Genomic DNA, 144,179 nt, shown 5'->3' with positions numbered 1-144,179 from the left:
CCCCCCCCCCCCCCCCGTCTTCTCTCAAGGACTTACACCGTGCTCTCCCCTGGCAGCCGTTTACCTTCCTCTTCATTGCGCAGACAGCACTCCTTCCACGCTTCGGTCGATCCAGCTCGAGGCTTTCCAGGCGAGTGATCAAAACCTCCGGCGACCTCAAGGAAACCTTGGGTCACGGGCAAGGTCACCAGATGTTTCTGTTCAGGTTTCCTAAGTGGGACTTTGTGGTAAATGTCTAAAGGTTCCAAAGCTTCCTGTAACAGAGAGTTCTAAAGATTCCCAACCTTCCTCCTTTTAGCTTTAAAGAGACAATCCCATCTGCTTAACCCGAGTTCTATATACTCTGCCAGGGGTAAAATGCTCACAGTGGTTTCGGCCCGAAACATTGCCTATTTCCTTCGCTCCATAGATGCTGCTGCACCCGCTGAGTTTCTCCAACGTTTTTGTTTACCTTGCTCACAGCAACTGCCTGATCAAGTGTTCTGCTGACAATTGTATCTTGAAGTTTAGAAATAGAAGAAAAGGGTTGAAAATAAAGTGGTAACGACAAATATATGCAATAGTCTTATGTCAGGGTGTTGGCTGTATTCAATGATTCAATGATACATTATTGTCACATGGTCCTACATACAGTGAAATACATACAACCTGATCAAATCATACAGCAGACCTCACCCACCCACCCACCCACAGTCGCTACATTTCTGGGGCGGACAAAGTTGCAACGATTTCATCTAACAGTGTTATCTTATGCTTGCAGTTGTGAACTGGGCCTCAAGTGCCCACAGGCGGCCCCCCCGCCGGGTCTCTGCATCAGTCGCCAGATCTCCCATTGCCCCGGAATGGATAAGGTTTTTTTTTGAATTTTTGGAGCAAAATTGTACAATAAATCGAAACAAACAAAATGTATAGAACCATGGGAAAAGAATGAGGGATTGCAATTACTTTTGGTTTTAGAGTAAGGAGCTGTCATTTAAACGGAGGGCTGTTAAATTCGACTCTTTAAATCCAGCAGAACCAGGAGGCTTGTATTAAGTATAAGAAATACATCAATAATCCTTTGGATCAATAAATTATTTGGATACATCACACCAGCTGCTGCTTGTTAGTTATTAAGATTCGAGATTACTCACTAAATGTAAAAGCAATCATCATAATTAAATATGTTTACCAAAACGTTTCAATAGAATTTTATCTCTAAATGCGAGTGATTTAATCTAATTGCAGCAATTTATACAATTAGGCTGTCCACTGATCTGACATTTCTCTTAACTGATATTATGCACCTATCTTCTTAAAGCACTCTAAATATAACAGTGCATTGGACATTTTGCTATAAACCAATATTTCCGAACACTTACAACTTCTTGCTCGTACACCTGGGATCCAGGGAATGTGCATCCTTGAATCGGTTTAGTTTAGTTTAGGGTACAGGGGTACAGTGCAAAGTTTTTGTTGTATGCTAGTTAGTCAGCGGAAAGATAATACATGAATACAATCACATCATCCATAGAGAGATCCACAATAAAGGAAATAGTGTGAATAATGTTGAGTGCAAGATAAAGTCCTGAAAAGTCTGATCAAAGATAGTCCGAGGGGAGCATATTCATGCAGTAAAATCCTACAGTATTAAATTTCAGTCAATCCCCACACTCCAAATTAGCATCTCTGGTGCAGTAATTGTTGTTACATGGGCAAATGGCCTTCAGTCACATGTTCAGCTATAAATGCTGATTAGAGGAAAATACTCACTGCAATAAACTGGAGTGATGACTGAGTATGTAACAAAGGAAACAAGTTGCCATGAAAACATAGTTGCTTCTTAATGGCTTCTACTTATTGCTCCAAAATAGAGTGTTCATTAAATAGAATGTGCTCTTGCTAACATACGCTCGGAAATGATTAGTTACTTGCAATGACAGGGTTATTACAGAATTCAGCCCTACAGCTGGAAATACATACTTAAATAAATCAGCAACTATCTACTCCAGCCATGACTCCTCCAGAGCACTGACACCTCACACTATGTTATGAACCAATTCTGATCGAGCTAAATTAATATTATTTTTTCATGAAGCTCCATGGGTCAACTATATTACACCTGTAAAATACTTATGAAACTTTAGAAGAACCACCATTTCTCAGGTCAGAAACTAACATACTGATCATCTATTTAAGACTTGGTCTTGATATTGCACTATATCTATCTTAATACATCAATACAATATTAATACGTTTGAATTTTGTTTGGATTGCTGTTTTTGACAAGCTTGCAACAACAGTTCACGAAATAGAAAGAACATATCATAAGAATATGTGAACATCCTGAGAAACAAACTTGCACTTACATAATACCTTTGAAATGTATCCTCTGTTAGTAGTACTAAAGACATCAATGAGTCACGGGAAGACTTTCTGTGCTGCATCTGAACTTTATGCCAATGGGTAAAATGAAAGAATTTTTGAAGTTAGATTTTAATGCATTGGTTCTCCCTTCCCCCACCCTTTTTAACATTATCAATCAAGGATGAATTCTAACCAATAGTCACTTTTTCCAAAGGGTGTCACAATCTTTGAAATGATTTCAAACACAGTAAAGATCATGATATAATGTTGCAAATTACAGTCTTTTTCGGTGTTAGTTGAGGGAGAAATGTTTCCAAGGATCAAAGGTTTAAGGATGGTGGATAAATAGAACAAGCTGTCGGAGGAGTTAGTTGAGATTGGGACGATCCCAACGTTTAAGGAACTGTTAACCAGGTAAATGGATAGGATAGGTTTGGAGGGAGGCAGATGGGACTAGTGTAGCTAGGACATGTTGGCCGGAGTGGGCAAGTTGGGCCGAAGGGTCTGTACGCACACTGTATCACTCTACGACTCTATGATGCTCTCAGTATTCTTTGCACCATGGAATTAAAGAACAAATAGACAGATCCATGTTGCTGATATAAAAATTCCAAGTCTTGAGTTGAATTGTTCAAAGCAACATGTTGGAAAGTAGGGCTATTCTGAAGTCAAAAATTGAACTAAGTAATCGGATTCTTTCACAAAATGAAATGCATTCAGGCAAAAGAATAGAATAATGCTTCTAATTATAATTGATGGCACTAATTGAAGCAATTTTTCCTTTGATTTCAAAGACATGGTAACAGATACCATGCAGAGTAGACTAATGTATATTATTATGTTATTTGGGTATTTAGATATTTGACATTTCTCAAGGTTACTTGTAAGCCCAATTGCTCACAAAGTGGTTCATGTCAGAGCGCTATATATATGTAAAAAGTTTCAATAGAATTAGACTTTTATCTCATCAGGGAAACCAAATTAATAGTCTCCTTGCCTTTTGTCTTTCTCAAAACAGGTTTTATCACTAATGTTTCTCGGTCTTGAGATGAAATGCATTCATACAGGACCCTTCCTTGTAAATGCCTGATATTGTGTGAGGGAATGGGACCACGATGGGCAAAGCCTACTACAAATCTGAGCAGATTCCTATCTTCCTCGAGCTGAATTAAGGAATAATTATTTCTTAAACATTGCTTCAAATGATAACAAAACTATTTTACTTGTATTCAAATTTGGAGTGGTAATAAAGCTGTTGGATGTCAAAGCAATAGTAATGTTGTTCAAAAACCCAAGGAATAGGTCCCTGTTTTCTACTAGCATTGCTCTATGTGTGTGGGCTGTTTTACTCTGGTTATAATTGTGTCAGTTTCATTGATGACCTGATTGGGATTAGAAATGCAGCTCATAGTTCACTCATCACATCACAGGGCTGTGTGCTAAGCCCCCTCCTATACTGTCTCTACACCTACGACTGTAGTCCGGCCCACAACAACAACCGCATCGTCAAATTTGCTGACGACACAACTGTAGTCAGACTTATTTCAAAGGGAGACGGGGCAGCCTACAGAGAGGAAGTCCTGAAGTTGGCAACCTGGTGCTCAGAAAACAATCTGACTCTGAACACCAGGAAAACAAAAGAGGTCATTGTCGACTTCAGGAGGCACAGCACCGACTTAGTCCCCCTACACATCAATGGCGAGTGTGTGGAGAGGGTCAACACCTTCCGGTTTCTCGGCGTCCTTATCTCTGCTGATATCTCCTGGACAGACAACATGACAGCGGTCATCAAGAAGGCTCAGCAGCGGCTGCACTTCCTGAGGGTTCTCAGGAAGCACAACCTGGACTCTAACCTGCTGCTGACCTTCTACCGCTCGTCCATTGAGAGCCTGCTGACATACTGCATTACAGCATGGTACGGCAGCTGCACCATGGCAGACAGGGAGAGGTTTCAGAGGGTAACTAGGACAGCACAGAAGATCATTGGTTGCCCTCTCCCCTTCCTGATGGATATTTACACCTCCCGCTGCCTTAGCAGGGCAAAGAATATCATCAAGGACAGCTCCCATCCTGCGTTTGGACTGTTCGACCTGCTGCCCTCTGGAAGGCGCTACACGTGCATCAAATCTAGGACAAATTATTTTTTTTCCGAAAGTCATAATTAAAAAAAAAGCCCAACACCCGGACTATCTATTCTATCCACGTACTTTTGGAAACTGTAATGTGTATTGTAATTGTATTTTTTAACTTTTTTTAAAAAAAACATTTTAATTATTTAATTTATTTTTAAAACACCCCCTTCCCCTTTTTGCCTTTTTAGATATGTATATAGCGCCGCAGAATTGTGCATCTATCCCCCCCTCTCCCTTTTGTTTTTGTTTTCTGTTTCTTATTTTTTGTACTAAATTATATGTATGCACTGAGTACGAGCTGCTTTTAATCTCATTGTACATGTATAGTGACAATAAATGGCATATCTATCTATATCTATAACCAGAAACTGAACTTTGTTTTTCCTTTCCTTTCTATGCAAATAGCAGTAGAGCTATATTTTAAATGATGTTTTCATAAATAGCCTCTTCTAGTTGTTATAACTTCAGAGCTGGCAGGTGATTACATTCATGCGGTCTACCATTATCCTGGGGAATGCAATGGGTGACATTTGTAAACTGGGTGATATAAGCACACATTCATCATGATGACATGAAAACATTCTAAGTTACAGACTGAGCCCGACAAACATAATTTCACAAACCATCCACCTCAGATTCTTTGTTCATTTTCATCCCCATGCAATTGTTATCTTAATCCAAGAAATGTGTTGAAATAAAGTTTACCTATTCTGAATCATAGAAAAAGACACAACATTCCAAGCAATTGGACAACAAAGTTTACGCTCGCAATCAAAAGGACACTTACATTTAGACACAAAATGCTGGAGTAAGTCAGTGGGGGGTGGGTGGGGGGGGGGGGGGGGGGGGGGGGGGGGGGGGGGGGGGGGGGGGGGGGGGGGGGGGGGACCCTGGTAACCCTGGTTACACATGTGTCATATTTTCATTGCTGATCTGATTGGGATTAGAAATGCAGCTCCAAATCCACTAATCCGGGAAGAATGTTCATTGCGTTAAGAATGCTTAATACTTTCCCACGCCATTGACAATTTTCAAACACACAATATTCAATCTTTCATATTATTTATTCTAATTTCAAGTTCAACTCCACCGCAGTTCTCTTTACATGAGAATAAAATGCGATTTTTACGCACATTTTAGATGGTTTGGGATGAAGGATATTGATAGGCGGATTGTTGCTTACATAAGATAGATACAAAGTGCTGGAGTAACCCAGAGGGTCAGGCAGCATCTCTGGAGGAAAAGGTATGGGTGGCGTTTCGGCTTGTTCCCTTCTCATGACTGTAAAGGCTTCCACTTATTGCTGAAGGAATTGTTTATAAAAATTAAGTTTAATTTTTAAGAATGCTTAGAGAATGTTTTCATAAAGAAGAAATCAGAGGTAATTTTCCAGGTACATTTATTATGTTACTGCTGCTAAATCGCCAGAGAGCATCGGCTCGAACCATAGAAATAATTGTGGAAAAGGAGGAGTGTGACAGGAAGCAACACTGGAGATTAAAGCTCCCAGCAGAGATATAATGCTCCAAGGCAATTGAAGATGGAGATCTAGATTTAATCTATGGCTCTCATTTTCTGACTTACATTCTTACGAGCACACACTGCCACTGGGAATGCTAGATTGTTGAATTTACAGTTAAATATGTATGAATTAGAAATATTAATGCAATCAACATATTCATGCTCTGAGCCCAGGAGATGGTTATATGTATTCATGCTCACCACTTTATAACTTTCATATAATATACTATGCTTTCAAACAATGAATTCTGAGATTGGATAATTTAGGCATCTTTCTTTGATTTGGAAATGTTTATTTGAGCTTGAGTCCACCTCACTCCTACAGTTATAGATTCAGTCGTAGAATCATACAGCATAGAAATCGACCCCTTGAGCTCAACTTGCCCACGCCGACCAAAATGTCCCATCTACACTAATCCCAGCTGCCTGCATTTGGCCCATATCCCTTCTAAACCTATTCGATGCATATACCTGTCCTAATGTTTTTAAACATTGTGATAGTATTTGCTTCAACTACCTCCTCTGGCAGCTTATCCATATACCTATCACTCTTTATGTAAAAGAATTGCCCCCAATGATTCAGATTAAATCTTACACAACTCACCTTAAACCTATCTCCTCTGGTTCTTGATCTCCTTTCTATGGGTAAAAGATTCTGTGCATTTACCCTATCTATTCATCTCATGATCTTACACACCTCTATATGATCACCCCTCTTCCTCCTGCGCTCCAAGGAATAAAGTCGTAACCTGCTCAACCAATCCTTATAACTCAGGCCCTTGAGCCCTGGCATCATCCTCAAAAATCTTCTTTGCACCCTTTCCTGCTTAACAACAGCACTCCTATGACAGGGAGACAAAAACTGAACAAATTACTACAAATGTGGCCTCACCAATGTCTTGTACCTGTGTTTGAGGTTATGCTTGATTCTTGTTACCAGTTTTAGGATGAAAATCCAAGGATGCATGACACTACAATCCAGGACAAAGAATGACAAGGTTATTTTCATCTGTACATTACAAAAGAGTTCACTGGTTGAAGAAGGATGATAGGCGATAGTCAATAGGTGCAGGAGTAGGCCATTTGGCCCTTCGAGCCAGCACCGCCATTCAATATGATCATGGCTGATCATCCCCAATCAGTACCCCATTCCTGCCTTCTGCCCCTATCCCATGATTCCGCTATCTTTAAGAGCTCCATCTACATTTCTCTTGAAAGCATCCAGAGAATTGCCCTCCACCGCCATTTGAAGCAAAAAATTCCACAGATTCACAACTGGTGAAAAAGTGTTTCCTCATCTCCGTTCTAAATGGCCTACCCCTTTTGCTTAAACTGTGGTCCCTGGTACTGGACTCCCCGAACATTGGGAACATGGAAAGATGATGGAAAGGATGAACAGGGTTCAAATCCAAGGAGACTAGGAAATATGTAAAATTAAACAATTTGTTGTCATGAGGTTTTACCAGTACCAAGAACAGTACAGGTGCACAACCTTTTATCCGAAAGCCTTGGGACCAGACACTTGTCGGATTTCGGACATTTTCGGATTTCAGAATGGAAGATTTTTAGCGTAGATTAGGTAGGTAGCGCGGGCGGCTTGAAAAGTCTGGAGCTGCTGCCTCCTCCCGGGTGACCGGGAGACTCATTGCATAAATGTTAGTCAGTTAGTTTGGAGGGATTTTATGTGGTGGTGGTGGAGTCGGGGTGAAGGGGGAAACTTTAATTCTTAGTCCCCTACCTGGTCGGCGACTCCCAACCTCACGGAGCTGGGGGCTCCGTCCGGCCGCGGGCGGCGCCGGTTGGAGCTCCGACCCCGGCAACTCTACCCCTGGCTGCGTGGCTCCAAATCCAGCGACGCTCCGCGATGTTGTGTGTCGGCGGCCACAGCGCTCTGGAGCTTGCCGCACGGCGACCCGGTAAGGCATTGCCCGCTCCCCACTGGTTTCCCAGCGCTGCGACGCTGCCGACTCCCGACATTTGCGGAGCTGGGGCATCCGGCCGCGGGCCGCGCTGGATTTGGAGCGCCTCGCAGCCAGGGGTAGAGTTGCCGGGGTCGGAGCTACAACTGGCGCCGCCCGCAGCCCCAACGGCCACAGCGCTGCGGAGCTTACTGCATGGCGACCCGGTAAGGCATTGACCGCTCCCCGCCTCTCCGACCAGGTAGGGGACTAAGAATTAAAGTTTACCCCTTCACCCCCCTTCACATAAAAGCCCTCCAAACTAACTGACTAACATTTAAGCAATGATTTACAGATGTTTAAGCGTCTCCCGGTCTCCAGGGAGGAGGCAGCCGCTACAGTAGTACAGACCTGGGTTGACCGTGGGTCGTCTTGGGTCAAGTTTGGCGCCAAACGCGAGCTTTGGTGCGCAGACGACATCTGGAAAAAATGGCCGGTTTTCGGAGCTTTTCGGTTTCTGGAACACCGGATAAAAGGTTGTGCACCTGTACCAAGAACAGACGATGACTCGGTGTACAAGTTGCAAAAAGCCAACCATAAAATCAAACTCCTGGAGGAACTCAATGGATTAGCTTACATCTGTAGAAGGGTCTCGACCTGAAACGTTGTCTGTCCATTTCCTTCCACTCATTCTCCCTAACTTCCTGACTTCCTCCAGAGGTTTGTGCTTTGTTTAAGATTCCAACATAGAGCAGTTTCCTAACAGAAACCCACAATGGAGACAGTCATTGCAAAGGGTAAGCAAAACTTGCAGACCTGTTGCCATGCCTCCTAAACTGACAAAATGTGGGAAGAAATGTCACCCCTCCAGTAACCAGCAAGTCGTGTAAAAACATTCTTAATGGAGGGCATGAAGAGTAAGGTAGAGTTTTTTTTTAATTGCTTTGAGAGTTCAAGCAGTGTGCATCACAAGTTCCCTGAAGGTAAATGGATATCTTGCTCATTTCACAGGCCTTTGAAATTCAACCACATAGCCAAATTGATATACCAGGCCAAAATGAAGGACATTAATAAACCAGATGAGTTTCTAAGGCACTTTAATAGTTGAATTGTACTAATTTTTCATTCCGGATTTATCTATTTAATTGATTTTGTATTCCTCGGCTGCCATAGTGGGATTTGAACTCGTGTCTCTGGATCAATAGGATCACCTGGCCCATTTCATGAAGCAGTTTTGTATCCTTTGGATGCTGTTCTAGTAATTTAACCACTAATCTTCCAGAGCCATACATTGTTCCATTGGTTACAGGAGCCAAGAAATGCTTCTGTGTATGTAGCAAGAATAAACTTAGCAATACTGTTGAAAATATGATTAACTAGGAGGGAAGTAACATTGCATTAATTTCTGGGCGTTAGTAAGTAGTAATTCCCTGATTATTCGGCCAAATGTTTGTTGATCTACATCTTGATTTTTTTCCAAGCGTATAACTCTCTGAAATGTGCTACAAGATAGTTTAATGATTTTAATCTAGCCAGATTGAAAAATGGTTATGTTTTCACAAAAGATGGACAATGACCTTCGATTTAAAAAAAGAATTAATTGGGGCAATCGTTCAAAACATAGTTTATATTCACTTAGAAGAAATATTTCCCTGAAGTTAAGCTACTTAAAGAGCAAAGGTCAAACTGCAACCTGCAACCTCAACCTTGTCTAGTTTGTCCGTGGAGGTCAAGGTCAGGATCACTCTCAGCTTCCTACCCCCAGAAACATTCCAGGAGGCTGTTGTTGATCTTTGTCAGTTTTCTCTGTTTGTTGCCCATTTCCCAGTTTAAGAATAAGGCCATTTAGGACTGAGATGAGGAAAATCTTTCTCACCCAGACAGTTGTGAATCTGTGGAATGATCTTGCACAGAAGGCATAGGAGGTCTTCACTGGATGTTTTCAAGAGAGAGTTGGATATCGCTGATGGGCTAACGGAATCAAGAGATATGGGGAGAAAGCAGGAACGGAGTTCTTGTTTTTTATGATCAGCCATGCTCAAAGGGCCAAATGGCTGACTGCTCAACCTGTTCTATGCTTCCATGTTTCTATGTTTCCTCCATTAGGAAGGTCACTTAAGCTCTGTACTCCAGGAAAGAAAGCTTCACCTTTGTTCTCTCCAGCCCTGAGAAGCCAAGGGATTTTCCTGTGTAGCAGACTTGTCCAAAGTGTTTTCACTTATCAACTGTACTTAGCCTTCTGTCAGGGGTGATGGCTCTAACCCAAGAGGGTTTCTGTGGTCTTCATGCATGAAACACATGTTTCCAGCAGACACTTTAACTTAGTTATTTATTAGTCTGTCCAGGTAACACGGACTATCTCTTCCACCTCATTCCCAACAATGTAACTGCCATTCATTCAGCAGCAACCCTCTCCAGAAGCCAGAGGAGTATTACATGCATCAAAGTATCAAAGGTATCAAAGGTATTTTATTGGTCACATTCACATACACCGAGGTGTAATGAAGTGAAATGCTTTTTGCCATTTTGCAGCACACAAAAAAAGAATACAGACATAACACCAATGAGAGTCTTAAACACAAAGAACATTTCCATTGTGAGCATATTCTTTCCATACTTCTATGTGGCATAGCAGGTCTCCACTACAAGTCTATATTGCCTCACAGAACAACCATATACCTACCCCTTTTCTTTGTAACCTTTATACCATATTCTCATCAATTCCATCTTCCGCTCCTCCCAGATGCCTCAACTCACGAGGGGCAAGTTATTTTTAATTTCTTCATTTTTGTGTTGGTGCTCACCAAGATGGCAATAATGTTTGCAGACAAATGAAGTTCATGCATGTGTGATTGGCAGATTGTGGTTTAATTGTTCCTCAAAGTAGCTACATAAAGATCATATTTTCTTTAGACTCTAAAGATACAGCGAGAACACAGACCCTTCAGCCCACTGAGTCCACTCCGACCAGCCCATACACTAGCACCAGGGATAATTTACAATTTTACCAAAGCCAATTAACCTACAAACCTGTACTTCTTTGGAGTGTGGGACGGAACTGGCGATCCCTGAGAAAACCCAGTCTGTCACAGGGGGAGCGTACAAACTCCATACAGGCAGCACCCGTAGTCAGGATTGAACATGGGTCTCCGGCGCTGTAAGGTGGCAACTCAATTCTCCCAACCAGGTTGCCCATTCTGCCCGACCACTAAACAAAGTATTTTTACTCTCTGGGTTTTTGAGGTAGTGTGCTTCTCCACAATTAATTCTGTAGAAGAAAGCTGAATGCAAGCTCCAAAAACAAAAGTGTCATTATTAAAGTAATTGCATCGTCGACTCTATAGCAGGAAAGGAACAAGTGCAGCATTTTCCCTGGACACTCTGCTGTGCTTCTCTGTTAGCTTAGAATGCTGATGCAAGAACATTTTTCATTTCTCACCTTAAAACTGAACACAAAAAAAGGAATGACACCAGTAATGGGCAGTAGGCCAAGAATTATGTAGTCATAAAGCTGGTTGTTTCTTGAAATAAAAGCAAGTGGCCTTGGGAAAAACATGATAGACAGTGTTTAATATTGATTATTTTTTTAACAATGGTCATGAAAGCCGATAATGCATGCTATGTGTTATAGCAAATCTGCAACATCTTGTCAATCCCAAGAGCAATAGAAAAACATTTTGTCTTTTAGAATTATTTAAAAATGTACAGAATTGAATCTAAATAATGCATCTGTGATTTAGGAAGCTAAAAACATCAAATGTAAAATTATCTTTTCTCGTCGATTTTGCTTGCTGAGATGCTATTACACAGTAGTGGGGTCCTCTGGTATCTGGTTTGATTGGTGATTAGACACAACGTGCTGGAGTAGTTTAGTTTAGTTTAGTTTATTATGATTTGCACGTGTACCGAGGTAAAACTAAAAGCTTTAGTTGCGTGCTACCCAGTCAGCAGAAAGTACATGATTACAATCGAGCATTTACAATGTACAATGTACATGATAAGAGAATAATGTTTAGTGCAAGTTAAAGCCACCAAAGTCCACAAATCAAGAATAGTCTGAGGGTCACCAAAGAGGTAGATAGTAGTTCAGCACTGCTCTCTGGTTGTGGTGGGATGATTCAGTTGCCTGATAACAGCTCAGTAACTCAGTGGGACAGTCAGCATCTCTGGAGAGAAGGAATGGGTGACGTTGCGGGCCAAGACCCAATTATTTAGTTTGACCTTGGCACTGTTTGTCAATAGTATCCCTGACCATTGTAACAGCTGGGATAAATACTAGGAAGACTGCGACTGATTACGCTTGACCTAACATGTGCACCTATGGCAGTTCCTCCGTTACATAGGTTAGTGAGCAGATAATAGACTAAAGGGCCTGTCCCACATGGTGATTTTTTTTTTCGGCGACTGCCGGTATCATTGATTGACGTATCAGGACACTAAAAACGTCTCAGCGAGCTGCGGCGTGACGCCCCATAACGCGGTGTGATGACGTTTGACGAGTGGTGTTTTTTCCAGCGTCGCAACATTTTTTTTGTCGCCGCTGGATTTTGAAATGTTTAAAATCTTTTGGCGACACTGATATGAAGCCGAAAAAATCGCCAAGTGGGACAGGCCCTTAAGACTCGCACATGGCATATTCCGGACTTACTTGGCTGCATCATTTCACTGAACCACCAGGGCAAAATTGTTGATAGTGCAGAACTAATTATCTCATCAGCAGCCTCCTGACTTGGAAACATGAAGTTCTGATCTTCATGCTTTAACTTACCTTTAACATTTAATGGTACATAACAAATACCAATGAGCATAAAAAAGATGCTTGAGTATTATAACTATATTTTGTCTCTATTTCTCTGCTGAGTTTACACGGGACATTGGTTTTCATCAGTTAGGGCACCGAGTATAGAAGCTAGGATGTTACATTGCAGGAGTACAAGACGTTGGTGAGGCTGCATTTGGAGCACAGTGTTCAGATTTGATCATCCTGCCATAGGAAGGATGTCATTAAGCCTGAAAGATTGCAGAAAAGATTAATGAGGATGTTGCCAGGTCTCAAGGGCCTGAGTTATAAGGAAAGGTTGGGCAGGCTGGGACTATATTCTTTGAAGCACAGGAGGCTGACGGGGGATCTTAATGAGGTTTATAAAATCATGAAGAGCATAGATAAGGCAAATAACCTGACACTTTTACCTAGGGTAGGGTAAACAAGAACCAGAGGACATAGGTTTAAGGTAAGAGGGGCAAAATTGAGTGCCAACTTTTTCACTCAGAGGGTTGCGGGTAAATGAATGAGCTGCCACAAGAGGTTGGATTATCATTTGAAAGACATTTGGCAGGTGCATGGATTGGTGATATTTAGAGGGAAATGCTCCAAACATGGGCAAATGGGACTAGCTTAGATGGGGCATCTTGGTTGGCTGGGCCCAGTTTTTATGACTCGATTAATATGATTCTATTTAGCCATAGAAAATCCCCAAGTGCTAATCCCCAAGTGCTAAAGGCCATTTATGTTAGTGATCATGCCCTCACCCAAAATCATTTGCAGTCACAAGGAGACCCTGAGAATGAAAAATAGTCATATGGTGCCACAGTGTGGAAACAGGCCCTTCGGCCCAACTTGCCCACTCCAGTCACAATGTCCCAGCTATACTAGTCCCACCTGCCAATGTTTGGTCTTTATCCCTCCAAACCTGTACTATCCATGTACCTGTCTAACTGTTTCTTAAATGTTGGGATAGTCGCAGCCTCAACTACCTCCTTTGGCAGCTTGTTCCATACACACACGCCACCCTCTGTGTGAAAAAGTTACCCCTCAGATTCCTATTATACTCAATGGCAGATGAGTATACAAAGGAGGGGAAAGGAGCAGGGTGAGAGATGATAGGAGAAATGTGTGTATACTAGGTGGAGGTCAGGGGTAATTGAGGGGGGTATTATTTGAAATTGGATAATTCAATGTACATACCGTTGGGTGGTAAGTTACTCAAGCAGAACATGAATTGCTGTTCCTCCATTTTGTGAATGGCCTCACTCTGGCAGTGGGAGGATTCCAAGGTCAGAAAGGTCGGTATGGGAGTGGGAAGGGGGGCTGAAACCATTAGCAACCAGGAGCTCCAGCTGGATTTGGTGGACTGAGCATTCATGTTCGGCAAAATGGTGGGCTAGTCATCGCTTAGTCTTGCCGGTGTAAAGAGGTCACATTGGGCGCACCAAAAGCAGTAAACGAGTTTGGGAGAGTTGTGTTGAAATACTTACCTCACTGTAAAGGTTTTGTGGCAGAATTTACCTTTTAACAATAAGCTTCCATGCTTTATTCAAGAAGACTAGCAGCACGGTGGAGTTGCATGCCTTACAGCGCCGAGTTTAACCCTGACTACGGGTGCTGGTCTGTACAGAGTTTGTACATTCTCCCCGTGACCTGTGTGGGTTTTCTCCTGGATCTCCAGTTTCCTCCCACACTTCAAAGATGTATAGGTTTATAGGTTAATTGGTTTGGTATAATTGTAAATTGATGGTGTAAGTGTGCGGGGATCGCTGGTCGGCGCAGACTCGGTGGGCCGAAGGGCAAGTTTCTGTGATGTATTTTTAAACCAAACTAAACTAAACTAAAGACTGTCCAATGTTTACAACCTGATAATTTATCAAATTAGGAATGTACCTCTCCCACTACACCCAACTATGACTACGTAGGGCGATAGCTGAAGTCTTACCAATTAGTCTAACACAACAATATACACCATTTTTCAAAGGACTGACCTACATTAGTACATTTGGAGGTCAAATTTTAATCTATGTCTGCTACACCATTCAAGAAATACATGACTACTTTGAATTAGGTTCATAATAGCTTCTATTTTCTTCTGATAATTGCCTTTTTCACCTATGTGTAAGGAAAAAGTAAATCTGAACCATTAGATTGTTTTACACCACTATATTAATGACAGTGTGTCATTTTGTATTTTCAGTTTCTTCAATGAGAGGTTCTCAATTGCCTAAAGCAATTTTTTACATCATAAATCTGAATAAGCCATTACATTATGCAGCAGCTCCCATATGTATTGCCATAGAATATAATAACTTGTTCAGCAGTAACAGCGTACTAGCCTAATGCTCTCTTTCAGTTGGAAGAGGGAAAGATTGGCTCAGCAATTTATTTACAGCATTGTTTTCTATTTATTTACATGTGTTTCTCTCAAAACGATTATAAAAGCTTCCCCAACTTGCATCGACCATCAAGGTCAATGGCAACGGGTGCACAGGGGCTCCACCGCCTAGAGATTCCCTATAATTTTGTACATCACTCCGGCATGGAAATCTATCGTTGTTGCTTCATTGTTTCTTGCTAATATCCTGGAACTCTCCCACCAACGCCACTGCAGGTGGACCTTCAATAGATTAAGAAGATCCTTCCAAGGGGTTTAGATTGAGTGATGAATTGTGAGTAGTACTGAGTATCATAGTGATTGAGTAGTAGACATGAATTACTATCTAGCTCATTGGTGACCCTCGGACTATCATTGATCGGTCTTTACTGGCTCAATCTTGGACTAAACGCTATTCCGTTATCGTGTGTCTGTATGCGGTGAATGGCTCGATTGTAATCACGTATTGTCTTTCCGCTGACTAGTTAGCACGCAACAAAAGCTTTTCACCGTACCTCGGTACACATGACAAAAGACTAAATAAACTAAACCGAATCTTGGCTTTTCAGTGATACACACATGCTAAAAAATGAATAAATCACGAAAGGAGAAATAGGAAGCCCACCATCGACTTTTTGTTGATGTTTTTATCTACCGTCAATATAATAGGCCTTCAGTCAACATGGACAGTAAAGGACATCAGTGGCAGCTGGATCTAACATCTATTTGCCTCGTTGATTTATGAGATCATATTTAGGGATGCAAAAAGCATGCAGTAACCCCAGTAAAATATCATCCAGGAATCAACTACCATGCTAGATCTGTCCTGACATAATCTGAACATGTTTGGATTCACTACATGGCCTGTGTATAGAAAAAAAAGACACTCTGAGTTGTGTAAGGAAGATGCAATCCCTCAAGAAAAGGAAGATTAAAATTGTCATTTCCAGCCTGCCAAACATGCCCCACAAATGATTCATTACCAGTTGGAAAGCAAAATGAAAACGTGTTCATTTTTTTTTCACCCGTTATTTTTATTTTGTATTTTGACCCGCTTTTACCTGGCACGTGTTATTTCTGTACAGGACGACACACAGATGGCTTTTGTTCAAAGTCTTGAATAACAATATAATTTAGCTGGTTGCTGAAGGCTATGCAAATGGGATAACAGAAGAACTTGCAGTCCAATGTTTCTATCTTTTAAGACACAAGCCTTTACTTGGCTTGGTTTAAATAACAGGAATTTATCCTGCAAAACAAATGTGGTGTCAAGTATGTTAATTCTTACTTCATATGCATTGTATCATCGGTTATTCTCAAAGCTTCTTCCAAAATGGGTGCTCAATTGTCACATATATATCGACGGTGTTTTTTTAAAGGCTGTAACCTCTTATGGTCATCTTTATTCCTAGCTTTGAATGTGAAGAGGTGCAATTTTGCACCTCAGTCTCTCATTTGAGAATCAGAAACATATTTAATGAAAAAGAAAAAGAAAAGCCAGATTCGGAGAATTTAAACATCACAATGAGCAGCTTGTCCTGGTGAGGTTCAAGGGGGACATACTATTTCAAAGATCCAATCTGTTGTCAAGTTATGTTTTCTCCTTTCAGTCTATTGAACCCAAGTTGCCACCTGTCTCTTGCCATCTGGCTTCCTCCTTTGTTCAGAGTTAGTCAGGAAGCTTGCACTGATTTTGTTCCCATGCAAAGGAATTTTCACTCAACAATAAAAAATAAAAGCTTTGGCGATGTGCATCTGCTTTTCCAGATGCACAGTCAGACAGAAGCCATTTTCCTCTTGACAACTGGGCAAATTACTTTTTTTTTTTTTAAAAAGAATCTTATTCTCACTTCACCGGTTGAAATGATAGCTTCCCATCTCAACTACTTTAATGAAAAAATTTCGAAAGCATAATCACAGAACTCTTTTACTGAAGCTTCCACACTTGGTCACTTTGGTTATAAGAATCTTTACAAAAAGCAAAACAATACACCCGATTTGAAGTTAAATGTGTTAAAAATGTGGTGGAAGTCACCGAAAAAGCGAAATCCAAATTATTTATCAAGAGTGCCAAAAATCTTTACACTTAAATGTTGAAGAGGTCAAGAAATAAAGACCTTCACAAGAAGCAATTCACAAAAGAACAATGTTATTGGATATATTGATATTGTTTATTTGGGATGTATCGAGAGCTTAGTAAATATGGCAGTGGGAAAGATTGAACTGCTGAACTTTTATATTGTCCAAAGGAAAATATATTAAATGGAATATTAAAGTAACAAAAGCTGCATTTAAGATACAGCATTTGCCCAGAAAGTTTCTTTAAAAAAATGATGTTTGCAGTCAGATTTAAAGAGAGTAGTAAAGACCATGATCTATTTTGACTAGCAAAATATTTTTTATCAGATGCATCTACTTACTCATATGCAAAGCTCCATTGATTTTGAACCATCAAATCCCACTGAAACACTTCAAGGGTGTGAAGCGCAGAATTGCCTGAAAAGCTGAGTAACAGAAAGACATATTTCAGTTCTCTCAGAGCTGATTGGATCAGTACACACTTGACACTGCTGTTGAACTCTCCAGCTGTTAAAATGCTATAAGGAGTAACCAATTTAATGGCAGAGATCTTTTTTTTTGTTTAAAATGGGATTGTTTAAATTCTTCCACAGCAAATTCCAAACCCTTCATCAGGCTCACTGAAAAACAAGGGCAGTTTGATCAGGAGAACGTGACCACAGACAACAAGCTCTCCTCAGTGTAGACACCATCTTGACATGCACACAATTGACTGTGTATAAAACCATGAGGGAATTGATAAGGTGAATACACAGAGTCTTTTAACCAGTGTGGGTGAATCAAAAACTCGGGGACATAGGATTAAGGTGAGAGGGGGAATATTTAAAACAAACCTGAGGGGTAACCTTTTCACTCAGAGGCTGGTGTGTGAATGGAATGAGCTCCTCCAGGACCTTTCTGTCCTGGGCCTCCTCCATTTCCCATTGAGGCCACATGCAAATTGGAGGAACAGCACATCATATTCCGTTTGGGTAGAGGTATGAACGTTGAATTCTCTAATTTTAGGTAACATCTATAAACTCACCTCCCTCCTCCCCTCCCTCTTCCACCACTCCCCATCCCACCTCCTCCACTAAAAGTCAGTTAACCAGTTTCACAGTTCGCAATGATGTAGCTCTGTTGGAATCACACTGTCCCTAGCCACCAATCAGCCTTTCAGGGTACCTCCCTACCTGAGGTAATCAGTTGCTGGCCCTGATTTTTTTGTGTTTTTTTCTTGCTTACAGTTCCAGTCCTACCCCCACAATCAGTCTGAAGGAGGGTCCTGACCTGAAATGTCACCTATCTAGTTTCTCCAGAGATGCAGCCTGACCTGGTGAGTTACTCTAGCACTTTGTGTCGATCTTTGGTATAAAAAGCACCACCTACATACAGTTCTTTATTATTACATTACATGAGAAGCTATTCGAGGCAGTTACCATAGCAGCATTTAAAAGACACTTGGACAGGTCCATGAATAGGATGGGAAAGGTTTAGTTTGATATGGGTCAAACACAAGCAAATGGGACTGGCTTAGATGGGGCATCTTGGTAAGGATGGACATGTAGGGCCAAAGTCCATTTTCTGTGCTTAATGCAGGCCTTGCCTCCCATGCCAATACCCATGAAAGAATAAAAGAAAGATTATAACTAGCTTCAGAAATAAACATGTCTCTGTCGTTGTAATGAACATTGTGGATGAAATGAACATGGTCATTCTTTTTATCCCTCAGACACTAGATTGAGTTTCAATATGCACCAACTGGGATGTGCAAATATATAACAAAATATCCAACGGAGGCATAATTGGATGTAAAAGTTTGGGTGCCATATCCAGCAGGTAGGCTGCGAGGCAATGGATGAGGAGCTGAAGGGAACATAATGCTCAAGTACAAAGTGGGAATATTTCAGCATAGTTCTAGCACAATTGAATAGTTGAATCATTGTCAAAGATCAGGTTGGATGCAATATGAAAACAACATGTAGGATTCAGTGAGGAGTCAACCTGGAGATTCTGCAAACCACCATTTAAGCTCAGAAATAGTTCTGGAGAGGAGGTTCATTCGGAACTGATCAACATACAGGAGTTGTAGTGGATGATTTTATGGCGGATACTGCGGAACAACGGAGATGTGAGAGTGAAACCCATCAAGCAAAATCAATGATGATTAGGAGCAGGAGAGGATGAAATCAGCTAAAACCAGAAGTGGGCAGTTGGGGTCCAGCTTGAGAAAGTTTAAATGTTATCATCACCAGGCTCTGATCCTACTGAATTTGGGATGAACACAGTTGGATTATTACTTGGTCATAAACTACTTTAAAAAAAGGACACAAAGTGATGGAGTAACTATTGAGTTTCTCTGGCAGTTTTTGTATTTTGTTTTTGTAAATCAGCATCTGCAGTTCCTTGTTTCTACATAAACTGCTCATTTTGTGCTGTGGCGTAGATTAAAGTTCCTGGATAAGAATAGAAGCTGAGGCTACGAGCTCTGAAATAATCTCACTATATCCTATGTTTCTGCCTTGATGCTTTTAAGCATAAATTTGTGTTTATTTAAATAATTATTTTCACTTTTTACTGAACGAAAGTGGAACTAAGGGGAAGAAAAATCAAATTCAAAGCTAAACTGCTACATCTGCTAAGTAAACTTCTAAGCTGCTACATCAAGGCAACTTTGACTATTTATGCCAGGGCAAAAAGGGGACGTACTGGAGATGAATTAATCACAAAATGTTAGATGGCACTAATTGTACATTTTAATTAAAATATGTTAGAGGAGTATGATCAGGAATAAAGAGACCAGTTAACAGATGCAAGGCGTTTTTGTGTTCTAAGGATACTGCACAGAAGAAGGGATCAAAGGAAACATTGATGGTAGCAGTAAACTGTTCATTGTTTTCAGCACTGACGTACGTACATACATACATACATACATACATACATACATACATACATACATACATACATACATACATACAACACTACATACATACATGCATACAACATGCATACATACATACATACAACACTACATACATGCATACAACACTACATACATACATACATACACTACATACATACATACATACAACACTACATACATACATGCATACAACACTACATACATACATACATACATACATACAACACTACATACATACATACATACATACATACATACATACACACACACAACACTACATACAACACTACATACATGCATACACACTACATACATACACTACATACATGCATAATACACACACACACCCAGACAAAATCTGACTCGGTGATTTCGCCACAAACACACACATACATACACACACACATGATGACTTAACGCACACACACATGAACACACACACACACATGCACACACACACACACATATATACACACACACATCACTATACACACATACATACATACACACACACACACACGCACACACACACACACACACACACACACACACACACACACACACACACACACACACACACACACACACACACACACACACACACACACACACACACACACACACACACACACACACACACAACAAACAATTAATGTCAAATTAACCTTTTTATTCCAGCCTGTTTTGAAGCTTTGTTTGGGGCTGCTTTTGTGTGATTTTCTGGGTATGGAAATACTAAGCCTGTTAAGGTTTCTTATGAATAGCGTTGTTCTCCTTTTGTTATTTATTCACTTGTTGTCATGGTGCAAAATCAAAAAGACCAGACAGCAGAGACACAACAGAACCTCAATCAAGCCCTCACCCTTGCCAGCAACGGGCAATAAAATGTTATTTCACAAAACTGGCAGAAATCCCAGGGCAAAATATAACCTTATTGATTGAACAAGTTGCAGGCATGCAAGCAAAAGGGATTATGATTTCTCAGCATCTTGGTAGGAATGGACGAGTTGAGGCAAAAGGCCTTTTCCCATTCTGTACAACTATGAATCGATTAATCCATGTTAAATAGTATTTTTAAATATTTATAAGGGAAAGTGAGATGGAAGAATATACATGGATTTCAGAACAGTGGAAGAGATCATCACACTCTTATTCCGAGAACTGAACCAGGAACTTTAATTCCCTCTTCAGTACATTCTCCATGTAATAATCAAGCTATGTACATTCAGTTGTGTAATTATTACAGTGTTATTGCTGACTCAGATAGCTTCCTCAGAAGTAAATGGAAATCAGGTTTCTATTGTTCATGTTAACTATGCAGAACGGCCCCATAGCATACTTTGACAGGATGAAAGCTCATTCATTTAGTTAGCAGGGAGATACAAGTGACAGACTTGGCTGAAGAAGAGTCCCGATCTGGAATGTCCTCTGTCCATCTCCTCCACAGAAGCTGCCTGACTTGCTGAGTTCCTCTAGTCTCTTATAGAAACATAGAAAATAGGTGTAGGAGTAGGCCATTCGGCCCTTCGAGCCTGCACCGCCATTGGTTGATCATCCAACTCGGTATCCTGTACCTGCCTTCTCTCCATACCCCCTGATCCCTTTAGCCACAAGGGCCACATCTAACTCCCTCTTAAATATAGCCAATGAACTGGCCTCAACTACATTCTGTGGCACAGATTCACCACTCTGAATTATTAGATCATTCTTTTTTTCTGATGCTGAACTGAATGCTGAAGAGTGGGCAGGGCACCTCTGGAGTGAAGGAATGGGTGACATTTCGGGTCCAGATCCTTCTTCAGACTGTCTGCCCCGCTAAGTTACTCCAGCATTTTGTATCTATCTTTGACATTCCTTATCAGTCTGAAGAATGGTCTCAACCCGAAGGTCGCCTCTTCCTTCTCTCCATAGATGCTGCCTCACCCGCTAAATTTCTCCAACTTATTTGTCTCCCTTCCTTATCAGTTAGTTCAGTTTAGTTTAGTTTAGAGATGCTGGTTTATATCAAATATGTTGGAGTATTTCAGGGGGACAGGCAGCACCTCTGGATAGAAGGAATGAGTAATGTATTGGGTTGAGGCCCTTCTTTCTTGGTTTGTTTTATCTCCCCTAACTTGTATCTAGTTTTTAAGCATTTTGTCAAGAACGGTTACTACATTATTATTAAACAGCGTGGACATAGCCTCTTCACGCACGTGGTCACGGGGAGAACTTACAAACTCTGTACAGTCAGCACTTGCAGTCAGGATCGAACCTGGGTCTCTGGTGCTGTAAGGTAGCAACTCTACCGTTGCACCACTGTGCCACCATAAATGTATTTTTTTTCCTCCCCATCCCTCTCCAAAGAATGCAAAAAAAATCCTTAATGGGTATTTTAGTTTTCAAAATTATTACCATTGCAATTAATAATGTAGCAACTGACAAAATGCTTCATAACTAGATACAAGTTAGGGGAGATAAAACAAACCAAGAAAGAAGGGTCTCAACCCAATACATTACCCATTCCTTCTATCTATAGATGCTACCTGTCCTGCTGAAATACTCCAGCATTATTGATATTAACCAGCATCTGCAGTTCCTTCCTATGCAAGAAATTGAACCATACTTTTTTTTTAAATACAACAGTGCCATTTAAATGTTGTCTTCCAGTCAGCCCAGCATTGACTGTGTTATGCAGTGAACTTAATATATTGCCATTCCTAGAGAGAATCACAAGAACTGACAGCATGTAGCAACACAGGAGATTTTAAAATCAAAGTGAAATTCTTCCCCATTATTTCCCTGTCTGAAGATCCAACCGGAGGTTTTTTGCATCTTGTAGAATGTGTGGAGAAATCAGTCCATGTGATTCATCATTTTCATCCATTTTGGTCTAATTTGAGGAAGGACATTCTTGCTATTGAGGGGGTGCAGGGTAGGTTCACCAGGTTAATTCCTGGGAAGGCGGGACTGACGTATGATGAATGAATGGGTCGACTGGGCTGCTATTCACTGGAATTTAGGGGCTCTTATAGAAACATATAAAATTCTTAAGGGATTGGTCAGGCTAGATGAAGGAAATTTTTTCCCGATGTTGGAGGAACCAAGGGTCACAGTTTAAGAATAAGGGGTAGGCCATTTAGGACTGAGATGAGGAAAAACTTTTTCACCCAGAGATTTGTGAATCTGTGGAATTCTCTACCACAGAAGGCAATCAAGGCCAATTCACTGGATGTTTTCAAGAGAGAGTTACATTTAGCTCTTAGGGCTAACAGAATCAAGGGATGTGGGGAAAAAGCAGGAATGGGGTACTGATTTTGGATGATCAGTCATGATTATACTGACTGATGATGCCGGCTCGAAAGGGCCGATTGGTCTACTCTTGCACCTATTTGATATGTTTCTATGTATCACACACCTACTGACACCATTTGCAAAAATAGTAACATTAATCACCTTTGGCATTGATCACTGCTAAAAGGGGAAGAGAGGTGATTTTACTTCGGAGTCACGTGAGTGACTTACAACGCATGCGTGTCATTACGCTAACGCATTGCAACTCGTCATTGTCGGGAGGAAGGACGTTCCTCCCAAACGGCGGGGTTTTTCGAACCTGCAACAGTAAGGTAAGTGAACATCGTTCTTTACTTACCTTTTTTTCTACAGAAGGCTGTTGGAAGCTGGCGGGGGAGAAGTCTGCAAGCGCCGACAAGGACAGCAGGCAGCCAGCAACGGCCGGTGGCACGACAGTCTCCCTTAGCGGGAGTTCGTGCGACTTCAGCTCCGGGAAGAAAATACCGACAAGGGAGCACTCCGGAGCCGACACAGCCCCAAAGACCGACGCTACATGGGCCTGGGGCTGTGGAACAGGTAAGAAAATTCCTTACCTTTTTCTTCTTGTTTCCAGGAAGGCTGACGAGCTGCCGTTTCTACAGCAGCAGTCAGCCAGCAACGGAAGTCGGCACCACTGTCTCCCATAACGGGAGCGAGTGCCAACTTCACCCCATACGGGGTGGAAGGGAAAAAACAGAGCCAACAACCCACAAAACAGTGGGTTGTATTAGTGCTCTGGCACTTTTTAAAATTAGCGGGTCCCTAGGAACAGAAGGACCAGCCCCGTAAACACCGGGGTCGGTCCGAGCGGCTCGAACCCGACACGGAGGGAACGACGTTCACCAGGGGAAAAAATTAAAAGTCGGGAACAGCAGGTAAGAGACTCTGCGTTTCCTTCCACTTACCCTTTAGGTGCAGACATGGACCGGGTCCATGTAAGCTGCAGAAAGACCGCGGAGTGCAGGCAGCCGGCAGGAGAACAGCAACGGCAGCCGGCAGCGGCAGCGGCAGCCGACAACGGCAGGAGCAGCAAAGGCACTTCGACTCCCGGAGGGGAAAACACCTGTGCCCGACTTCGCTCCCGCAACAGGGGGCAAATTCATTTCTGGGGCAGTATGCCAGTCTCGCTTTGGAAGCGAGTCTGGCTTGAAGCAGCGCTAACGGCCAGCGCCGAGGCCAAGGACATTGCAGTGCAGTTGACTGGCTGCAATCGTCCGTGAGGGACCAGTAATGTGAGTACCGGGGTCGGTCCCAGCGGGTTTTTTAGTTACAGTGATCGCTTCTTGGCCTTTTGGCTAAGATCAACTATAGTAGCTGTTTATTATCAGTTTTAAATCTGATACGTCCCTTATCTAAGGACCATATAAGCAGGAGTCCCCAGAACTGAGGGCATTAGAGTGGGGTTGACCGGCTGAAACGACCGCGAGGGACCAGTACCGTCAGTACGGGGGTCGGTCCCAGCGGTCTGAGATAAACGAGCAGCCAGGAGCGCTGAGAGCGTTGGAGCCGGGTTAAAGAAATGGACTAGGTGGAATCAGCTGTGCCAGATGTCCTCCACACCGGCCATATCCACTCCACGGAAGGAAGGACAGAGCTGGAGAAGGAGGACCGTGGAGCAGCGGGCAGCCAGCAGCAGCCAGCGGCACTTGGATCACCCGTAGTGGGATCAGCTGTGCCCGATGTCGGGCCTGCACCGGCCAGAGCCATGCGGCCGAGCGGTAAGGCTAGACACAAATCAAACAAGGTAGTGGACTCAGAAGGGTCCGACTTTGCATAACCGCCGGCGACCAGCGCCCGAGAGCGCTGGAGGAGGAAGAAGTGGTGTATGGAGCCTTCCTCCAACGTGATAAACCCGCAGCAGTACCTTTTTTGAGGGCTGCACAGTGCTTCTACCCCATCAGAGGGGAGCACTGCGGGTCAGTTCTGGGCTGACCTGCAAGAGGGGTCCGCAGAACAAAAGACAAGTGGGCAGGAGGTAAGCCCCACATGGGTACCCCGTGCGGGACCCTAGAGTTCTCTAACTCTAAAAAAGAGTAGGCAGGACCCTGATGGGCCAGAGCCTGGTAAAACAACGTCCCATGATCCTAACACAGCAGGGACTCTGCTGGACATGGTGGCTGATTACTTTAACCAAGTCAAACATGGGTAGACTTGGATCCAGGATGGCAATAGTATTACTATATGTCTGGCCACAAACGCCAACAAGAAATATTTACAGAGACTGGCCAGACATCTGCCACCTGGCAACGGTGAGGCATTACAGGTGCCCAGTGTAAACCAATGCATTTGGCAGCATATGGGGACGAACATCAGGAACCAGGACCTCAAGATCCAGAGAACCTTAAAGGGATTGACGGAAGGGATCACAGCATACACCCGCACCCTGGACTAAACAGAGGTAACCAAAGACCATCAAGACGCACTAGCTCTGTTTTAGTAATATGCAATATGACCTGAACTACATGTGGAAGGCTGCCATTCAGCCAGCACTGGGACCCCAAAAATGCTACCATTTGCAAACAAAGAACCGTGTGTGGACGAAGCCAAGACACTGGGGCTCATCAAGGCCAGCGCAAGGGCCTATTTTGGAGCACGATACCAGCCACAGGCAAGGCCATAAAAAATGTGGCTCATACCAGTGGCAGTGCCAGAAATCAATATAACCCGCAGGAGCTTTTTTAGGGTATGGCCAGGGCGGCCACCCTGGAAGATGCGGAAGCCTCAACCTCCCACACAACCCCGAACAAGAGATATCAAACCAGAACCTCCTTTTCAAAAAACCAAGGAAATAACACAACCACCGGTAACCATGGAGGTAGGTGGGTGTGGTTTCTTCTGTTAAAAAGGGACCTACGATGGTGGGGGAGGGGAGGTTGCAACACTACAGTTATGTATGGTATATAATCACTACAGATTCATATAATCTCAGCAGTATTCAGGGTTATCTGATAGGATTTACTCATCCCAATAACCCCAGTACAAACATACACCAGAATGGCATTTTGTCCTTACATAAACCAAACAATCTAAAAACCCACATGGTGCTACAAAAATTGTACACAAAAGGTGTGATTGAGCATACTTTTCATGGAACATTAGAATTTGTATCAAACATATTTATTAAAAATAAAATAGAGTGGGGTTGCAGGATTATCATTGATTTTTCAACCCTAAACACATTCGTTCAAGATATTCATTTTAAGATGGATACTCTTATTACTGATAAAGACTTGGTGTCAGCTGGGTTTTTCTATATGGCAGGCATTGACTTAAAAGAGGGGCAAACATCAGCCCCAATATTATTTACTAAAATTCTAAAACCAGCTTGGCATTGTTATGTAAACAAAGCCATAGGGTGATGTATTTCCCCCGTTCTGCCCCATCAATGGGGTTCTAGGGAAAATTCAACTAGACTCGGCATCTGCAATTCTCAGAGTACCCGACTGGCCTACTAAATCATGGTATTCGGTCATACAGGGGATGGTGTTAGAACCATGTTCCCTCATGAACATAGCCAAATTTATTAATTCATCCAGTGACTGGGGCAGTCATCCATGCCATAAGACTATGGATTTATTGATTTGTAGAGTCTAAAAGACCCACTACACGGCATGGGGCTGTCAGACAGGACGATGAATCTCATCTCATCTGCACTAAGACTGTCAACACGGAAGCAGTACCTTGGACACATCAAGAAATGGGACATATACTGCTTGGACAACAACCTCGACCAAAAGGCCAAGAACATTCTGGCCGTATTGGAATTTTAACAAGCCTCCATTATGATAATCGATGGAGCTACAGTGCCATCAATAGTGCCAGAAGTGCACTCTCCAATTACCTATCACAAGGAACGGAGCGGCACACGGTGGGAACGCACCCCCTGGTAAGAAAACCAGGTACTCCGAAATCTGGGAAGTGGGTGTTGTTCTACACATGCTGAGGAGCTGGTAGCCCATAACAGCATTGTCACTTCAGTAACGGACCATGAAGATGGTTATGCTCATGGCGTTAGTTACCGCACAACGAGTCCAGCCATTAAGCAAACTGAGCCTGGACTCCCTGATCATCTCACCCGAGAAACTGGTGTTTGTCATACAGGATTTAATAAAAGAAAACAGACCAGGTTCATCGGGTCAAGTGTTTGAATTTATGGTATACCCATATGACGAACGACTGTGTATAGCAAGACACATCCAACAATACATAGAATATACTAAGAGCATTCGAGGTCAGAGAATGGCGTTGTTTATCTCTTACAAGAAACCGCATGAAAGGGTCACGACCCAAACTATATCAAGGTGGCTCAAATATGTCCTAAAGTTGGCAGGGATAGACACTAATGTTTTTTAACTCTCATTCCACGAGGGCTGCAGCAACATCCGCAGCAAAAATTCTAGAGGTACCCACAGACCAAATCCTCAGAATGGCAGGATGGTCATCCAAAAGGTTTTTCCAAAGGTTTTATAATAAACCAGTTATTTTTCGGAACCATCATTGTATTCAGAAACCATTTTACGTTCAACAATATAATTTGCCCGAAAGGTTACAGGGCTATGATTCTCCATGTAAAAAAATTATATACTTTTTTTCGTTATACCACACAACTTTTTGTATAAGTGTGTTTTAAACTTACTAATGATGCTCTCTCCCAATACCCAAGGCAGTTGTGAAGCATGGACTCGTTCCACGGCATGAGGTCACAGAGCTTTGAAATCTTCACGAAGTCACTCACGTGACTCCGAAGTAAAATAGTAAGATTAAACGAGAACTTACCAGTTTGAAGTTTGATCTGTATTTTATGAGGAGTTACGATGAGGGATTACGTGCCCTCCGCTCCCACCCTCTTATGATCATATCACAAACTGGTATATCTTTGATAATCTTACTATGTTAGATCATTATAGGTTCCTGTGACCTCACATGACGATACTAGGCCTGTACTCGCTGGAGTTTAGAAGAATGAGGGGGGACCTCAATGAAACGTACAGAATAGTGAAAGGCTTGGATAGAGTGGATGTGGAGAGGATGGTTCCACTAGTGGGAGAGTCTAGGCCAAGAGGCCAGAGTTTCAGAATTGAAGGATGTTCCTTTAGGAAGGAGATGAGGAGGAATCTATTTAGTCCAGGTGTGGTGAATATGAGGAAATCTTTGCCACAGAAGGCTGTGGAAGCCGAGTCAATGGATATTATTAAGGCAGAGATAGATAGATTATTGATTAGTGTGGGTGTCAGGGGTTATGGGGAGAAGGCAGGAGAATAGGGTTAGGAGGGAGAGATGGATCAGCCATGATTGAATGGCAGAGTAGACTTGAAGGGCTGAATGGTCTAATACTGCTCCTATCACTTATGACTTTATGACCTTATGAAAGCTTCATGAATGTTTCAACTTCAAAAAAAGCTAAAATGTGCACAATGAAGGAGGGTCCCGATCCAAAATGTCACATATCCTTTTTCGCCAGAGGGGCTGCCTAACCCCATTAGTTACTCCAGCACTTCGTGTCTATCTCAAATATGCATGACGATTTGCTCAGGAGAAATCAAAATGGTTCCTTTTTAAATCTGTCCATTGTCACTGTAATGTGACCTTCAATTATCTTAAACACCGTCACCTTCCTCTCCCCAGCGGCGTCATGCCTCAACAGATCTTAGTTTATTGTTGGCAATCAGTGCCTTGTTTAACTGACATTCAGCTCCAAGGACACCACTCCTTCAAACTCAATTATTCCGTTTCCAAAGGCTATATAAGTCACAATACACATTCAAATTTTTCCGACCAAATGTCCTTGGGACTTGCTCCTCAAGCAGTTTGAATTGGAGTGGGAGGACCTGTGATGCAATTTCAATTATTTTCTTTGAATAAAATTTGATCGAGAGAACAATTGCAGTATGAACAAATAAAATCTAGCATGGAGATGACAGCACTCAATCTGTCATTGGGCCATGGGAATATTAAAGTCAGAGGTGTCGCTATAGTGGAAGGCAATCAAGAGGGACTGTGGTCTGGGACATTAACTTAGTCAGTAATTGTCTCTTCGCATCCCTGATGGCTTTGTGAAGGTTGTACCAAGCCAGGTTGCTTCCAATAGTTTTCTCAATCCTTGTCAGGGCAATCCAGATGCTAACTAATCAACCAATCACTGCCATGCCAGCATTCTATATTGCACACAGTTATTTGTGATACTATTTTTTTTTCACAGTTTCCCCGCTAAACCCAAGCCAAATCAGAATCATCTCCACTGTCAGTGTCAATAGAAAAGACAAGAGGAATTGGTCTCAACATTAAAGCATGTGTTCCCAAGTATGGCTTAGTGTCATGAAATTAAAAAAGATCACTGTGTTACAAGCTATAAAAGGAACTACTTGAAAAAGCCATCAGGTAAAATGCGTTGAGAATCAAAGGCTAAAAACCTGGAGATGGTTTAGGAGATGGGTTGGGGATATTAGTCACTGCAGTCACTTACTTGTTGAATGGGCATCCAAGAAACAAGAACAAATGGCAAGGAGAGATAAAGAACTAGCTCAAAGGTAGACACAAAATGCTGGCGGAACTCAGCGGGACAGGCAGCATCTCTGGAGCAAAGGAATGGGTGATGTTTCGGGTCGAGACCCTTCTTCAGACCAAGTCTCGACCTGAAACGTGACCTGTTTCTTCTCTCCAGAGATGCTGCCTATCCCGCTGAGTTACTCCAGCATTTTGTGTCTACCTTCGATTTAAACCAGCATCTGCAGTTCTTTCCTACACATAAAGTACTAGCTCCCCAGTTCACAGTCCTCTACCATGAAAGGACATCAAACTAACACAAAATCCTAATGTAATAACAAGGAACAGCTGGTTCATACCAACAAAAGCTATAAGATGCTGGAGTAACTCAGCAGGTCAGGAAACATTTCTGGAGAACATGGACAGGTGACGTTTCGTGTCTGGGCACCAATCCTGCTCCCTCTGCAGAGATGACCCTTAATCCACCAAACCCTCAGCGTTACCCACACTTCAAGCGATTCAAGATTCAAGAGAGATTCAAGGGACATTTATTGTCACATGCACCAACTGGTACAGTGAGATTTGGGGTCACCATACCTGCCATACGAATAAAAAAAAGAACAAACACGATAGTATTTTAACATAAACATCCCCTGCCCAGCAGAATCAAAGTTTCCTACTGTGAGGGAAGGCCCAAAGTTCAGTCATCCTCCCCTTTGATGTTCTTTGATGTACACCCGTGGTCGGGGCCTCCGGAGCCCGCAGCCCTCCACAGACGCCGTTACAGGTAGCCCAATGATCAGACCCTCTCGCGGGGATGATGGAACTCCGACGTCGGAACGGGAGAACATCCTCAGCGGCTTGGACATCCGAATCGGCCACTTCCTACCGGAGTCCGCGGCTCCCGAAGTCCACAGGCAGCGCCGAGCGGAGACCCACTCTGGCGGCCCTCGGCAAAGGGCCCCAGGTCACCACGATGTTGAAGTCAGTTCCGCCCGCGCTGGAAGCTCTTCAAACCACAGCCCCGCGATGTTGTTGCAGCAGGTCCAGCACTCCAGAGCTTCAAACGGTGATCCAAGGTGAGGCATCGCCCGCTCCGCGATGTATCCAGCGCTGCGCCGCCGCCGCCGCTGGAGCTCAGCTCAAGTCCCCCGCAGGAAAGGGCCACGCCAGTTGGTAGACCGTGAGGAGGGGGGCGAGAACGCGACTAGGAGAATGGTCGCGTCCTCGCCAGGAAGCGACTGGGAGACGGTTTCCCCCTTACCCTACCCTCCTCCCCCACATAGAAAAGATAAAGAAACCTCCTCAATATACTTTTAAACAAACTAAAAAATGAAAAAATGATGGATAAAACAGACAGACTGTAGGCAGAGGCAGCCTTCATGCAGCGCCCCCAGTTGCCAGGTTTCACCATGATTTTGATTTGCTTGTTTTTCTCTCCTCTATTCCCACTCTGTCTGGACTTCCTTTAGACAGGCAACTGTTATTAACCAACCCCTCTTATTTGTTGCATCTCTGGAGAAAAGGTGTAGGTGACGTTTCGGGTCGAGATCCTTCTTCCGATTGAGAGTCTATAGAAGGTAGATAGAACAAATGAATGAAAGATATGCAAAAGCAATGATGATCAAGAAAGGTGGAGCCCACTATGGTCCATTGTTGGGTGTGTGGTTGGTGATAACGAGTTACAGACAGTGAAACTCGACAGGACGACAGTGAAACTAATACGATGACTAGGGTGTGGGAAATCTGTCATTTATTGTTCCTCTCTCAACCCGATTATGAATGATGGTTGCTCTATCCACATCCCTCCTCCTCCCATAACTTAAAGCATGGCTGTTTTCCAAATTGTCTCAGTTCTGACGTTCATTGGCCCAAACCACTGTACCTCTCACCATAGATGCTGCTGGCCTGCTGAGCATTTCCAACATCTTCTGTTTCGCTTTCTTTCACCTGCTGAATTTCTTGCAGCTATGTTGTTGGTGTGTCTCTGAGGAAAATCCCACTATTGTTGTCAGTAATCTAACTGCTGAATACATCTGAGCAACGTACAGTGCACCCCAGGAGATGTGCAACCCAATGTGCAGGGACATGAGGAAGAAAAGATAATTTATCCCCACTAGCCAGTGTCCCCCAATCCCCAATCATTCCCAACATCAGTTCAATCGCCAGTGGGAAATCTATGGTCTTAACCAAGAGTCTTTGATTATTCATGAAAATTACTTGATCTTCAAGGGCTTTGTCCCTAGCTGCAAGCACACCTAACTTTGCTCCAGTTGGTATGCAATAATCCAGTGATAGAACTGTGAAGGTGCCAAATGGAATTGCGATCGAATGAATCGAATGAATGAGTAATAGCACTCTTGAAAAGTCATTGACTAAGCTAAAGCCACACATGGCTTCCATCCAGCAATTTTTGAGGAATAGGTTTGTAGGTGTCATGATAAACTATATTATTGGACCAATCTTGGAACAGGGGGCATTTTGATTACCACACCATGAAAGAGATATGGAGGAAATGTGGACGGTTAAGAAAAAGGATTTACAAAGGTAATATTACAAATGCACGGTTACATCTTTAAGGCAACGATGAACTGCCAGGGATGTAGAATCTGTAAGGCACCTTCTTAATGAAATAAGTGGCTCTTCCAGGTTTGATTTTATAACATTAACATTGCCTAACCAGGGGGGAAGCTGTATGTGTGTACAAACCACTGTGCGCAAAGTTGTGTTATTGATGACTTTGATCTGAGCTGCAGACAGCAGCATAATGGTGAATGACCGCCTGAAACACACTCTACATCAATTAGCTCCAGATCCATCATATAACCAAAGCTGTAATGTACTGTTAAAGAAAATAGATTAAAAGTATAATTTATATAATCTTTGATCAGTGACATTTCAAGATAGATTTATAAAATTTGAGAATATATAATAGTTTCCTTTTGAAATGTTTTGAATAGCTGTCCAAAGGATGATCACTAAATTCTAGCGCTGAGCATTTATATCCAATTCTTCAAATGGATGCATAGTGGAATATGCATGGGGTAAGTCAGGGAACTTCATCTTCCTCTAATACGACCACACACAACAGAAAATACATGTATTTGATCACGATTTAAATCCTCACACAGCAAGCTTTGCCAAAAGCAGCTACTGACAGGTTTTCGAAAGGTGTTCTTTCTTCAGCTGAACAAGGCACAGCGCACAGCAGTACTAATGCGTTACTTCAGCTAAGTGCAGAGGCAGCTCAAGGTTAGGAACCACATGGAACTGGCAAGCACAAAGAGCATGACTGGCAGACAAATCATCACATTTCTCTTTGCGGCTTTTGTCTTTTATTGAGATTGAAACATCACCATTATAGATCTGTAAGTCTGCATGTGGATTTTCAGAGCAATAAGCATGTATAGTACATGTGTGTGTGAGGTTCCTCCACAAACTGGAGTGCATCATATAGTACAACTACAGGTGGTGCAGTGGCACAGCAGTAGAGTTGCTTCCTTCCAGTGCCAGAGACCTGGGCTCGATCTTGACTACGGGCGCTGTCTGTAAGGAGTTTGTACATTCTCCCCGTGACTTGCTCCATGGGTTTCTGCCACACTCCAAAGACGTACAGGTTTGTAGTTTAATTGGCTTCAGGAAAATAGTAAATTGTCCCTATTGTGTGTGAAGAATAGTGTTCATGTGCGGGGATCGCCGGTCGGCAGGGACTTGATGGGCCGAAGGGCCTGATTCCGCACTGTACCTCTAAGCTAAACTAAACCAACCCCAGTTTGTTTCTGGGTTTCTAGTTCTCCTTTAACGTCCTGAATAACGGATATGTCAATAAAGCCCCATCTCAGTTTAAATGTATCCTCAAGCCTTCAAAGAAACCCACAGCTGACAACATACTGTAAGAGTACTGCTGAGTAGGGACCTACCATGAATGGTCAATGGAATTCTCTGAATCAGTATCAGTTTCAATTTAGTTTATTGTCATGTGTGGCGAGGTACAGTGGACAGTTTTTGTTGCGTGCGAACTAGCCCACGGACAGACAATACATGATTACAATCGAGCCATTCGCAGTGTCAGAATAAGACTGCACGTGAAGAGGAGGGCATGTAAATGGCAGGCTTTGAACATTGGCCTTGGCATTTGTTCTCAAAACATGAATACATATGGCGGTTTCTATGTCTGACCACAGTGATGATGTTACTTGGGCATATGAGTTTGGTAAAATTTCAGGAAAGAATATGGGACAGAGGAAGGTAAGGATGCATGACAAGAGGAAAGCAACATTGCTGCTGGCAATAAGTGATGTTGGTGGGGGTGAATTTCAGCCTTACTCTACTCTGATTGAATGCGAGTTAGTTGGTGGGTATCAACTTCAAGGTCCTTCAGAGATGCTGCCTGACCCATTGAGTTAATCCAGCACTTTGTGTTCAACACTAGATTCCAGCATCTGCAGTTTAGTTTAGTTTAGTTTAGAGATACAGCATGGAAACAGGCCCTTTGGCCCACCGAGTACGGACCGACCGGTGATACCTGCACACCAACACCCTCCTACACACACTAGGGACAATTTACATTTATACCAAGACAATTAAGTTACAAACCTATACGTCTTTGGAGTGTGGGAGGAATCCGAAGATCTCAGAGAAAGCCCACGCATGTCACGGGGAGAACGTACAAACTCTGTACAGACATAGTCAGGATCTAACCCATGTCTCTGGGGTTGTAAGGCATTAGCTCTACTGCTACTTGTGTCAAGAGTCAAGAGTGTTTTATTGTCATATGTCCCAGATAGAACAATGAAATTCTTACTGGCTGCAGCACAACAGAATATGTAAACATAGTACACTGTAAACAATATGATAAACGAGAGAAAAAAAAGTTCAGTGTATATATATATATATATATATATATATATATATATATATATATATATATATATATATATATATATATATATATATATATATATATATGTATGTGTAATGAGATTGAAAGTATTGAGAATATATATCTATGTGTGTATACTTGTGAGTATGTGTATATATATATATATATATGTATATATATATATATATATATATATTTATATATCACATATATATATATACATATAAATATATATATATATATATATATATATATATATATATATATATATATATATATATATATGTGTATATATATATATATATATATATATGTATATATATATATATATATATATATATATATATATATATATACATATATATATATGTATATATATTTATATATATATATATATATAGATATATATATATACACATTCTCAATATAACTATAATCAATAATATCTATACATACACACACATACTCACAAGTATACACACATAGATATATACACACATTCTCAATAACTTTCAATAATTCTCACATACACAATAATTAGTGATAAGTTTCATCTCATCTTGACAGTTTCTTAATCATTTGGCAATTCAGAACACTGACTGTGTCATAAAAAGTTTGATCACATCTAACAGAGATTTATATCACAATTTCAGTTTTATCACATCGAACAGTGACGGTAACTAAAATGTCCATATATGGACAAACAATGTCTGTGGAACATTGAAATCATGTGACATCTAAATTCCCAGCTGATTCTGCTTTCTCAGCAGTTTTGTGGCAGTTTAGTGGCAGCTGACGTTTTGAGATTGCATGATTCTAATTAAAACATCGCTGAACACTGTTAAGGGTCACTTAAAAATAGTCAGTTGATAAACTACAGCTTCAAAACCAGTTCAGTGGCTGATTTAATGAGCAAAATCTGTTCAAAATGTTAATTTCAAAAAATGCTTGGGCAGCTGACAACCCAGTGGTATGAATATTGATTTCTCTAACTTCCAAGTATGCATTGCATCCCATTACTCTCCATCCCTCCCCCACCCTAGTCATCGTACTCGTTTCACTGTCGTCCTGGTGAGTCTCACTGTCTGTATAACTCATTATTACCTATCCCACAGCCAACAATAGACCATTGTTGGTCCACCTTTCCTTGATCATCGTTGCTTTTTGCATATCTTCCATTCATTTGTCTGAAGTACTGCCTATGTCTCGTTCCCCTTTTCCATGACTCTCAGTCTGAAGAAGGGTCTCGACCCGAGACATCACCTATTCCTTTTCTCCAGAGATGCTGCTTGGCTCCAGCATTATTCATTTGATTCGCATGTGTACTTTCCTTACTATGATTGCTATGAAACCAAAGTTAATTGTTAATTCCACTTGGCACTGATGGCAAATGTACCAGAACAAAGTACATCTTTAGTTTAATTTAGTTTAGAGATACAGCGCGGAAACAGGACCTTCTGCCCACCCAGTCTGCGCCGACCAGCGACCCCCACACAATGGCATAATCCTACACACACTAGGAACAATTTACTATTTTACCAAGCCAATTAATCTACAAATCTGTACGTCTTTGGAGTGTGGGAGAAAACCAGAAATCCCAGAGAAAACCCAAGCAGGACGCAGGGAGAACGTACAAACTCCATACATACAGCACCCGTAGTCGGGATCGAACCCTGGTCTCTGGTGCTACAAGACAAGTTTTTCACACAGAAGGTGACACGAATATAGAATGAGCTACCAGAGGAAGAGTTTGAGGCAGATATAATAACTTGCTTTAAAGATCATTTGGGCATGTGCATGGATTGGAAAGGTTTAGAGGGATATGGGTCAAATGTGGACACTTGGGACTAGCTTCGATGGGCACCTGGGGCGGCATGAATGATTTAGTCTGAAGGGCCTGGTTCTGTGATATGTGACTCTTTGACTCAATGCTGCAGATATTTCATTATTTTTCAAGCTACTTCATCAAGCTACTACTGCTGGATGAACATATTCATCTAAGTGAACTGTGAGTTTGCTCCAACTCTGCCGACTAAATGGCTAAGTAAAGCATTAGTAGATTCTTTGCCTAGCATCAGAAGAGGACACAGGGAGAAAGTACAAACTCCTTACAGACAGCACCCGTAGTCAGGATCGAACCCAGGTCTTTGGCCCCGTAAGGCAGCAACTCTACCACTGCGCCACCATGCCAGCCTTCTGTTGAGGAGAACTCAAGCAAAAGCCAGTTGTGTTCTTTCATGATATCCTGAAAGGAAACCAAGTTATTGGGAAAGACGAACATTTGAGTGACTCTGAAATGAGTTCAAATATACCCTTGAAATAGGCAAAGTCCTTGAAGTAAAATCCTGCAATAATTATGTTGCCTAGGTGTTTATTTAAATGGATGAAGGTTGATTGTTGCTGGAAGGTAGGCTTTTGAATTGTCACGTTTGCCCGAATGATATTAATCAGACATGTCATAGATAGATAATGTAGGTGGTGATTTATCTGAATCGAAGATAGATGGTAATTTGTTACTCTTCACCAACATAGAATGCTCCGATTCATACAACAGTGAATACATTGATGTCTCAGTGGAAGTGAGATAAGGAAATAAGGATAAGGAAGTGAGATAAAGACGATAAGGACAATGATATTAAGAAAATAGACGATATCAGTGCATTTCATTGTGATATCAGTGCACCCTACAAATTATATGTAAAGCTCTTTAGGTGATCTCCTAACAATTTGTAGATTGTAGTCTGTGTTCCTGCATTCTGCACCATCTGGCTGAACAAGCAGGTTGCGCGGATTGCACACGGGAAGTGCTAACACACGGTGTTTCCAATCTGCAGGAAGTGCCCACGCATCTTGCAGCTCAGTTTGTTCCCTTATTTCATCCTCGGGACATGGACACGGCTATGAAGCTCAATTGTCTTCACCCATCTCCAGCTGGTGTGAGAATGCAGGTTCTTGGTGGCATGCCGATTAGTACAGCATCATCAACAGCAATTTGCTGAGGGATTGGAGTCAGTTATAAGTTCATAAATACATAAATTATGGAAGCAGAATTAGGCCATTTGGCCCATCAAGTCTATTCCACCATTCAATCATGGCTGATCATCTTTCCCTCTCAATCGCATTCTCCTCCTGCCTCCTCCCCATAACCCCTGACACTCTATTATAACTCAGTGTTCTTCTCCTTATTGCCATCAGTGAAGCTTTGGGTCTTTATTGACATATTTTATGTCAGCAGCATACAAACATAAAAGCCCGTAGTTGGAATTGGGTGGATTATTTATCTAGATCTACAGATTTTCTGTTCAATAATTGACCTTACAATGTCGTTACATTTTGAAACAATGATTGTTTATAAAAGCATAAGAACTTAACAGCTCACTAAACATGGAACAGGCTCAACAGCCACGTTTTACGATAGGTATAACCGGGCCATCAAATGGTAAATGGGAGGGTTGACTAATTATGCAATAATATTTTATTGTACAAGGTTTAAAATAAATGGTTTTCTGGAGATGACCATCAGAGAGAACAGCCATCCTCAACAGCCTTAAGCTCTCAGAATATTATACACAAATGACTCATCATTCAAATCACTTTAAGATTTCCTGGGCAGCAGAACCATAGAAATTGTAGCCATGTGAGTTACCGGTTGAACAAAGTAGCTATAATGTTAGATTTGATATACTGCAGTATTGATAGATCACTTTGGAGAATTAGGGAACAGTTTGAGGGCGGATTATCTTCTTTGCTTACTTATTTCCCTCAGGAGTTTAAATGAGTTGAATATAGTTTCAGAAGAACTTGATCTGCTCCACAGAAGCTAGAATGCTCCATTTTATTCTGTACTTATGGAAAATTTAAATCATAAAACATTAATGAGCTCTTTGTCATACATGAATTGTGGTTTTTGGTGTCTCACTTGATCAGAATGTGCAATGTAACACAAGTCTCAGAAGCCCCATTGCTTTCTTATGTAATTTTAAGTTCTTTATACAGATGGAGCCATAAGAATTTTCATATATTTCTTTCGATCTTGCTTGGAGGGCTTATTAAAATTGCATTGTTCAAAACTGTGCCCAAATTCTGAGTGTCAGTTTTGAATTTTCCAATCAGTTTGCAGTTGAAGTAAAACAAAACTAAGGCAAACAAACAGACATTATTATAATGTAATTTGAGTAGGGGGTAGGGGGCAGACCCCCTGTTCCCCACATCCCACCTGGTGTGCGTCTCCCCACACACGCTTACCTTCTCCTTCTTCATGGCTCGTCCATTCCTGTGAGGCCTGTAGGAATGGCATCGCTCAATGGAAACCTGATAATTAACCTGCCAGGTTCCAGCTGAATGCGAATCGAAGTGTGGCAGGGACTCTTTTAAGATTTACAGTTCGACAGACACAAATGGTCACACGACAGGTAGTAAAGGTGACATCGAACATTGCCATCACAGAATTTAAAAGGAACCCTTTGGGCGGGCAGTTGGATGAATGTTTAACAACAGTAGTAAAATCTCCATCCCTATTCAATAAAAGGTCACGGTTTGTCAGTCCTTTGTGAGTAAAGAAAGCATGGTACCAGCTTTTGTGCAGCCCTGAGTTTACTTCAGAATTGGTTGAATTGCATGATGACTTTTGCTAAGTGGATATAATTCCACTACTTCCAGTGAACTTTGGCAATTAATTTTAGTTTACCAGTGTTCGGTAGTTTGGTGAATTGCCATCATTACCTGCCAATCCATTTTGGATCGTCATGGTCCAAATGTAAGGGGATCAAATCCTTGGCAAAAATATTTAACTTCTTTTCACTTTTCCCAAAATGGCAATTAACTGCAATTAATTCAGCAACATTTATGACTTTTTAATGACATGGCCGTCGGAGTTGAGAGTGGAAAATTGATCAGCCATGATCAAATGGCAGGGCAGACCTGTTGGGCTGAATGGCCTATGTCTTATGGTCTCACGAACATTCTGAAATCGCTCTCAAATGCTTGATTTTTTTTCAGATCATATAATAAAATTAATAAGAAATATTTAAGATGTTGACTGCATCAAAGATTTTGATAGAGTAACCCAAGGTTAGTGAAACTTCTCTGACACTAATCACTGCAGTTAATTGTGTGTGCAGTCAATACAAGCAGTTGCCAATTTAACAAAGCAGTGACGGCCAAACACAACACTTGTCATTATTTAAACCACAATTGTGAACTAATTTAGCTTAGATATTTCATCAAATGCCAAGTTTTCTTTCAAAGTAAATACTGCTGCACAGCTCAAAACTCACCCCACAGGCCAAATAAACCCAGTGTTACAAATGGCAATGTTATAAATTGGTATGGTGAATGAGGAATTGTGTATGAGGTATGGTGTAAGAGAAATGATATGTATAATTGGTTAATTACTTTCAGTGAATAAAATAATCTGGTAGAACTTCAACCTCACAGCACCAGAGTTCGATCCTGACCTTGGATGCTGTCGTGTGATTGGTGTTTGCACATTCTTCCTGAAACCTGCAGGTGCTCTGTTTTATCCCCAAATTCCAAAGATATGTAGGTTTGTTGGTTAATTGTCCTCTGTAAATTGTCCCTAATGTGTCAGGTGTGGATACGAAAGTGAGATAACATAGAACTAATGTAAACTGCCTGTTTCCATGCTGCATCATTCCATAAATTCAATCAATTTTAGGATTATTTTCCAAAGGACCAGCAAAATTTTGATTCAATGCAATGTTCTACCAATATGAAATAATCCCTTCTGCTGAGTTTGAAATGTTACACAGCTACTCACTAATAAATCTATTAAAAGGAGAGGATAAATAATCTAAAAGGAAGTGCTTTAAAAGTGATATTTGAATATGATCGCTTTATCCCACTGCATCAAAACAGCTTTCATAATAGAATACAATATTATATTCAATATTAATCAGATTATAAACGTCACAACCATTAATCTGCTTCAAGAACATGGTTTAAGGAATGATGCTACACAAGGCTCTCTTGCACTGTATCTTAGGAAATGACAAAATGTTAAAACAAAAACAAAATGTATTATCCCCTATCAGTTAGCAAAGAATGTTTAATCTCTGGATTTTACTTTCATCAGCCAATGTGCCTGCTTTTCACTGCCTTCAACAATAAAGGGTATCTATAGAGAGTTCAATGTCCCCATAGAACAAAAGGAGTGATGGCTACCTAGTAATATTGTATTTTTTTTTTTTTTTTTTTTTTTTTTTTTTTTTTTTTTTTTTTTTTTTTTTATTAGAAGTACGGTAAATTACAATTCTACACAACACATATATCTTGATACATTTTTTATACCGCTTCATTTTTTTTTTTTTTTTTAGAGCTTTAAGAAAAAAAGTAGAAGTTAGGAAAGTAAAGAAAGTGCAAGAGAATCGTGCAGTGCGAGAGTGTAAGGAAAAGAAAGCCCCTTAGGAAAGAAGTTAGAGAAGGAAGTAAAGTGAGAAAATAGACCCTAGAAAGAAAAGAAGGAGAAAGTAGAAACAATCGCTCTATTATAACATTAAACTCCGCAGAGAGGGGACTACCAACCAAGTCTGTTTTTGTTATTTTACCTCCCGTTACCAGGTCCTGATTCCGCTTATTTATATATTTGGTTTTTTTTTAGATTACTATTGCACCTCATACTTGTAATAGGTCCAGAAACATAGACCACGTCTTTTGAAATTGGTCTGCTTTACCTGCTAGGAGGAATCTCATCTCTTCCAGGTGTAATGTTTCAAACATATTTGATATCCACATTTTTATTGTTGGTGTCGGCGCATTTTTCCAGAATTTAAGTATAAGCTTTTTTTCCCATTATTAGCCCGTAATTAAATAAATTCTTCTGAAACACGTTTAATTCAGGGTTATCTTCCGATATTCCGAAGATAATCCATTCTGGTTTTGGTACCAGTTTTATTTTGATCAATTTTGAAAAAATATCAAATATTTCATACCAGAATTTTTGGATTTTTGTACAAAAAACAAAAGAGTGCGCTATGGTAGCTTCTTGACATAGGCATTTATCACAGATTGGTGAAACATTAGGGAAGATTTTATTTAATTTAGTTTTTGAATAATATAATCTATGTAATGTTTTAAATTGGATGAGCGTATGCCGTACGTTGATCGAACATTTATGCACCTGTAGTAAATGATTATCCCAGGTCCCTTTTGAGATTTTTATAGCTAATTCTTGTTCCCAATCTTTTCTAATTCCATCTGTTGTGGGTATTTCTATGTTTAAAATGATGTTATATAAGTACGATATTAAATTAGCTGATTCCGCCTTGGTCTTCATTGCTTCATCCAATAAGTCGGAAGCCATATTATGATAGTCTTTTGTGTATTTTTTCAAATAATCACAGATTTGAAGATATTTAAAATATTGGTTATTTTTCAAATTATATTTCAGTTGTAGTTGTTGAAATGACAGTAAATTCCCTAATTCATACAGATCTTCGAGCGTTTTAATTCCCATTCTTTCCCATTGTATAAATGATTTGTCTATGATTGATGGTTTAAACGATGGATTATTGACTATTGGTATTAAAAGAGATAGGTTTCTTAATTTTAGAGTCTGTTTTATTTGTTTCCATGTTCTTATTGTGTTATGTATAATTGGATTTTTATTATAATTTTTATTATTCAAATTTGTTGGTGAGAGGATGATCGCTCCTATATTACTCGGGGAGCAGTCCCCTTTTTCCATTACCATCCAGTCCGCCTGCTGTGCAGAATTGTCCAGCAGGTGAATCATATTTTTAATATTTACTGCCCAGATATAATACATAAAATTAGGGAGCGCTAGACCCCCCAGCTCTTTTCGTTTATTAAGGTGTGCTATTTGTATTCTATGGGATTTATAATCCCATAAAAAATTTGTAATGTCTGAGTCCAATTTTTTGAAAAACTTTTTTGGGAGGTATATAGGTATTGATTGAAATAGGTATAGAATTTGTGGTAAGAAAACCATTTTAATAGCATTTATTCTGCCTATTAAGGACATCGGAAGTGTTTTCCAGAATTTAATCAGATTATTCAATTTCTTGAGTAAAGGATTATAATTGGCTTTAAACATATCCTGGTAATTTCTAGTAATTTCAATTCCCAAATATTTGAATTTTTCTGTGGCTATTTTAAAGGGAAATTTCCGAAGCTGTGTTGAGTCTTTTGGTTTTATCGACATAATTTCACTTTTGTTCCAATTTATTCTATATCCTGAAAAGGATCCAAAGTCCTCTATTAAGTTTAATATGTTTGGTATACTAATTTGTGGTTTTGTGATGTACAGTAGTACATCATCGGCATATAGGGATATTTTATTTTTTGAGTATTTTGTATTATAACCATAAATATCCGGATGAGTTCTTATTTTTTCAGCAAGGGGTTCAATTATCAAAGCAAATAGCAGCGGTGATAATGAGCATCCTTGTCTATTGCCCCTTGATAGTTCAAATTTCGAGGATAAGATATTATTAGTTAATATTCTAGCCGTAGGTTTGTTATATAATAGTTTTATCCATGCGATAAAGTTTTCTCCCAATTGGAATTTTTGCAATACTTTAATCATATAATCCCATTCTACTTGATCAAACGCTTTTTCTGCATCCAGTGAGATAATAGATAACTCTTGGTTATTATAGTAATATTGTAAAAAGCAAATGTTTATTAAATCAAAAATATTAACACATCCATGACAGTTCTGCTGCACCAATCACAATTAACAATATCTCATTTCAAACCATTTCACAGATCTAGTAATTCTTTAACCCTTCTGTAAATACTCTATATGAAAATTGTGCCTTTTAAAATAGTATATTATGGCAATAATGCTGGGGTCCTTAATCAGTGATAAGATGGCTTCCTTTGCTGCTTAATGGACAATACCATTTATCATCTATCCATTGCCTTTTAACTAAGGAAGCAGTTAAAGGTCAACCATGTTTGAGGGACTGGAGTCACATTTTGGCAAAATTGGGCAAGGATGATATTTTTGCTTCTCTGACACATGTGTATGCATTAGTGTACATGAGTTTTTTTAAATCACAATTCTGTAGATACCATTACTGATGCTAGCATTCCAGATTTAAATTGCTCAAATTCAAGTTCTCCAGCTATTGGAAGGAGGCTTTGAACTCGTGCCACATGATCAAATGGCCCAGGCCTCTGGATGCCAGTCAAGTATCCTAACCACGATGCTACTGTACTTTTGTTGAAACAAATGTTTGTAATAAGCCTTAAAGGACAGCACTAAAATATTGCTACAAATTTCATCTCTAAGGCATCATTTATTTGCAGGGAGTGATTCAATGGCTTAGTTGAGCCATCGCTTCATTACTATAGCCCCATCCCAGAGCATGATTTCAAGGAATCCTTTGACTTCCTACCAACTCATCTATTCCAATAATGCTGACAACTGGAATAAAGCCTGGATAGAAAATGAGGAATACATTGAAGACCCAAGAGCAAGCAAAATGTGGGGAGCCTTAAAAGGACAAAGGCAGTTCTGAACAAAACACAGAGAAGGTGAAGGATGTGGCTTTTAAGACAGAACTGAACCTCCTCTGTCCGTGAGTGCCATGACCTGGAGCAAACAAATGGACCACATCATCGGATCATGCTTTTGATACAAATTCAATGGAGATACAGGAAAGATATTATCTCAAAGAAAAGTAGAGTTACACAAACTTTAGACTCAACTTAAGATAAACCTTCTCCAGCCATTTTTAATCCTGGCCAAATTGGAGAGGCTAGGACACTAAAATTGAGTAAAGGCTTCTGGGCTGCTAGGCCATTTGGTCAATTTAAAAGTGCCTTCTGTAGAAATGGGACAAGCTGCTGAATGGTGCCAGTTGGTCTAGAGCCTAGATCAGAGCTGCAGGAAGAGAATGGGAACATCTGCAGACCCTGACAATTAGGTGCAAAATGTGTAGAATGGATTGGATGAATGCAAACCATTGTAAATAATGTTGCAAAGCTTTACTTTGCTGGATGTTGATTGGATTAAGTATTGAGCCTTGTCTGGTTTTCTTGCATATCAGGCACATGTCGCGATGTTTGTTTTCTCCTAGAAACACTGTTTGAATACAATGTATTAGCCACTGTATTATTTGGTTAGGGAAATGCCTGTCATGTACGGAGTTAATTGATATCTGTTATTGGATTGTAAAGAGACCACCCCCATGTGGTTCGACCGCTTGAAGTTTGGGGACCTATAAAAGTCCGCTCCCACGAAGTCCTGTGTCGATCTTCTGGGAGAACATTTGGGACTGCATGACCTCCTGGAGTGTCTCTGTTTGAGCAAGGCCAAGAGGGCTTGATCAGGCAGACATGAGGATCGAACCCACGGTGGTTAGGTACAGTAGTTGGAATTGTAATTGTGTTTTGTCAAAATAAAGTTTAGATGCACAAGTGCTTGACTCAGTGATTTTTGACTGAAACTAGACTGGAGGGAATCTTAGAATGAGCAATTTACACCATTTTCAAGGACCATTACTGGTGATCATTCAACTGCCTCTTAATAAAAAAAAGGGTCATGTGGCAAAATGTCCTTTCTTCTGTATCTTTATCTTATTAATTTGTGGTGAGGGAAGAACCCGTTGATTGCCAATACTGGGAACACTTGTTAATGATAATAAACCTGCAAAACCCTGTTGGGACTGTCAAAAATTCCTGCGCATTTTAAGATTATTGCCGCGGTCAAAATCATAGACATTGCATTCAGTTAGGGCTCAAAAGCTTCCGTTTACATTTCAATTCTGGCAGCAGGAAGGCATGTAGAAGCAAAATGGCCAACTAAATGAAGCCCATAGAAAGGTTTGTTATTTTCTACTAAGAAACATTACTTAATTATCTAAAGGGCTAAAAAGCAGCACCAAAGCATGTTGAGCTCAAGCATTGGTCAACCTCTCAGGTTTCATTCAAGGGGACTTCTATAAATATTCAGAGCTACCTTTTCCCCCCTTTTAATACTCATTTAAGGGGAGATTAAGGATTATTTAACCTTAGTTCCTACCATGAAAAATTATACTTCATCAGTACTGGCCCCAATTCCACAATAACCTTCTTATATGAACTGATTCATTGAAGTTGCCAGGTGTCAGACCCACTTTCAATGATGAGCTTAATTCTTTCTCTGCGATCAAGGGGGAATTAGCGACAGGACCTCAATTTGTCAAATGTCACACTGTGTAGGAAATCTGCAGAGGCAATGGGAACAACCTCAAAGAAGAACACTTTAATCAGAGACTCAAAGCTCTATAAAAATCAAGATCAAAACTGATTTAATGTAGTTTTGTCCTCATTTTACAATCTACTTCTCACAATAAAATTCATTATGTTAAACTATAGATACTAAATGCAGTTAGAGACATTCAGAAAACCCTGGCAGCTAAAAGTCCCTTAGTAAAATCACCTAAATGTACCTTTTTTATGTAGCATTTTTAAAGCACTTTATTCTATTACCGTTTTATTAAATATTAACCACACATTTTTTCTAAGTTGTAAAAGTAATTCACGCAAAAAGGTGGCAAATAAAATTTACAGGTGTTTGGGCTTTCAACTTCAAGAAAAGAGCAAATTATAGTTGATACAACAATACAATTTAGTTAGCTAACAGCATTCAATAGAAGAATGAAGAGGATCTAATTCCATGTGTCAGCTTCAAGATTCTAAAAAAAAACTATAACATGGAAATGCATCAGTAACTGATAATTAAGGTAAACAGCTTTTAGTGAATGAGTGCCCCCTCCAAAGCTTGTCGTTCTTTTAAAAGCATGTACCTGGCCTACCACCAATTTATTTTGGGGGAGTTCTGCAATGGGGAGAGAAAGGAACATTCAAGCACAGTAACTGAGGCATTTAGCAAGATAAATTGAGCTGCCTTCTTTAAAAAAAAAAGTCAAACAAAGGCGATACGCTATACTAAAAGTCTGAAATATCCACCTGTTCTCACAGCTCTGCCACAAGTTAGCAAAGTCAAAATACAAAAAAGGTTCTGAACTTTCACTTTTGCAGATAAAAGCAAAAAAAGTCTTGTGCTCCCTTTAACTAGAAGCAAAAATGTCCTCCCTTTACCACACATAATAGCTTCTCGATGTGTCGACGGGTGTGGGCTTCACGTCAGATGAGCCATCTTTGTCCTTCTCGCTCTCCCCTTCCCATAGATTTATAAGCGGCGGGTAGAGCTCATTCAACGGAATGGAGGAGGTCTTCTGCATGTACTTCTTCAGCGAATGGTGGTAGTTCTTACGCTTGAGGCGCTTGGCGGTGTAAACAGCGATTGAAGCGATGCTAATGATGGCAAACATTGAGCCCATCACGGCGGCGAGGGCAGTGCTTGTTCCTTGGTCAGAAATGTCCAGCGAGAACGCCACCCCTTTTGTGGTGACGTTGACGCACGATTTCTGAGTCTGCTGGTGGATATTGGCCACGGTTAGACAAACCTCATACTCTGTGGATGGCTGGAGATGGGTCAGGTTATATTCGTGGACATCGACTGGAACCCTTGCAGTGTATGTGATGTGGGGGTTGTCGATCTTCATGGTGGCTGACGACCATTTTAAGTTCGAGGTCATGACATTGGAGTTCACTCTCCACGAAACCAAGATGGAATGCGATTCTGCTTGCTTCACGTAGATTTTCAGCACCTGAGTTCCATCCAATAAGGTTCCGTTGACTCGAATGGTTGCAACCCTTGTATCCGCTCCCTCAGAGTTTTGGGCCACGCAAGTGTATCGGCCAGAATCCTCGATGTGAATGTGAGAAACTTCAAGGGTCCCCTCGGTGCTCAGCTTATATTTATCCGAGAGGGTGTCCACAGTGATCTTACTGCCAAGTGGCGTGACCCAATAAATCTCAGGTTCGGGCTCTGCCATGGCGCGGCAATCCAAGGACACGGTCATATCTACGTCCACGTTCAGGTGATTTGGAAAGGTCTCATGTGCAATCATGGGTAGACACTGTTCAGCAGTCTCCTGCTGGAGGACCTCCTTGACTTGTTGCCCTCTGTACTCTGGAGGCATCGCACAAAACATAGACTGAGGCTCCATGAAGCGAATGGTCGTCTTGTTCGAACTCATCCACTGAATAACACAGTCGCACCTGATGGGGTTACTGTGAATGCTGACTTCACGCAGATTTGGAAGGTTGTCCACGGTCTTTTGATAAAGCGCATTCAATGCATTATTATTGAGCATAAGGCTTTCAAGGGAAGGAACTTCCCGAAATGCATAGCGATGAATGTAAGACAGTTTAGGGTTATTTGTGGCTTCCAGTTTTGTAAGTTCAGGGAGATTATCCAAGGCATACCTGTCTATGGAAACCAGCTCAATCATGTTGTTGATACCAAGTTCCTTCAGGCGAAGCATGTTTCTGAAATCGCCTTCTTGAATTTTGTGAACAGGGTTTTTGTTCAAGTCCAGGAATTTCAAAGCGGGCACCTTCTGAAGTGCAAGCTGAGGCACCCGGCCCAGCTTGTTATCATAGAAAGAGAGACTCTCCAGACTGTCCAAGCCCACTAGGGCATTGCCGGGGATTTCCGTCAGCTCCATGCCGGCTAAAACCAAACTCCGCAGATTGCACAGAGGCTTGAAGTTCATATCCAGGATCCCGATGACTGGGTTCTCCCCAATCATGAGGATCTCCAAGTTCGGCGTAAACTCAAACCAACGGCTGTCAATGACACGCAGTTTGTTGGAGTTCAGGTGAAGTCTCAACAAGTTCCTCAGACCAGAGAAGGCTTTGGCCGAGATGCTGCTGATCTGGTTGTGATTGATGTAGAGCTCCTGGAGGCTGGCGAGATCCTGCAAACAATAATCAGGCAGGTCTGCAATCTGGTTCTCTTCCAGGTGGAGAGTGGTGAGCTGAGTCAGGTTGGTCAAGCCCACGTCTTGAATAATGGTAAAGTTATTCTGCGAGAGATCGAGCTCGGTGAGGTTTAACATCTGCTCAAACTCGTTGGTGGTCTTGGCGATGTTGTTGCTCTGTAGCAAGAGCACCTGGGTGTCCGCAGAGAGGTTGCTCGGGATCCTGGTCAGCCGCAGATCATTGCAGTCCACAGTGGCGGCTTCTCTGTACGTTGACTGTGGTGTGAACCATGGGCGGATTTCACAAACACACAGCTGAGGACACTCGCTGCGCTGCTGTGCTGCTTCGGCGAGCCAAAGGGTCATAAAAACCATCGCCACATGACGAAAGGGTGAACAAATCCTCCCTTGTGCCATTTTTATAAAAAACAATGTTTTCTGAGTAAACTTATATATTATCAAGGGACTTCAACTCTTGAGCAACTGAAATCATTAGGCGTCGAAGGTGATGAGCACAACAGAGGTGTGGATTCTGTGGGATTTAGTGCTCGCCGTCAAATGAGCTGGAAATTATCACGATGATCATTAGTTGCACGTGCATGAAAGATTTCACCAATGTAAAGTCTGTCTCGGCATCAGCAGTATCTGCAAGATGACATAAAATGAAAAAATTAAATTAATATGAGGCTTTTTTTAAGCACAGCTTAACTGCAATTGATTTTTTTTCTTAAAATAAATACTCATTCTGGACATATAATTAGCAATGTTCAAATACTTTCACAACATTGTAGAAACGAGCATCAGGAATAATGTGGCTGCAAGCATTTAGCAAGCAGACTGGCATTGATAATTATAAATTTTGATAGCAATGGAATTTCTAATAATACACAGTTACAGTGGGAGAGTCTAGAACTAGAGGTCATAGCTTCAGAATTAAAGGATGTTCTTTTAGGAAGGAGATGAGGAGAATTACTTTAGTCAGAGGATGGTGAATCTGTGGAATTCTTTGCCACAGAAAGCTGTCCCACCCCCCACTTCTGCCAGTTACACCAGGGGGGGGGGGGGGGGGGGGGGGGGGGGGGGGGGGGGGGGGGGGGGGAGGGGGGGGGAGGGGGGGGAGGGGGGCTCTGTGGCTCCCGGGCATGAGAATTCCCGCTTGTTTAAACACCCCTCACTCACAATGCCGCATTTCTTCCATTCCAGCCGTGTTAAACTTTACCCCCACTCGCTTGGTTAGAGTGAACAATTGGCAACAACGGACACCATCCCACCCCCCTCAACCCCATGGTCCGTTATTGCGAGGGTTTAATGGATGTCATTTATAAAAGATGTTGCTCTATATTTATCTACATTGCAGCTGACAATAGTGTCTGCTCTAAATGTTGCTCTCATTCTTTACCGTCTTCATTCTTTTCCCCGACAGTTCACCCCACTTTCATTAAATTTTCAACCTTAAGTGTGAAGACATGACATTTCAGCTTACAATGATTCAACAACTGCAGTTATTTGGAAGTGAACATGGACAGTTCTGGGGAATTAGATAGCCATGAATTTCAATCATTTCAGTTTCCCTTTTGTGTAAACTTGGGCGAGAATGCTTCCACAGAGCAAAAGATTCACAGGGCCCCATCTTATGTTGGAGAATAAAAGGCCAAGTGATCCACTGTCCAAACATTGAGAAATCCCAAAGGTTCACCAGGAGATACGTGCCAACCTACCCAACCTCCTATTACCATAAGAGCACCTCCGCCCTTGAGCTCCCTTCCAACATTCTAGGATCCCAGTTCCCACATTCCCATTAACATTACCAGGTCCAGCGATAAATTTTGTTATAAATCTGTGCAATATTTAAAAATTGAATTAAAGATATTTTGGATATAACACCAATTGTCTAGAAAGTCTACTAATCCAGCACCAAAGTCCCTAACACAACAGATTATTGGAGGTTACCAGTGGAGTTATAGGGTGTCACAGTGGTGCAATGGTAGAGTTCCTGCCTCACAATGCCAGAGTTCCAGGTTCGATCCTGACCACAGGTGCTGTCTGTATGGAGATTGCACATTCTTCCTGTAACCGTGAGGGTTTTGTCCGGGTGCTCCGGTTTCCTCCCACATTCCCAAGATGTTAATTGACGTGCAAAAATGCTCTGTGTAGGATGTGAAACTGGGATAACATACAACTAGTGTACGGTGGCGTGATTCGATGTGTCACAGGGCCTGGTTCCATGTTGTATTTCAAAACTGAACACTGTCCTGACTGAGATTTAAAACCATGGGTCCCAACACCATGCCAGAAAGTCAAACACATTCTACACTAGTCCTTCAGGTAGAACAGAGGAAATACTGTGCAAGGGAATATCCCGTGTAGAAGAAAGACAAGATTTTGTTTCCTTTTAAATGGACATAGCAGAATAATTACAGCACTATTCAAAGGAGACCTTGTCAATATCTAACCCAGATCAAAACCCAAAACAGCTTATTTTAATTTATTACTCAGTGGGAATGCTGATGTAAAATTACTGCTCCACCAAACGCCATTCTCCTCTTCCCCCACCCACCAAAATAGGTAAGTTGTGATGAAATAATAACAGTCTTTGGGTAAGATTAAATTGCCAACTAAAACCTGAATTACACATGATGAAATTAATTGCCTTTGTCAAAATTAAATTACCCTGATAAGAGGGGAACATTAAGTCCATCTTCTCAGTGGCGTTTTTTTTGGTAAAGCTATCGAATTAGTTCCCCTTTCTTACACTTGTAATTCTTTTCCCTTCAAAAGATTTCTCCAGTTTGCTTGAAGGTTGCTGAGAAATCTGCTTTCACCAGTTTTGTCAGGCAATGCAATTTAAATCGTAATGAAATACTGTGCAATTTAAACATTTATTTCCATCACCTCTGCTGCCTTTGCTAATCGTCTTAAACCCATGTCCCCCATTTGCCTTGTTCTGCTTATTTATCCTAATCAAAATCATTCAAGAACATTTATTCATTTCAAGTGCTGATTTTTAAAAAAATCTTTCAATATTAAATTTATTCTCATTCTTTAACCTTGAAATAACAAGAGTGCTTTTTATTAAAATGTTCAGCTTGAATACTGCAGAGAATCTCAATGACCTTACACAATTGCATGACTGGCAATTATATGTCGAGAAACAATATGATGCAGGAAATTCTAACCTTTAAGAACTGAAAAATCATGCCTGGATGCAAAGAGAAAATGTTAGTATTCATTTACACCATAAAATTAGGCAGATTTTATAATCAGCAGCAGCTGAAAATAACACCATCGTCTTGTAGTCTTAGCAAGCTTCTCCACTGAAAATTCTTGTCACCCTAGAATGGATCACCTGGGACTTGTGTCAATTGATACAGCAACTGCAGGTCTCCATATTCAGAATGAAGGATCATCAATGAACAGCAGAGAGCAACTGGAATGTACTGTACAAACTATAAATGTTATGGCAAAGATAGATAGATAGATAGATAGATAGATAGATAGATAGATATATAATTTTTTTTAAAGCACAAATTCAGATTTAATTTACTCCCAGTGACGTTGCTTGATAATAATGACGACATCATACCATCAGTTAGAAAGTTATTCAAATGGGACTAGACTATGAAAAAGGGTCTTGACCGAAAACGTCACTGATCCATGTTCTCCAGGGATGCTGCCTGATCCACTGAGTTATTCCAGCACTTTGAGTCATTTTGTGTATTAACCAGCATCTGCAGTTCTTTGTTTCTACAGACAGTCTTATTTAGGTCACATCCTTGAACCAGGGCAATATCTTTGACCGCCAGTACCGCCCATTACTCTTTCCATGTCCTACAGCGTCACATGTCTACCCGGTGGAAACACATTTTAATTTATACAGGTAGTTCTACTATACATTGTGTTTCCATAACACAAATTTATTATAACACTAGACTAAGTGGGACCCGCTGGGTCCCAGCATCACACGGGAGGGCTGGTCCCCCAACGTAATATTCTACCTCTCCACAATATTGGTGGCCAGTAGGGGGAGATGGCTTTCTGGAGTGCTAGTATGGGTGTTGTGGGCTGAAGGGACTTGTTTCCAGAGGGCTAGTATGGACATTGTGGGCCGAATGGATTCTTGGGCTGGCGGCTCAGTCACTCAAGCCTGTTGTGCTGGCAGCTCACTCACTCACGGCTGGTGGGCTGGCAGTTGACTCACAGCTATTCCTTGAAATTTCATTTCAAGCAGGGTGCAAGGCCACCAAATTCACATACAGTTTCATACGATTTCAAGCAGGGTGCAAGGCCACTAAAGACAGCGAGTCATGACCTCTGCCTCCTCCATCTCGCAGAGACTGAGCCATGCCCACACTTCTGGGTTTTATAGTCCCTCCCCCCTCCCACCAGAAGGGGCGTGGCCTTCATGGCATGATTGACAGGAGAGAGAATCTCAACATTCTTTAAACATTAATAACTCTTTTATTTTTCATCAATGGGAAAAATGCTCGCCACCTGATGAGAGGAGGGGGACTCTAAGGGCCAAAAATCACAGCCGTACATCATAGCATTTTTTCCAAAATCAATCTAAAGCGCAAACAGGAAGTGATCAAGATTAGGCTTTTAATTATATAGAAGCTAAGGCAACTTTAAATTAGGCAAGACAACTTTAATTATAATAATAATAATAATAATCTTATTTATATAGCACATTTTTAGTCAACTTGCATTGACCCCAAAGTGCTTCACATAATTACATTACATTTTACACACAGGCAAAGGTGGGTGAAGTGTCTTGCCCCAAGGACACAACGACAGTATGCACTCCAAGCGGGATTCGAACCGGCTACCTTCCGGTCGCCAGCCGAACACTTAGCCCATTGTGCCATCTGTCGTTAGGCAAGGCAACTTTAATTAGGCAAGGCAACTTTAATTAGGCAACTTTAATTAGGCAAGGCAACTTTAATTAGGCAAGGCAACTTTAATTAGGCAACACAGCTTTAGCATTTCCAAACCAAAGGCAACACAGCTTTAGCATTTCCAAACTATATTTTCAAACCACATTAAGGGCACTGAGAGGTCAGTAAAACCACTCACAGTTTAGTAGGCATGTGTTCAGTGTTATTCACAGCTCTGACTGAGAGACGTGACCCTCTCGCTCCCCCATCTTGCAGAGACTGACTGAGGCACTCAACAACACCGGGTTTTATAGTCCCTCCGGAAGGGGCGTGGCCTTCAGGAGACAGAATCTCAACAATTTTTTTAAAACTAATAACTTTTATTTTTCACCGATGGGAAAAATCCTCTTGTCCTGCGCAGCGGCAGGTCAACTCTGAGTAAGATTGCCAAAAATCTCAGCCATAAGTGGCAGCGTTTTTTTTCTAAAATCAATATACAGAACACCAGAAAGTGGTCAAGGTCAGACTTTTAGTAATATAGATGAGTGATGAATTAGGGAACACCAGTTGTACTGTTGATTCAATGAGTTTTGTTTGGGAACTAGAAAACCACTTAAAATTTACTTTGAAAATTGACACAAAAAAGTTGGCTTGGGGAAAAGCCTCCCTGCCTCCATATAGCCTCCCTGCAGTAATCAGATGTCAATATCTCTTTAGGACACAGCTACTTTTACACTGTCACTGTGGGTGACCATTGACACTGACAGGCAGTCGCAATGATACTCTGTTGAACAATGCACAGCATTGGGCATTTTTAAATTATAAAACTTATAAACGTATTGTTATCAAAAATACCTGTACCTTTATTTTTGAACATCTTGCAGGAAAAATAACTTTATTATTGCAAATGCGAAACTCTGTAGTTCCTAATCTTTTTTTTTCCTCCTACACTGACATTTATAACATTATTTTCTATTGCACAAGTTTTTTTTGGAATGCAACAATAGAATTATCACAAAACGTGGTGCAGCAGTAGAGTTGCTGCCTTACAAGGCCAGACCAGGATTTGATTTTGTCCAGGTGCTCTGGTTTCTTCCCACACTTCAGACGTATAGGTTTGTAGGTTAATTGGCTTCATAAAATTGTCCCTAGTGTGTATGATAATGTTAGTGTACTGTCACTGGTCGGTGTACTGCAGACCTGGTGGACCAAAGGACCTGTTTCCTCGTTGTTTGCTTAATTAAACTAAAGTACCCGGACTGGGATTGCAAATATTTTCCCTGCCAGGCTAGTGTTACTTTTACTGCAAATCCTCACCCAATTCCGTCAAGCACCAAAACAAACTTTCCAGTTACATGCAATACAACAAAAACTATAGTAACTCTTTAAATAATGCACAATGCCACAAGACCAAGAATACATTTAGGCCCACTTAAAATCACCTCCGTGCACAGGAAAATAAAAGCAGAATAAAATATACCATTCCAGTTAGTGATCAGCTACTTGCATATTCAGCATAATTTTATCTCCCCCTTGTCAGCAGTCGCAGCAGTATATTGCACACTTCCTGACTAAACAATAAACCCGACTGCAAACTGATTTCACTTCAATAGCATGTCAGCCAACAGTTTCCAATGATGACTATTACTTCATTGCCTTCTGGATGTGTTTTTTCCTCTCCAATTTAGAGCTAATTTTCCTTTTTAAATGATATTCTTTTATAGATGGTTCAGCATTATTGCCTGTTTTAGTGCAGCCTTGGGGCATTTCAAACTGAGCTGCCTGCATAACTGCGCAGTCCTGCTTCTTACTTTGGAAACCATTATAATAATGATGCCATTCACATGCAAATTGTGGATGGGACCAGTCACGTTCTGCAATACAGTGAAAGTGGCTCCACATCTCTTGCGAGCGAGTTTGGAATGATGCTGTTTCTGTTTCCCCACTTATTATTGACCATGTTAGTGTGGGACTGAGATTGAACCCAGACCTCTGCTTGCTAGGCATAAACTAAATCATCACAAAGACAGTCTCTACTGGTACAATGTACAGGTTAGCAGGTATAATTACTCCACAGTCCTGTTCTCCAGAGACAATTGCAACGTGCACCCTAATACTCAAAGGCGAGACCCCACATATGGTCAGAGCCTTGTTCACATTATACTATTATGTGGTGTGGAGGAAGGAGGAAAAAAAGAGGTAAAGAGAAATGGGGGGAGAGAGAGCACAAGAGAGAGAGAGAGAGACAGAGAGAAAGACAGAGAGAAAGAAATGAGGGAGAAAAAGCATGGGGCGAGAGAAAAAATGCGAGGGGAAGAGTGAAATAGGGATGGGGAGAGAGAAAAAGAGGAAGGAGAGAGAGAGAATGGGAAAGAGGTGAGAGAAAAAGAAAGAAAGAAAGAAAGGGATGAAAGGAGGGAAATAAAAAAGGAGAAATAAATGTTTTCAAAATGCAAGAACCATTAAATTAATTCAAAAATGCAAGTTACCTAAACACTGGTCCCTCATTACCCCATCTTTATTCCTCTCCATCCATTTGACTGGGGTAACAGTTGCCATGGAAGGCATGATGTGGTGCAGGTTCTGATAATGGACGATGTTAAGCAGGGGGTTCCACAACTTTCTGTTCTGCCACTGGGTGTCATGAAGAGTCCAACGTTGGAACGGTCCAAAAAACACAATCCAAAATGTTCGCATAACAGATGTTCTCAACTTGCAAGCGAAGGGAACTTCATGCTGTCTTATAATCTATTGTTTTTACATACCCAGTAGAAATCGTTGGTGCTTGAATAATTGGGGAAAATGGTCTTGTTTCTCCACACAACAGTCTCAAAAATGATTCACCAGTTAATTGTTGGAAGTAATTTGCATTGAAACTGCACTTTTCACAACTTCAGAATGTCCTAATAAATGTCAGTATGGTGCAGCATATGAAACAACAAATGTGCACACAAATCACTGCAACATCTGTGGGAAATACTAGGTCATTTTAACTGAGGAAATAAATAATGGGAAGACTGTGTAGAAAGGAACTGTAGATGCTGGTTCATACCAAAGGTAGGCACATGGTGCTGGGATAACTCACTGAGTCTGGCAGTATTTCTGGAGAGAAAGGTCGGAACCCTTCTTTAGATAAATAATGGGCAGGTTCAAGGTGATGGGGAAAATATTCAATAGAAATCTGTGGGGTAACATTTTCACACAAAGGGTAGTGGGTGAATGGAACACTCTGCCAGGGGATTTAGTTGAGGCAGGGACCATCCAAACGTTTAAGAAACATTTAGACAGGTACATGGATTGGACAGGTTTGGAAGGATATGGGACAAACACAGGCAGGTGGGACTCGTGTAGCTGGGATGTACATGTTGGCTGGTGTGGGCAAGTAGGGCCAAAGGGCCTGTTTCCACGCTGTAACACTCTATGACACTATGACTCTATGTTGCAGAATGCTACACCATGCTACATTGTGGAATACGGCAGAGTCTTTGTGAATTTGTGATTGGGAAATGATTCACAACCTCGACTTGTGAGAGTATTTCCTATCGAGCCATAGCCAACATCCAAGTGAAATGTACAACGCTATGTTAATGGTGCAATTCATCTTGTGTTTTAGAATGGGTGATTAACTTAGCCACTCCAAGAGCTCTGCCTATTTGCATTAAGCATCAGGGAACAAATGACATGAATGTTTCCTTAGAGAAAGTCTAAAAGCCCCCCTGGGTACACCAACATTGTAACGTGAGCTTTAGTGGTTGGTCCCAACCATGTCATTTACCTCACTGTAAACACTGGCCTTCTGTTAAACTAATTGTAGGTCTCATCAGCATTATGTTCTCAATCACGGGAGCAATTTGAAAACATCAAACCCCATTTTATTTCTCACTACCAGCCCTGGAGCAGGAACAATAAGTACTTTCACGTCACATAAATATGCCAACCTTCTGCTGAAATAAATCATTGCTCCTGCAGCTGTGCTAAAAGGATCATTTAACAGGTTGAAGTGATAAGGACATTTTTAAGGTACCTCCCTACTCTTATGGCATCAACAGATTAAAAAGATTTTTATTGTAAATAACTGCCTGACATATACAGATAATTTTTTGTTACGTTCAACTTTTAACAACTCCGCAAATTTAAAGAGCACAAACCGAAACGATACATGACAACGAGAGACAAATTGCTTACACGTACATTGGAGAGAATTAATCTCAGCCAGTCGAAGCAAACAGTTCCGTTTTAGGCAAAGCAAGAGTAAGAAGTACAGAGGATAGTGTAGTTTTAAACACTGCTTTTCTTTCATTGTAAAATATCATTTGCTGGTAATTCTTCACATGAGTCTGCTGGATACAAAACCTTGATCTTCAAATTTTTAAATCATCAGGAAAGAAAAAAAAGCTTCCTTTATGATGGATTAAAAAGGTCAAAAGTTAGAGATCACAGAAAACATTCAAAAACCAAGTCAAATGGGCTAGGAGCAACAAAGATTCTCTCTGCCATTTCCCCATATGTATCTATGTATGGTAATATCCTGACCTGTTTTGATAGCAGGCAAAACAAAGTTATTTCCTGTACCTTGGTACATGACAATAATAAAGCTAAATATACGAAAGGTAGACCTCACGTTAATTTTGTATAATACTTGTCAGTTAAGATATGCAGACAGCATTCAATCATTTAAAATTAATCTGCTGGCCCTGCAATCCCTTCAAGAGAATGCAGTTATTACCCCCAAATGTACGATTAATCTATATTAGTGTTTAAAAGGATATCCAATACAATGTTTGATTCTAAAAGTGTTTCATGTAAGAGAGTTTGAATTATTCCAGTCCACATCAACTCGGTACAAAAATATAGACCAGGAACAATTTTAGTCTGTACTGCATCTGGTCTTGTCCAAAGTTTTTTTTTGTGTATTATACTTCTTTATAGCATAGAATAGATCATTCAGCCCAACAGGTGCATGTTCATGCTCAGCGTCTTATTACATGTCATTAGCATGGAGCAATGACTATCATATTTTAGAAGACAAGGATGCACTGAAGTACTATGGAGAAATGAAAGGCAAAAGCAAAGATTCAAATCATGTCTGATGGAATTTGCTCGACTTGGTTAAATTATAGGGAGGTACTAATTTTGGACACATGCACCTTTGATTTTACAAATGCAAATTGACTATCATGGTCACATATAGCAACAGGCACCAAAAATAGAAAAAAAAAGTGTACTTTGATTGCCTGTTGAATCTACTGCTGTTGGAAACATTACACAGAATTCCAATGTCAAGCGGTTCGCCCTGAAGTAATTTTTAAAAAAGTGTTCATTTGGGTGGAGTGCATGTTCCTAGGGGGTGTGCTTTAAATAACCATCCTGTGAAACTATGCACACCATCATGTTTGCTCAACTGAAAAGACATATCAGGTAGAAAATGGAATTTGCAATGCACGGTAGCAAACCACATCAACACATACAGGTGTTCCCATCCCTTATACTACCTCATTGGAGGTACTAATGTGCACATCTTTGATTTAGGGCAGCAAAACACAAAGTGCTGGAATTACTCAGCAGGTCAGTCAGCATTTGTGGAGAGTCAGGACCTTTCTCTAGACCCTCCATTCCCTCCACAGATGCTGCTTGACCCACCAAGTTACTTCAGCACTTTGTGTTTTGCTGAAGATTCCAGTATCTGCAGTTCCTTTTAATCCTTCCTCCTTGTCCAAGATTTTCATGCTCCCTCCCAACATCTCTTTGGCTCAGTGGTAAATACTGTTTGATTAAATTCTACTGCAGTTTGTCTGGACATTTTTTTTTATCATATTGGGGCATTTTACCATGTTAAACTATATAATTACAATTTGTTGTTGAGTCCCTGTTTCCTACAAAAAGACATCCGAGCAATCATAGAAACTGTCACCCGTGGGTTGTGCCTGTTCACATGCCAGCCAGAGCAGAGCAACAAGGGGCACAAAATAGTGCAGTTGGTAGAGCTACTGCCTCATAGCACCAGGGATCCAAGTTCGATCCCGATCCTGGGTGCTGTCTTTGTGGAGTTTACACCTTCTCTCCGTGAACGTGTGGGTTTCCTTCCGGTGCTCTGGTTTCCTCGCACATCCCAAAGACATGTGGATTTATAGGTTTATTGAACTCTATAAATTGCCCCTAATTGTGCAGGGATTGGATGGGAAAAGTGGGATAACTTAGAACTTGTGAGAACCGGTGATCGATGGCCGGCATGGACTCACTCAGTGGGCCAAAGTGCCTGTTTCCACACTGTATCTTGAAATCCAAAACTGTCATCCAAGGAATGTGCCCGCTCACTTGCCAGTCGCAAGCAGCAGAGCATCACTAGAGGCTTGCTCCACTTTCACGTAAAGAAGAACTAAGTGTGGTACAGATGGACAATCAGACAGGAAGCTTAAATCACAGATCCCCAACAACATCATGAACAATTCTTCAGTCTGCATTGGATCCAGCTCAAATAAAGCAAAAGCACAATTTGTCTCTTAACAAAGGGTTGATAGACAAGTGGAGCACTTGCAATTGGGTTATGCCTTTTGGTGGCCACGTGGTGAGTTCCTGCTCAGATCTCAAGTCAATGTCATTATGTTGCCAGCTTCTGCATACAACTGGTCTGTATACACATCCAGACCATTTGCCATATGTCACCAAGAACTCAGATACTGCATATTTACTATTAGAGTATCAGCATCCATAATACCAGCTGTATAGCGCAATTGGAAATTGCAGTAATTCCAAACAGGTCAGGCAGCTTGAGTGGTGAAAGAAACAGAGTGAAAAAAAATCTAACCAGTTAATTTAAAAAAATTCCCATATCTTCAAAGACTGCAAAATAGTTTTACTGTTATTTAAAAAGTCTTGCAACAGCTGCCAATGGTGCTGGGGATTAGTGGCTCTAAAGGCTCAAAAGAAAAGCTCAGCGTTGGCGGCACAGTGGGGCAGAAGTAGAGTTGCTGCCTTACAGTGCTTGCACCACCAGAGACCCGAGTTCGAGCCCGATAATGGCTGTTGAACTGTGCGGAGTTTGTACGTTCTCCCCGTGACGTGTAGGTTTTCTCCAACATGTTCGGTTTCCTCCCACACTCCAAAGACGTACCGGTTTGTCATTTAATTTGCTTGGTATAAATGTAAATTGTCCCTAGTGTGTGTAGGATAGTGTTAATGTGCAGGGATCGCTGGTCGGTGCAGACTCGGTGGGCCCAAAGGCCTGTTTCCACGCTGTATCTCTAAACTAAACTAAACTAAAAAGGACCCATCGCACGCTTGGCAGTCGTTTCGCCCATCACCTCCGCTCAGTTCACACTAACCAACCTGATCTCCCGGTTGCTCAGCACTTCAACTCCCCCTCCCTTTCCCAATCTGACCTCTCTGTCCTGGGCCTCCTCCATTGCTAGAGCAAATTGGAGGAACAGCACCTCATATTTTGCTTAGGTAGTTCACACCCCAGCGGTATGAATCTTGCTTTCTGCCTCATTCCCCTCCCCCTACCCAGTTCTCCCACAAAGCCTACTGTCTCCGCCTCTTCCTTTATTTTTCCCGCACCCCCCCCCCCCCCCCCCCCCCCCCCCCCCAGTCTTCAGTCTGAAGAAGGGTCTCGACCCAAAACCGCCTATTCCTTCTCTCCATAGATGCTGCCTCACCCGCTGTGTTTCTCCAGCATTTTTTGTCTATCTTCAATTTTTCCAGCATCTGCAGTTCTTTCTTAAACATTAACAAAATCATGGCATTTTACCTTCACAAGAGCAGACACAATCCTGAGCATTTGAACTGTTAATGTCATGCACAGAGCTAGTATATCTAGCAGTGGCGGACTGGCCAGGGTGTCAGCTTGCCCGATGGCAAGTGGGCCCCTTTGTCTCCTGGCAACCAATATTTTTAGACCCAGTCCGCCACTGATATCTAGTATATCTTGCTGCTGCTTTCCTTATTGAAATAAGCTGGAATCATCTCTACACGGTTCCCAGATGAATGAGCTCAGAGACCAATCTCTTAACACACTGTTTTAAAAAGGTCCAGAGCAGTAGGAAATGAATGGATCACATTAAACTTAACAGAAAAATAGATGGAAACAAGACAGAGTCATACAGCGTGGAAATAGACCCTTTGGCCCAACTTACCGACCCTGACCAACATATACCATCTACACTGCCTGCGTTTGACCCATAAAGCTCTAATCATATCTTATTCATGTACCTGTCTACAGTAAATGTTTCTTAACCATTGCAATAGTACCTGCCTCAACTCGGGCAGCTCATTCCATACACCCACCAGGCCTGGATAGTGTGAATGTGGAGAGGATGCTTCCACTAGTCTCAGAATAAGAGGACATACTATTAGATAGGAGATGAGGGGACATTTATTTAGTCAGAGGATGGTGAATCTGTGCAATTCATTGCCATAGGCCGTGAAGGCCAGGTCAATGGATATTTTTAAGGTGGAGATTGATAGATGCTTGATTAGTATGGGTGTCATGGTTTGTGGTAAGAAGGCAGGAGCTTGGAGTTGAGAGGGAAAGATAGAACAGCTATGATTGAATGGAACAGACTTGATATGCCGAATGGCCTAATTCTGCTCCTATGATTTATGAACTCCCCTGTACTCAACAATACATTGTATGTGCTCCATGTATCCCAGAGCTGTTAATCTCCAACAGGGATAGATAGCAGCAGTTGCAAGGTTATATTTTAAACAATGTTCAAGTTCAAGTTCAAGTGTATTGCCACATGCACCAATTAAGGTACAGTGGAATTTGATTTACCATGCAGCCACACAATCAAAAAGAGCACAATACACAATAGAATATAACATGAATATCAACCACAGTGGAATCAACATTCTTCACTGTGGTGGAAGGCAATAACGTTCAGTCAGTCTTCCTCCTTTGTTCATCCGTGGTCGGGGCCATGAACCCTCCACAGTCGCCGCTACAGACGGCCCGATGTACAGGCCCTCTCCTTGAGATCCTCGAAACTCCGACATCAGGACGGATGGACATTCGCATGATAAATGATAAAACTACTTGTAGTCTTTGAAGATGCAGTGACAAACAATGCTTTAATTTAGGCTGTCAGCTATTTCAGAAGGTTGAGCGAACATTTATAAAACCTTGCAGGAGTCTAAACCACGGCATTCAGGTTAAAGATTAATAATTTAATTGTACTATTTACCACTGTTTACTTAAAAGCTTTAATAAGCTGTGGCAGGTATCCTCTGTAATTTCTTCCCAGTGAAAATTATTATTCAAAATTAATAGTCTACCAACTGAGAGAGACTAGTAGAAAATATGGTATAAATATCAGTGCTATTCCAAGAGGAAAAAAAATACATGATCCATTTTCTAGTATTATTTCAGATTTTCAGTATCTTTACTCTTTTATCACATCCTTAGGTTGAGTAGATTATTGAATTAGGCCATTGGATAACTAGCATTAAATTTGTAACGACAAAAGGAAAAGCTTTTCTGAAATGCATTGTAAAAATTGTGGAAAAGAATCTCTGCTTCTTGCACAAGCTACATTTTTGATTGCTGCATATAGCAATAAGGCAGGTCGGCATATCATCACCTTGTTCGTAGTCACAAGTCTTCTATCTGTTCACTAGCTCTGCAGGGTCCAGATTTGAGCCTTCGTGCCAAGTGCACCACGCTGTGCTTCAGGTGGACTGCTCTCCATGGCCCATCTGCCTCTGTTGTGAAGGGAGGCTGCGGGAGCCCTGGTACCCATCACAAGCCACTTTCCCAATTAAAGTAATTAAACAATCGAGGAAGATCAGAAAAATAATATCCTCGTAATTGTGTACTGTGGAAGTATGCTCAATAAGAAACGCTTTAAACACTAAAGTCATTTTTTTGCTTCATCATTTTGGTCCTTATCAAAGGAGGTTTACCATTTCAGGCACTACTGTATTTACAAATTTAGTGCAAGTTATCCAATGTTCCACGTCAGTAACCTACTCGACCCAAGGATGTGAACCATGGTAAAAGAGTAAAGATACTGGAAACCTGAAATAAAATCAGAAAAAGATGGACAAAGAAATCTCAGTATGTCAGGCAACATCTGAGGAAAGTGAAACAGTTAACATTTCAGGTTGAATAGAAAATGAAGGGTTTTCAATCTAAGCACATGGTGGTGCAGCGGTAGAGTTGCTGCCTTAGCGCCAGAGACCCGGGTTCGATCCTGATTATGGTTGCTGTCTGTGCAGAGTTCGTATTTTCTCCCCATAACCTGCGTGGGCTTTCTCCAGTTTCCTGCCACACTCCAAAGACATACAGGTTTATAGGTAGATTGGCTTGGTAAAATTGTAAATTGTCCCTCGTAGGTGTAGGATAGCGTTAATGTGCAGGGATCGCTGGTCGGCACGGACTCGGTGGGTCAAAGGGCCAATTTCTGCGTTGTATCTTCAAACTAAAAATAAATAAAGTCTTGAATAGTAAAGTCCACTCTGTGTACATCTGGAAATGTAACAGAACTCGTACTTCATGAACCTTTTACCAGATGTATTAATGAACTGTAATAACCATGATTGTAATATAGCTTGTTAGTTTTCACTCAGCAATCTCTCAGATGCAATAAGTCTCATTTGCAGCATTGGCTCAAGTTTATATATGACCAAGTAGGGAGAGTTAGTTCTTTTACCTTTAATATTACACAGCCTCTTAATCTCCACCCAAGCCAGCAGAATATGTCTCAGTGTAATACCTCACTAGAGAATTTTCAGGCAAATTCATTGGGGACACTAGTGTAGTACTAAGGGGTTTTTTTTAAATCAGAACTGTCAGCATTGAGATGACACCTTGAACCCAAGGCCCTCACAACCAAAACTATCTCAGCGCCCCAAAGAAAAGCATTTGAAATGCTCCATGAAAAGCTTGTTTTCTAAACAGTGAGCATTGAATACAGACAATAAAATCAAATTACCACAGTATTCACATTGATTCACACACTAACAAAGGGGAGGTTGAATCCTACCATTTCAACAGAACAATGTGCAATGGACTGCACTTTTAAAGAAAACTGATCCAGGAGAGGTTTCCAAAAGCTGAGCAGCAAACAAAAACTCAAATTAAGAGAATCAATACACAGATATCACCACCTCGACTGCTGCTAAACTGTAGAGAAGCAATTTCACAGTTATTGATCATCATTCAAGACCCAAGCTCCACAACATTGTATTTTCATCTAACCTTAAGTCAAATCATCTTCTTGCTCAACTAAATCACCTTCCACTATTATTCACTCAATTATGTTCTTATTGATTGCTTGTGCCTTTCAGCACCAGACAATACTGATGGCACCTCAGCCATGTATATATAACGAAGCCAGAAGACACCAGAAATGTACACAGTAAATATCCAAATTCATGTTCAGCTTGAAAATTGGAATTGAAACCAGTGGATTTTTCAAATTCTCAAACACAGTGAACAGTCAACAGAAAAATGTCCAATTTGGACTCCAAACAGTTGAGGTCACAGAGCATTTGAACCCAAACCCTTATAATCCATGTATTTTGTTCTTATAAGCAGCAAATCCAACAAGCTATATATATGTTGTTTAAGAAGGAACTGCAGATGCTGGAGAATCAAAGGTACACAAAAAAGCTGGAGAAACTCAGCGGGTGCAGCAGCATCTATGGAGCGAAGGAAATAGGCAACGTTTCGGGCCGAAATCCTTCTTCAGACTATATATATGGATCAGAGTAGCAACTAATATTACATCCATAAGTATCTCTCTTGTTTGATATATTATTTAGAGTTACAGCACAGAAAGAGGCTGTTCGGCCCACCAGACTAGGCCAACCATCAATCACCTGTTCACACTAGTTCTGTGTTATCCCACTTTCTCATCCACCCCCTATGCACTAGGGCTAATTTACCTACAAACCCGCACATCTTTGGGATGTGGGAAGGAACCAGAGCACCTGGAGAAAAAGTACGTGGTCACAGGGAGAATATGCAAACTCCACATAGACAGAACCCGAGGTCAGGATCGAACCTGGGTCATTAACACTGTGAGACAGCAGCTCTACCAGCTGTGCCACTGTAATCACTGAGATGAGCAATTCTTGAAATCTATCCATGAATGTGCAGTCATCGGAATGTCAAGAAAGGTGAATTAGATAGAATCTATTCTTCATTTTCGAATAATATCTATCATTTTTCATTCAAGGATAAAGAGTGTCAGGGTTTATGGGGAGAAGGTAGGAGAATGGTGTTAAGAGGGAAAGATAGATCAGCCAGGAATGAATGTCAGAGAGACTTGATGGGCCGAATGGCCTAATTCTGTTCCTATCATTTATGAACTAATGATAGCAACAGAAGTCAATTTATGCTTGGAGTCAGACTCGGCCTGATACTAAATGCATACTTTGAATCTGCAAAGGACATGGAGGATTGCGAAATGGGGTATACTAACCTGCTAGGGGTGTCTGAATAAATCAAACAAATTCACTGCTTCATGAAACACAAATGCTACATGCTTCAATACCACCTCAGACACAGCCAGAGTAATCTTCAAAAAAGGGAACAGAATTACGTCCTTCCATATTAGTGAAATGAACCATCTGAATCTGACCACTTTATGGCTACACAACTCAGAACTGCAGGATTTCACTCATGGATTGGGTAGCTAGCCCCTGGCAATTATCAGCAGAGCACTGGCTTTTGCGGCAGTGAAAGGTGTTTAGTTTCTTCTTCAGCCTCCATATTACTTTATTTCAGACTCCCTGATGGTGGGAAGTGTTTTAAGTGCTTTGAAGAAGGATACATTTCATGTTGACAGATCACCACATGTAGCCCTGTGATCATGAAAACGCTTGTGGCAATGTCACGCGTCTTTAGTTTTAGATATACAGCATGGAAACATGCCCTTCAGCCCATCAAGTCCACTCCGACCATCGATCAACCGTACACTGGTTCTATGTTATCCCAGCTTTGCATCCTGCACACAAAGGGCAATTTACAGAAGGCAACTATTCTGCACATCTTTAGAATGTGAGTGGAAACCAAAGCACCCGGAGAAAACCCATGCATCACGGGAGAACGTACAAACTCCATACAGACAGCACCTATAGTCGGGATCAAACCCGGGTCTCTGGCCCCATGTGGTAGCAGCTCTACTGCTGTGCCACTGTGCCATTAAAGAGTTGCTGACTTACCCATGTGGTTATTGTGTTTCACAAGATCTGTACCCATGGATTATAGTGGTGGATCTGAACTCGTGCTTGGTCCACCAGCTCCACACTGACTATCAATCACCCATTCACAACATTTTTATCCCACTTTCTCAGCCACCCCCTACACACAGGGGGTAAATTTACCCTACAAACCCACACCTTGTTTGGATGTTTGAGGAAACAGTAACAACCATATGTGGTCATAGGGAGAATGTGCAAGCTCCACACAGACAGTATACCCAAGGTCAGGATTAAACACAGGTCAGCATCCTTACCTGTTGTGCCACTGTGCTGAACCATCTCAAAATGTGCCATAAGTAGTAAGTGTTAAAAAAAAAAAAACACTTAAACAGCACCACAACATTCAAGTTCTCCATCCAAACCACATTCTATGCCCTTGATACTCAGAAATTTCACATACGGATAAGTACATTTATTAGCTGATTAAGGGATGGCAGGAAGTAGTTGCCTTTCATGCTCAATAGGGTCAATATTCAAGTCTCAGTCATTCCCGCTAGAAGAGGTGCTAGGACAGAATGGGGAACTGGTCAACGAGATACAATTCCAGGAACAAGCACTCGACTTTTGGTCAATTCATTTGTGGGACAGCTCTCCCATGACTTTGAATGCACATGAAAATTTCACAGTGCACAGAGCTGTGTTGGCCTCCAGTCTAAATGCAGTACCAAAGGTTTTTATTCTCATTAGTAGCCATCAAAAGGATTTGCTTAGGAATTCTATCAGGAGAAGAGGCAGTTAGGGAGTCAATCATTCATTTAAGTTTAGACACAAAGTGCTGGAGTATCTCAGTGGGTCAAGCAGCATCTCTGGAGGAAAAGGATGGGTGAGGCTTCAGGTCGGGACCCTTCTTCAGACTGAGAGTAGGGGGTGTAGGGAGGAATGTGGCAAAGAACTGAAGGTGAGAAAAGACCAGGACCAATCAAGGCTAGACATAAATGACCTTAGGCAGGGCAATGCCCAGTAGGATGATTGTTGGCTAGGGAAGCTCTGCTCTCAAGAATTTGTCTAAGCTTCTTGGAATATAGTCCATTCCAACCATTTTCTCCAAATAAAGTGGTATTATGTGAATGAGAGGTTGCAAATCAGCCCTTTCAGATATGAAAATATCCAAAATATAAATTGACATTCTCAATTGTCAAGACATCACCTCATGGGTCAAGTAACAACTATTGGTTTCACCCCAGCGTGTGCGTGTTATAGATGCACTGGCACAGGTTTAAGAAAAACAATGGGCCTTTCAAGCTTGTGCCAGATTAAACAGAATCAGAGCAACCTCAGTGAAGTCAAATGGGAAGAGACAGTTGCTCAAACTGCAAATCGATCTTTGATTTAAATGAGGTACAGGTGCACAACCTTTTATCCGAAGTTCCAAATAACGAAAACCTCCGAATAGCGACATTTTTTCAGTCCTTGAAGAAACGTCCTTGAAAACGTTCACCGAGAGCGGCCCGCAGAGGTGACAGCGGAACCTCCGGTCGGTCCTCGAAGAAAGGGGAACTAAATCCCCATTCATAAAAGAGAAGGTGAGGGTATATTGCGCGGGAGGGTTAATAATTGACAATCTGCTGCTGCCTGCCCGCTGAGTTAAAACGTTCCCACGGTAGACTCACGATACACAGTGTATCGTGAGTCTTGCATGAGAACTTTTTTAACTCAGCAGGCAGGCAGCAGCAAATTGTCGCTCCCTTCAGTTTCACCCCACCTACACCCCTCTGGTTCCCGGCCATGTGTGTGACCCCTTCCCTCCCCTCTCCAGCTCCCCGCCCATTGCACCGGCGCGGGGATTTTGCACTGTCTTCACGTCGGAGCTAGTGCCAGTCACCAGAGACGTCAGGACCAACGGGACACCGGCCCCCAGGCCCACTGCAAGCACGGAGATCCCAGAGACCCACAGCCAGCAGCAGCCCAGCCACGTTCCAATTCCAGAGGAACACGCTCCCCGTAGGGACCGAAGCTGATGGTGTGCAAGGTGCGTCTTGGTCTTGAGGTTGCGGATGAGGTGGCACAGCTCGGGCTGTGATGTTTCCGGCCACCCCCCTGTACAGGAGCTGAGACTGGGAACTGTGGGGTTGTTTGCAGTTGCAGAGGGAGGGGGCAAGGGCGGTACAGTTCCCAGTCTCAGCTCCAGTCCAGAGGGGTGACCGGAGACGTCAGGACCAACGGGACACTGACTGCAAGCACGGAGATCCCATAGACTCACAGCCAGCAGCAACTCTAGCCCAGCCCCGCTCCAACTCCAGAGGAACCCGAGTTGCGGATGAGGGGGCGCAGCTCGGGCTGTGGGCGAACTGCCACTTGTCGCTGTACCGGCGCATCGGGGAGCGGGTTCCTGTTGGTCCTGACGTCTCCGGCCGTCCCCCTGGACAGGAGCTGAGAGACGTCAGGACCACCAGAAGCCACTCCCCGATGGGCCGCTACAGCGACAAGTGGCAGTTCGCCCACAGCCCGAGCTGCGCCCCCTCATCGGGACACCGACCCCCAGGCCCACTGCAAGCACGGAGATCCCAGAGACTCACAGCCAGCAACAACTCTAGCCCAGCCCCGCTCCAACTCCAGAGGAACCCGGGTTGCGGATGAGGGGGCGCAGCCCGGGCTGTGGGCGAACTGCCACTCGTCGCCGTAGCGGTCCATCGGGCAGCGGATTCCTCTGGAGTTGGAGGGACAGGGAGACACAGCGGCTTTTGAGAATGGTGGACAATCACTTCCAAAGTTCTACCCACACAGTCAGTACACCTCTCCTACACTTGTCTCCCGCACTAAGATTATCTCGCAGAGAATGATCCCAGCCTAACCCTCCCTTTTCTCTCCGATTCTGCAAGAAAAAACTACTTTGAAGACTCAAACTCGCGATCGAGTAACTGCCGGGATCGAGGCGCAAACTCGCGACCTTGCGGATACGAGCCGAGCACTCTGCCACTGAGCCAGCCGTTAAAATCTACGCTAAAAATCTTCCATTCCGAAAGCCGAAAAATCCTGAATTACGAAAAGTGTCTGGTCCCAAGGCTTTCGGATAAAAGGTTGTGCACCTGTAGTTTAAATGTATTAACTTCCTTCCCATTGCGTATGAAAATGTTTTAAAGTTGTTTGTGTACTTTACGATGTTTTGACATTCACGAGCTTTCAGTTTCAGTGAAAGCATTGACATCTGCTGAGCCCAGTGTGAGTGGGGAGGCAGTAGACACTGAAGTTGTCGAACCCATTATACAACTGCAAGTGGATGCTTGGGCCAAGACGAGCTTCAGCCTTGTGTTGACTTGCAGGTGGCTGGATCGTCCAGTAGAGCTGGTGTCAGGACCACACCAAAATGAATGGCATGATTTGGGGTAGTGCAAGATCTACCCCATTAAGTGGCATCTAGTTTTATTATTCAATGTCATGAAGTTTGTTAACCAAAAAGAGCCATCAATACATAATAAAATAATGTACATTTGTAGAGTCACGAAAACCCATACTAGTAGAAAGTAATGCATAAAACTTGTCTTAACTTAATCATCACAAATTGATTATTTTGAATGTCCATTAAACAAATGATTTGTTGTTTTCTCGCTGCATAATTCAGTCTAGATTTCAAATGGATGGTGAAGTCAGATTCAGCTTAAACAGTACAACCTCAATCCCGTCTGCTTTGGATTTAAACAGATGGGACAATGGGTTGCAAGCTAACCTATTCCTTATGGGTTGGCAAAGCAAATAGTTTCAATGGAGGCAGTGGCTACAATTCATCAAGAATATGTATTCCCCTGTACTCTACAAATATGTAGATTGGATGTATTAATGGAATTGAAAACTGGTATAGTGCTGCATCTCAAAGTATTTGAAGGAGATGCACTGGATACCAGTGCATTGGTTGCCATGGTCCAAATTTTCATAAATCATAGTATGTGTAGGAAGGAACTGCAGATGCTGGTTTAAACCAAAGATAGGCACAAAAAGCTGGAGTAACTCAGCGGGACAGGCAGCATCTCTGGAGAGAATGAATGGGTGAAGTTTCAGGTCGGGTCTGAAGAAGGGTCTACTGCTACTGTATATACATATATATATATATTACTGTTCCATTATTTTGTTTTCGCACTTCTGGGTGAGATGTTAACTGCATTTCATTATCTCTGTACTTATACACTGCACAATGACAATAAAGTTGGAATCTGAATCTGAATCTGGATACAGATGAAAGGGTTTGATTAACATACATTGGACAAAGGCAAGGCATGAAAAGATATCAGATAGGGAGAGAAGAAGAGTGAAGTACAAAGCCAGGAGGAGGGATATAGGTGGAAGGGAACAGGAATGCGGGGGGAGTAAAGGGGACGGGAGCACAGGAAAGGGCGGGGGGGGGGGGGGGGGGGGGGGGGGGGAAATGTTACCTGAAATTGCAGAATTATTTTTTTCATATCTTTGGGAAAACTACCCAATCAGAATAGAAGGTGCTGTTCCTCGTGTTTACATGTGGCCTCACTGAGGCTACCAAGGCACAGTACAGAAAGGTCACAATGGGAAGGAGGGTCTAAATAGTTGGCTACCACCATTTTAAAAATGCACTTGTCACATTTTTTTAAAACAATCAATGCACACAAGAATTTATTTTTTCTAATGTAGATCTCCGTTATATTCAATAGATCCTCACTAAAAAACAAAAAATGTACCATGTAGACATTTTACTTTTGAATTAAGTACTCCCCCCCCCCCCCCCCCCCCCCCCCCCCCCCCCCCCCCCTGCCACCCACCATCTATTACCCACCCAAAAAACACAAGTGAACAAATAAAGGTGAAGCAACAATCTTGGTGGAAACGCTGCTTTTCAATATATCCTGTGAAGGATGTTTCATTTGAGATGAACCACAATTGTACTCTGAACGGACAAAATCATTTTACTGTTGATTATCAACCATTTTTTTAAAGTGCTCCATGAATAGCAAGTAGGTATGGGCTGGAGATAGAATGCAAAATGCATTCATTCATTCAGGATACAAAATTGCAGTCCTATACTCATATTCAGCACCTTGTCAAGATTTCTATGCTGACCTAGATAATTATTTTCCAACATCATTAGCAAAAGTCAAAAGTACTGCTGTAACACAAGTACCTTTCCTCCCTTCAATTTGTACCTGCATCACTGCAGCAAGCTGAATGGATTAAAAGATGCTTCATTCCTACTCTTCCCCTGCTGCATGGTCGGACAAGTAATTGAAGGTGACAGCCATGAATATTGTATTTACACTATCCCAATAATGTAGTTTGATTCAGAAGTATAACAAGCAAGGGAGGTGGAGGAGAAATACAAAACATTCTAAAATAATCAGCAGCTGTAGAATAATTTTGCTTCTGCTGAGAATAACTGCAAAGCATTCATTGCCCTGGACTGGCAAATTATACGACCGACTGTGTGCACTTTAATGAATAAAGTGTATCTCCTTTGCCATCACTCCACGCTGTAATGTTCAATTACTCTGCAGCCTGTCCCTTTTAAGTCCCCTCACTACTTACATCCTAGTTTCCCATGTGTTTTTTAAAGGACATTCATAATGCTGGTGCCCAAGAAAAGCAACGTGACATACTTAATGACTACTGACATTAATGTCCATTGTGATAAGGTACTTTGAGTTGTTGGTTATGATGCATATGAACTCCTGCCTTAGTAAGGTCTTGGGCCCACTACAATTTTTGACAATAGATCAACAGGGGATGCAATTTCCTTAGCTCTCTGTACTGGTCCAAACTTGCACACAAATGTATATGTCAGGCTGTTGTTCATCAACTGCAGCTTGATGATCAACACTATCATCCCCTCTTGGGGTGGAAGATTGTAACCTTCACGTGGTCCGCCCTGTTTCGACTAATGAAATCAACTCGACATGCGCAAATGGAAGATCAAACAGAAAAGGTTGTCCAACAACTTTAGGCTGTGCACGCCACACGAAAGAAGAAGTTCATCCCCTCTCATCTTAGGCTGGTCATGGAACTGGTCTTTGCTCGTTTCTACGCAAAGATTGGATCCTCAATCTCAGTGACAGACCTCAATCAGCCCAAATTGTCAACACCAATTCTACCTTGGTGACCGTTGACATACAAATATCTCAAGGCTGTGCGCTCAGTCCCCTGCTCTACTCTTCCTATACTCATGACTGTGTAGGCAAACACAGTCCGATATCGTCTTTAAATTTGCCAATGATACCAACATTTTTCGATGAATAATGGGTAATGATGGATCAGAGTACATCAGAGATGGATCAGAGCACAGAGGGGAGATTGTTGTACTGGCACCAGATTTTCAATCTTGAACTCAATGACAGCAAGATCAAGGAGCTCATCGCTGACATCAGGAAGGGAAATGCACCAGTCTTCATCAATGGGATGGTGGTGGAGAGATCAATAGATTCTAGTTCCAGAAGTATCTCTGAAGATCTGTCTTGGACCCAACACAGTGATAGAAACATAGAAACATAGAAAATAGGTGCAGGAGTACTGCTTCGAGCCTGCACCGCCATTCAATATGATCATGGCTGATCATCCAACTCAGTATCCTGTACCTGCTTTCTCTCCATACCCCCTGATCCCTTTAGCCACAAGGCCCACATCTAACTCCCTCTGCAATTACAACAAAAACGTAACATTTCTCAGAAGACGGAGGAGATTCAGTATGTTGCCAAATACTCTGTTGAACCTCCACAGATATACAGTCGAGAGCATACTGACTGTTGTGTCACTGCCTGGTTCATTAACACGTGCCCCAGGAACGAAGAAGGGAAGGAATACCCAATTAAACTAGAGTAAATCTTTGCCCCAAGGAGGAATTGTTGATCAGAAATCCACAGCTTAATTAGGGCATAGCACCAAAATACAAGGACCCTTATCCAGAAAATTAAGATCCAACATCCATCTTAATGACGTGGATCAAGTTTGCTGGAGACATGCAATTGCTTATAGTTATCATTGAATTTAACCACCCTCAATCATCCCCATCAAGAACCATACATTTATAGAGGCAAAAGCGGCAGTTGCACCTATTGCAGCCGGCTACATGGTATTTTGTTTTGCATGCCCTCTACTCCAAACAGGATAAAGATAAATTGTGTTTTTTGTTTGTTCATGTTGACTATGACACTTGGACAATAAACAGTCTCTGGCAGAAGCTCATTTGCTCAGTGAAGCATTTTATTTTGGATGTGAACACCGGTTAGCATAATTGTCACAGATAAAATTTACAGCATTTGATTGAGCCATCATTTTTTTCCTTACAAGCAGGACTGGTCCCTTTTTCATGGATCTGGCATGCACTCGTCAGTGACAAGGAAACATTTTAGTCCTGATGCCCAATCCTGATGCTCTGCAACCCAAATCTCTGCAGATCCGATGTATGAAAATCTCCTCTTAACTTTATTTTATTCACCAGTAATTGGTCCAAGAACAGAATGAATAGCTGTAATCGGCATTGCGGCAAGATTAAACCATGCAGGAAAATGGCTGGCTGCAAGTCCACAAATAATAGTGGACGCCACTGAGAAATCAGCTTGGTTACTGTTGGTTCAAGTCCATGCACGCATTGTGAGAAAGATGGTTTATTGTTTGTAGAAATTAATCACCTATATTCGAAACTGACTAATGAGAAGTGGTGGATTAACATCTGCAACAGTGATTCCATCCGGAGTATGGCCTTGAATGACTCTAGACTTCCAGTTTAGAGTTGAGATACAGCATGGAAACCAACCTTCGGCCCACCGAGTCCATTGATCACCTGTTCACACTCGTTCTATGTTATCCCACTTTCGCATCCACTCCCTACACATTAGGGACCATTTACAGAAGCCAATTTACCTACAAACCAGCATGTCTTTGGAAACCCAAGCACTGGGCGTGAACCCACATGTTCGCAGGGAGAACGTGCAAACTCCACACATAGACAGCAACTGTTGTCAGCATCGAGCTGGGATCCCTGGCACTGTGAGACAGCGCCTCTACTGTTGCGCCCCTGTGCCACCCCGAATATGTATAAAATATTAATAAATACGCAAAGTGCATTAGAAGATGCTTGGTACCCACTGGTGTGCAGGAGTAAAATCAGGAGCTCAAACCAAGCTGAAAGCAGATGCAAACACAAGTCTTCAACTTCCATTGGTTATGGGCATCAAGTAAAAAGAGAATGCTTTAAATGTTAACCCTTCTTAATACAACACGGTAAGGTCCCTTTTTCTAGGGCATAAATGTCGCCAGGTCTACAGAGGTGCCTGAATATCAGGGGCTTAATTTATTTACTCAAGTCTCAGTGGACCCGACACAAATCTAGAACACTGTTTATGCAGCTGCAGTGGTACCTTTGGGCATTATGTCAGCACGGTTCTTCTAAAGCAAACTCTTGGGGATGGCTGATAATCAGCAGAGACAGCCAGAATAGATAATCCAGTTTCTGTTTACATGGAGTTTGTTACCAGGGACACCTGAGCTCAGCCTGGCATAAGCTGGCACAGTAATTAGAGTCAAAGTGTGGCAGATTCAGACCAGGTTACAGGACGGGAACATATTTAGCAAAGGGATGTTTTAAAGATCAGTGCAGACAAAAGTGCTGGAGAAACTCAGCGGGTGCAGCAGCATCTATTGAGCGAAGGAAATAGGCAACGGAGGCAAAGATCAGTGGTTTGTTCCGTCCACGTGTGTCCCCCGCCCCAACTTCTATCAGGATGGGAGTTGTGGACTGTATTTATCTGCAGTAGAATTGTCTTTACTGTCAGATCAGGTAGCCTTCAAAAGCTCCATCTCATTATTAAAGTAGATCAGGAAACACCGACCTATCATTCTCTCAACCACCAGATCGTCCCAAAGAGGAATTGCCAGATTCTGTGGGATCTTGCTATATGAAAGGGGCAAATCTTTCACCAGCTCATTCTAATACAATTGCGCACAATGTGCCAACAGACATTTACAAAGGACATCAAGCACAAGCAGCACCGAAGACCCGGGTTCGATCCTGACCGCGGGTGCGGTGTGTACAGTTTGTACGTTCTCCCCATGACCTACGTTGGCCTTCGCCAGGACCTCTGGTTTCCTCCCACACTCCAAAGACATACAGGTGTGTAGGTTACTTGGCTTTGTGTAATTGCAAATTGTCCCGAGTGTGTAGCATCGTGTTAGTGTACAGGGTGGTCAGTGGGCCGAAGGGCCTGTTTCCACGCTGTATCTCTAAACTAAACTAAATAGATATCTTTCACTGTTCTGTCTAATGACTTGTCGACTGGGCAAGATGGTTGGAAGCATTGTATACAGCTTGTACAGAGTCAGCCATGTAGCATGGAAATAGTCTCTTGATACTGACAAACAATCAAAGAGCTGCCTTTTCAGTCAGAGTGCTGGCCATGTTAAATTAATTTCAACACAGCTTCTACTCCATCAGCGAATAAATGCACTACCCAATTGATGTAAAGATGCAGAATGGAAACAGGCCCACCAATCCACAATGACCATCGATCATCCTTTCACACTTGTTATATGTTATTCCACTTTTGCATACACACCCCTACACATGAGAAGCAATTTACAGAGGATAATTAACCTACAAACCAACATGGTTCACAGGGAGAACATGTAAACCACACAATCAGCACCCGATGTCAGGATTGAGCCTGGTTCTCTGGTGCTGCGAGGTAGCTGCTCTTCAGCTGTGCCACCTTGTGCAGGAGGTAAGCATTTGCGGTAAATGCAAATTGCAAGCACATGCATAACGGATGCAGAGGAGGCAGGTCCTCGTTGGTCTGCGAAAAGTTCTTTAGTCTCCATTGTGTCATTCTCTCTGGGATTTGTTCAGCCTTTATTCGAGGAAGGGGGGTACCCAGAGAAAGGGGGGTACCCAGAGATAAATAGTCCTGGCATCTGCTGCCAAGCCACATGGTTCAGCAAGTAAAAAGAGGAGTTTTAATTCAGAAAACAGGGGGGGGGGATTGCAGAAACAGGTTGTTAATTAGCTGCCCCACCTTATACTGAAGATGCAGTATGACCAGGCCCTTTGAAGATGCGCCCATTCTGATCAGAGTGATCCGATCTATTGCTCTTCCCAACACGAGGGTTCAACCAGAAAGTCCATATAAAAGGATGAGAGGAATAAACACACAGAGTCCCCTGCCCAGAGTCGGTGATTCAAGAACCAGAGGGCATAGGTTTAAGGTGAAGGGGGAAAGATTTTAATAAGGTCTGAGGGGTAACATTGAATGAAGGAATGAATGAATGATTGAATGAATGAATGTAATGAATGAATGAATGGATGGATGAATGAATGAATGTATTAATGAATAATAACTTATTGTCACATGTGAAATTCCACAATGAGATTCTTTTTTTTACATACCCAAGGTATGCAAAGATTTGCCACATATAGGACACCGACATAGTTACAAAGTATTCCATTTAGTCCCCAATGGTCTTGGTGCCCCCAACGCCGGATCCCCCTTTGTTCCTGGTGGCGCGTCTGACTTCCAGACGTCCAGCACCCACGTGGCTCGTTCAAAACTCCAGCACCCTCCGATGACCTGTCCTCAACCTCCAGCGCCCGTGACCTGGACTGCCGTTGCCCATTTGGTCTCAGCTTGGTTTGGGAACAGCTCCATCCAGGACCATAAGAAATTGCAGCAGATTGTAGACGTGGCCCAGGCCATCACACAAACCAACCTTACAACCCTACAACCCCCACAATTAAAATGTGGATTGCGGAAATGTCGGAGACCCTATACTTAGAAAGAATTAGACTCGTCTTAATGGACAAAGAAGATCTTTTCGATAAAATCTGGGCTCCATTCATTAACTATCTGAAGGGATAGATTGGCACAGCACGAGGACCCAACTGAAACTTGAACTCAGGATCAGATGAAAAGCTATACTTTCTACGAACCTATCTCCATTGACGTATTACAGGTAACCCATTCCACCTCTTCCGTTTTTCTGTTTTTTTTTTATTTGTAACTTTCTACCCTCTCTTTCTCTCTCTTTCTATAAAAAATAAAAACACTAGAAGCAGAAGTAATTGATAATTGAAAATTTTAATAATGTATGACTGATGTATATGAAAAGTCTTTTTACTATAATATGTAACTATACTTTATAATATGTCTACTTCTAATAAAAAAAAAAAAAAAACAAAACAAACCAACCTTCCTTCTATGAATTCCAATTATGCCTCACGCTACCTCGGCAAGGCCAGCAGCATAATCAAGGATGAGTCGCACCCTGGCCATACCCTCTTCTCCCCTCTCCCATCAGGCAAAGGGTATAGAAGTGTGAAAACGCACACCTCCACATTCAGGGACGGTTTCTTTGCAGCCGTTATCAGGCAACTGAATCATCCGACCACAACCTACTATCTATTTATTTGATGACCCTCAGACTATCCATGACCGTATTTTGCTGGGCTTACCTTGCACTAAATGTTATTCCCTTATCATGTATCTATACAATGTAAATGGATTAATTGTAATCATGTATTGTCTTTCTGCTGACTGGTTAGCACACAACAGAAAGCGTTTCACTGTACCTCAGTACACGCGACAATAAACTAAACAGAAACTGAAAATGAAACTGCCCTTGACTGCCATCCTCGCCCTCGACCGGTGCCCTTCCGGAGGAAGTAGTCGCAATGTTTAAAACCAATTAGACAGGTACATGGATAGGACAGGTTCAGAAGGATATGGGCCAAATGCAGGCAAGTGGGACATGTTCGTCGGCAAGTTGGGCAGAAGAGCCTTTTTACACACTGTATGACTCTAAATTAAACGCTAGTTGCGTAGTTGGCGCAGGCACATGTGACTATCCAATTTTTCTCAAGCACATTTTTTAAACATGGAATTCATTAAAACTAACAAAATTAATCATAGCAATTATAACTTTCAGATTGATTGCATATTATCAAATTTAAATGACTGTTTGCGACCCCAAGGTACTACTAAAACTTTGAGCTGAAGAATTTACACGCACAAGTATTAGTGGCAAAACAATAGATTCTTTATTCATGGCCGTCTGTGCTAACCACCCATTGATTCTGTCATATGGGCAGGTTATTAAGACAAGGAGACCTATACTCCACTAGGGTTTTACCAGCGACTAACTGTCGCTGAGCTGAACACAGATTAGTCCAGACCAACGTTAAACTCCTTTGAGCATCATGTCTGCATTTCATTCCATCACTATGGAGCTCTATAAATGCCACCGCTGTCCACCTCAGGAATAAGTGAAGAGACATCTGCACAGTGCACACGCCTGCCAGAACAACCAGACACCCAGACTGTGAAGCCTTTGTTTACGGTCATGTTTGATGCCGAGTCTGCAACAGCTTCTCTTCAGCTAATTAAATCAGTCAGTTAATAAATCCAACTCGAACAGCATTTCAGATTAAAAAGTTGATCTCAATGACAAAAAAAAATTGAAGCCATTGAAATAGTGAAGAGAAAGACAAATGTTTGATGCTTTGGAGAAAGCAATCAAGTTTTCGAACAGAAAATGGAAATTAAGAACAATGCCATGTTATTAAATAAGACCACATGACCAAGGAGCAGAATTAAGGGCCTGTCCCACTTGGGTGACCTAAACCGCGAGTTCTGGCAAGTTTGCCCTCGACTCATACTCGCAGCATGGTCGACACGTGGTCGTAGGAGGTCTTCATAACTCTCCTTCATGCTCGAGAGTGGTCTCCGCATACTCGAGGCCTCAGCTAGGTCGTGGCGTTTTTTTCAATATGTTAAAAAATGCCCGCAAGTAAAAAAAGGTTGCCATGGAAAAAAATCACTACTTTTTTTACTTGTAGGTTTAGTCGTAGTAAGTCGTAATAGGTTGTAGTAGGTCGGCATGTTAGTCGTAGGTAATCGAGGATAGTCGAAGGTAGTCGAAGGCACATCATAGATAGTCTTCAACATAGTCGAAGGGAAGTCAAAAGAGATCGAAGGAGGTCGTCTTCACTCACCAATTTTCCCGAAGTTAATCGTAGCCAGTCAGAGCCAGTCTTCAACATAGTCGAAGGAGGTCTTAAACATGTAATTTTTTCAAACTCCTAAACTTATAAATCTCCGCCAATTTGGTTGCCCAAGTGGGACAACCCCTTTAGGCCTTTCGGGCCGTCAACTCCACCGTTCGATCATGGCTGCTCTATATTTCCCTCTCAACCGCATTTTCCTGCCTTCTCCCTCTAATATTTGACATCCTTACAAATAAGACCAATATTAGATCCAGTATTATTAAAAACTCAAATGGTTGATATTGTAATGGTTGAAGTGTGTACATCGCACATTGATGGAAATCTGAAATCTGTTCTTGCAGCATTTCACCTGTAAATGGAAAAGCTACAAATGATGCTTATAAAGTGCTTGGAGGAACAGAAGGTGGAGAGACAGATAATGTGCCCGGTGGCGCAGCAGTAGAGCTCCTGCCTTGCAGCACCAGAGACCCGGGTTCAATCCTGACTACGGGTGCTTGTCTGTAAGGAGTTTGTACATTCTCCCTGTGACCAGCGTGGGTTTTCTCCGATACCTTCGGTTTCCTCCCACACTCCAAAAATGTACAGGTTAATTTGCTTGGTATAAATGTAAAATTGTCCCTAGTGTGTGTAGGGTAGTGTTAATGTAGGAAGATCGCTGGTCAGTGCAGACTCGGTGGGCCAAAGGGCCCGTTTCCACACTGTATCTCTAAACTAAACTAAAGGTGTTGTCATTCAGCTTTCAGTATAATGATCTGTTGTGCCATTTAAAAAAAGAGCTTCATTGCTTTCTAGATTATGGATTTGACCACTTTTTAAGGTAGAAAGTATTGGTTTGGTTGGATCATTTTAACCAGAAGCAGCAAATTGAATGATGACACCCCCCTGGATGGCCATTAATTATTCTATGCCACCACTGAAGATTCTCATTTGTGGGACTAGTGTAGATGGGGCACGTTGGTCAGTGCGGGCAAGTTGGGCTGAAGTGTCTGTTTCCACGCTTCCAACCTGGCAGTCGTTTTGTGGGGTCACTGGGATTAGGTCTCGGGCAGACATGAGGGTCGTGCATTTTGAGTGGTTTTGTTGGTAACTTTTATTGACCATTCAATATGCTGCGAACGGCACTATAGAAAAAAGTTGTTTTTAATATAGTTTCTTTTCATCCGTTATGGTCATCATTTTTTTTTAAAGATTACTTTAAAATGGCTTAAATTAGGTTAATTTCCACAAGTTTTGGATTCAAAGAAGTTCATATAAAACTGATGGAAATTGACGAAAGGTAAAAAATGCAAAAGACAAGTTTAGCGCAAATGTTTGAAAGTTCTTATTTGAAGTAGACCATTGTGTCGATCTGACGCATATGACTGCCTGTTGTACATAGTGATGTGGATGGAGGTTGTGGGCAACAAAACATGTAGCTTAGACAACCCATGATGAACTTAATGGCTTCCTTTAAACCCTGCCTTGTGATTATTTAATCCACTCAAGCTTCTGTTCAGAGCACATGACCCCCAGGATGAGGTTAAATTCCATTTAATGCGCAGAAGGAAAATGCGCTTAATCTGCAGGTTCCAACAACAAATATTTCATGCATTGGTGCAAATGGTTTCTGCTTGGTTGTAGCGAATTGCTGAGAATATTGCAAAATTTACATGGCACTAATGTTTTAAAATAGAGTAAAAGAAAGCCACAATGGCGCTTCAGAGATCTTTAGAACAAGTCAACATCCTTGCAGCCTGATGATAGTGTTAATTGCATGCCTTTTTTTCCAGATAGAAATAGCTGCATATCCCTTGTTCCTGAAATAGAGGTCAGTTGCACTCGCTACCTCCTGCTGAAACTTCTCTGCACTAATGCGCAAAGGCAGCCAGAAGCAATTCAGATGACTTCATTAATATTTATTTAGCGCCATGACTGTGTTAAAGAATGGCAAGTCAAGATCGGTGAATTGGGTCCCTCATTAGAGTGCCCCAATATCAGGCCAAAACTGACAAGCCCAACAAAGAACTCAAATATCAGCTTACTGCCCAGTGGTATGAATATTGATTCCCTTCATGTAGCCACGGGATTCCCTCTCTCTCTCTCTCTCTCTCTCTCTCTCTCTATCCCTCCCCCACCCAAGCCGAACTAGCTTCTAATTTTCACCCTACAAACAGCTTACAATGGCCCGTTTCCTTTTTCGTCGTTACTTATTTGCAAATCTTTCATTCATTGCTCTTTATCTCTGCACATCACCATCTATATCTATCGTTTCCCTTACCCCTAACCAGTCTGAAGAAGGGTCTCGACCCGAAATGTCACCCATTCCTTCTCTCCAGAGATGCTGCCTGTCCTGCTGAGTTACTCCAGCTTTTTGTGTCTATCCTCAAATATCACCTAACTCGTTCCCCCACCCCACCCACATCTACTACAACTGACTGGCAAGAAGCTATTTTTTTTGTAGCAACAGCAAAAATGTATCAGAACTCTAAAATAAAATCTGTGCTTACTGGCAAAGCCTGGACAGAAGTTTGAGATATAAATGAATGATTAATTTTAAACTTTCTGCTGTAGACACAACGCATTAAACAAGGAGGCACAATACCATCAGTTGCATTATTATTATTATCAGACTTCAACAAGGGTATACGTTGCTTTTTATAGGTTTTTTTAAGGGATCATGAGACTATGTAGCATGATATTGAATTACTTCTGTAGTAAAATCACATTGGAATAGCCAATTTGCACACAGTAAACAATGACAAATGGCAATTTACCATGTGTGCCCATATGATAGCAGTGTACATGCCCATTTAAATGCACCACAGAGCAGGGGGAAATACAAATTCAAGCAAGAAACTCTAGAATAAACTGCTTTATCCATATAGATAGCTAATCCATATTGAATTACTGATGAATGCAAAAAACTCTCAGGTTCATTATAATCCTCTAGGAAAATACATTTTCCATCCTTCCCCAGATGATTAATGCTTAACAGTCCACTGATATTGAAAAACAAGTTTTTATTCAAGGAACACTTGGGCATGAAGGATAAACGCAAGCCTTGCCAGTACTGCACACATTCCCTGAAGGAATAAATAAATCTGAATGAGATTGAGGGGTAAACATTGGCAAGGGCACAAGGGATGGGCTCATCTGTTTTTCAAAATAGGGGTTTGGGATCTTTTACATACATCCGAGACTGCAAATGTGATCTCAGTCTTGTCCAAACAGCAGCAGTGCAGCATCCAGATTTTGTACCCGAATCTCTGGAGTCGGACTCGAGCCCACAACGCAGCAGAGTGTTGGCCTTAGATCAAAAACTCAAACACATCTACTGCACATGGGTCTGAAGAAGGGTCCTGACCCGAAACGTCCCCCATACCTTCTCTCCAGAGATGCTGCCTGCCCCGTTGAACTACTCCAGCATTTGGTGTTCATCTTTGATTTAAACCAGCATCTGCAGTGCCTTCCTACACGTGGGTCTCCAAGTGACTGACATCACCCCAAAATGTTTTGCTGAGAACTTGAAAACTTACTTGTGTGTGAAGTGTTTGGGACTGAAGAGTTTGCAGCAGCTGCCCTATAGACAATGCATTGGCCTTGCAGTTGCACACTCAATCAATCAATCAATCAACCTTTATTGTCATCTTGCAAGCAACAAGTACAGTGCAAAATGAAAAGACGTTTCCCAGTGAATAGCGGAGCCTCGCACATGAAATTTAAAACACTTCTCACATAATAACACTAAAAAAAACAATCCAGTCCCTGATGGAACAGAATAAATAGTTAAAATCAGGTAAAAAACACAATGTTAAAAACAGTAAACCAATCATAAAACATTCACTGCAACATTATTTATGAAGAAGGTGGTATCTGACATGCAGTATTGTCACTGAAGTTATTATTTGAAGCAATTCACTTTGAATTAAACCCTTGTAACCACCAAACATATTCAGCCACTGATAAACCATTAAATATCAGTAATTGATTAGGATTTGATGCTCAAAAATACAAATCAATATCAAGTGATGACTAAGTGCACAATTGAATGAATGCACATCTTGCAACATGAATGTGAGATAATTTTCTAAAACATACCTTCGCAATTTACAGCAGTGTATTGATTGAAACATTTCAAAGTAGGGAAAATTTCTGAGCACGAACGTGCTAGTAGTACCTGCTTCCACTGTAAAACATGTCCATAAACGGAAGGCTGATATTCTGCATAGTTTTTCATAAATTTACATATTCAGATGGCAAAATACACAATAGGTTACATTAATTAGACACCATTAGCATTGGGTGTTAAACTCAAGCATGCGAACACACTGGGAAGTGGAATGACTTTCTGTGTTATAATTAGACGCCCATGTTGGCCAAAAATGCCTTCTGACCACTGTTAGTTTTAATAAATGCTTTAGGAAGCCATTCGGAATAATTGCCGGCACTACTGATAAAACGACCAGGGTCATTGCTATCGAGGCGTTTCTAGTAGCACGTCTGTGTGCAGGGACTCAGGAACTCATCGAGTCAAATCAAAACCCACCCTGGGAATAACTTCACAAGCGCTTCCAATCTATGGAAACACAAATATTTAGTTTAAAATAGGGAGTTCCCAAAATTACTGCACGCGCGCTGTATTTTAATCCAAATGCACTGGAAATCAAAAGAATAAGTTGTTTGTTTAATGCGTTCTGTCCTTTCTTTCAAAAAAACACCAAACCCTGTGGGAAAAAACACAGGCATTTCCTTTCTAAACATCACTTTTATAGTTGAAACATCGGTTAGTCATCTCACTAATGCCTCTTAATATTTTTTTCCTGGATTTTTTTTTTGGGGGGGGGGGGGGGGGTAGGGACCGTTACAAACCAAAAGGGAAAGGGCGGGGGCAGGAAAGAGGGGCCGAATAAAACTTTGTGGAGAGTGGGGAAAGTAAATGTCTAAGGATGCATCCCACAGATGTAAAGCGCTGTGCAGAAGTTGCGCCTTGTCCCACCTCCCCCCTGCATTCTTTCCCGAAGAAGGAACAGCTGCTAAGGGGAGTAAGGGCAAGGAAGCACAAAGTGAATACAGAGGCACATTAGTATAGCTTATATACAGAGCACCGCAGCAGCTGCCAGGCTTGTTTGCATACCTTTAGACTAACTCCATTTGGTCACTCAGACCCCTTTTAAATGACCAACAAGGTTTGGATGTTAACCCCCCCCCCTCTCTCCTCACTCCTCCAAGAATGCCTTGCAAGGCAACGGAGGGGGAGGTGTGTGTGTGTGGGGGGGGGGGAGACTGTCCCTGTGCATGAATAGCCCTTTGACTGGGTCTGAGACCCTTGTCACACTCTGACAGCCAGATTCACACGCGCAACTTGTTAGCAGTCTTTTGTCCGAGAGCTTCCCTTGTCTGCTGCCGAACCCAAGGTCCGAGGGGGGGGGGGGGGGGGGGGGGGGGTCGTAGCCGCCGCCGCCTTTCAAGGATGGGACACATACAGAGAGCAGCGAAGCTGAAGGTCTCTGTCCAGTCTACTCACAAAGCGCTATGAAAGGTGACAGCGGACTTCACGATCGTGGCAACACAGGGCCCACACTGAGCTTTTCACTTCCCCTTTAAAAGGCCCATTGTCTCATTAGATTCCTCCTTGCGAATAAAGGCAGGGAAGCTCATTCCACAATGTAGCCTCATTTAAATGGAAATCAGAGATTAGGGGAGGCGGGGTGGAGGGCGAGCATGGCTGCATCTAGCAGACCAGCATTCCACCTATATTATATATTTTATTTTTAAAAAACTGTGATCAAATTAATAATTGTCAGATGAATTACACGTCTAACGCAAAACACTGGTGTACGAGAGAAAGAATAGCAGAGGCTTACCCAAGTCAGGTGAAGTGTTGCATCCAACTGCAGGTCACACACGGAGTGAAAACTGCTCGCACGGTGAATGGAGGGGGCACTCGGTAGGGGCTTGTGAAAGACTCATTGAGTTAATTGCAAGCAGTTCCACAGTCCTCTCCCGGTTCTCGGGATTTCAGCACAATTTCCTCCCATCGGCGTTCAGTTGGAAGCTTCAAATTCACGAACGACACGATCGCTGCCTGTAGAAACGATCTTCCCACCCTCACCCCTCACCCCCCACCTCCCCCTTCTTCTCCCTCCCTCCCCCCCCCTCACGGCTGCAACGACACGCGAGTTAGTCTTGCAGCTGGGAGGATGACAGCGAGTCAAGGCAGGCTCTCTCTCTCTCTCTCTCTCTCTCCTCTCCACTGCCTATGTCAGCGAGCACCTGGGACTATATAATACAGCAGTCGGATGACTCCTAGCGCTTGATTGGTGCTTGCCCGCCGCCTATCAAAGAACACAGTCAAGCAGAAACCCATCTGCAAAGCCGGTCGAGGACACAAAAGAGGCGCTTTGAGTGGGGAGAAGTTACCGTGAGAACAAGGGAGAGTTGGGGCTTGGGGAAGCCGGCGTAGTTAGGGATACCCTCGGGCATTATTCTCCCTGAGTGTTAACGGCGTCCGACCAAACGCTACAGCCCTCGGTGGTACAATCAATGTGCAGGAATGAACTGCAGATGCTGGTTTAAAGCCAAGATAGACACATAAAAAAAGCTGGGGAAACTCAGCGGGTCGGGCAGCATCTCTGGGGAGAAGGAATGGGTGACGTCTTGAGTCGAGACCCTTCTTCAGACTCCCTTGTTACAATACTGAGTGAGTGAGTGTGTATGAAGGAACCGCGGATGCCGGTTTACATCGAAGATAGACACAAAATGTTGGAGTAATTCAGTGGGACAGGCAGCATCTCTGGACAGAAGGAATGGATGTCCTTTCGGGTCGAGACCCTTCTTCAGACTGACAGTTATGTCTGAAGTCTTTCCGCCGTGTTTTAAAACTCCCAAGTGAGGACCGCTGGCGTCCAAGGAGTTAAGGGGGCAACTCATTTGATAAGATGTCCAGTTAGTTAGTTTTACTGGATGTACCGCTTGGGGAAACATCTAGCCTCAGTTTTTATTTTGCACTGCAGTGCAGAAATCCTAACGTTGATTTTTTTTTTGGGCCAAATGTCACCCTCGGCATGAAAGGAGAAATGAGGGTCAGAATCTGTCTTTTATTGCTGCCGGCTTCAATTAATAATTATTTATTTTGATGGCTTGAAGCAGCCATTGTGCAAATTAAAGCTAATAAATATAATGCAACTTACAAAGTAGTGACCTCTTTAAAATGGGTTATCTGTGCATGTATTTGTCCCTTTAGGTGTTTTAAAAAAACCCCAAGATCTATATGGGCGAGGAAATAAACACTTTGTTCTGCTGCAGCTGGGAATGCACGATATGCTTTCTGGTATAATTGGACTTACTAGTAAATCTTCTTGAAGATTAAATTAAAGATCTCTGCTAGTTTTGATGGTTTCCGTAAGACTGAAAACATGCATGACAATGGATTTATCACTTTGAATGTGGAAGATATCCAGATCTTCTCCTTCTTCTAATTACGTTCAGCCCTTCTATTTTCTTTTCATTTCCACACATGGCTACCGACACTATTATTCTTGTGACTACTGAGACGTGACTCTCGCCTCCGATCCAGCTCGGTATCTCCATGAATATGGTGAAGGTCAAACGGAGCGTCACTGACATAGCGAAATGTGCTTTTGCATTCCTGCAGTTTTATTTTTAGTATTTTCTTTCTTATTTCCTTTCTCCTTGAGATAAAGGTAGAGCGATCAGTACTTGCTGGTAAAGGAGGGTTAGCATCGTTGCTGGGGCAGTAAACCATTCGGGAATAAGCTCTGATACCTCATGGAGCTAAACATTAAACTCGCGGTTAACGCCATGGTCAAAGTAAAAGATGGGCGAGGGGAGCTTATTGGGCATTGAAATTGTTAAATTTGTGGGGTTTTCTTTATTTTTTGGAAACTTCAGTTCATTAGTTGTTTACATGGTGGAGAAGGAGAACATGTCATGAGAATTGCAATCCCAGCGTGGAGATTGGGCAATTATATTATTATTTAAATAGATCTGAGGTTAACAACTGCACCAGTAACTACAGCATGAAACTAACAAATTGTATTTCAAAGTTTTCACGTCCTTATTTAGCAAAAATAAAATCTGCCAGGGTCACCTAGTCTGACCTATATGTGAGTTCAGACTAACACCAGTTATTAGATACTAAATGCTGGTGAAACTCAACGGGACAGGTAGCATCACCGGATAGGAGGAATGGTTGAGACTCAAAACTTTACTTATTCCTTCTATCCAGAGATACTGCCTGTCCCTCTGAGTTACTCCAGCATTTTGAGTATATCTTTGGTGTAAACTAGCATCTGCAGTTCCTTCCTACACATTAGAGTTATTAGCTTGTAACTACCCTCGGATGCAGCCAAAGACACCACTGAGCAGCTCCTACAAGGACAGACCAGCCAGCATTGACCTCAGCATTGATTGTAGGCACTGGCAAAGATGACCATAGCCTATTTGCTATGTGAAGTCCTCAACATTAATGTCTGGGAATATACCCTAAATTATAGTTATCGCCAAATCCAATCCAGTGGGTTTGGTTTAGTTTAGAGATTCAGCACGGAAACAGGCCCTTTGGCTCGCCGATTCCACGCCGACCAGCGATCCTTGTACGCTAGCACTATCCTATCCACTAGGAACAATTTTACAGAAGCCAATTAGCCCAGGAACCTTAACTTTGGAATGTGGGAGGAAACCAGAGCACCCGGAGAAAACCCACGCAGTCCCAGGGAGAATGTACAAACTCTGTACAGACAAGCACCCATAGTCAGGATCGAGCCCGAGTCTCTGGCATGTAATGCAGCTGCTCCACTGCTGTATCACTGCGCCACCTGTGGTACAAGCTCATAGTTTCCATCATAATCCCTGAGGATGTCTCTGTTCCATTGACCGTTGAATAGTGCTGTCAGCACTGTGCTACACACATGGAAGGAAATGGGCATAACAGTCTCTGACATTGTTCCTGAACCCTATGGAGCTGCATGATGTCAACCCAATATGAACTCTGCAACCTCCTGCTGATGTCCACTTCCTCCATATGGACAGTAGGTAATGAGAGAACCAACATGAGGAGCCCCTTTTTACCGATCAACCTGCTGCAGGCACACCTGCCCACCAAACAGTGTGAAAACATGCCCTTCAGCCAAACTTGCCCACACTGGCCAACATGTCCCAGCTACACTAGTCCCCCCTGCCTGCGCTTGGTCCATATCCCTCCAAACTTGTCCTAGCCATGCATCTTTATCAGCAGTAGAATTATATTCTGACACATTTATTGCCAAGGTCTATCCTTTACTTTACCATTGCCACCTAGCAGGGGACTTACCCAGGTTTAATAAGGAATATAGAAGGGCACATTAGGGATGGCACCTAAAGACGTGGTGCCAATCTGATGGGCAGCTGCACAGCGAAGGCAGTAACATTGCTTTGCTTTGCCAATAGTGTGTTAATGGTTGAAGTAGCATGCCATTGACAGCCAATAGACAATACACTATAGGCAATAAGTGCAGGAGTAGGCTATTTGGCCCTTCAAGCCATTCAATGTGATCATGGCCGACAGATCCGATCAAAGTTTTGTTGTACTACCACATGGGGTCATGAATGGTGCGGACTTGGCAATAACTAATTGCCATCCATGAATCCCAATGAGGGGAGAACCTGACACGTGTACTTAAATACAAGGTTACATTGACCCAGGAACCAACCATTTACCTGATGACATTCAATCCACACCACTTTAACTATATATTCCCTTCACCCCTGAGGATGCATCATAAACCAACTACAGGTTACTCTGCAACAACTTGTCTGGGCATCCTCCTGTGTGTGGTCTTCCATTCCATAGCAATGACATGCAAACATCACCGTCGATAGCTTTCTCTGCAGGTCACACACCATCCTCACTCCCCATGTATTAGTCTCCCCATGTATTTGACACTGGGGTAAAATCCTGTGACTGCCTAACCTGCCTTCCTACCACAGACTGCAGCTGTTCGAGAAGAGGGCAGGAATGGTGGAGCAGCAGTATAGTTGCTGTCTTAGAGTGCCAGAGTCCCGGGTTCAATCTTGACTGCGGGTGCTGTCTGTATAGGGTTTGTACATTCACCCCGTGACCTGTGTGGGTTTTCACTGGGTGCTCCGGTTTCCTCCCACACTCCAAAGATGTACAGGTTTTGTAGGTAAATTGGCTTGGTATAATTGTAAATTGTCCCCAGTGTGTGTAGCATGGCATTAGTGTGTGGGGATTGCTGGCTATCATGGAGGCAGTGGGCCGAAGGGCATCAGTACTGTGTCTCTAAACGAAACAAATTAAACTAAGAGGGCTCGCCTTCTCAGGGCTGATTAGAATGTGCAATGCAGCCCAGGCTTACAGGTGACACCCACCTGTCATGAATAAATATTAAATGAAAAAATCTACAAGAATATAAGCTGTCAAGTTGATGAATGAAGCATTATTAGCTTAGACACAAGAGTGAGACAGTTGGTAGGTTCTCTTGGTGATTCTCGTCCATTGCGGGTAAATAATTGGATACCATTCAGAATCTTTCTCAGTCTGTACCTGAGATTGGGAACCCATTATTTGGGTAAAGGTCATGTTTCCAGTTCATTGTTTTTATTAGATATTACATAGTCTTAAGGTACATTTTCCAATGTACAAGGTTTAAAATGAGCATGGGATCTGGGATCCAGGTACATGGAAAGGGAGTGTGAGAACTAGGATCCTAGTTAGCGGAAAGGGAGGCAGATACCAAACCATCAGGATTTCTGTATGATCCGATAATAGATTATTAGAGTTTTGATGGGACTTGAACACTATTCCAGAAAGAAAGAGAGTGATTTATTTTCCCCACCTTCACCTCCTTTTAAATGTGAAATGCTGTGTCTTTCTTTTTCCCGTTTGACTAGGAACACCCAGTCTGAATCCATTGAACATTAATCCCAGCCATCAATCTGACCTGAGAAATTAATTGGAGATTCTCCCAATAAATATCTTGTGAAAGATCTTTTGGAGGAAAGCTAGGGTGAGGATCAACACTGGATCAAAGCCTGGTAATCTAGAATAAGAGTAGATAGCAGTCTGTCCCTGGCAGTAAGTGTGAGAGAGGGGTCTAAAATAGGGAATACATTCCTAGGAATGCAAGAAAAGAAAGATAAAAGTGACATCTTTTGGTAACACAGATCAGGCTCAGTAGATGCACACCTCAATGAGAGTTCCATTTCCATAACTATTCCGATTCAAATTGATTGAAAGATACAGCCATTTGGCCCATTGAATCCATGTTGACCATCGATTACCCTTTCACACTAGTCATATGTCATCCCACTTTCGTATCCACCCCCGACACACTAGCGGCAATGTACAGAGGCCAATTAACCCTCAAAGCCGCACGTCTTTGGGGTGTGGGAGGGAACAGCAGCACCCTGAGAAAACCCACATGGTCACAGGGAAAATGTGCAATCTCCACACAGATATCACTTGAGGACAGGATCAAACCTGGGTCTCTAGTGCTCCCAGTCAGCAGGTCTACCTGCTGTGCCACTGTGCCGCCATTCCATGGATGTCCTGCTTCAGAAAGTGATGTTTTATTGTCAGGGACCAGTCATCAAGCACATTCAATAGGAAAAACAACAAAGGGGACTGTTAAAGCCTGACTGAAGTCAATGGAAAGAAAAGCAGATGGAAAGTGTAATGGGTCTGTTTACCTCAAGCCTCACTGACGTCAATATAACACTATCTGGTGACATTTAAATTCTTTGAATTTTCTTTCATCATAACATCCACATATAAAGAAGGATTGAGAAGAATGGATGACTGATGGTGACAAATATATTTTCAATTTTGAAATTCTAATGTCATTTTAAATGTTAGACAACCAAATGTCAACCATTTCAATTTCAAAATGGAACCTATTAAATCCTTCACAAACAATGGAAAAATAGATAATACCACCTTATTCCATGCACTAAACGTTATCGACAATATGAGCAACCGCAGTCTAATTATCAAAATATGTTTAATAGAATGGTTCCTTGCTCAAAAGATTGCAGTTGTGATTTTTAGGCGTTTAATCATCTCTGCATCAGGACATCACAGTGGAAATTTCCTTGGGCAGTCCTGGACCCAACTTCCTTCAGTAACTTGATCAAAATCAAATGGTGGTAACCAATAGATACAATATTATCCCCCGACATCAATCGGAAGAAGCGTCTCGACCAGAAACATCGCCTATTCCTTCTCTCCATAGATGCTGCCTCACCTGCTGAGTTTCTCCCGAATTGTTGTCTACCTTTGATTTTCCAGCACCTGCAGTTCTTTCTTAAACGATACAATATTATTATGTTTAAGACATTTATTGAGGTGTCACATCATGTTTTATTACATAAAATAAATATCATGAAATTGGAAGTAATACATTAGTAAGAATAAAGGGGTAGTTATTCAGTGAGCTGGAATAAAGGGGTAATTTTTGGGTTGAAATGCTTTCACTAGAGGGGCAGCACAGTCGAACAGTGGTGGTACTGCTAATTTACAACACCAGAGACCCCTGTTCGATCCTGACTACGAGTGTTGTCTGTACAGAGTGTGTACGTTCTACCTGTAACTGCGTGGGTTTTCTCCAGGTGCTCCAGTTTCCTCCCACACGCCAAACACATGCGGGTTTGTCGGCTAATTGGCTTCTTCAAAATAAAAATTGTCCCTTGCGTGTAGGATGATGCTAGAGTATGGAATGATCGCTGGTTGGTAGTGTGGCGACTCGGTGGGACGAAGGGCCTGTTTCCATGCTCTAACTCTAAATTAAACTGAACTAGATGGTCGTCACAAGAATCAGTGCATTTACAAATCACCATGAACAATGTTTATGAAAGGACAGAGTGAATGCAGTCAAGTTGCTAATGGCACAAGGCCAAATGGGGAACTAAACTTGTGATGAGGATGCAAGCCATCTACAGAGCATTTTAGGTGGGGCAGGTGAGTGGACAAGAGGTGGCAGATGATGTATTCTGCAGTTAAACTAGGCCCTTTATTTAGATGGGTACTATAGCAAAACATAATATTTGTTAACTGGTGAGGAAATATTTGTGAATGGTAGCAGTGGTGCAAAGTAGAAATACTGGCTAACAGTGCTGGAGACCCGGGTTCAAATCCCTCTACGGGTGTTGTCTAAAAGGAGTATGCACGTTCTCCCTGTGACCATGTTTTCTCCGGGTGCTCCGGCTCCCACCAACGATCCAAAGACATGCAGGTTTGTAGGTTAATTGGCATCTGTAAATTCTCTCTAGTGCGTAGGATAGAACTAGTGTACGGGTGATCATTGGTCAGCGCAGACTCGGTGGGCCAAAGAGCCTGTTTCCACGCTGTATCTCCAAAACTAAAAACTGAAACTAAATAGTAAATGGTGATGTATCTGGTAAATGGATCTGGTTCACACATTACAAAAGTTAACATGCTGCAGCTACAATTATTAAGCAATTGGGTCAGTTTTGTTATATTTTCTGTTGGTTAATTTGCTGTTTATTTAAATATAATCTGATTTGTCATTTCTGAGTTGTTGAATGGTAGTTTTTGTAACTTGCAAATGCATCTCCTTTGTTTGATTCACATTTAGTTAATTAATTTTTTGAGCTAATTAACAGATTTAACTTAATAGGCAGTGACAGGTTTGGTAAATTTCCAACAAGAGACAATATAATTACCTTCTCATGACATCCAGTTGCATAAGCACCATCTAATCCCCTACAGTCTGAAGAAGGGTTTTGACTCAAAACGTCACCTATTCCCTCTCTTCAAAGATGCTGCCTGTCCCACTGAGTTACTCCAACATGTTGTGTCTATCTTTGGTTTAAACCAGCATCTGCAGTTCCTTCCCACACATCTAATCCCCACTTTCAACATCCTTGATATCACCACTAACTGAAAGCATGACCCAAGCAGCCACATGACAGTGGTTACAGAAACAGATCAGAGGGTGGGTATTCTGTATGGAGTGCATGTCAAAATCTACAAAACAAAACTAGAATACTAGGCACTTGCCGGTGATCAAAAAGCACATTACCTTCTAAGAAATGTTAGTTTAGTTTAGTTTACTGTCATTTGTACCAAGGTACAGTGAAAAGCTTTTTTGTTGCATGCTATCCAGTCAGCGGAAAAACAATACATGGTTACAATCACACTGTCCTCAGTGCACTGATACAGGATAAAGGGAATCACCAGTCCGGTAAAGTCCGATTAAGTAGTCTGAGGGTCTCCAATGAGGTTGATGATAGATCAAGACAGCTCTCTCTTCAGTGACAGAGTGATTCAGTTACCTGATAATAGCAGGGAAGAAATTGGCCCCTAGTGTGGGGGTATGTGTTTTCACACTTCTATAGCTCTTGACTGATTGGAGTGGGGAGAAGAGGGAGTGACCGGGGTGAGACTTGTTCTTCATTATGCTGGTGGCCTTGCCGAGGCAGAGTGAAGTATAGATGGAGTCAATGGAAGCGAGGTTGGTTTGCGTGATAGTCTGGGCTTTGTCCACAATTCTCTGCAATTTCTTGCTGTCTTGGATGGAGCAGTTCCCGAACCGTGCTGCGATGCATCCCGATAAAATGCTTTAAACAGCGCATCTGTAGAAGTTGGTGAGAGTAGTTGGGGACATGTCAAACTTCCTAAGCCTTCTAAGGAAGTGGGTTTTCTTGGTCATTGCTTCTACCTTATTGGATAACCTACCTACTATAGCCATCATTCTAAAATGTATTTTATAAATATTGCTGCTTACTAATGTGCAGTGAATGCATAGTGATGTGTACTCGAAGGATGGACCGTTGTAATTTGCCTCCAACATTTCGACCCAAGCACATGACCTCTACCAGCTGGAAAGACCAAAGCAGCAAATGTATCGGAACAACATTACTTGGCACAACATCCAAACTTGGAAGTGTATTCTCATCCGCTCACTGACACAATGCTGGAGGCCTCACCTAATACCACTGTGTGCACCACAAAGACTACAGGAGTTTAAGATGATGACACAGCCTCAACTTATTAATGGAAATTAGGGTTGGGAGTTAAATGCTGGCACCAATCCCTGCATCCTGTTTATTATAAAGAGAAAATCAAATTGTCCCGAGGTAATACAGTAGATTCAGAGACATATCTTTTCACCAATTACTGACATAAACAGTAGGTCAGTAAAATGGACTGATAAAATCCACTGTGAATACTGGACTTTTACTGGAATTTATCTTGCACTAAATATTATTTATGTTAATATTGTTACACATATCTGTACACAATAGATGGCTCGATTGTAATTATGCATTGTCTTTTCGCTGACTGGTTAACAAGCAACTAAAACTTTTCACTGTACCTCGACACACGTGACAATAAACTAAACTAAACTGAACCAAACTAATCTAAACTAAACTAAACTACTGGGGACAAAAGTTGTTGGAGCAGGTATCACTACTCAAAAGGAATGGCTGAGGCAGTTGTATATATATAAAGCCAAGGAAATTACAGAGCACTGGAGAAAAATGGGCCAGTGAAATAAGATTTATATTGTTCCAGCAAAGAGTCGCCAGGAATAAAGTGGTTTCCTTTTTTACAACGGGGCCAAAGGAAAAATAATCCAAGCGAGTGCTCTTATGGAACTCAGGGAATATCTTGCATTGAAGCGACCTTCTCCCACAAGCGTATATCAAAGCATTTACCAAGTGATAAACTTTAACAACCTGGCAAGAAGTAACATGCTGAAGGAAGTCACGTCACACTTGAGCACCATGGTCTGTCCTTAGTGATAAGCAGTAGTACAGCCTAGCTAAAGTGTGTAATACGGACACTACTACATATGCTAAGAAATGCCTGCATTTCAATATTTATTAATCTTCAGTGAATGCCAGTAAGCACTAGGATGGATCCTCTGCTCAATGCAATACAACATGGCTCCAGGATAGTGCAGAAAGTTCTCATTTTCTTTTTGCATGGCTATACCATCATCTATTGATTTACATGGTTCCTAAAATAGAAATGAAACAATGGGTGGGAAATTTCTCACATCGACTTTGAGTCCATCAGTATTATTTTGCCAGAATGTGATGAATGCTTTATTTCCATGCTGTTTTAGTTTAGTTTAGAGATATAGAGGTAACAAGCCCTTTGGCCCACCAGGACGGTGCCGACCAACGATCCCCGAATGTTAACACTATCCTTCACACACTACCGACATGTTTTACATACACCAAGCCAATTTACCTACATACCTGTACGTCTTTGGAGTGTGGGAGGAAACCGAAGATCTCGGAGAAAACCCACGCAGGTCACAGGGAAAATGTACAAACTCCGTACAGACAGCACCCATAGTCAGGATCGAACCCGGGTCTCCGGCGCTGCAAGCGCTGTAAAGCAACAACTCTATTGCTGCGCCACCATGCCACCCAACTGAAAATGTGCCGCCCAACTTGTTCTTCCACTCAAGCGATGCTGAGAGAGCAGCATCAGATACTGAGGTCTGCTGGTCAGTGATGTGGTGCATGGTATACATGGTGACTCGCCAGTCACATTAGCTAAATTGGTGGAGACAAGGAGCTCGTTCTAAACGTTTTTCATGTTATTCCTTTTATCATGTACACTGTGAATGACTCTATTTCAATCATGTGTTATCTTTCCGCTGACTGGTTAGCACACAACCAAAGCTTTTCACTGTACTGAGGTACACTTGACAATACACTAAACTAAGCCAAACTAAACTAAATGAACTGTAGACTTGGTGGTCTGTTGGATTGGAACATTTACCCAGTACATCTCTGCAATTGTTTAGTTGACTTTAATTTTACAACCACATCTCTCGAATAAAATATTGTCATTTTCATCTTAATGACATGGGTCAGATTTCTGCAGGAAGAGCTGATTTGTTACACTAATAAGTCATGAAATTAATAATTAATCAAGGCAATTTTCATTTATTGACAGTCCAATAAATTCAAATGGAAATTGTGCTGTGAAGGATATCTCCTTCTCCAGGGAGAAAATTGCTTTTAGCTATCGTTTGGATTTGGTATTTTGTATTAGTTTAGATGTGATTCAGTTTGAATGTTTATACTACATATTTCTTAACATTTCATTTTGGTAGGATGTACATTTATCGTACTTAAGAGCAAAGAATGAAATCCCTTTATTTGTGTATCTTGCATTCTGCATCTATTTTTACTTGTTCATTTGTCAAGATCTGTGTTCCATTGGCAAGGCCAGCATACAGTATGCTGCCTTTACTAAATGCCCTTGAAATGAATAGCTTGATGGGTCTTTTCAGAGTTAACTATATAAAGATGCAAGAGTAAACCAATGTCCTCACTTCAAGTACATTAGCGAACAGGATGGAGTTTGCAATAGTCCAGAAGTTTGGTTTTAATTGTTTCTTATGACCACTTTTTATTTTTATTCTGGATTATTAACTGAATTTAAATTCCTTTGGTGGGGGATTGAACTGGATTTTTAGTTCAGATCTCTGAATTATCTGTCTGCTACTTTAACTTCTGCACCACCACTACAGTTAACACCATCCCAAGCATAAATAATTACATGGAAATGTACATTAAAGACAAAGTTGTTTCCATTTTTTGGTTCCAGTTTGCAGAATAAACAATGAAGTGCAGATGATTATGAAATGTCTGTCATCAACCAGTTTGAAGCCTTTTCTGAAAGGTTAATATAAACACATTCACAGTGGAGCCTATTGGTCTCATTATATCCTATTGTGATCAAGGAGTTCTTGAAAGCGATGAAGAGTTGGGTGAATGATACATGCTCTTGATTTTTTTTTAAATTAACATTGTCTAAATTGTAATTATCGCTCCTACGATTCTCTCATTTGTTGGATACAAATTGAAATTTAAAGAAATAAATTATATAAATGTTAAATAATGGAAAGTGTTGGTGTGTAATATGTGCATCAAGTTGGTCTCACACTTGTGTTCTTCGGGTCTATGTTGCAGGAATAAAAACAGACTTTATAGAAAGGCTTTGTAGGGCAGCACGGTGGCGCAGCAGTGAAGTTGCTGCATTACAGTGCCAGAGACCCGGGTTCGATTCTGACTACGGGTGCTGTCTGTATGGAGTTTGTACTTTCTCGCCGTGACTGTGTGGGTTTTCTCCGAGATCTTCGGTTTCCTCCCATGCATTGAGGACGTACAGGTTTGTAGGTTAATTGGCTTGATATAAATGTAAATTGTTCGTAGTGTGTGTAGGACTAGTGGTGCGGGGATCGCTGCTTGGTGCGGGCTCGGTAGGCTGAAGAGTCTGTTCCCGCATTGTACTTCTAAACTAAACTGAGCTAAAAATAAACAATTTTTATGACAAATGTTAGATAAAGGAAAGGCTGGTGTGCAATGCATGCATCAAGATATGCCTCACAATAGATCTTATGTTAGCCTTGATTTCTCAGGGTCTATGTTTAAGTACATAATAGGTTGCAGGAATGAGAACAGGCTTGAGACTCAGAATGTCTTGATAGTATATACAAACATAAAAGGATCCTATGTGCACTGCAGGTGGGGCCCTGTTCATGTGAAAGCAGATGAGATCTGAATCTCAAAGGTTCAGCACCACAGTCTGTCCCTACTGATAAGCAGCTTTTGGATGATTAAAAAATAATTGCTCTGATGTTTTCCTTTGCCTGCAAATTGCAAACATGATGTGACTTCCTTTAGCAAGCCCATGATCGTCTAATTCTGGGCTTCACCCTCAGGAGTCAGTCCTACGGGCAGCTATTGCAAAGGATGGCACCTGACTTAATGTGTTCACTGCGCAACAGGTTGGCGAATCCCTAAATGAAGCAAATTCCTGAAGGTGTTTATATTATGTAGTGACTAAATCTAAATTACATCTACAGCATCATTCAATGTATCCTGCTTTCTGTAACGGCAAACAGGAAATGCAGTTCTGGAAACTGTAATCTCTTGTTAACTGACTGGCTGGACAGAATGGAGCAGATAAGATCTTTTCCACTACAGCACAGTGTCACAGCTGGTAGAGCTACTGCCTCACAGCACCAGGGACCTGGGATTGATCCTGATCTCCGGTGCTTTTAATGTATAGTTTGCCCGTAGGGTATGGAGAGAAGGCAGGTACGGGATACTGAGTTGGATGATCAGCCATGATCATATTAAATGGCGGTGCAGGCTCGAAGGGCCGAATGGCCAACTCCTGCACCTATTTTCTATGTTCTATGTTTCTATGTTCTCTTTGTGACCATGTGGGCATCCTCTGGATGCTCCCGTTTCCTCCCACGTCCCGTAGACGTGCAGGTTTGTAGGTCAATTATCCTCTAGTAAATTACCCCAAGTGTGCAGAGAGTGGATGAGGAAGTGAAATAACATAGAACTAGTGTGAACAGCTGGGCCGAAGGATCTGTTTCCATGCTGTATCGCTAAACTAAACTAAACTAAACATTTATTTCATTCATTTGTTCTATGTACCTTCTATATCTCATGTTTCCCTCTCTCCTGATTCTCAGTCAAAAGATGTGTCTCGATCCGAAACGTTTACCTATTCCGTTTCTCCAGAGATGCTGCCTGACCCGCTGAGTTACTCTAGCCTTTTGTGTAAACCAGTACCTGTTTGGGTGTAAACCGGCATCTTCAGCTCCTTCCTAAACATTTGATTACATCTGATACAGTCAAAGTTTTGCATTCTGATTAAAGAAACACCGCCTCTGGTGTCAGAGACACCCCACTCAGTCAATGGGTGAAACGGACACTGTAGATCACATACTCTGTAGATTGCTAACGTTTGCTGGAACCCAGGCTATCCCGGATGGTCACATAAATAAAATAATTGAATAAAAAAGATTTAGCCATACCTTTCATGATTTCAGTTCGCCTGTAGTAACTCAGCCAAAGAAGCAATCAAGATATACAGCCACTTCATGCTGTAGGAAATACTGTAGTTTATTGTTAGACTTCCTGGTCCCACAAGCGGTTTTGTTCCATTGTTCTTGGTTTAGACCTAAATGGCAGGGTGTGCAATAGAGAATTTTCTGCTCTATTTTAATGGTCATCCTGTAAAACATGAATGTAGAACAGATTTGGTTAATCATTTATGAAGTACTTTACTAGAGTGGCAGTCTGGATTAAGGGATCCTGAATTATTCTAGTTTAGTTTGGTTTAGATACAGCACAGAAACAGGCCTTTCGGCCCACTGAGTCTGCGCCAACCAGCGATCCATACACACTAACACACGCAAGGAAAAATTTACAACTTGACCCAAGCCAATTAGCCTACAAACCTGCATGGCTTTGGAGTGTGGGAGAAAACCGGAGCTTGCAGACAAAACCCACGCAAGTCACGGGGAGAACGTACAAACTCCCCACAGAGAGCACCCATAGTTGGGATGGAACCGGGATTTCTGGTGCTGCAAAGCAGCAACTCCACCGCTGCGCCATTCTAGTATTAGCATGTCATGGTCAATGGTTACCTGTGGATCGCGGAACGTGTAAGGAGGTTGTATCTTCCCAGAACCGGACAACCGCGCAACCTAATCCCTTCCTCCCCATTGCTGCATTTGATGACGTGGGCAGCTGGAAATGTGTTAAGTTAGAATTGGATTTACAATTTATGTCCCATTCACTCACGTCACTCTGCCGTCGATCATTAACCCATTGGAGTTTCTGTTGCTTGGAAACAGTTGAATAGCGATTGTGGCACAATGCAAGACGGGGCCTCTATTCTTTTTCTTTCAGACAAATCTGTAATGACACAGACGCCAACATGCAGCAAATACTTCTCCAGGATAAACACAATGTACTGATTGTGTAACTGTTGATAGAAAGATAATCACGACCCAATCAGCGCAACCTCACTTTTGAAGAATATTATAACATGGGGCTAAACAGAAAGCATTGATGCGAAACTGCAGCAATGACAAGTATTTTCAGGCATCAGGAACCATCTTATTTTCAAACCTTCCTGCGGTGATTTTTATCCTGTCGGAAATTGAAAATTCAACATGGTAACATCCATTTTAGAAACAGTTTTGAGTACCAAACTGGCACTGTTACATAAATGAACACTTGAGGTCTGGGAGTATTGTTGTATGCTATATTGCTAAGAGTATTAGCATGAGCGTCTGGCGGCACTGGGCCTGTACTCACTGAAGTTTAGAAAGATGAGGGGAGACCTTACTGAAACTCATCGAATAGTGAAAGGCTTGAATAGAGTGGATGTGGAGAGGATGTTTCCACTAGTGGGACAGTCTAGGACCAGACATCATAGCCTCAGAATTAAAGGACGCTCCTTTAGGAAGGAGATGAGGTGGAATTTCTTTAGTCAGAATTAGATTAGATTCGTTTATTGTCATTCAGACCTTTCGGTCTGAACGATGGTGAATCTATGGAATTCTTTGGCACAAAAAGCTGTGGAGGCCAGGGCAATGGATATTTTTAAGGCAGAGATAGAATCTTGATTAGTACGGGTGTCAAGGGTTATGGGGAATAGGCAGGAGAATGGGGTTAGGAGGGAGAGATAGATCAGCCAAGAATGAATGGCAGAATGGCAGAGAATTGGCCTAATTTTGCTCCTATCACTTAAGATCTAATGACCTCATGACTACACTCAACACCTACCAGAAGACCATATACTTGTCTTTCAGCATATTCCATGCCACTTAATACCATCTCTTAATTTTATATGCCAAAGAAATGTTAAAAGAGGACTCTCCCAACATTATCTAAAGGGATCTTGTGTCTTCCTGAGCTAAATTAGTGGTCGATTTCTTCAGACAATTACTATTAATCTCTAAATATTTGATGCTTTCTATAGTGGTTTCCCAGGTCCGGTAACATGTTTTGTTAAGGTTCTTAAGGTTTCTATACAACCTCCACCTGCACCTATTGCATTCAGTGTTCTTGATGGGTGCCTCCTTGACGTTGGTGAGACCAAAAGCAGACAAGATAACCGTGAGCTCTGTCTCAGCCTTCTGGATATCTCAGTTGCCAGCCATTCCTCTTCCTACATTCCTACACTGTCTATTGTAGAAACAAGGAACTGCAGATGCTGGTTTACAAAAAAAAAAACAGAAAATGGTGGAGTAACTCAACGGGTCAGGCAACATCCCTGGAGAACATGGATGGGTGACATTTTGGGTTGGGACCTTTCTTCTGTCTGAAGGTCATTCCCTTCATGGTCATTCCCTGCCTCAGTGCTCATGGTCTACATTGTTTCCAAGCCATGTAGTAATGCTCCAATGCTGTAGCAGTGATGTCAACCATGCATTGTGTGCTGACCAACATCACTGCATTATATCATTTGTGTATCGGTTCAGTGTGCAAGTAAAGCATGTGCTTGATACATTATCCTTGCAGTTAGGCAAACTCAATAGATTTTACTTCTCATAAAAGCCGTGCACTATGTGCTTGAATTCCCAGCCCACAATCATTAAACATTTCCAACAGAGGTTGCTCATTAAGAAAGGGTATTGGCATCATTAAATCAAAGAGCTTATGCAGTGTTTGTAGCTGGTTTCCCTTTCATTGTGTGTCATTGTTATAGCCACTCTAAAATAAATCAAATGTCTGGGTTCAAACATTGCCACCCATAACAAACATGATACTTGACTGATGAAATCAATACATAAAATAGCACAGCTTGGTTTCTCTGCTTTAGCCATGCTTGAGTCGGAAAGTTGTGTTGTTAATTCCCACTCCAGGCACATGATCACATTGACTGAAGTGAGAGAATGCAATGTTGCTTCATCCACCATCCTTCAGATGAGATGATAAGTCAATGTCTCGGCTGCCATCTCTACTTCAATAACACATTTTAAGGAGAAATCATAAAATCATGAGAGGAATAGATCGGGTAGATGCACAGAGCCTCTTGCCCAGAGTAGGTGAATCGAGGACCAGAGGACATAGTGCAGGTTTATGGTGAAGGGGAAAAGATTTAATAGAAATCTGAGGGGTAACTCTTTCACACAAAGAGGGTGGGTGTATGGAACAAGCTGCCAGAGAAGGTAGATGAGGCTGGGACTATCCCAACATTTAAGAAACTGTTAGACTGGTACATGGATAGGATGGGTTTGGAGGGATATGGACCAAAGGCAGGCAGGTGGGACTAGTGTAGCTGGGACATGTTGGCTAGTGTGGGCAAGTTGGGCCGTAGGGCCTGTTTCCACACAGATTCACTCTATGACTAGATAAGAAGCAATGTTGCGGCCTGAGCTTTGTACCCAACTAAATGTTTACAAATGATAATCAATTATGCGGGATCATGCTGTGCAGTGAACTGTTGCCTTACAACAGTGATTACCCCTGAAACATGCTTACACATCTATAATGACATTTAGGGGATCACCTGGCTGCCCTTTCAAATGACAGCCCTTCCAATGTAAGTAATCTTTCCTGAGTATTATTGGTACAGTACTAGCATAATCACATTTTAAAATCTAATCCCAGTGGTTGGTTTTATGGGTGCCGAGAGTGTTGAAGAATTGCTCATCTTACCGAATAGTGAAAGGCTTGGATAGAGTAGATGTGCAGAGGATGTTTCCACTAGTGGGAGAGTCTAGGCCCAGAGGTCATAGCCGCAGAATAAAAGGACGTTCCTTTAGGAAAGAGATGAGGGGAAACTTCTTTAGTCAGACGGTGGTGAATCTGTGGAATTAATTGCCACAGAAGGCTGTGGTGACCGTCAATAGATATTGTTAAGGCAGAGATAGATAGACTCTTGATTAGTACGGGTGTCAGGGCTTCTGGGGATTCGGCAGTAAAATAGGGTTGAGAGGGAGAGATAGATCAGCCATGATTGAACGGCATAGTAGACTTGATAGGCCGAATGGCCTCATTCTGCTCCTATCACTTATGAACTTATGAAGTTATCTCCGGATGATGGGCAGAGACTCCTCAAATGGCACGCCTTTTAGAATGGGTCGAGTCTTGGTCAGTCAACGTCATTTGAGCTTTCCTTCAAATTTGTTAAAAATTATCAAGGCATATGATATTGTTATTTTGCCATTGGCGTAGATTGCTTTATCAGTCTTGATGTTTCAATTTCATTTAATTAGACAGTTATTGAGTTATAAAGCACAAAAAAGACCCTTCTGCCCAACTCATCCAGGCCCACCAAAATACCTCATCTAAGCTAGATCCATGTGCCTCCTAACCTTTCCTATCTAGGTACCAAGTGTCTTTAAAATTCTGTGATTGTGCCTGCCTCATCTGCCATGTACCCATCATATTAATAGATACATATATATATAAATATGTCCATTTTCACTGGAAGAACTGACTGACAAAGAAAGAAAGCAGCAAGTCCAACAGCAAAAGCTGAAAATGTAGTGATATATGGTGCAGAACATTGTTTTGAGTTTCAATTCTTCTTACTGAGATTAACCTGAATCTGGAACTGGAATCTTAAACCAGGTGTAGAATCCAATTGTGGATGGGTAGTTCTCACAAATATTGGAACACATTACATAAATACTTTGGAATGATAAGCAATAAAATAAATGTCCAGAGTACAGAGTAGAGCTACGTTATAATTAAAGCTTAATCATGCCTTTTATTATATTTTTCCTTCTATACATATATTTAGTTTGTAAAATGCAAGGCTGGGAGATGGGATATGCCTGTATGATGTCCCCAATTCTGGCAGCTCTGCCTGCCAACCCTACACACTAATGATTCGAATAGCACAAAATCCCCCATTATTGCAATTGAAATAAACATCATCTCCACTAATCACCTTCCTTCATTTGCTTTCCAGTGAACAGCTTGTTAAATGATCATTTATCTGATAAATGATTTAATATAGTCACTGGGTGTGTTAGATACACATTTGCAATCAGTGTACCGAATCATAAAAATCATCAAGATAAGATGATAAGAAACAATGCAAGTCTCAATATAGCCGAATTGAATAAATCCCTAATTTCCTGATCATTTTGGATGCTGTTCCTCTTTTACAATCTCTTCTCAGCTGTTTTACCTCATATATTGTCTAGTGAGCTCCCAAGCAATTGAATTTCCTGTCTGAAGACGGCTCTCGACCCGAAACGTCACCCATTCCTTCTCTCCAGAGATGCTGCCTGTCCTGCTGAGTCACTCCAGCATTTTGTGTCTATCTTCAATTGAATTTCCTGCCTATTTAAAAACCCTTCTTTTTCAGAGCTGTGCTGTTGTTCCTTCCTCCTTCTGCTTGCAGCTTGTTGTCAGCACCTGTCCCTGTCTTTTGTCTCTGGCTCCCTCAGTGTTTCCTTAATGGGTAATTTCCATGGCCCGTCAAGATAAACGGAACTCATCACTTTCCTATTAAACACCGCCATCAATTGAGTGCTCTCTGTTGGTCCTGAGTGGGCTCTGATGAAGGGAAGGGCTACTAGCGAACTGCCTGAACAGTTTGCAACAAAATAAGGATAAAAATCTATTGTGTAAGAAGGAACTGCAGATAGGCACAGAACGCTGGAGTAACTCAGCATCTCTGGAGAGAAGGAATGGGTGATGTTTTGGGTCTAGACCCTTCTTCGGACTCCCTTGTTACAATACTAAAAGTGTGCAGGAAGGAACCACGGATGCTGGTTTGGGTCACCCATCGCATCATCCACCATTCAATACAATCATATTATTGTTTAGTTTACTTTACTTTACTTTATTCTACTTTAGTTCATTTTAGTTTTAGAGACACAGAGCGGAAACAGGCCCTTCGGCCCATTGAGTCCGCGCCGACCAGCGATCCTCGTACACTAACACATATAGGGACAATTTACAATTTTACAAAAGCCAATTAACCTACAAGCCTGTATGAGTGTGGGAGGGAACCCGAGTGCCTGGAGAAAACCCACGTAGGTCACGGAATGTACAAACTCGTAGTCAGGATCGAAGCGTTGCTGCCTTACAGTGTGAGAAAGTGGCACTGTAAAGCAGCAACTCTACCACTGCTCCACCATTCCACCACTGAGGTATATCTTTCACCCCATGTCACTTTCTCACCCCTAACTATACATTCCTTGGTTCTTTAATATCCAAAAATCGAGCCTTGGTCAGATCAATTGTATACTCTAACCCCAAAATCAAAAATGTAATCTTAAGTTGAATCCCCTGCTTACTTCTGCTGGTCACAGATCGCTTGTTGAGTTTTTTTAAAAAAGCTAAGATGTTGCTTTAAAGCCAAGACAGAAATTGCAATTCAAGTTTCAATTAAAGAGCAACAGAGTGGGATTCCAGAAAACAAATTGTGGGTGTACATGGAATAAATAAGCTAGCAAAAGAGTTCTACATAAAAAATAAACACAAATTGAGATATATTTTAATGGGTAAAACAAGTAAGCAGTAAGAGAGCAAATAACTAACAAATAGATTTTTTATAGAAGGCATTTGTACCTATCAAAGATAATTGTAGTTTAAGTCAGAAGTCAATGTGCTAATATGTTAGTTTGTTCATTCCCTTGTTTTTCATGCTGCTAAATTTCAAAATTCATTTGTTCGAAGCAGGAATTGATATGGGCAACTTTAATCTTTATCAGGAGCTTCAACAACAAGGCAACTCGCCCTCAAACATAACAAACCCAGATTCTAGGTGAGAGATGTTGATGAATTCAGTGGAATTTTGACGACAATCAGTTCCATTGTCTATGCAGTTAAGCAGTATATGGAACCATGACTCATAAATGTACCCTTTTAAAAGCACACTTAAGGGGCTGTCCCACTCTACGAGCTAACTCAAGAGTTCTCCCGAGTTTAAAAAAAAATCAAACTCGTGGTAAGCACGTAGAATGTACAAAGCGGCTAATTCAGAGCTCGAGACATCTCTTAGCGGCTCGTAATGCTAACGGCAGGTACTCGGGAAACGCGGTATGCTCGGGAAGACTTGTGAAGATTTTTCAACATGTTGAAAAATGTCCACGAGAGCCCCGAGTACCTACGAGCGGCTATTACCGTAATTCTCCGAGTTCGAATCAGGGGAAACTCGGGAGAACTCTTGAATTAGCTCGTACAGTGGGACAGCCCCATCAGGTATTGGTGTTATAGGATTAAGACCAAGGCATGCATGGACAAAATTGCAGTTTGCATTACTGGATTTTTATTTGGTTCCGTGGATTGGCTATGCTTCACTTTAATTGTAACTCCTGAAAAGATTTTATGTAAAACAATTTTTCTGGTACATTATCTGCACTGCTCCTGCTGTGCACGAACATCACTTATCAACACTGATAAAGGTAGAATGCAATTAGAAGCACAGACAACTATATATATAATAGATAGGTCATAATTATTTTAGACTACATGTCGAGTGCAGAATTGCATTAAATTTGCACAACCACGATTTGGTTGCCGTATTTTACAGTAGCTTCATGCACTGGATTTGACTCATTCCCTACAGGTCTGAAAGCAGCAGAAAATGAATGTCACTAGTTTGAAACATTCATCAAAAATAGATGAGAGAGCAGAGTATGATGTTATAAATGACGGTGAAACCTTGGAATCAGATGGAATTTGACAAACTCAGTCACCATGAACCATTGGTTCAAATTATAAATAGATACAATTGTAGAACATGGTTTGATAAACACATGCAATAAAAATATATAATATTCACCATAGGAGTGCAGCCAATTGCAAGTAAAATGTAAACTCCAAACATCTTCTTTTCTATAATTCTGGAAAAATGTGTAAATGAAGAAAAAATCTATAATAGCCATCAGGCTGTTAAACTCAACTCAAAACTCTGAACATTAATAGCCCATTTCATTTTATCTGTTTATTTATGTGTGTATATATATTCAATGGTACATGGTCAAACTGATCTGTTCTGTATTTATTTATGCCTACTATATTCTGTTGTGCTGAAGCAAAGCAAGAATTTCATTGTCCTATCTGGGACACATGACAATAAACTCTCTTGAATCTTGAAATTCTGTAGTCAACCTTTTTAAACCTTAATATGAAGGTGAGATAATGGTAAGGAGTGAAGATGGTAATAAAGTGAAGAAGGTAATAAAGCATTATAAAGGGATCTTAATCAGCTGGGCATGTGGACCAAGTATTGGCAAATGGAGGTTATTCCAGGCAAGTAATTTGGTTTAGTGAACCAGGTCAGGACCTTCACAGTGAATAGTAGAGATCTGGGTAGTGCTGTCGAGCAGAGGGATCGAACAATACAAATACATGGTTCCCTGAAAGTGGCATTGCAGATATATAGGGTGGTGAATAAGGCTTTTGGCATACTAGTCTTCTTTGGTCAAGGCAATGAGTACAGATACTGGGGTGTTATGTTGCAGTTGTATTAGAAGTTTGATGTGTATTTGGAGAATCGTGTTCAGTTCTGGTCAGCCCGACAGGAAAGACAACATTAACTTGATACAGTAAAGATAAGATTTACAAGGATGTTTTTGAAATGTTTTTGAAAAGGTTTTGCTTTACATCAATGTGTTTATTTATTTGTGTGTTTTAAAAACTTTTTAGTATTTTAGTTTCAAGAAACAATGTCCAATTTTCTGAATGATTACTTCAGTCTTAATAATTTAAAGATATTTCTGAATGTCAGAACGAATAATAACATAGTCAGTTCATAGAGCAGCAGCCAGTTCATAGAGGGCTGGAGGCAGGGCTTCACCAGCTGTGAAAGAAAGGCTGACAGGGGCTGTAGGATTTGTTGCAAAACAGGTTTAGTTGAGTAGTTTATTGTCAAGTGTACTGAGGTACAGTGAAAACGTTTTTGTTGTGTGTTATCTAGTCAGCAAAAAGACTCTACATGATTACAATCGAGCCGTCTACAGATACAGTAATAAAGAGAATAATGTTTAGGGGAAGATAAAGTCCAATAAAGTGCAATTAAAGATAGCCTGAGTGTCAGGACCACTCTCCAGTTGGTGTTAGGATGGTTCAATAACCTGATAACAACTGGGAAGAAACTGTCCTTGAATCTGGAGGTCATCAATTTGATAGTAATAAGCATTATTACCTGGAGGACATGGACAGGTGATGTTTCAGGTTGGGACCCAGGTCCCGACATGCTACGTCACCCATCCATGGTCTCCAAAGATGCTGCCCGTCAAGTTACTCCAGCACTTTGTATCTTTTTCTGTAAACCAGAATTTGCAGTTCTTTGTTTTTTCAGCATTATTTCCTGATCAAATGTCCATGTGATCCAGTTTCACGTGGGCTGCACCAAATAGTTAAAGGCTGAGTGATCAAATATATTGTGACCAGTATCCCAAGAGCATGTCAAAATAGAATTGAAACCCTTTTCTGGGATGGGAAATGAGCACAAGACCTTCTGACCCAGAAAAAAAAGGTCTGCTTACCACGATGACTAAAAAAACAATAGCTAATTGCTAAAATCAGGCACCAGACACAAAGGCTTAATTACAATGCAATTTGAATTATTTCCAATTAAAAGTAAGTTGTATCTCACAGGATGTACTCTGCTAGAGACACGTCCCTGGTTGAGGAAGTGGATGTATGTGATGGTGCAAGGGTAATTTAGCCCTGAAGAGAAGCCAGGATGTTTTCAAGTAAATTGAAAAGTTCCTGAGAGGAGATTTCCTTCAGTGCCCTAGTTGCCTTGATAACATCATCCATTCATTATCAAGGAGCCAAGAGCTGGTTTAATTGCAGTTCCTTTGAAGTCAAAGAATTACTTTTCCTAATCTCCTTTCATATCATTTCCATAAATATCTCCAGATGGTGTATGTCCTGTTCAATTAATAAGCAACCAAAACATCAGGTATTCCTCAAAGGCCAAACCATTCAGAAGAGATAAATATTCCGTTCACGTATCTACATGATCCATGCTAGTAATGGGCTGCCACTGATTTGGGACACAGATAGGAATATCAAGGTATCCCAAATTAAAGTTAAAAAAATTCTAAAAGACAAACATGTAGGATGTTGAGGGTTGAGTGAAGATCATCTAAATGTATGCCTTGTGTTTAGTTTAGTTTAGTTTAGGTTAGAGATACAGTGTGGAAACAGGTGATCCAGCCATGCTGAGTCCGCGCCGACCAGCGATGCCCGCACATTAACACTATCCTACACACACCAGGAACAATTTACAATTATACCAAACTAATTACCCTAGAACTATACGTCTTTGCAATGTGGGAGGAAACTGGAGATCAACAGAGAAAACCCATGCAGGTCACGGGAAGAACGTACAAACTCCATACAGACAGCACTGGTAGTCAGGATCCAACCCGGTCTCTGATGCTGTAAGGCAACAACTCTACCGTTGTGCCACCGTGCTGTGTTTAATTGATCTATCCCTCAGCAGGCTACAATATTGTTGTTTCCTCTTTATTCCCAGCATATTTATGATACATTTTTTTTAAATCTCCAAGAATCAGCATTACTTTTTCCCATAAGAAATATTGGGCATGCAACCCTGATCGAGAGGGAGTGGGGTTTACAAAAATACTTGTTCTATAACCTTAATAATTGCAACACCTGATTAATGGACATAACATAGATTACATCAAAGGCAGACAGGGTCATGAATAAGGCTTTTAGGCCACTGGCATTTATCAGTTAGGGCATTCAGTTTAGAAGTTGAGATGTTATGTTTTTTTGGGGTGGTGCTGCACTTGGGACTATTGTGTTTAGTTTGATCACCCTGATTTGGAAAGCCCACCAAATCCATATAAACCATCAACCACTCTTTTTTTATTTATCCCACTTTGTTCTCTCCTTATTCCTATCAACTCCCCCCAGATTTGACCACTCACCTACACGTTATCACAGGGCAATTTCACAGGGATTTTTTCCAGGGAATCAAATCAAGAACGAGACGGCATAGATTTAAGGTGAGAGGGGAAAATATTAATCAGGACCTGTAGGGCAACTTTTTCACACAGAAGGTATCACGTATATAGAACGCGCAACCAGAGGAGGAGGTTGAGGCAGAAACAATAACAAACTTTAAGGAACATTAGGACTTATCCATGGCTTGGAAAGGTTTAGAGGGAATATGGGCCAAATGTGAACACATGGGACTAGCTGAGATTGGCACCTGGGGCAGCATGATTTGAGTTGGTCCAAAGGGATTTTTTCTGATATTTGACTCGTTTGATTTAATGCTGTAGATGTTTCATTATTATTTTTAAAGCTACTTCATCTGCTGGGTGAACATATTCATCTAAATGAACTGCGAGGTTTCTCCAACTCTGCCAACTAAATGGCTAAGGAAAGCATTAGTGGATTCTTTGCCGAGCATTGGAAATGACTGGCATACAACGCTACACCCTTTGAAAAATTAATGTGCAGAATTGGTTTCAAGTACTTTGGAATTTCACCTCTAGCATTATAAATACATTATGGTTTATTACCATTATGAGTCTGCCTGAAGAACTTAAAACATTTATATATTTACAGGCTTTTCATGTCTTGAGGGTCTCAAGCAATGAACCCATTCTTTGCTCTCACACAGTTAGCTTAGGAATCTGTCAAAGGTTCTCCGCTCTGCCCTGTCCTCCCTCCTATCTGTATGTTGCAACCTGGTAACAATATCCAAGCACATGGCAGAGGATCCACTGGGACTCGACACAGAACTTCTCTGTCATAGCAAAAGGATTTGAGTATAGGAGCAGGGAGGTTCTACTGCAGTTGTACAGGGTCTTGGTGAGAGTATTGCGTACAGTTTTGGTCTCCTAATCTGAGGAAAGACATTCTTGCCATAGAGGGAGTACAGACTGATTCCTGGGATGTCAGGACTTTCATATGAAGAAAGACTGGATAGACTCAGTTTGTACTCGCTAGAAGTTAGAAGATTGAGGGGGGATCTTATAGAAACGTACAAAATTCTTAAGGGGTTGGACAGGCTAGATGCAGGAAGATTGTTCCCGATGTTGGGGAAGTCCAGAACAAGGGGTCACAGTTTAAGGATAAGGGGGAAATCTTTTAGGGCTGAGATGAGGAAAAAAAAATTTACACAGAGAGTGGTGAATCTCTGGAATTCTCTGCCACAGAAGGTAGTTGAGGCCAGTTCATTGGCTATATTTAAGAGGGAGTTAGATGTGGCCCTTGTGGCTAAGGGGATCAGGGGGTATGGAGAGAAAGCAGGTACAGGATATTGAGTTGGATGATCAGCCATGATCAAATTGAATGGCGGTGCAGGCTCGATGGGCCGAATGGCCTACTCCTGCACTTATTTTCTATGTTTCTATGTTTCTGTCCCTCTTCTCAACCCCTAAATTGGTTTTATGTTCCAGTACAGTAACATTGGTAAAATTTCAGCCAGTTGGATTACATCCATCATTTTATCCTCTCCAGACTTACAGTTTCATTTTCCTTGACAGCCTCCCATCTTCCAAATCCATAAACCTGGATACATCCAAACTCTGGGGCAGCAAGCATGGGTAGCCAAGAGATCTGCTCCTGCTATTTTTCACGTTAGTTTTTTAATATTCTGTGCAGGCCATATCTTCCTCTATATCAATACATGCTCACTCCTCTGCTCCCACGACTCCTGATCTCTTCATACATTCAATTTAGAATTTTCATTATTCTGTTCAAACCACTTTAAGATCCCATCTAATACCAGGCTATGCAACTCTGGAGGAACACTGTAATATTCACCTTCCAATATTCGCACCCTCTATTCGTGATTCCCATTTTTAAATCTACTGTCTGTGCATCTTCTAGCATCTTTGGTTCAGTGTCAATATTTGGTGAATTATATTTGCGCGAGACACATTGGGAAATTCTTCTACTTTAAAAGGCCAACCAATGCAAATATTTCTAATAATGCCAGGGCTGTGAGGTTTCCATGTTGGTTGCTGACTTTATATAGAAAATACTATCCAAATGCCCCTTTTGATATTGATACATATGAATCAAATGCTTTCTCTCTGCTATGCTATTCTCCGTAAAGATTAAAAATCAATAAGTACAAGGACAATATAATAAATTAATTCAATGGCATAAGCTACGTTAGTGGACTAGATGTGTATATTGAATGCACATGAATGGGTTATTCTAGCCCAACACAGAATACAGAAATGGGCTTCATTATAAAAATTTGATCTGATTCCGATAACTCTGTGTTTGACTTAATACAGTAACAATAAGGGATAAACATCGTTAAATCATAGCAGCAACTGCCAGGCCAATTATGTCTTTGATACCATTTAATGTATTACTTTAAGAAAAGTGAACTTGGATCACAGGTCATGATACATCTGAAAATAGGACCAGAGCTTTCAAAGTAGTAGCTGTACAATGAAAGACAGGGTTGCGTAAATAGAATTGCATGAACAATTTTGTTTCTATCACCATCTTTGAGATGCATCAATTGTTTATTTTTTCCACTGTAAATAATTTCTCTTTTGAACAAATGAGGTGTAAATTTGGCTTCTTTGTCAGATCTTGTATTCGCACATCTGATCATTCCGCTAATTTGGATTTCTGTTTTATCAGCATCACCATCCTCAACACAATTTGCAATGTGTAGGTGTGTGAGGATGAAGTTATAAAATCAACAGATAAAATATAACAGCATAAGATCGCCACAGCCAATAATGGAATCTCTCCTTCCCTCCCCCACCCTAGTTTTCCTGATAGTTTTACTGTTCATACCCCATATTTATCACCTCCACAGCCACCAATGGACCATTGTGAGCACCTTGGACCATTGCTTTTTACTTTTTCATACCTTTAGTTTCCCTCTCCCCTGATTCTCAGTCTGAAGAAGGATCTCCACCCAAAACATCACGCATTCCTTCATCCAGAGATGCTGCCTGGCCCGCTCAGTGACTCCTGCATTTTGTGTCTATCTTTGGTGCATACCAGCATCTGCAGTTCCTTCCTACACATGCTACCTGACCCGCTGAGTTACTCCAGCATTTTGTGCTTATCTTCGCAGTAAACCAGCATCTGCAGTTCCTTCCTACACATACGATCACAAGAACTCTCTACAAGAGCTCCTGAAAATTTTAAGAGTATTTTAAAAATAAATGATAATATAACAATACATAAAACAAGGCCAACCTAAGAAACTACCAGCTGTCTCAAAGTGACGAGGAAGTAATAACTGGCATAGGATGTAAAACTCATGCTGGGATTCTGGAACGTTAGCAAATGCGTGGTTGGTTTTATTCTGGGTCATTGACAACTTTCTAGCATGCAGAACCTAATGCAGAGTTTCACTGTACCTCAGTATATTTCAAAAAAGCAAGCATCATCTTGGGCTCCAAGTAAAGCAGATGTGATATGAAACTTCATGTTTTTTAACGGTGCTTACTTTGAGAAGGTGATCTGTCACCCTCAGTGAAGCATCTGTCATCTGATTTAGAACGCAATATATAATAGAGCTGAGCTCCGCAATATTACCATCAGGGGTGTGAAATATGCCAGAAACATGCAAGGCAGGAACAGCTGTTACATTTTCTAAAGCAAGCAGAGCTGTACTGGTTGCAGAATCCGTTTTGAATTTAACTAACAGAGACCTTGAGGGAACATTTATCGCACACGCCATGCATCAAAATCTGAAACAAATTCTTTGTCAACGGCCTTTGGACTTTGCTCCTCCAAATTTGGTTTTAGATCCTAAATATATACAAACACTGATGGCTGGGGAGGTTTAATCTGATGCACCCTTTATAGGCGGCCTCTCTCCAATAATTATATTTACTTCCACTGCAAACCCATTATTTCAGGGGATACAGTAAGCTCTGCCACTTCCTGTTTTACTGAAGCAATCTGCACAGTGGACAAATTATGACCTATTTTAATGTGGTGACTATGTACTCATAAATGGCGCATAAAGCTGGACTGAAAAGTTCAATGGAAGCATGTGAGGCTAGGTAATACAGTTAATTATTAATTTATGATCCCCAAACTGCTCTGTCTCTCTATATCATTAAAACTAACATCTTTGATTACGTGCATATCGTTACCTATTCTAAATTCATTGATGAGATTTTGATGTCAACATAGAACAGCACAGGAACAGGAACAGGCCCTTCAGCCCACAATGTCCCTGCGGAACATGATGCCAAGTTAAACCAATCTCCTCTGCCTGAACACAATCCATAGTCATCCATCCATGCAATTCCGTGAGCCTATCAAAAAGTCTCTTAAATGTCACGATCATATCTGCCTCCATCACCACCACCCCTGGCAGCATTTTCCAGGCACCCATCCCTTGACATTTCCACCCTGAGAAAAAGACTCTGATTGTCTATCCAGTCTATGTTTCTCATAATTTTACATTTTACCATCAGTATCAAAATATTTCTGATAATGTGCCTGAGACCTTAGACGTTCTCATAAGTTAAGGGGACTATATGATTGTAAGATCTAGTTATATTTCTTCAACATTCATTACATATCATAATCATATTTTATTGGCCCAGTGTGTTTTGCAACATAAAAGGAAATTGATTTGCCATGCAGTCATACCATTAAAAAGCAACAGAGCACACAAAATCCATTTTACCGTAAACATCCACCGCAGTGACTCCTCCACTTGCCTCCCTGTGATGGAAGGCAAAAAAAAATTCAATCTCACCGTTCTGTGACCTCCAGCGGTCAGTGGTCTCTAACATTCCGTTAACGGGACAATCTTATTCCCGTAGGTGGCGGCGGGCCTCCACGTCGGGGCGAGGACATAAATATGTGGAAGAAAATTAAATCCAATACATACAAACAATTCAATGCATTGATGTTTAAAGGGATCTTAGATAATGTCTTTATGGTTACCAAATGGAACTTCCCTACAGTGGAGAGTCTTCAAATGTGATGGTAACAGGCACTGATTGCATTTCTGATTAATAAATAAAAGAGTGATAATCACCATCTTGAGGCATGGAATGTCAATATCCACACAATGCATGCATATATACTTCAACTTTAGATTTTAGAGCGTGGAAACAGGCCTTTCGGCTCACCGAGTCTATGCGGTCCAGCGATCACCCTGTACACTACACACTAGGGTCAATTTACAATTTAATGAAATCAATTTACCTTCAAACCTGTATTTCTTTGGAGTGTGGGAGGAAACCAGAGCACCTGGAGAAAACCCACGTAGTCACAGGGTGAACATACAAACTCTGTGCAGAGAACAGTCATGGTCAGAATCGAACCCGTGTCTCTGTTGCTGTAAGGCAGCAACTTTACCACTGTGCCACTGTGCCGCCCTGACTCTTGTGCATTTGATAGCATAGAAACATAGCAAATAGGCTCAGGAGGAGGCCATTTGGCCTTTCATGCCAGCACCGCCATTTATGTGATCATGGCTGATCATCCACAATCAGTAACCCGTGTCTGCCTTCATCCCATATCCCTTGATTCCGCTAGCCCCTAGTCCTCTATCTAACTCTCTTTTAAGTTATTTAAGAAGGAACTGCAGATGCTGGAAAATCGAAGAAAATCAGACTGAAGAAGGGTTTTGGCCCGAAACGTTGCCTATTTCCTTCACTCCATAGATGCTGCTGCACCCACTGAGTTTCTCCAGCATTTTTGTGTACCTTCTCTTTTAAGTTAATCTGGGTGAATTGGCCTCCACTGCCCTCTATGGCAGAGAATTCCACAAATTCACAACTCTCAGGGTGAAAAAGTTTTATCTCATCTCAGATTTAAATGGCCACCCCTTTATTCTTAGACTGTGGACCCTGGTTCTGGACTCCCCCAACCTTGGGAAAATTTTTCCTGCATCTAGCTTGTCCAATCCTTTCATAATTTTGTATGTTTCTATAAGATCCCCTCTCGTCCTAAATTCCAGTGAATACAAGCCCAGTTGGTCCAATATTTCCTCATAAGACAGTATGATAGCACAGTAAAAGAAAAAGTGCCAGGCGTTTTCTGATCTCTAAAGGCATTTTACCTCCTTGCTACTAAAGACAGTAGTAGATGCAGTGGTAGATGCTTATCAGGTCATTTAATTTACATGAAATTTATTTAGTTGCACTGTAGGTGTGAGACATTTGCCACTAAAATAATGCATTTGAAGGGTATAATCTGCCCTAATATAGCCTGTATCGACACAATCTATTGGACAACAGTAACATATCCTTTATGGCTGCGGATTATTACTGCAAGGACAAATTCTGTTTATATCCAAAAAATTGACAGAGGTTTGAGTTCTTGCACTAAACAATATTCCCTATCATGTACCTGTACAGTGAATGGCTCGATTGTAATCATGTATTGTCTTTGGACTGGCTAACACGCAACAAAAGCTTTTCACCGTCCCTCGGTACACGTGACAATAAACTAAACTGAAACGGAAACGGAAACTAATGCCTAGTATGTGCACCTACCTTCCTAATCTAGAGCACAAAGCAGTTATAGTGCCACCCTGCAACCTGCTAGCTCAGCACACAAAGCTCCTTGGTGATGAGTGCCTTACTCTGCTGAGGTATGGGAGGAATAGTAGTCCTTTAGCAGATAACTTGAGTTAGCAGCTTGCCATTGCCAGCACAATGTAGGACAACTATATGGCAGCTGGGAAAGTGCTTTATGCAAGAAATGAGAGAAAAGGCAGATAAGAGAAACTCTATAGAAGGAATTGTGACACAAAATAAAAATGAGAGTGCAAAAGAACGATTTGAAACTGAAATTATATTGAAAGCATAATGAAGCAATGAAAAGGGTCAGGAATTTGGAGAATGGGATGGCCAAAGATTTTCTGTTTTGGGGATAAGCGGAGAATTGCCTGCAAATTGGCTTCAACATTGTACTAAGTTTGCAAAGTGTATTTACATATCGCTAAATGTAAAATCTTTGATGATCCAGCACAATCCAGCAATACTGGAATGAAGTTATCTTATTTTAATTGCTTTGGAAATATTCCTTACAATACTAGGGGCGATAACTAGACACAGCTTTGTTAATAGTGGAAAATGTATTATCACATAAAAAGGGATCATTAATTAAGGTCTAGTCTAGTACCTGTGAGACCCTAATATTAAATGATTGGTAAAAAGTCATTCACTGGATATGTTAGGGCGAAATAGTCAATTTCATAGTAGATTAAGCTTTGAAGAGGCATATTGCTCATCCTGCATCTGGAAGTTTAATTTAAGAGTCTCTTTTAAGGCATGCACAAAAGGTGCAATTAACAGAAGCCTGGTGATGAACTCTTAGGAGGTTGTGAGTGGGATGTGATGGTTAGAGCGTTTAGGAGGTTTGGTGGCCTGGGCTAATTTCCCACAAGGTGCTTCTCGGACAGGTGGACAAGACTCTTGAAACCTGTTTCACACATGACGTGACTTGTACATTAATTTCCTCGATTGTTGCATCTGTGAGGTATATTCTGTGTGGTGTGTACTCCACAGAATTGAAGGACATAATGTAGTGAAGAAGGTGTTTATAAACTGGAAGTCGCCGCCTGCTTGATCAATCTAAGACATATGAGACACAATTACAGAATGGATTAAATAATTAACCCGTAAACCTAAAGATAGGGAGGGCAGCACGGCAGTTCAGCGGTAGAGTTGCTGCCTCACAGCGCCACACCTGTGTTCAATCCTAACTACAGGTGCTGTCTGTATGGAGTTTGCACATTCTCCTGTGACCACGTGGGTTTTCCCCAGGTGCTCAGGTTTCCTCCCACACTCCAAAGACAGTGGGTTAATTTGGCTTTGGTAAATTGTAAATTGTCTCGAGTGTGTAGGATACTGCTAGTGTACAGGGATCGCTGGGCGGCTCGGACTCAGTGGACCGAAGGGCCTGTTTCTATGCTGAATCTCTAATATAATCATAAGGAATTGGTGTGGATAATTTGAGCAAACAAACTGATGGTCTGGATTTTTGTTCCAACTAAAGGCAGATTAATTGCACACTGATGCTCAGACCTCAAGGTTGTGGAGCACTCTAAATTGGGATGTAGCTGCTGTTTAATGGAAGCGAGACACATGGAAAATTAGTCGAAAATAGAAAGAATGGTGAAACTGGGAGAGCTGAAATGCAAATCAGCATCTTAACAGATGGCAGTGTTGTGCTGAGAGCAATGGTTCGAGAATTCTATCACTGGCCAGTGAAGTAAATACCCAGTGTTATAAATGAATGAGAAAATCTGTCTTTAGTTTTATTTAATCATATATTTGCTGACATCAGCTTCACAGCATCAGTGTGTTGACTGAAGACAAAGGAGTTAGTGAATTACTTCAGGAAGCGAAGTGGTACAGGGACAGCCCCAAAGTAGAGTTTGTAAGGGTAAATATCGGCAGCAACCTGTCCTGGACCAGCCATATCAAGGCAACGGCTAAGAAAGCACACCAACCCCTCTACTTCCATAGATGGCTCGGGAAGTTCGGCATGTCCCCAACAAGTCTCACCAACTTCCACAGATGCATAGTAGAAATCATTCTATCAGGATACAACACACCATTGTTTGGGAACAGCTCCATCCAAGATCACAAGAAATTGCAGAGAGTTGTGGACATAACCCAGTCCTTCATGCAAACCAACCTCCCTCCATTCATTTCATCTACGTTTCACACTACCTCGGCAAGGCCAGCAGCATAACCGCAAATGAGTCTCACCATGGTCACTCACTCTGCTCCCCTCTCTCATCAGGTAAGAGGAACAGAAGTGTGAAAATGCAAACATCCAGGTTCAGGAACAGTTTCTATGCAGCTATTATCTGGCAACTGAACCATCCTACCCACTACTAACAGTCGTAACCTTCGTTTAGTCTAGTTTAGTTTATTATTGTCAGATGTACCGAGATACAGTGAAGGCGTACAGGTGCATGGTTCCCTGAAAGTAACATGTCAGGTGCACAAGGTGGATACTCAACGCGGGTCAGGCAGCATTTCTGGGGAACATGGTTTGGCAACGTTTTGGGTCGGGATTCTTCCTCAGACTGATTGCGGTGGTGGGGGGGGGGGGGGGGGTAGGGTCGTTGTGGGCCCCACCACCACAGTGGGGGGGGGTCATGTGTGGGGTAGTCTGTATCTGAAACAAACTGTCAGATGAAGCTGTAGAAGCAGATACAATTACAACTTTGGGGTATGGGATAGGAAGAACGAGGGGTGAGAGGTGGAGGGAGTAGCCCAGGATGCAAACAGGTTGGGCTGGCAAGTTTTGATATAGCTGGTCACATTTAAGTGGAGGGGCAATGTGATTGCCAGACAAAGGTTGGACAAAGGCCAGAGATGAAAAGGCAAAGTGTGAGGTAAGAAGATAAGGATAGAAGAGGTATGAATTGTGAAGACAAAGGAAGAAATATATGTGGAAGTGGTCAGGGGAGGGGCCAGGGGAGAAATGGATGTAAATCCAGGTGGGGTACAGAGGGGAGAATGGGGATAACACATATGGGGATAGAAGGGGGGGGGGGGGGGGGGGGGGGGGGGCAGGGGGGCATTTGTAGGTGGGTGGCTGCCTAAAATTGGAGATTTTAATGTTCATACTGTTAGGTTCCCAAGTGGACTATCTGTCCCTCCAGTTCGTATGTGGCAATGGAAGAGGCCCAGGACAGTGAGGGTAGATAGGTAGATAGGTAGATACTTTATTATCACATGTAACATTTCACAGTGAGATTCTTTGTTTTACATACAATACACAAGGTATGCGGAGCGTTGCCACATATAGGGCACCGACAAAGTTACAAAGTATCCATTACTGTCCCCAATGGTCCCTCTATATTCTCAGCAGCTTCCCCGTGTCAGGTTCCCTTTCACGAAAACCTCAAAACTAAACCAAACTTACCTGTATACCAGCTGCAGATCTCAAATATAGCCTGAGCATATCATAGCTTAGGCTTTGACTTAAAACAATAGGAAGTGGTACAGCATAGTACTTAGGAGTACAAGCTGACAAGTGGTTGGAATGACAGGTTGCTGAATGGGTAACATTCTCCAACAATGGAAAAAAATCACCTCTGGGGAGAGATGGAACAAGCAGACATTTAAAAGAAAGGGACGGATATTCTAGATTTACTTCTGTCTGCAATGCCATGTTATTACCTCTCAGGATATATTTGCACACACAAATCACAAAGAAGAAAGGAACTGATGCACATCAATAGCTTCACTGGCAGGGCTAAAGGATTACTATTGTTCCTCCAGTTGCCATTCCAGAATCTGATTTGTACAGAAGCTAAGAAGATGCAATGTGACTTCCTTCAGGTCAAATCTTAGGAGGAAAAAAACAGATGTATTTATTGGTTGCTATTATTTGTTTTTTGAGGTATAGTTGCCTCAACACACACTAAACTTTTTTTTCTTGTTTATTATATTGTTTATGGTGTACTATGTTTATATATTCTGTTGTGCTGTTGCAAGTACGAATTTAATTGTTTTATCCGGGTCACATGTCAATAAAACACTCTTGACTCTTGATTCTTTACTCGTAACTATTGAAGTTGTTGTCTACTTTTGAGGATGATGGGAACAAATGCACTGCAATTCTGTCCAGTGAGGTAAAACATGTAGAGGTGGCATTGTTCTCAAGTGCTGGGATGCACAAATTTGCTTCATTAGCCAAATGATCTGTTACATATTTGGGCTGCTGCCTGGTGGTCTAGTGGTGAAGATTCCACCACAATGGGTCAAACTTCCATTAGTTGAGTCTTTCTTTCTTGGAGGGGGCCTGATCACCACCCAACCTCAGCTATGTACAATGATCCAGAAAGCATATGTGTACATAAACCTCCAAGGCCACTTAAGGCAATTATACTCAAAATCAATAGAAGGGGAAGGGGTGTCAACATGGGAACCACGATGGGCACCTGCTATAATGGAAGGTCCTGGAGGTAGTCTTGATTTTGGACTTACCACATAGCTTGTGCACACATAGCAACAAAGGCTTGCACGAGGTGCGCGGAGGCTCTTTGGTGCCCACCCAAAGGCTCATCGAACGGCATAAATGGGAGAGAGCTGGAGACGTTAGGCACTTGGAGTGGGCCAGTAGGAGGGTGAACCAGGGTAAAACTTCCAGAGCTTTCAAGGTTGGCTGCACTCCCGGGACACAAAGATGGTCAGGCGAGGAGAGGAGAGGGACGTCGGTTTGCGGGAACTGCTCCAGTACATAGTACATCGAGCATCCAGGCCAACCAGACTTTGGACTTTGAATAATGGTGCCAGAAATGGCGATGTCAGCATGTGTATTATATACAAAATACATTTTACTGTGCAGTTGCATATGTGACAAATAAAATATAAAACCATTGAACAATTACCTCTGATTGGTAGGTTCATTGGCTACTGCAATTATTCCTAATGTGGGCAGATAATAGGAGAATCAGTGAGAGTTGATGGGAATGTGAGAAAGAGTTAGATACTGGGAAATAACTGGGGCAATTGGACTGATAGGAATGCTCTGAGAGACAGCACAGATTCTATGGGCTGAATATATGTCATATAAAATAAATATTATAATTCTAATGATGCTTTACACATTGTGCACATTACAATATTTGCCTCCAGGCATCTTGCATAGAACTGACACAGGTTCTGAACACAGTACAGCTTCTATGCAGATCCCCCTATCATGATGCATTACTAGGCCTCAGGCTTTACTCCAGACCTGCTGGATAGAATAACTGAAACTGGATTCAGTCCCACAGACATTTTACGATGGGCTACTCCAAAATATTACTTGTTTGTGATTCAAAGAAAATATATCCTGTAGCAGAATTTTTTAAAATCAGAATGCTTACAGTTCCAATTAGTAATTGCTAATGAAGTAACATCATTTGTAAATCAGCGTTAATGTGCAGCATGAATTTTGCCGATTGTGAATTCACTGTTAAAATAAAATTATTCTCTTTTAACTTCCTCTTCATCATGACTGCCTTCTCTAAGTCCCTTTTATTACCTTATCTCATTGAAAGTGATTGTGCTAGCCATGGTTTAAAATTACCTCTTCTACTTTCAATTTATATAGCATCTGCTTTGGTATTCATCACTAAAATAAATGCAATTATCAGGAAAAGTCAGCTGCTTTGTATGCACACCAGCATTTCATGGACTGATAGGTATCAGTCAGCAATAAATGATGCCATACATATTTTATTTGAAAGCCCAAATCAAGAAGGATTTTCACAGTATAATGTACAGCCAATCAACAAAATAGCCTTGAAGTTCATTGCACAGAAGGGTATTCTATTCTTTCCTTTGGGGTTAGACTATGAAATCTATGACAACAAAATTGATTTTCCGATTGACAAATCACATGTACAAACAACATATTTGCGTTCCAGATCAGAATATTGTTGCAGTAAAACTCAGATAATCTGCTATCCCATTTTTTTTTAAACTCCCATGGATTGGCATCTGGTTCACAAGAGCCCTGTCACTGTGTTCTGCTTGAACTCAACCAAGACTTTATTTCCCTTTAAGCCCCATTCCTGCATTCCACTTAAAGTCAGAATGTGTAGGAAGCAACTGCAGATGCTGGTTTAAATCAAAGATAAGACATAAAATGCTGGAGTAACTCAGTGGGACAGGCAGCATCTCTGGAGAGAAGGAATGGGTGACCTTTCAGGTCGAGACCCTTTTTCAGACTGAAGAGATGCTGCCTGTCCCGCTGAGTTACTCCAGCATTTTGTGTCTATCTTCCACTTGTCGTTGGGGCCAAATTCCTGCATTTTCCTTACACTAACAGCGGCTTTGCATTTCATTCTCCCTTTAAATTTCCTTCATTCACTGGAAGATTTATTCCACCACTGTGCAACATCTAATAACATGAATTTAAAGTATGTTGATGTATTAATAAGAGGAACATGCAAAAGTCCAGAAAATCTGCCAGTCCAAGTCCTGAGTGTGCCGGTTTATCAGAATTTAACTGTACTGTGTTCTATTCTAGTCTTTCCTGGAGCTCTGTGCTTCAAGCATGGTAAGTTGATAACGTTATAAATTAACACCGGTGTGTCAAACTTATGAGATGGATCGTCAACTACTCTATGTCATTAAAGCCTTTTCCACCCAGAGAGTGAAGAAAGAACCTGTACTTATACTTTCATGACCTATGGTGTTTCATTCTGAATGATAGTTGTTGCTGTCAGGTAGCAAAATGAATGATCCAATTTATCCACGGCAATGTCCTATAAACAACAATAGGATTACTGCTGGGTATTACTTTATTGATATTGTTGGGAAGGTAAAAATATAGAACAGCATATCATGCTAACATTTGTGCCGATTATCCTCTGTGAAAGATTTGTTGGAGTATGGTCAAGCTCAACTATACAATTACTAGTTAACTCTGCCCACTGTCGTGGAACTAGGGAAATGAACACTGGTTCTAGATTTGTAATGCCAGCTCTTCTCAAATAAACTTTTAACTAACATTTCCTTTCATTAATCAGGCTGGGCAATAGAAAGGATAGTAGCAATTATACTGATCACTTGTATCATTATTGAATGAAGTGAAAGCAAAGCATTCAGGTGTCTGTACAATGAAAGTACTCCAACTACGCAAACACCTCGAACTACCCCTGTTCTGATAAAGAACATCAGCTTGAAGAAGACTGGAGTGCTGGAGTCGCTCAGTGGGTCAGGCAGCATCTCAGGAGAACAGGTGGGCGGCACAGTGGCGTAGCAGATGAGTTGCACCCTTACGCCGCCAGCGTGGGATGGCCTAGCGACTAGGGGTGAATACAGTCAGATGAGTGCATTGTGGAACAGCTCAGGGTAGTTGGATGTGCATGGTCAGGTTCGTGCATTGTGAGATATCCCAGGAAGGACAAAATAGGAAAGGGATATTGTGGGATGTCTAGGGACTAGGGGTAGACATGGTCAAGAAGGATAAAGGCCTATTTGAGTATAAGACTTTAGAGATACAGCGCTGAAACAGGCCCTTTGGCCCACGGAGTAAGAACTGACCAAGTATTTGTGTTTTTTTTCAAGTATCAAGTATCAAGTATCCTTTATTGTCATTCAGACTTTTCAGTCTGAACGAAATTTTGTGCCTTGCAGTCATAACATAGAATAAAATAACAAAACACACAATAAACACAATTTAACATCCACCACAGTGAGTCTACCAGGCCCTCTTCACTGTGATGGAAGGCAAAAGTCTTAAAGTCCTTAAAGACCAGCGATCACCCCATTCGCTAACAGTCTCCTTCCTACACACTAGGGATAATTTACAATTATCAGAGATCAATTACCCTTCATGTTTTTGGAATGTGGGAGGAAACCAGAGCATGCAGAGGAAGCCCATGGGGTCACTGGGAGAACGTGCAAACTCCACACAGACAGCACCCGAGGTGAGGATCAAACCCATGTTTCTGGTGGTGTGAGGCAGCAGCTCTACCAACTGCACCACTGTGCAGCTTATTCACGAAGTAAAATATAAGACATGGGGTACTTTACACAAGAACATGATGTGTAATGCTCCAAGGTCTCAGTATTCATTTTACAGGATAGAATTTGAAAGCTCTGCTGCGGCCGATTTATTTTAATGTTCACAAAAGAGGATAGGAGGTTGTAGCAAAATAATGCAGGTTCTCATTTGATACAGAGTTGCATAGTTTTCAGTCAGTTATTGAGTTGTAGGAAATTTGTCTTCCTGAAGTCAAGTTATTGAAGATCTCTGAAAAGCATTAACGAGCTATTGTTGAAGGCTTCAACCCAGTCAACTCTCTTGCTCCATAATGCATTTTAATGGCATTCCTTATGTGTTTTGTGCTATAACAAATTCTGTAACTACAGTTTAATGAATAGAGTTACATGGTTCATACATAATGGAAAAGGGATTTTTGGCTCTTTCAGTTTTTGTGGGTGTTTGTGATAAACTAGAGGCCTCGGCTGCATTCACATATAGTCAAATTAACTGTTTGCTCCTAGCTCCCTCATGACATTGCCATTTCTTCCCTTCAACTCCCTGGGTCCCTCCCACATCCCACGGATGCACTGGTTAGTAGGTGACCTGGATACTTTGAGTTACCTCTTAGTGCAGGTAAATATCAAAAGAATCTACCAGGAGTTGATGATAATGTGGGAGAGAGAATACGCAAACCACGTTTTTCCCTGCATCTCGGTACATGTGATAACAGTAATACACCAAACCAAACCAAACCAAACCAAATGTTTAAGAAGGAACTGCAGATGCTGGAAAATCAAAGATAGACAAAAGTGCTGGAGAAACTCAGCGGGTGCGGCAGCATCTATGCAGCAAAGCATATAGGCAACGTTTTGGGCCTAAACACTTCTGCAGACTGATGTAGGGTGGGGGGCGGGAAGAAGAAAGGAAGAGGAGGAGCCAGAGTGCTGAGGGAGAGCTGAGAAGAGGAGGAGACTATAAGGGCTACCGGAAACTGGAGAAGTCAATGTTCACGTGGCTGGGTTATAAACTGCCCAAGCGAAATATGAGGTGCTGCTCCTCCAATTTCCGGTGGTGCTCATTTTGGCCATGGAGGAGGCCCAGGACAGAAAGGTCGGATTCAGAATGGGAAGGGGAGGTGTAGTGCTGAGCCACAGGGAGATCAGGTAGGTTATTGCGGACCGAGCGGAGGTGTACGGCGAAATAATCGCCAAGCCTACGCTTGGTCTCACCGATGTAGATCAGCTGAAATCTAGAGCAGCGGATGTAATAGATGAGGTTGGAGGAGGTGCAGGTGAACCTCTGTCACACCTGGAAAGACTGCTTGGGTCGAGGGGGGAGGTAAAGTGACAAGTGAATGGAGTCGAGGGGGGAGGTAAAGTGACAAGTGCAGCATTTCTTGCGGCTGCAAGGGAAAGTGCCTGGGGAGGGGGTGGTACGGGTGGGAAAGGAAGGATTGGCCAGGGAGTTACGGAGGGAGCGGTCTTTGCAGAAAGCAGACATGGGGGGAGATGGGAAGATGTGGCGAGTGGTGGGGTCACTTTGGAGGTGGCGAAAATGGCGGAGGACTATTTGATGTATGTGATGGCTAGTAGGGTGGAAGGTGAGGACTAGGGGGACTGTGCCCTTGTTACGAGTGGGGGGGATGGGGAGATAGAGCAGTGTTACGGGGTATTAAAGAAACCCTGGTGAGAGCCTCATCTATAGTGGGGGAGGGGAACCCCCGTCCCCTGAAGAATTAGGACATTTCCGATACCCTGGTGTAGAACACCTCATCCTGGGAGCAGATGCGGCATAGACGGAGGAGTTAGGAGTAGGGGATGGAGTCCTTACAGGAAGCAGGGTGGGAAGAAGTGTAGTCTAGATAGCTGTGGGAGTCAGTGGGATGCAGGGCTAATGGGAAATAAGAGGAGAGGGGGTTAGGATTTATGCCATTTTTTCTATTAGGAGCTGGCTTGATTTCAATGGCCTCTTATGCGATGTAAGAAGGTACATTGATGATAACTCCACATCTGTATGACAAGTAGTACAAGGTTCATCTGAACTTATGAAAGCAATGAAATCTCATCTATGGCAAATCTTTACCATTACAACCCTTCTACTTGAGAGGTTCTTGCACTATGTGAACTCTGCTGCTGTAGTTGGACAGTGTGCTGGTGTGATCAACCAGGGTGTAAAGGGTAGCTCTCATTCCCCTGGTTCATGGTAGCCATTGAAGAAGCCATTGAAGTGTGCTTTCTGATTTCTCCCTTCACCATGAGCGCCACAACTCACCTCATCTGCACAGTGTTGCAGCTCGTAGATCTCCTGCCTTGCAGCTCCATCAATCCGAGTTCAATCTTGTCCTCTGGTATTGACCATTTCAGCATAGAAACAATCCCTTCGACCCACCGTGTCCATAATGTCCATTTTGACTTACCTACATTAGTCCCGCTTACTCACATTTGTTTTACAGACTTACCAGCAACAATGGATGTATTTTTGTCAGAGAATAATATCCACTTTTCATTGATCTTTTATGCACATTTCCATTATAACCAGGAGAACTTTTCCTCATAGGTTTAACCTGGAAAATGATAGGGTAAATGCATAGTCTTTTACACAGAGAATGGGAATAACCAGAGAACAAAGGTGAGAGCTGAAAGATTTACTAGGATCTTGAAGGATAAGTTTTTTACACAGAGGATGGTGGGTATACAGAAAGAGCCAGAAGAGGAGGCAGTTGAGACAGGTACTATCACAACATTTAAAATACAAGTGGATAGGAAAGGTTTAGAAGTATACTAGACCAAGGGGGACCCATTGGGTCCCGTCCCTTCAATCTGCAGTTGCGGTGGGGGGGGGGGGGGGGGGGGGGGGGGGCTTTGGTGTCATACACACATACTAACCACCCCACACACACACTAACCACCCCTTGATATTATATTAATATTATTAATTCACTCCTTTTACCCTTTTCCCCGCCCTATCCACTCACGCATAACCCCCAACTGCCCAGGCACGGCTAGAGGCGGGGGGGGGGGGGGGGAGAGGGGGGGGGGTAGAGAGGGAGGGGGGTAGCGATTGAGGGGCGCGGCATCAAAGGGGAGGGCTGGATCACAAACGCAATATTCCACGTAACTCGCAGCTCGTGGAAAACAGTTGAAAATTCTGCACAGCTTGCCGCAAGGAGCAGAGGCATTGTGACGTCATCCAGCTCGCTTCAGCACGTTAGATTTTAAAACGATGTCAGATTGGTGAACAATTTTGGTAAAAAACTCGGGAAATAATGAATTAAATTTTCAGGTAAGGGGATTTTTGAAATCATGAGGTAAATCTCTAACGTAATATGTAAAATTTTCACGGTCACTGTGTTGGGTTGTCGAAGAGATGTGAATCAAAGAAAAAGTTCAAGCAAGCAAACACACAAGTAAATATCCAAGATCATAGTTTTATAATAATAGAGATGGGCCAAACACAGGCAGGTAGGTGTAGATAGTGTAGATGGGACATCTCGGTCGGCATGGCCAAGTAGGGCCAAAGGGCCTGTTTCCTTGCTGGATGACTCTAGGACAGTTCTCACCAAATAGCACTGAGAGGTGGTTCGATTTAGATAACCATTGTGCAAATCAAAAGAATCATGATAATCAAATCAACCTTTGCATGACCAGGGCTCGACCACTCCATTTTATCTCTATCCGTAATTCCTCCAAATGGAGCCCCAAATGGCAGCTAATTCCTCAGTGGTCAGATGCAAAATGAATCACAGTACTGCAGGCTCCTTGTGCTCTCCCTTTCCATGACCAAATGTCACAGATAATTAATGACTATACATATAAAGCAAAAGTACTCCGCCTTCACTTGCAGCCGACAGGAAGATGCCGAAGTGGATGTTTCTCCAGGGTGACCATAAGTTCAACAGAACAGTCCCTGTAATCCAATACTGATCGTTTTGAATAAGCTTGCACTAGAAATGAGTCAAATATAATTTAACACTGCTGCAGCAGCAGATATAGCAACTGTGCCAATAAGGTCACTGCGATGTGAAGGGTTTGAACTCTGAATTTTATTAAAAAATAGATAATCAACTTGTACTAAAATGCAGCACAGTGTGTGTCATTCTGTATTGTCCTGCACAGCATGTGTGTGTCAGGCTCTTTCTGCATTCTGAATATGACACCAACACAATTGTTGTGCTGCCCTCTTCTTTTCCACATTTGTGATATCGAGAAGCCCACCATGCTCATTATTCTCTGTCATACAAAATGGCTTTATTCCAGTTCTATCTCGGCATCTAGTCATCACTGTGCATCTGCTGCTATTGAGGTTGAACTGCCCATTATTCTCTCAGCGTTCTGCATTGCGATGCTTACCCAGGCTCACGCACCTCATACTGAGCTTATCAGCGCTTTGTCCCCCTGCCTTTTGTCTATTCATCAGTTTGTTTCACCGTAGATCATGCCAGCAGACCCAGCTGGTATGCTTACAATGACAGTTAAACTAACAGGTTGACATTCAGACCAGAAAAAAAGAACTGCAGATGCTGGTTTACAAAAAAAGGTAAAGTGCTGGAGTAACAGCAGCTCAGACTGCACCACTGGAAACATGGAAATGTGACGATTCGAATGGGGAACCTTCTTCAGACTGAAGGCAACAGAGTTGCACAGAGGTAATGTTGCCCCTTTATAGCACCAGTGATCTGGGTTCGATCATGACTACGGGTGCTGTCTGTATGGAATTTGCACATTCTGCTTAAGACCGCGTGCTTTTTCTCTGGGTGAACTGGGTTTCTGCCACACTCCAGAAACATACGAGGGTTTGTAGGTTAATTGGCTTCAGTAAAAATCGTAAATTGTCCCTAAGTGTGTAAGATGGTGTTAGTGTACGGGGTGATTGCTGGTTAGCGCAGACTTGGTGGTCCGAATGGCCTGTTTCCGAGATGTATCACTAAAGTTTAAAGTCTAAAGATACAGCATGATCAGCTGAGTTATTCCAGCACTTTGTGTCGTCCTTCAGTCCAAGGCAAACAATGAAACCAGTCATCACGTCATTTAGATGTACAGTATCCAAGGTTCGTTGGCCAACTTTAAGCAATCTGATGACCTCCCTAATGGGTATACACTTTGTTTCATCCTATCAATAATGTGCTGAATTATATTGTTCTTGCATTGGCACTGCCACGCTTCCACAACTATTGCAATAAGCAAGCTAATTACTTCAACCAAAAAATGCAATTTATGTTTTGTAAAATCGTAGTTTAGTGACTAAACGGACATAATTGTTTCAAAGAGCACAGGGTCTTGAAGAAAAGAAGTTTATTGGCAACTCCAAAAATAATGTTCTTTTGTACAACCTTACAACAACTGTTTTTTTTGAGGCAATTAAGATTTAATTAAAAAAATGTTTTGGCAGAGTGCAATTACAACACAGCAGTAGTTTTAGTGAAAATTGATTATATTCAACACTCTGGGCATAAAGTGCGCATTAGGAAATTGTGACGTACCATTGCTGCCATGATGCATCCAAAGATGGAGGCTACTGATCATTCTGCAATGATTCAATATTCATCAGCTGGGTGTGCACAATTGCAAACTTGTACTACAAGTGCAAATTAAATGGATCTCAATAGCAAGAGCAGGACCTCAATTGGAAATCTTCTCACTTTTAGCTTTAGACTTTAGACATTAAAGATACAGCACGGTACAGGCTCTTCGGCCCACTGAGTCCACGCCGACCAGCGGTCACCCTGTATTAGCATTATCCTCCAAACTAGTCAAGTCAAGTCAAGAGAGTTTATTGTCATGTGTCCCAGATGGACAATGAAATTCTTGCTTGCTGCAGCACAACAGAATATTGTAGGCATAAATACGGATCAGATCAGTGTGTCCATATACCATAGAATATATGTACACATAAATAAACAGATATAGTGCAATTGGCTGTTATGGTTCAGAGTTTGTTTGAAGTTGTGTTTAATAGTCTGATGGCTGTGGGGAAGAAGCTGTTCTTGAACCTGGATGTTGCAGATTTCAGGCTCCTGTACCTTCTACCTGATGGCTGCGGAGAGATAAGGATGTGGCCAGGATGGTGTGGGTCCTTGATGATGCTGCCAGCCTTTATGAGGCAGCGGCTGTGTTAGATCCCCATGATGGTAGGGAGGTCAGAGCCGATGATGGACTGGGCAGTGTTTACAACTTTTTGCAGCCTTTTCCACCCCTGGACGCTCAGGTTGTTGTACCAAGCCACGATGCAACCAGTCAGCATACTCTCTACTGTGCACCTGTAGAAATCAAGAGAGTCCTCCTTGACAAACCAACTCTCCGTAATCCTCTCAAGAAGTCAAGGTGCTGATGTACTTTCTTTATGATTGCGTCAGTGTTCTGGGACCAGGAGAAATCTTCGGAAATATGCACGCCCAGGAATTTGAAGTTCTTGACACTTTCCACCATCGACCTGGGTGGGGGAGGGATAGAGAGAGAGAGGTAATGCCGGGGTTATCTGAAGTTCGATAAATTAATATTCAGACCACTGTGTTGTAAGCTGCCCAAGCGAAATATGAGATGCTCTTCCTCCAATTTGCATTTAGCTTCACTCTGACAATGGACGAGATCTAGGACAGAAAGGTCTGTGTAGGAATGGGAAGGAGAAGTGTTTAGCAACCGGCTAAATATATTTTGAAAGTTGCATTTGTATCTGCTTCTACAGCATCAACTGGTTGCAAATTCTGACTACTATCTCAATGAAAAAGGTGCTGCTGAGGTCCCTCTTACATTTCTCCACTCTCACCTTAGTTTTAGAATAATCTACCCTGGCAAAAGGACTGTGGCTGGTCACTTAGTCCATGTTTTTACACTTCCCATTGCTCAGCCTCCTGTGCTCCAAAGAAAAATGTCCCAGTGCATCCAGCCTCTCCCTATAAATATGCCCGCACTGTATATAGAGTCATAGAGCATGGCAGTAAATAATGTACCAGACCAAGCAATATGTTGCAGACACAGCATGTCATTGCATTCTCTACAGGGAGGCTCATGCTTGCTATGAAACAGAACAGCACCTTACACACAAGGGGGAAATACAACACTTACTGGAATCACTGCAGACTCCATTCTGATTTCTCTGACTAAATGTGTTTAAATCATGCCACACGGACATTATTATCACTATTTCAAAACTGAACCACGAGCAGGAGATTGCTGATGCCAGTGTGATCCTACCAGATACAGCAAGCAGGACAAAGCAGACTAGGTTTCAGAGGTTTGATTTAGCTATGGGCCAGAAAGTGCTATATTGAAAACCTAGGACAGCTGCACACATGGACCCCTCCCTGGCTGTGAATTTGCTGCAAACCCCCAATGATCCACTTGCTTAAACTAGGAACCATGGTAGTTGTCCAGTCAGCAACATTTTGTTAACTATTTCGGTGATTTTGGTTGGGAAGCAGATATGCAGTATACTAACAAAGCTCATATGTTAAAGTTAGCAGACCATCCATTTACTGAAGAAGGGTTCAGGCCCAAAACGTCACCTATCCTTTTCCTCCAGAGGTGCTGCCTGATCCGCAGAGTTATGCCAGCACGTTATGTTTATCCTCCATTTACTAACGTTATGACTTTCCTATGTTCTTGGCCAGGAGCTAAAATTAAACCAGTGGTGTGTGCCTGATGGATTTTCTGAATATAATCCTTACACCTGTGTAGCAATTCAGCTGTGATACAGAAAGTCGGCCTCCATCTCCAATGGGGTGATCATCACCAATGATAACAGTCATATGTGATACTTTCTTTGCCAGCCCAATTCAGACATGAATGACTCGTTGGCTTTTGAAGTAGTACAGCTGTCAGCAGTGTGGACTCCATCCAACAGATAAATCAAGCAACAGAGAACATTGTGTTCAAGAAGGAACTGCGGATGCTGGAAAATCGAAGGTACACAAAATTGCTGGAGAAACTCAGCGGGTGCAGCAGCAGCATCTATGGAGCGAAGGAAATAGGCAACGTTTCGGGCCGAAACCCTTCTTCAGACTGATGGGGGGTGGGGGGGGAAGAAGGAAGGAAAAGGGGAGGAGGAGGAGCCCAAGGGCGGGTGGATAGGAGGGTGGGAGGAGACAGCTCAAGGGTTAAGGAAGGGGAGGAGACAGCAAGGGCTAGCAAAATTGGGAGAATTCAATGTTAATGCCATCCGGACGCAAGGTCCCCAGGCGGAATATGAGGTGCTGTTCCTCCAATTTCCGCTGTTGCTCACTCTGGCAATGGAGGAGACCCAGGACAGAGAGGTCGGATTGGGAATGGGAGGGGGAGTTGAAGTGCTGAGCCACCGGGAGGTCAGGTTGGTTATTGCGGACTGAGCGGAGGTGTTCGGCGAAACGATCGCCCAACCTACGCTTAGTCTCCCCGATGTAAATCAGCTGACACCTAGAGCAGAGGATGCAGTAGATGAGGTTGGAGGAGATGCAGGTGAACCTTTGTCGCACCTGGAACGATTGCTTGGGTCCTTGAATGGAGTCGAGGGGGGAGGTGAAGGGACAGGTGTTGCATTTCTTGCGGTTGCAACGGAAAGTACCCGGGGAGGGGGTGGTGCGGGAGGGAAGGGAAGATGAGCAGAGAACATCTCCTGACATTCATTTTAAAAACACCATTTTATGGTGATCACAAAGGTGACACACTCAAGGTACTTGAAAATTAACTTGCCTGGTATGATATACGATGGGATGGCTCTTTGGCCTGCCACAATGCCTCATCCCCTCTCTCATAAAATCTCAATGCATCGGCAATACAGTGGCATAACGGCAGAGTTGCTGCCTTACAGAGCCAGAGAACCGTGTTCTATCCTGACTACAGGTGCTGTCTGTACGGAGTTTGTACATTCTCCCTGAAACCACATGATTTCAAACCATCCCGATGTCATGAGCTACAAAGAGCAAAGAGGAGAACAACCGGCTGTAATGAAATATATGCAGGATTCGAGGATTCGGATCAATGAATGAATGAATGCATGAATGAATGAATACGTTTATTGGCCAAGTAGTCACATACAAGGAATTTGCCTTGGTGTTCTGCCCAAAAGTGACATGATATACAGTGACAGTTAGGAATGACACAAAACATTAAACGTTAATAATAAAACATTATTGATTGAACATGTGAATTAAATAAAATACCAGAGCAAAAGGAGGCTACAGATTTTTGGTTATTGAGTAGAGCTACTACTCTTGGAAAAAAGCTGTTTTTTTGTCTGGCTGTGACAGTCCGGAGTCACACAGCCAGGTCTCAGTGAAGCACATGGAAGCGGCTCGAGAGAAGTCCTTGTTTGTCCAGAGCATGAGTTGCAGTTCATCCACTTTGTTATTGAGAGAACGTACGTTTGAGAGGAATATGCTCGGGAGGGGTGTGCATGATCCTTGTCGCCGGAGTCGGGTGAGTGCTCCAGAGCACTTTCCATGGGTCCTCCTCCATCTCAAGACCTTGAACACAGCCACGAGTATGTCCAAATAATTCAGCGAGTGAGAGAAATCCAGAACGATGTTTGGAGATACTGTATATCTGATGTTTATGAGTACCCCTCTCGTGAAAGTAATCTTTGTAGGGCTTTCACAGGCAACACAAACGAACAAACACATACAAAACAGCAAGGAGCAGTACACCAAGGCAGCCATCATCAGCGCCAGCAGCAGCAAGAAGCAGCAGCTACACTGAATGGAGGAAGCACATGGTGAAGAGCACAAATAACTATTTATCAAGCAAAATACAAGTAAAACACAGAAAAATTATCAACTATCAATGGGGAAACATTACAAAATAACTCTCACGTTCCTCTGCGTGATCGAGTCTCCTGTCTGCTGTCACCAAGCTCTCTCTCTCTTTCTTTCCTTGGTGAAGCTCTTTCTCTCCCTGAAGATAAAGCTCATGCTCTCGTGACAGAAGCATGTATTTATATAATATTTTTTATCTTTAAGAACAACAGGTGATGATGTGTCAAACTAGCCATCCTCCTTGGTACCATAATGGTTTGAGTTATGTGTCCTATCAGACACCAAGCTAGTCTTGGGTGTCTCTGGGAGAGAAACGCTTATCTTAGTGACCTTGCAGGTGTTCTCATGATATACTGGTCCATTTGAATTAGCCCAAGCATTGTTCAAAAACATCTTCTTGTTTTTCCTAAGCAAGGTTTGAAATGTGGTGCTGCTAATTTAGCTGACAACTCCATTTTAGCTCACAGTGTTTAACCCTTACATCACACCGGCTAATTTCCTCTTGTTTCAATTATGTTCACATTGACCAAGGCACTGTGTGAGCACATTCTTTTCTTTGTGTAGCATGCAAGATCTTAATTGTCTCCTCATGAATGCCTGGAACAGATAGTGAAGTAGATTAATGCCTCACATGAAGGGTAATAACTTTAATAATGAAACTCTCCGTGGATGCTTAACTTTGATTATTATTAAGATTATATGCTCAGGTCATTGTGTGGGACTTTATTTCTCAACACATAATATTCCTTGGTGTGCCACACATGCCCATTGGGAAACATAGTTCCCTTCTAAGTAATAAGCTTCCATTTACGCTGGCAAGTTAGGTAAATAATTACGTTTATTATCATGTGTGCTGAGGTATTGTTAAAAGCATTTTGTTGCATGCTATCCAGTCAGAGAAAAAACTATACATAATTACAATTGAGCCATCCACAGTGTACGGATAAAGGATATAGGGAATAACATATAATACAAGATAAAGTCCAGTAAAATCCAATTAAAGATAGTCCGAGAGTCTCCAATGAAGTAGACGATAGCTCAGGACCGCTCTCTTGTTGGTGTTGATGTTCATTCTTCACTACACAATCATGATGGATATGCATTGTTAAACCATTCAAAATTTACCAAATATTCACACAAAATATAGCTGCAAAGATTTATTGTTGATGTTCCAATTTTAGTTTTGCATATGAGAAATATATGGATGTGTTGCCAATGACAATACTTCCAAGAGTTTCTACTGTATATATTTACAATCTGCAATCCTGAAACATTGGATTCAGCATTAATGTTTCAAAGCAATGAGGATTCACCTTCTATTAAATAGTTTTTATGCATCAGTAACTTGGGTTATGTTCTCTCCATGACAGATTTAATGTTAGTCAGGCATCTCTTTCCAGTAAAAAACTGGTAACATTGTTTACAATGTCCTAGCTTCAAGCAGCAAGTAACTTGTTATCAAATGAGTCCTCATGCAATCCATAAGTGTAGGAAGGATCTACTGATGCTGGTTTACACCAAATATAGACACAAAAAGCTGGAGTAACTTAGCAGGACTCCAGATTTTTGTGTCTATCTTCAGTGTAAACCAGCATCTGCAGTACTTTCATACACTGCAAAATCTCCTCAAGTTATGCTTATTTTAGAGAAGTTTTCCTCCTATCTCCAACTAGAGTTCTGCAACATCCTCTCTCGCTGCTCCCACTTTGTGATTCCTAGCGCTCTCGAATTTTCCTTGAACACTCATCTTTGATGTCCTATTTTCACACCTTACTATCCTTATCTCTGTGTCTCCCCCTCCTCTGACCCTCAGTCTGAAGAAGGGTCTCGACTCAAAAAGTCACCCATGCAATCCATAAGGTCACTGGCACATTGCCTCCCACAGCAAGAGGGACCTGTAGCCTCAATAATTTGCCTTGGGTGAGATAACATTAGGTTTTGGAAAGTGGGGAGCGGCAGGAAGATGATCGAGGTGGCTTGTTGAAAAATGTCCTTAAAGGCACAGCATCTACAAGTGGGTGTTAACACAACTGCTTGTTAAAGTACCGCAATATTCCAAAAATAAATGTCAGTACTTATTTGAAATTGTGAAAGATCAACCAGACATAATTGTCTTGTAATTCTTCAGAATATATATTGCAAATTTTGCCATGGAACATTAGGTTGATTTCTGAAATAAAATGAGTTAAAGCCTGTTAGTGTGTTGTTATAATTATACAACAACAATTGAAAGTGTTATTAGATTTATGCTTCTAAATGCCAAGAAGCAACATGATTAAAATATCTCAACACAAATAAAACATGCGATTCACAATTAAAACTGATTTTTGCATCTTTCCGTGCATCTTTGTACAACCCTAAAGTTGTATATAAAATATTTACATAAATGTTAAAAATCCAAATATTTGCAGGTTGAGAAGCGCATTTACTGTAAAAAAAATATAGCAGTAGTGGGAGAGTTTAATGATGCAGATAGATCATGATTATGAAGTAAAATGTCAATTATTATCTTGCTTATATGAACAGTGATAGTTTCCTTACAAAAAAGAACCATATATGGTAGATTGCAGTCGGTCATGTGTAGAGCTCACTTTGGATCTAACATCATTAAGGCACAACATATATTGCAACAGGGAGAGAGAGGGGGGCATTTTATTGCATTACTTATTTTCCATGCACTTTTCCTCAAAGCTACGAAATGCTGTATCATTGGATGTGTGCATTAATTTCCTTATAAGAGGGTAATTTATAGACCTCTATATTTTACAGGTTTATTGAACTCACTGAAGTATACTGCGTGTTGAGCAATGCAATATTTTTATTATCTGCTCTTGCTGAAATAATTTTGCAATAATTAACTGAAATCCCAGTTGATTATTTCACTAACTATGAATTAATATGGACTACCATCACTTTTATTTGCAGCTGACAAGATAAATGAAAACTGATGAATCTGAAGATTATTTCAAAAACGACAGCATCTATTTCATGGGTTCCAGACAGTTATTAACTTCTTCCCAGGGAGATAACAGGAAAGGGCGGTTCTTTCTTTATTTGTATCCAGTGTCCGAGCATAGGCTTGGCTGGGTCAAACAGCTGTAATATCCATTGTTTAGTTGCTGTTCAAAGTGCTGATATTGACTTTCACTTCTACAGACGCTCAGGCTGCTCACATTCCCATCCGATGTTATCTCACCAGCTGCCACACAATGGAAGATTAAACCTCCCAGACTTCAAATATCCACCTTGCTTCAAGTGGTGAATGATGCGCAAATTAGCTTCTACTGATGATAAATGCGCGGCAAGTTATGCAAATGTCGATATTTGCTATCCTAAACTACTGGGCACGCACAGAATTAAGGCACAACACAAGCAGCAACTCTTAAAATGGCATTTTGTAATCAGTATTAACCTTACTCCTAATGGACAACAGCTTTATGTACATGTGTGGAGCTTTACTTAAGAGGCATTCATTTTAGTAGCAGACATTGGTCAGACTTTGTCAAGGTCATATATTTACTAAGAAGAAAAAGGATTTGAAGAAACAATTCAGTAAAATGATTCCTTCATTTAAGTGTGATAATCCGTTTTGAATTCTCTGTATTTAGCAATAAAATACACTTTTATACCATTGCAAACACGCTAGAATTGTTCCAGAGGGTGTCGCACGTGGCTGAAGGCATCACGGCTTGTAGGGGAAGCTGCCAGGTCATAGGATTATAAGGTCACAAGTGATAGGAACAGAATTAAGCCATTCAGCCCATCAGGTCTGCTCCATCATTCATGGCTGATCTATCTCTCCCTTCTAACCCCATTCTCCTGCCTTCTCCCCATAACCCCTGACAGTCCTACTAATCAGGAATATATCTATCTCTGCCTTAAAAACATGCATTGACGGCCTCCACAGCCTTCTGTGGCAAAGAATTCCACTGATACACCACCCTCTGACTGAAGAAATTCTTCCTCATCTCCTTCCTGAAGGAACGTCCTTTGGAGGACCTTGCAGACCCTGGCCTGGAACCCGGTGGGCCTGGGAGTGGAACTCTCCGAGCTACCCCTGCTCGTCTCCCAAAGACCAGAGATGGGGGGGGATGGAGCTTGCAATGGTGATTGTCTCTCAGTCTGAAGAAGGGTCTGGACCCGAAACGTCACCCATTCCTTCTAATCCAGAGATGCTGCCTGTACCGCTGAGTTTCTCCAGCATTTTGTGTCTATCTTTGGTGTGAGTCTCAGTTTTGTGTCTATCTTCGATGACCTGTTCAAAGGTCAGGTTGGGGGGAGTTCCCCCGGCCACAGGTACCATGTAATCCCATGTTACCTGCTCCATGGTCAGATAGTCGGTAAATAAACCGTCTCCCCCACCTGGTTTGCCAGGTGAGGAGAGGGCTGTGGACCCCCAGCAGGAGCAAAAACAACACCTGTCAAAGGGCAGATGAGCTTCTAGCGAGCCAACGGCCATCCACACTTCAGTAGAAGTTGCGATCACTGTCGTACATAACATTGTAAGGCACCGTGACGGTTGATGTTTTCAACGCTGATAATGTTCGGTGTAAACCAGCTACACATGTTCCTTCCTACACATGACAACTTACATGACGGGAGAGGAGTGGTAGGAGAGGAGAAGGAACCACGATTTGCTGAGGTCGGCTTCGGGAGGTGCACCCGGGGCACAAAGGTGGATGGGCAAAGAGAGGGGATCGGTTGCTGGTTGACCAAGGAGGGCGTCAGCTGGAGGCCTGCAGCAGCCTAGGGCTCGCCTGAATCAGGCACCGCTCTAAACAACCGGAGCGTGGGCTGGACTTGGAAACTGCCGTCAAAACATGGCGCCTCTTGCAAGTGGCTCAGTGCACTATTTCTGTACAATTGCCAACCGGGGATGGTTTGGCAATACTCGGTCAAACCGTGGTGCGGACGGGCCGGCGGCGGGTGGCGGAGGTCGGTTGTGGATGCACCACCAAGAACAAAGAGGGACCCGGTGTGAGGGAGCCGCCGAGAGAATAAAGAGGGTCCATTTCAGACTATAATTAATATTTTGTAACTTTGTCGCCGCCCTGTATGTGGCGACTCTTTGCACACCTTGCGTATGGTGTGCAAAACAAAGAATTTCACTGTGACATGTCACATGTGGTAATAAAGTATCAATCAATTAATCAATAAAGCACCATTGAAACATTGTGCATCTCTGCCAGCAGCAAAGTCTCTGAGCGGCAAGAAATTGCACTGAGGTGTTATCCAAACTGAAGATTTCATCCAAAACAGACTCACTGAACAAGAAGACAATAGTTGAATGCATAGTTCCTTAAACAAAACTTTGAACTCTGCAGAGGGGAAGAAAGTATAAATTTCCAACAGACACACTTTGCGTTCTCCGTGCTATCTCTTTGTCCATGACATTTAAACTGAGTCTGGGCGAATTATATTGACATCTAAAACATAGGCAGTGCACACAGACTTCCATTTGTAACTCAAGGGGAAAGACAAATCTTCTGGGCCAGAAATTCTTTGCTGCAGCATCTGGTTTTCAGGCCCCACTTAAATGCTTTACTGCACCAGCGCTTTTGCTTCCTGTGAACAGTGCATTTGGCATGTAATGCGGCACTTGCTGATCCTCCTGCATGAGTGACAGTGGAACTGCATTTAGCTCATTGGGTGCCTTCAATCCCTCAGCAACCCTGCCAATGGAACTCTGCGGAGACCATCTTGCGCCACCGTGTTAGTTTTTTTTCTCATTGGGTCTTGAATTTGTTTACCTGCAGCCTTTTGCATTGCACTATCTTGCAGAATTTATCAGTAATTTAAGTATAATTTCTGTTTTTGTGTGTTATCTGCATTTAAATGCCTGTGATGCAGTTGCAAGCAGGATTTACATTGTCCCTGCACCTCATCATCATCAATTGTGCACATATTTTAGGAAGTGATCAATGCCTGAGAAGATTACAGAGAGTCGGTTTGTCAAGGAGGACTCTCTCTAACTTCTACAGGCGCACAGTAGAGAGCATACTGACCGGTTGCATCGTGGCTTGGTTCGGCAACTTGAGCGCCCTGGAGAGGAAAAGACTACAAAAAGTAGTAAACACTGCCCAGTCCATCATCGGCTCTGACCTCCCTTCCATCGAGGGGATCTATCGTAGTCGCTGCCTCAAAAAGGCTGGCAGTATCATCAAGGACCCACACCATCCTGGCTACACACTCATCTCCCTGCTACCTTCAGGTAGAAGGTACACGAGCCTGAAGACTGCAACAGCCAGGTTCAGGAATAGCTACTTCCCCACAGCCATCAGGCTATTAAACTTGGCTCGGACAAACTCTGAACATTAATAACCCATTATCTGTGATTTGCACTTTATCAGTTTATTTATTCATGTGTATATATACGTATATAATGGTATATGGGCTGTTTTGTAGTCAATGCCTACTATGTTCTAGTTGTGCTGAAACAAAGCAAGAATTTCATTGTCCGATCAGGGACACATGACAATAAACTCTCTTGAATCTTGAATCTTGCCTCGCCAACAACATGCAGTGCCATTTTAACTTGTGTTATTAAAGGAGAAAAAATAATTCAGCCCTTGTTTATTTTTTTGCAGTGCTCCTGTAGACCATGTTATTGAATGTCAAGTTTAGAACAGTGAGTTATGCTTTCTTCCACTCATTTGAAATGAAGGGGAAGATTTCCTCACTAATCTTTGCCAACGCACATCAAATGCCTTGGACCCTTACTGCGTAATGATAGACATGATAGATGGAGGAATTCTGAGCTAGGGCAGTAATGAAAAGTCATTACAAGCATTAGTTGCTGGCCCTGTGTCTTTTCTCTCATCTTTATCCATTAGTAGCCTTAACTGATAGTGCAACACACAAGGAGTGTGTAACCATGCTTCCTGCTTCAGGGTAGTTTGTACGGTCGCTGCTGATTTCAAAATGACAGGCAAGCCTTCAAGTTGTTTGGCACAATATATAACTGGAAAACTAGCTGAGTAGCTTAACAGCCACAGAGATTCCCTTAAAAAGCATTCCAAATAGCATTGATAGGTGTATTCTCAAAACTCATTTTTAAGATCATAAACAGAAGGGCTAATGCATAAAATACTTGTTCCCTATTCAGTATGAAGGCACTTCTATTACCTCCTCCTCTTCTGTTGTTTTATTGTAGTATTTAAATACAGCACGGAAACAGTCCCTTTGGCCTACCCTCTACACATTAAGGTCAAAAATGTCAGAGTCCAATTAACCTACAGATCCACTCCTGTGGAATGTGGGAGGAAACTGGAGCACCCAGATCTAAATCACGTGGTCACAAGGAGAATGTGCAACCTCCGCACAGACAGCATCTGAAGCCAAGATCGAAGCTAGGTCTCTGGCACTGCAAGGCAGCATCTCTACCAGCTGGGCCACTGTGTTGCCCTTCTCACCTCTCTAACCCCATATGCTCATCACATCTAACAGCTACCGATCTCAGTGTGGACTAGACCCCAATACCTAATTACCCACAACATTTGGAGCAGAAAAATCCAAAGATTCATAATTCTCTGTAAATATCAATTCTTCTTTATCTCATGTTTTTTCTTGATTCCATGCCTTCTTGTTTTGGGCTTGTCAGCAAAGAAAGAGGCACTGAGCAATTAACCTGTCAATTCCTATCACAATATTCAATGAAATCAATAGACATGCTTCAGCTCTCATTCTGATGAAGGGTTCAGGCCAGAATGTGTCATCTTTTTCTCTTTCTAGTATTTTCTGTCCTAATTTTAGATTTCCAGCATCTGTACTGTTTTTTTTTATTTTTGAGCTGATAAGTTCAAGATTGGTTATATGTTTAAAGAATGCCCCACAGATCATGTGTACGCCATTATAAATGTTTTTTTTATTTGTCAGTTTGGTTTGGTTTGTGCGTTAACAGGGCATGGTTTTACATTGGCTGAACAAAGGTTTGAGGACTTCTCAAAATTATATTTCAATATTATTTTTCCTATAAGTAGAGAAGTCGTAGTGCAGCTGCACAGCTGTTGCCTCACAGCACAGAGACCCAGATTTGATCCTGACCACAGGGTGCTATCTAAGTTCTCCACAGGGTTCAAGCACCACAGGGTGCTATTGAACGTTCTCCCTGTGACTGCGTGGGTTTTCTCCGAGATCTTCGGTTTCCTCCCACACTCCAAAGACGTATAGGTATGTAGGTTAATTGGCTTGGTGTATGTGTAAATTGTCCCTAGTGTGTGTAGGATATTGTAAATGTGCGGGGATCGCTGGTCGGTACAGACTCGATGGGCTGAAGGGCCTGCTTTGGCACTGTATCTCTAAACTAAACTAAATTAAACGTGCAGGTTTGTAGGTTAATTATCTTCTGTAAAACTGCCCCGAGTGTGGAAGACAAATAATCAGTTTGTGGGTGATTGATGGTTGGTTGGACTTGATAGGCCGAAGAACCAATTTCCACACACTACCTCTAAACTAAACTCTAAACTAAGAGGTGCTCAGCCCGTTTTTGCAACCGACTGGGTGCAGCTGGAAAGTTAGAACAACTTTTAATGGAGGGCATGACTCAATGAAGTTAAGATGTTTTTAGATCAATCGAGCCTCGTAGGTACTGGCCTCAACTGCTTTTGACATTTTGTAATCTTATCTCACCATTCACAGTGAATTAATATTGGATCATTTGACTACTGATTTATAATAAATTAGAAACTGAGTCGGCTGGGACTGCTGATCAATAGATTCATCGGCATTAAGAAAATCGAGGAATATAAAATAATTGGAAAATGCCGATGTACTGGAAGATTTGCTATGATCTTGTTAAATAGTAGAGTAAGCTCCAAGGGTCAATTGGCCTACTCCTGGTCCTGTTTCTTATGCCCCCTATCCTTTTGTTGCTGCATTATATCCAGAATGACATAGAATAGTTCATTGCCAAACTCGAATGAAGAAAAGTCAAATCATTCCAATAGTTTCTCAGAGATGTTGCATCGAGTCACAGCAAGTAATAATGAATTATTAATCACTGCTCCCTTAATATATACAACAACAGATGGATCTGAAAACAATGGATTTCCATGATGAAGGCTTGAGGCCATGTAGAATATCAAGGAATTGCAATAGTTACATCTCCAAGTGGAAAAGGTGTTCATAAATTATTAATTGACAGACATACACAATGAGACATTAGTGTTGAATTTCTTTCAAATATCAAAGCATAATATGTAAGTCATTCCTGTCATACTGGAGCTTCTTGTAGTTTAGCTCTTTGATAACTGGAATTGGCATTTGCACCTCGGTACCACATTCTCTGATAAATTTACCTTCAGTGCTTCTCCAAGTTTGTTATGGAAAGTAGCAGATCCAACTGGGATGTGAAGATATGTTCCACCCATGCTCTCTGTAACACTACTGTGGTGCAATATCTCATTGACTTTAGACTTTACATTAGACTTTAGAGATACAGCATGAAAACAGGCCCTTCGGCCCATCGAGTCCACGCTGACCAGCAATCACTCCCGTGCACTACCATTATCCAATACACTTGGGACAATTTACAGAAGCCACTTAACCTACAAACCTATACGTCTTTGGAGTGTGGGAGGAGACCGGAGCACCCGGAGAAAACCCACATGGTCACAGGGAGAATGCACAAACTCTGAAAAGACAGCATCCGTAGTCAGGATCGAACTGCAAGGTGCTGTATGGGTCATGGAAGTTAACCCATGGAAGAACCTCAGTTCACCACTTTCTCATCCACTCTCTGCACACTTGGGGTAATTTACTGGAGGA

The 144,179-nt window shown here is 41.9% G+C and overlaps 1 protein-coding gene and 1 pseudogene across 1 annotated transcript; one reads left to right on the top strand and one right to left on the bottom strand.

The window, feature by feature from the left end:
* Positions 1 to 24,607: 24,607 nt before the first annotated feature.
* LOC129704941 (U2 spliceosomal RNA) lies at positions 24,608 to 24,711 on the top strand (annotated as a pseudogene).
* Positions 24,712 to 44,432: 19,721 nt separating this feature from the next.
* lrrn1 (leucine rich repeat neuronal 1) lies at positions 44,433 to 85,461 on the bottom strand. The gene is made up of 2 exons (XM_055647718.1): positions 85,366 to 85,461; positions 44,433 to 49,144 (listed from the first exon to the last, which is right to left on the bottom strand). The coding sequence occupies exon 2, from the start codon at positions 48,914 to 48,916 to the stop codon at positions 46,766 to 46,768; it is 2,151 nt and encodes a 716-aa protein (XP_055503693.1). The 5' UTR covers positions 48,917 to 49,144; positions 85,366 to 85,461; the 3' UTR covers positions 44,433 to 46,765.
* Between the last annotated feature and the right edge of the window lie 58,718 nt (positions 85,462 to 144,179).

The sequence above is a fragment of the Leucoraja erinacea genome, chromosome 16 (genome assembly GCF_028641065.1).
Source record: "Leucoraja erinacea ecotype New England chromosome 16, Leri_hhj_1, whole genome shotgun sequence".
Taxonomy (NCBI): domain Eukaryota; kingdom Metazoa; phylum Chordata; class Chondrichthyes; order Rajiformes; family Rajidae; genus Leucoraja; species Leucoraja erinaceus.
This window is presented reverse-complemented; position numbering and strand designations above follow the sequence as displayed.

Excerpts from the sequence above, each read along its gene's own strand:
- lrrn1 (XM_055647718.1), bottom strand. The coding sequence starts at position 48,916 with ATGGCACAAGGGAGGATTTGTTCACCCTTTCGTCATGTGGCGATGGTT.